The sequence below is a fragment of the Chiloscyllium punctatum genome, chromosome 35 (assembly GCF_047496795.1).
Source record: "Chiloscyllium punctatum isolate Juve2018m chromosome 35, sChiPun1.3, whole genome shotgun sequence".
Lineage (NCBI taxonomy): Eukaryota > Metazoa > Chordata > Chondrichthyes > Orectolobiformes > Hemiscylliidae > Chiloscyllium > Chiloscyllium punctatum.
In genome coordinates, this window is record NC_092773.1 from 4,300,111 (window position 1) to 4,429,610 (window position 129,500).

A 129,500-nucleotide genomic window follows, 5' to 3' on the forward strand; every position below is an offset into this window, starting at 1 on the left:
CCTCTGTTTCAGCTCCTCTGTTTCAGCTCCTCTTTTTCCCACCCACTGTTTCAGCCCCTCTGCTTCTCGCCCTCTGTTTCAGCCCCTCTGTTTCAGCCCCTCTGTTTCAGCCCCTCTGTTTCAGCCCCTCGGTTTCTCGCCCTCTGTTTCAGCCCCTCTGTTTCAGCTCCTCTGTTTCAGCCCCTCTGTTTCTCGCCCTCTTATTCAGCCCCTCTGTTTCTCGCCCTCTGTTTCAGCCCCTCTGTTTGAGCCCCTCTGTTTCAGCCCCTCTGTTTCAGACCCTCTGTTTCAGCTCCTCTGTTTCAGCCCCTCTTTTTCTCACCCACTGTTTCAGCCCCTCTGCTTCTCGCCCTCTGTTTCAGCACCTCTGTTTCAGCCCCTCGGTTTCTCGCCTTCTGTTTCAGCCCCTCTGTTTCAGCTCCTCTGTTTCAGCCCCTCTGTTTCAGCCCCTCGGTTTCTCGCGCTCTGTTTCAGCCCCTCTGTTTCTCGCCCTCTGTTTCAGCCCATCTTTTTCAGCCCCTCTGTTCAGCCACTCGGTTTCTCGCCCTCTGTTTCAGCCCCTCTGTTTCTCGCCCTCTGTTTCTCGCCCTCTGTTTCAGCCCCACTGTTTCTGCCCCTCTGTTTCTCGCCCTCTGTTTCAGACCCTCTGTTTCAGCTCCTCTGTTTCAGCACCTCTTTTTCTCACCCACTGTTTCAGCCCCTCTGCTTCTCGCCCTCTGTTTCAGCCCCTCTGTTTCAGCCCCTCTGTTTCAGCTCCTCTGTTTCAGCACCTCTTTTTCTCACCCACTGTTTCAGCCCCTCTGCTTCTCGCCCTCTGTTTCAGCCCCTCTGTTTCAGCCCCTCTGTTTGAGCCCCTCTGTTTCAGCCCCTCTGTTTCTCGCCCTCTGTTTCAGCCCCTCGGTTTCTCGCCCTCTGTTTCAGCCCCTCTGTTTCAGCCCCGCTGTTTCAGCCCCTCTGTTTCTCGCCCTCTGTTTCAACCCCTCGGTTTCTCGCCTTCTGTTTTAGCCCCTCTGTTTGAGCCACTCTGTTTCAGCCCCTCTGTTTCAGCCCCTCTGTTTCTCACCCTCTGTTTGAGCACCTCGGTTTCTCGCCCTCTGTTTCAGCCTCTCTGTTTCAGCCCCTCTGTTTCACCCCTCGGTTTCTCACCCTCTGTTTCAGCCCCACTGTTTCAGCCCTTCTGTTTCTCGCCCTCTGTTTCAGCCCCTCTGTTTCAGCCCCTCTGTTTATCGCCCTCTGTTTCTCGTCCCCTGTTTCAGCCCCTCTGTTTCAGCCCCTCTGTTTCAGCCCCTCTGTTTCTCGCCCTCAGTTTCAGCCCCTCTGTATCAGCCCCTCTGTTTCAGCCCCTCTGTTTCAGCCCCTCTGTTTCTCGCCCTCTGTTTCTCGCCCCCTGTTTCAGCCCCTCTGTTTCAGCCCCTCGGTTTCTCGCCCTCTGTTTCAGCCCCTCTGTTTCAGCCCCTCTGTTTCTCGCCCTCTGTTTCTCGCCCTCTGTTTCTCGCCCTCTGTTTCAGCCCCTCTGTTTCAGCCCCTCTGTTCAGCCCCTCTGTTTCTCGCCCTCTGTTTCAGCCCCTCGGTTTCTCGACCTCTGTTTCAGGCCGTCTGTTTCAGCCCCTCTGTTTCAGCCCATCTGTTTCTCACCCTCTGTTTGAGCACCTCGGTTTCTCGCCCTCTGTTTCAGGCCGTCTGTTTCAGCCCCTCTGTTTCAGCCCCTCTGTTTCTCGCCCCCTGTTTCAGCCCCTCTGTTTCAGCCCCTCTGTTTCTCGCCCTCTGTTTCAGCCCCTCTGTTTCTCGCCCTCTGTTTCTCGCCCTCTGTTTCAGCCCCTCTGTTTCAGCCCCTCTGTTCCAGCCCCTCTGTTTCAGCCCCTCTGTTTCAGCCCCTCTGTTTCTCGCCCTCTGTTTCAGCCCCTCTGTTTCAGCCCCTCTGTTTCTCGCCCTCTGTTTCTCGCCCCCAGTTTCAGCCCCACTGTTTCAGCCCATCGGTTTCTCGCCCTCTGTTTCAGCCCCTCTGTTTCAGCCCCTTTGTTTCAGCCCCTCTGTTTCAGCCCCTCTGTTTCTCGCCCTCTGTTTCAGCCCCTCTGTTTCAGCCCCTCTGTTTCAGCCCCTCTGTTTCTCACCCTCTGTTTCTCGCCCTCTGTTTCAGCCCCTCGGTTTCTCGCCCTCTGTTTCAGCCCCTCTGTTTCAGCCCCTCTGTTTCAGCCCCTCTGTTTCTCGCCCTCTGTTTCAGCCCCTCTGTTTCTCACCCTCTGTTTCAGCCCCTCTGTTTCAGCCCCTCTGTTTCAGCCCCTCTGTTTCTCGCCCTCTGTTTCAGCCCCTCGGTTTCTCGCCCTCTGTTTCAGCCCCTCTGTTTCAGCCCCTCTGTTTCAGCCCCTCTGTTTCTCGCCCTCTGTTTCAAACCCTCGGTTTCTCGCCTTCTGTTTTAGCCCCTCTGTTTGAGCCACTCTGTTTCAGGCCCTCTGTTTCAGCCCCTCTGTTTCTCACCCTCTGTTTGAGCACCTCGGTTTCTCGCCCTCTGTTTCAGCCCCTCTGTTTCAGCCCCTCTGTTTCACCCCTCGGTTTCACACCCTCTGTTTCAGCCCCACTGTTTCAGCCCTTCTGTTTCTCGCCCTCTGTTTCAGCCCCTCTGTTTCAGCCCCTCTGTTTATCGCCCTCTGTTTCTCGCCCCCTGTTTCAGCCCCTCTGTTTCAGCCCCTCTGTTTCAGCCCCTCTGTTTCTCGCCCTCAGTTTCAGCCCCTCTGTATCAGCCCCTCTGTTTCAGCCCCTCTGTTTCAGCCCCTCTGTTTCTCGCCCTCTGTTTCTCGCCCCCTGTTTCAGCCCCTCTGTTTCAGCCCCTCGGTTTCTCGCCCTCTGTTTCAGCCCCTCTGTTTCAGCCCCTCTGTTTCTCGCCCTCTGTTTCTCGCCCTCTGTTTCTCGACCTCTGTTTCAGCCCCTCTGTTTCAGCCCCTCTGTTCAGCCCCTCGGTTTCTCGCCCTCTGTTTCAGCCCCTCGGTTTCTCGCCCTCTGTTTCAGCCCGTCTGTTTCAGCCCCTCTGTTTCAGCCCCTCTGTTTCTCGCACCCTGTTTCAGCCCCTCTGTTTCAGCCCCTCTGTTTCTCGCCCTCTGTTTCAGCCCCTCTGTTTCTCGCCCTCTGTTTCTCGCCCTCTGTTTCAGCCCCTCTGTTTCAGCCCCTCTGTTCCAGCCCCTCTGTTTCAGCCCCTCTGTTTCAGCCCCTCTGTTTCTAGCCCTCTGTTTCAGCCCCTCTGTTTCAGCCCCTCTGTTTCTCGCCCTCTGTTTCTCGCCCCCAGTTTCAGCCCCACTGTTTCAGCCCCTCGGTTTCTCGCCCTCTGTTTCAGCCCCTCTGTTTCAGCCCCTTTGTTTCAGCCCCTCTGTTTCAGCCCCTCTGTTTCTCGCCCTCTGTTTCAGCCCCTCTGTTTCAGCCCCTCTGTTTCAGCCCCTCTGTTTCTCACCCTCTGTTTCTCGCCCTCTGTTTCAGCCCCTCGGTTTCTCGCCCTCTGTTTCAGCCCCTCTGTTTCAGCCCCTCTGTTTCTCGCCCTCTGTTTCAGCCCCTCTGTTTCTCGCCCTCTGTTTCAGCCCCTCTGTTTCAGCCCCTCTGTTTCAGCCCCTCTGTTTCAGCCCCTCTGTTTCTCGCCCTCTGTTTCAGCCCCTCGGTTTCTCGCCCTCTGTTTCAGCCCCTCTGTTTCAGCCCCTCTGTTTCAGCCCCTCTGTTTCTCGCCCTCTGTTTCAGCCCCTCGGATTCTCGCCCTCTGTTTCAGCCCCTCTGTTTCAGCCGCTCTGTTTCAGCCCCTCTGTTTCTCGCCCTCTGTTTCAGCCCCTCTGTTTCAGCCCCTCTGTTTCAGCCCCTCTTTTTCTCGCCCTCTCTTTCAGCCCCTCTGTTTCAGCCCCTCTGTTTCAGCCCCTCTTTTTCTCGCCCTCTGTTTCAGCCCCACTGTTTCAGCCCCTCTGTTTCTCGCCCTCTGTTTCAGCCCCTCTGTTTCTCACCCCCTGTTTCTCGCCCCCTGTTTTAGCCCCTCTCTTTCAGCCCCTCTGTTTCTCGCCCCATGTTTCAGCCCCTCTGTTTCAGCCCCTCTGTTTCTCGCCCCCTGTTTCAGACCCTCTGTTTCAGCCCCTCTGTTTCTCGCCCTCTGTTTCAGCCCCTCTGTTTCTCGCCCTCTGTTTCTCGCCCTCTGTTTCAGCCCCTCTGTTTCAGCCCCTCTGTTTCAGCCCCTCTGTTTCAGCCCCTCTGTTTCTCGCCCTCTGTTTCAGTCCCGCTGTTTCAGCCCCTCTGTTTCAGCCCCTCTGTTTCTAGCCCTCAGTTTCAGGCCCTCTGTTTCAGCCCCTCTGTTTCTCGCCCTCTGTTTCAGCCCCTCTGTTTCTCGCACTCTGTTTCAGCCCATCTGTTTCAGCCCCCCTGTTCAGCCGCTCGGTTTCTCGCCCTCGGTTTCTCGCCCTCTGTTTCAGCCCCTCTGTTTCAGCCCTCTGTTTCAGCCCCTCTGTTTCAGCCCTTCTGTTTCTCGCCCTCTGTTTCAGCCCCTCTGTTTCTCGCCCTCTGTTTCAGCCCCTCTGTTTCTCACCCTCTGTTTCAGCCCCTCTGTTTCAGCCCCTCTGTTTCTCGCCCCCTGTTTCAGCCCCTCTGTTTCAGCCCCTCAGTTTCTCGCCCTCTGTTTCAGCCCCTCTGTTTCTCGCCCACTGTTTCTCGCCCTCTGTTTCAGCCCCTCTGTTTCTCGCCCTCTGTTTCAGCCCCTCGGTTTCTCGCCCTCTGTTTCCGCCCATCTGTTTCTCGCCCTCTGTTTCAGACCCTCTGTTTCAGCTCCTCTGTTTCAGCCCCTCTTTTTCTCACCCACTGTTTCAGCCCCTCTGTTTCAGCCCCTCTGTTTCTCGCCCTCTGTTTCAGCCCCACTGTTTCTCGCCCTCTGTTTCAGCCCCTCTGTTTCTCACGCTCTGTTTCAGCCCCTCTGTTTCAGCCCCTCTGTTTCTCGCCCCCTGTTTCAGCCCCTCTGTTTCAGCTCCTCTGTTTCTCGCCCTCTGTTTCAGCCCCTCTGTTACTCGCCCTCTGTTTCTCGCCCTCTGTTTCAGCCCCTCTGTTTCAGCCCCTCTGTTTGTCGCCCTCTGTTTCAGCCCCTCGGTTTTTCGCCCTCTGTTTCCGCCCCTCTGTTTCTCGCCCTCTGTTTCAGACCCTCTGTTTCAGCTCCTCTGTTTCAGCTCCTCTTTTTCCCACCCACTGTTTCAGCCCCTCTGCTTCTCGCCCTCTGTTTCAGCCCCTCTGTTTCAGCCCCTCTGTTTCAGCCCCTCTGTTTCAGCCCCTCGGTTTCTCGCCCTCTGTTTCAGCCCCTCTGTTTCAGCTCCTCTGTTTCAGCCCCTCTGTTTCTCGCCCTCTTATTCAGCCCCTCTGTTTCTCGCCCTCTGTTTCAGCCCCTCTGTTTGAGCCCCTCTGTTTCTGCACCTCTGTTTCTCGCCCTCTGTTTCAGCCCCTCTGTTTCAGCCCCTCTGTTTCTCGCCCTCTGTTTCAGCCCCTCGGTTTTTCGTCCTCTGTTTCCGCCCCTCTGTTTCTCGCCCTCTGTTTCAGACCCTCTGTTTCAGCTCCTCTGTTTCAGCCCCTCTTTTTCCCACCCACTGTTTCAGCCCCTCTGCTTCTCGCCCTCTGTTTCAGCCCCTCTGTTTCAGCCCCTCTGTTTCAGCCCCACTGTTTCAGCCCTTCTGTTTCTCGCCCCCTGTTTCAGCCCCTCTGTTTCAGCCCCTCGGTTTCTCGCCCTCTGTTTCAGCCCCTCTGTTTCAGCCCCTCTGTTTCTCGCCCTCTGTTTCTCGCCCTCTGTTTCAGCCCCTCTGTTTCAGCCCCTCTGTTCCAGCCCCTCTGTTTCAGCCCCTCTGTTTCAGCCCCTCTGTTTCTAGCCCTCTGTTTCAGCCCCTCTGTTTCAGCCCCTCTTTTTCTCGCCCTCTGTTTCTCGCCCCCAGTTTCAGCCCCACTGTTTCAGCCCCTCGGTTTCTCGCCCTCTGTTTCAGCCCCTCTGTTTCAGCCCCTTTGTTTCAGCCCCTCTGTTTCAGCCCCTCTGTTTCTCGCCCTCTGTTTCAGCCCCTCTGTTTCAGCCCCTCTGTTTCAGCCCCTCTGTTTCTCACCCTCTGTTTCTCGCCCTCTGTTTCAGCCCCTCGGTTTCTCGCCCTCTGTTTCAGCCCCTCTGTTTCAGCCCCTCTGTTTCTCGCCCTCTGTTTCAGCCCCTCTGTTTCTCGCCCTCTGTTTCAGCCCCTCTGTTTCTCACCCTCTGTTTCAGCCCCTCTGTTTCAGCCCCTCTGTTTCAGCCCCTCTGTTTCTCGCCCTCTGTTTCAGCCCCTCGGATTCTCGCCCTCTGTTTCAGCCCCTCTGTTTCAGCCCCTCTGTTTCAGCCCCTCTGTTTCTCGCCCTCTGTTTCAGCCCCTCTGTTTCAGCCCCTCTGTTTCAGCCCCTCTTTTTCTCGCCCTCTCTTTCAGCCCCTCTGTTTCAGCCCCTCTGTTTCAGCCCCTCTTTTTCTCGCCCTCTGTTTCAGCCCCACTGTTTCAGCCCCTCTGTTTCTCGCCCTCTGTTTCAGCCCCTCTGTTTCTCACCCCCTGTTTCTCGCCCCCTGTTTTAGCCCCTCTCTTTCAGCCCCTCTGTTTCTCGCCCCATGTTTCAGCCCCTCTGTTTCAGCCCCTCTGTTTCTCGCCCCCTGTTTCAGACCCTCTGTTTCAGCCCCTCTGTTTCTCGCCCTCTGTTTCAGCCCCTCTGTTTCTCGCACTCTGTTTCTCGCCCTCTGTTTCAGCCCCTCTGTTTCAGCCCCTCTGTTTCAGCCCCTCTGTTTCAGCCCCTCTGTTTCTCGCCCTCTGTTTCAGTCCCGCTGTTTCAGCCCCTCTGTTTCAGCCCCTCTGTTTCTAGCCCTCAGTTTCAGGCCCTCTGTTTCAGCCCCTCTGTTTCTCGCCCTCTGTTTCAGCCCCTCTGTTTCTCGCTCTCTGTTTCAGCCCATCTGTTTCAGCCCCCCTGTTCAGCCGCTCGGTTTCTCGCCCTCGGTTTCTCGCCCTCTGTTTCAGCCCCTCTGTTTCAGCCCTCTGTTTCAGCCCCTCTGTTTCAGCCCTTCTGTTTCTCGCCCTCTGTTTCAGCCCCTCTCTTTCTCGCCCTCTGTTTCAGCCCCTCTGTTTCTCACCCTCTGTTTCAGCCCCTCTGTTTCAGCCCCTCTGTTTCTCGCCCCCTGTTTCAGCCCCTCTGTTTCAGCCCCTCTGTTTCTCGCCCTCTGTTTCAGCCCCTCTGTTTCTCGCCCACTGTTTCTCGCCCTCTGTTTCAGCCCCTCTGTTTCTCGCCCTCTGTTTCAGCCCCTCGGTTTCTCGCCCTCTGTTTCCGCCCATCTGTTTCTCGCCCTCTGTTTCAGACCCTCTGTTTCAGCTCCTCTGTTTCAGCTCCTCTTTTTCCCACCCACTGTTTCAGCCCCTCTGCTTCTCGCCCTCTGTTTCAGCCCCTCTGTTTCAGCCCCTCTGTTTCAGCCCCTCTGTTTCAGCCCCTCGGTTTCTCGCCCTCTTATTCAGCCCCTCTGTTTCTCGCCCTCTGTTTCAGCCCCTCTGTTTGAGCCACTCTGTTTCAGCCCCTCTGTTTCTCGCACCCTGTTTCAGCCCCTCTGTTTCAGCCCCTCTGTTTCTCGCCCTCTGTTTCAGCCCCTCTGTTTCTCGCCCTCTGTTTCTCGCCCTCTGTTTCAGCCCCTCTGTTTCAGCCCCTCTGTTCCAGCCCCTCTGTTTCAGCCCCTCTGTTTCAGCCCCTCTGTTTCTAGCCCTCTGTTTCAGCCCCTCTGTTTCAGCCCCTCTGTTTCTCGCCCTCTGTTTCTCGCCCCCAGTTTCAGCCCCACTGTTTCAGCCCCTCGGTTTCTCGCCCTCTGTTTCAGCCCCTCTGTTTCAGCCCCTTTGTTTCAGCCCCTCTGTTTCAGCCCCTCTGTTTCTCGCCCTCTGTTTCAGCCCCTCTGTTTCAGCCCCTCTGTTTCAGCCCCTCTGTTTCTCACCCTCTGTTTCTCGCCCTCTGTTTCAGCCCCTCGGTTTCTCGCCCTCTGTTTCAGCCCCTCTGTTTCAGCCCCTCTGTTTCTCGCCCTCTGTTTCAGCCCCTCTGTTTCTCGCCCTCTGTTTCAGCCCCTCTGTTTCAGCCCCTCTGTTTCAGCCCCTCTGTTTCAGCCCCTCTGTTTCTCGCCCTCTGTTTCAGCCCCTCGGTTTCTCGCCCTCTGTTTCAGCCCCTCTGTTTCAGCCCCTCTGTTTCAGCCCCTCTGTTTCTCGCCCTCTGTTTCAGCCCCTCGGATTCTCGCCCTCTGTTTCAGCCCCTCTGTTTCAGCCGCTCTGTTTCAGCCCCTCTGTTTCTCGCCCTCTGTTTCAGCCCCTCTGTTTCAGCCCCTCTGTTTCAGCCCCTCTTTTTCTCGCCCTCTCTTTCAGCCCCTCTGTTTCAGCCCCTCTGTTTCAGCCCCTCTTTTTCTCGCCCTCTGTTTCAGCCCCACTGTTTCAGCCCCTCTGTTTCTCGCCCTCTGTTTCAGCCCCTCTGTTTCTCACCCCCTGTTTCTCGCCCCCTGTTTTAGCCCCTCTCTTTCAGCCCCTCTGTTTCTCGCCCCATGTTTCAGCCCCTCTGTTTCAGCCCCTCTGTTTCTCGCCCCCTGTTTCAGACCCTCTGTTTCAGCCCCTCTGTTTCTCGCCCTCTGTTTCAGCCCCTCTGTTTCTCGCCCTCTGTTTCTCGCCCTCTGTTTCAGCCCCTCTGTTTCAGCCCCTCTGTTTCAGCCCCTCTGTTTCAGCCCCTCTGTTTCTCGCCCTCTGTTTCAGTCCCGCTGTTTCAGCCCCTCTGTTTCAGCCCCTCTGTTTCTAGCCCTCAGTTTCAGGCCCTCTGTTTCAGCCCCTCTGTTTCTCGCCCTCTGTTTCAGCCCCTCTGTTTCTCGCACTCTGTTTCAGCCCATCTGTTTCAGCCCCCCTGTTCAGCCGCTCGGTTTCTCGCCCTCGGTTTCTCGCCCTCTGTTTCAGCCCCTCTGTTTCAGCCCTCTGTTTCAGCCCCTCTGTTTCAGCCCTTCTGTTTCTCGCCCTCTGTTTCAGCCCCTCTGTTTCTCGCCCTCTGTTTCAGCCCCTCTGTTTCTCACCCTCTGTTTCAGCCCCTCTGTTTCAGCCCCTCTGTTTCTCGCCCCCTGTTTCAGCCCCTCTGTTTCAGCCCCTCAGTTTCTCGCCCTCTGTTTCAGCCCCTCTGTTTCTCGCCCACTGTTTCTCGCCCTCTGTTTCAGCCCCTCTGTTTCTCGCCCTCTGTTTCAGCCCCTCGGTTTCTCGCCCTCTGTTTCCGCCCATCTGTTTCTCGCCCTCTGTTTCAGACCCTCTGTTTCAGCTCCTCTGTTTCAGCCCCTCTTTTTCTCACCCACTGTTTCAGCCCCTCTGTTTCAGCCCCTCTGTTTCTCGCCCTCTGTTTCAGCCCCACTGTTTCTCGCCCTCTGTTTCAGCCCCTCTGTTTCTCACGCTCTGTTTCAGCCCCTCTGTTTCAGCCCCTCTGTTTCTCGCCCCCTGTTTCAGCCCCTCTGTTTCAGCTCCTCTGTTTCTCGCCCTCTGTTTCAGCCCCTCTGTTACTCGCCCTCTGTTTCTCGCCCTCTGTTTCAGCCCCTCTGTTTCAGCCCCTCTGTTTGTCGCCCTCTGTTTCAGCCCCTCGGTTTTTCGCCCTCTGTTTCCGCCCCTCTGTTTCTCGCCCTCTGTTTCAGACCCTCTGTTTCAGCTCCTCTGTTTCAGCTCCTCTTTTTCCCACCCACTGTTTCAGCCCCTCTGCTTCTCGCCCTCTGTTTCAGCCCCTCTGTTTCAGCCCCTCTGTTTCAGCCCCTCTGTTTCAGCCCCTCGGTTTCTCGCCCTCTGTTTCAGCCCCTCTGTTTCAGCTCCTCTGTTTCAGCCCCTCTGTTTCTCGCCCTCTTATTCAGCCCCTCTGTTTCTCGCCCTCTGTTTCAGCCCCTCTGTTTGAGCCACTCTGTTTCTGCACCTCTGTTTCTCGCCCTCTGTTTCAGCCCCTCTGTTTCAGCCCCTCTGTTTCTCGCCCTCTGTTTCAGCCCCTCGGTTTTTCGTCCTCTGTTTCCGCCCCTCTGTTTCTCGCCCTCTGTTTCAGACCCTCTGTTTCAGCTCCTCTGTTTCAGCCCCTCTTTTTCCCACCCACTGTTTCAGCCCCTCTGCTTCTCGCCCTCTGTTTCAGCCCCTCTGTTTCAGCCCCTCTGTTTCAGCCCCACTGTTTCAGCCCTTCTGTTTCTCGCCCCCTGTTTCAGCCCCTCTGTTTCAGCCCCTCGGTTTCTCGCCCTCTGTTTCAGCCCCTCTGTTTCAGCCCCTCTGTTTCTCGCCCTCTGTTTCTCGCCCTCTGTTTCAGCCCCTCTGTTTCAGCCCCTCTGTTCCAGCCCCTCTGTTTCAGCCCCTCTGTTTCAGCCCCTCTGTTTCTAGCCCTCTGTTTCAGCCCCTCTGTTTCAGCCCCTCTTTTTCTCGCCCTCTGTTTCTCGCCCCCAGTTTCAGCCCCACTGTTTCAGCCCCTCGGTTTCTCGCCCTCTGTTTCAGCCCCTCTGTTTCAGCCCCTTTGTTTCAGCCCCTCTGTTTCAGCCCCTCTGTTTCTCGCCCTCTGTTTCAGCCCCTCTGTTTCAGCCCCTCTGTTTCAGCCCCTCTGTTTCTCACCCTCTGTTTCTCGCCCTCTGTTTCAGCCCCTCGGTTTCTCGCCCTCTGTTTCAGCCCCTCTGTTTCAGCCCCTCTGTTTCTCGCCCTCTGTTTCAGCCCCTCTGTTTCTCGCCCTCTGTTTCAGCCCCTCTGTTTCTCACCCTCTGTTTCAGCCCCTCTGTTTCAGCCCCTCTGTTTCAGCCCCTCTGTTTCTCGCCCTCTGTTTCAGCCCCTCGGATTCTCGCCCTCTGTTTCAGCCCCTCTGTTTCAGCCCCTCTGTTTCAGCCCCTCTGTTTCTCGCCCTCTGTTTCAGCCCCTCTGTTTCAGCCCCTCTGTTTCAGCCCCTCTTTTTCTCGCCCTCTCTTTCAGCCCCTCTGTTTCAGCCCCTCTGTTTCAGCCCCTCTTTTTCTCGCCCTCTGTTTCAGCCCCACTGTTTCAGCCCCTCTGTTTCTCGCCCTCTGTTTCAGCCCCTCTGTTTCTCACCCCCTGTTTCTCGCCCCCTGTTTTAGCCCCTCTCTTTCAGCCCCTCTGTTTCTCGCCCCATGTTTCAGCCCCTCTGTTTCAGCCCCTCTGTTTCTCGCCCCCTGTTTCAGACCCTCTGTTTCAGCCCCTCTGTTTCTCGCCCTCTGTTTCAGCCCCTCTGTTTCTCGCACTCTGTTTCTCGCCCTCTGTTTCAGCCCCTCTGTTTCAGCCCCTCTGTTTCAGCCCCTCTGTTTCAGCCCCTCTGTTTCTCGCCCTCTGTTTCAGTCCCGCTGTTTCAGCCCCTCTGTTTCAGCCCCTCTGTTTCTAGCCCTCAGTTTCAGGCCCTCTGTTTCAGCCCCTCTGTTTCTCGCCCTCTGTTTCAGCCCCTCTGTTTCTCGCTCTCTGTTTCAGCCCATCTGTTTCAGCCCCCCTGTTCAGCCGCTCGGTTTCTCGCCCTCGGTTTCTCGCCCTCTGTTTCAGCCCCTCTGTTTCAGCCCTCTGTTTCAGCCCCTCTGTTTCAGCCCTTCTGTTTCTCGCCCTCTGTTTCAGCCCCTCTCTTTCTCGCCCTCTGTTTCAGCCCCTCTGTTTCTCACCCTCTGTTTCAGCCCCTCTGTTTCAGCCCCTCTGTTTCTCGCCCCCTGTTTCAGCCCCTCTGTTTCAGCCCCTCTGTTTCTCGCCCTCTGTTTCAGCCCCTCTGTTTCTCGCCCACTGTTTCTCGCCCTCTGTTTCAGCCCCTCTGTTTCTCGCCCTCTGTTTCAGCCCCTCGGTTTCTCGCCCTCTGTTTCCGCCCATCTGTTTCTCGCCCTCTGTTTCAGACCCTCTGTTTCAGCTCCTCTGTTTCAGCTCCTCTTTTTCCCACCCACTGTTTCAGCCCCTCTGCTTCTCGCCCTCTGTTTCAGCCCCTCTGTTTCAGCCCCTCTGTTTCAGCCCCTCTGTTTCAGCCCCTCGGTTTCTCGCCCTCTTATTCAGCCCCTCTGTTTCTCGCCCTCTGTTTCAGCCCCTCTGTTTGAGCCACTCTGTTTCAGCACCTCTGTTTCTCGCCCTCTGTTTCAGCCCCTCTGTTACTCGCCCTCTGTTTCTCGCCCTCTGTTTCAGCCCCTCTGTTTCAGCCCCTCTGTTTCTCGCCCTCTGTTTCAGCCCCTCGGTTTCTCGCCCTCTGTTTCAGCCCCTCTGTTTCTCGCCCTCTGTTTCAGCCCCTCTGTTTCAGCCACTCTGTTTCAGCCCCTCTGTTTCTCGCCCTCTGTTTCAACCCCTCGGTTTCTCGCCCTCTGTTTTAGCCCCTCTGTTTGAGCACCTCTGTTTCAGCCCCTCTGTTTCAGCCCCTCTGTTTCTCAGCCTCTGTTTGAGCCCCTCGGTTTCTCGCCCTCTGTTTCAGCCCCTCTGTTTCAGCCCCTCTGTTTCACCCCTCGGTTTCTCACCCTCTGTTTCAGCCCCACTGTTTCAGCCCTTCTGTTTCTCGCCCTCTGTTTCAGCCCCTCTGTTTCAGCCCCTCTGTTTCTCGCCCTCTGTTTCTCGCCCCCTATTTCAGCCCCTCTGTTTCAGCCCCATTGTTTCAGCCCTTCTGTTTCTCGCCCTCTGTTTCAGACCCTCTGTTTCAGCCCCTCTGTTTCAGCCCCTCTGTTTCTCGCCCTCTGTTTCTCGCCCTCTGTTTCAGCCCCTCTGTTTCAGCCCCTCTGTTTCAGCCCCACTGTTTCAGCCCCTCTCTTTCTCGCCCTCTGTTTCAGCCCCTCTGTTTCTCGCCCCCTGTTTCTCGCCCCCTGTTTCAGCCCCTCTCTTTCAGCCCCTCTGTTTCTCGCCCCATGTTTCAGCCCCTCTGTTTCAGCCCCTCTGTTTCTCGCCCTCTGTTTCTCACCCTCTGTTTCAGCCCCTCTGTTTCAGCCCCTCTGTTTCAGCCCCTCTGTTTCTCGCCCTCTGTTTCAGCCCCGCTGTTTCAGCCCCTCTGTTTCAGCCCCTCTGTTTCTCGCCCTCTGTTTCTCGCCCCCTGTTTCAGCCCCTCTGTTTCAGCCCCTCTGTTTCTCGCCCTCTGTTTCAGCCCCTCTGTTTCAGCCCTTCTGTTTCAGCCCCTCTGCTTCAGCCCCTCTGTTTCTCGCCGTCTGTTTCTCGCCCTCTGTTTCTTGCCTTCTGTTTCAGCCCCTCTGTTTCAGCACCTCTGTTTCAGCCCCTCTGTTTCAGCCCCTCGGTTTCTCGCCCTCTGTTACAACCCCTCTGTTTCTCGCCCTCTGTTTCAGCCCCTCTGTTTCTCGCACTCTGTTTCAGCCCATCTGTTTCAGCCCCCCTGTTCAGCCGCTCGGTTTCTCGCCCTCTGTTTCAGCCCCTCGGTTTCTCGCCCTCTGTTTCAGCCTCTCTGTTTCAGCCCCTCTGTTTCACCCCTCGGTTTCTCACCCTCTGTTTCAGCCCCACTGTTTCAGCCCTTCTGTTTCTCGCCCTCTGTTTCAGCCCCTCTGTTTCAGCCCCTCTGTTTATCGCCCTCTGTTTCTCGCCCCCTGTTTCAGCCCCTCTGTTTCAGCCCCTCTGTTTCAGCCCCTCTGTTTCTCGCCCTCAGTTTCAGCCCCTCTGTATCAGCCCCTCTGTTTCAGCCCCTCTGTTTCAGCCCCTCTGTTTCTCGCCCTCTGTTTCTCGCCCCCTGTTTCAGCCCCTCTGTTTCAGCCCCTCGGTTTCTCGCCCTCTGTTTCAGCCCCTCTGTTTCAGCCCCTCTGTTTCTCGCCCTCTGTTTCTCGCCCTCTGTTTCTCGCCCTCTGTTTCAGCCCCTCTGTTTCAGTCCCTCTGTTCAGCCCCTCTATTTCTCGCCCTCTGTTTCAGCCCCTCGGTTTCTCGACCTCTGTTTCAGGCCGTCTGTTTCAGCCCCTCTGTTTCAGCCCCTCTGTTTCTCGCCCCCTGTTTCAGCCCCTCTGTTTCAGCCCCTCTGTTTCTCGCCCTCTGTTTCAGCCCCTCTGTTTCTCGCCCTCTGTTTCTCGCCCTCTGTTTCAGCCCCTCTGTTTCAGCCCCTCTGTTCCAGCCCCTCTGTTTCAGCCCCTCTGTTTCAGCCCCTCTGTTTCTCGCCCTCTGTTTCAGCCCCTCTGTTTCAGCCCCTCTGTTTCTCGCCCTCTGTTTCTCGCCCCCAGTTTCAGCCCCACTGTTTCAGCCCCTCGGTTTCTCGCCCTCTGTTTCAGCCCCTCTGTTTCAGCCCCTTTGTTTCAGCCCCTCTGTTTCAGCCCCTCTGTTTCTCGCCCTCTGTTTCAGCCCCTCTGTTTCAGCCCCTCTGTTTCAGCCCCTCTGTTTCTCACCCTCGGTTTCTCGCCCTCTGTTTCAGCCCCTCTGTTTCAGCCCCTCTGTTTCTCGCCCTCTGTTTCAGCCCCTCTGTTTCTCGCCCTCTGTTTCAGCCCCTCTGTTTCTCACCCTCTGTTTCAGCACCTCTGTTTCAGCCCCTCTGTTTCAGCCCCTCTGTTTCTCGCCCTCTGTTTCAGCCCCTCGGTTTCTCGCCCTCTGTTTCAGCCCCTCTGTTTCAGCCCCTCTGTTTCAGCCCCTCTGTTTCTCGCCCTCTGTTTCAAACCCTCGGTTTCTCGCCTTCTGTTTTAGCCCCTCTGTTTGAGCCACTCTGTTTCAGGCCCTCTGTTTCAGCCCCTCTGTTTCTCACCCTCTGTTTGAGCACCTCGGTTTCTCGCCCTCTGTTTAAGCCCCTCTGTTTCAGCCCCTCTGTTTCACACCCTCTGTTTCAGCCCCACTGTTTCAGCCCTTCTGTTTCTCGCCCTCTGTTTCAGCCCCTCTGTTTCAGCCCCTCTGTTTATCGCCCTCTGATTCTCGCCCCCTGTTTCAGCCCCTCTGTTTCAGCCCCTCTGTTTCAGCCCCTCTGTTTCTCGCCCTCAGTTTCAGCCCCTCTGTATCAGCCCCTCTGTTTCAGCCCCTCTGTTTCAGCCCCTCTGTTTCTCGCCCTCTGTTTCTCGCCCCCTGTTTCAGCCCCTCTGTTTCAGCCCCTCGGTTTCTCGCCCTCTGTTTCAGCCCCTCTGTTTCAGCCCCTCTGTTTCTCGCCCTCTGTTTCTCGCCCTCTGTTTCTCGACCTCTGTTTCAGCCCCTCTGTTTCAGCCCCTCTGTTCAGCCCCTCGGTTTCTCGCCCTCTGTTTCAGCCCCTCGGTTTCTCGCCCTCTGTTTCAGCCTGTCTGTTTCAGCCCCTCTGTTTCAGCCCCTCTGTTTCTCGCCCCCTGTTTCAGCCCCTCTGTTTCAGCCCCTCTGTTTCTCGCCCTCTGTTTCAGCCCCTCTGTTTCTCGCCCTCTGTTTCTCGCCCTCTGTTTCAGCCCCTCTGTTTCAGCCCTTCTGTTCCAGCCCCTCTGTTTCAGCCCCTCTGTTTCAGCCCCTCTGTTTCTAGCCCTCTGTTTCAGCCCCTCTGTTTCAGCCCCTCTGTTTCTCGCCCTCTGTTTCTCGCCCCCAGTTTCAGCCCCACTGTTTCAGCCCCTCGGTTTCTCGCCCTCTGTTTCAGCCCCTCTGTTTCAGCCCCTTTGTTTCAGCCCCTCTGTTTCAGCCCCTCTGTTTCTCGCCCTCTGTTTCAGCCCCTCTGTTTCAGCCCCTCTGTTTCAGCCCCTCTGTTTCTCACCCTCTGTTTCTCGCCCTCTGTTTCAGCCCCTCGGTTTCTCGCCCTCTGTTTCAGCCCCTCTGTTTCAGCCCCTCTGTTTCTCGCCCTCTGTTTCAGCCCCTCTGTTTCTCGCCCTCTGTTTCAGCCCCTCTGTTTCGCACCCTCTGTTTCAGCCCCTCTGTTTCAGCCCCTCTGTTTCAGCCCCTCTGTTTCTCGCCCTCTGTTTCAGCCCCTCGGATTCTCGCCCTCTGTTTCAGCCCCTCTGTTTCAGCCCCTCTGTTTCAGCCCCTCTGTTTCTCGCCCTCTGTTTCAGCCCCTCTGTTTCAGCCCCTCTGTTTCAGCCCCTCTTTTTCTCGCCCTCTCTTTCAGCCCCTCTGTTTCAGCCCCTCTGTTTCAACCCCTCTTTTTCTCGCCCTCTGTTTCAGCCCCACTGTTTCAGCCCCTCTGTTTCTCGCCCTCTGTTTCAGCCCCTCTGTTTCTCACCCCCTGTTTCTCGCCCCCTGTTTTAGCCCCTCTCTTTCAGCCCCTCTGTTTCTCGCCCCATGTTTCAGCCCCTCTGTTTCAGCCCCTCTGTTTCTCGCCCCCTGTTTCAGACCCTCTGTTTCAGCCCCTCTGTTTCTCGCCCTCTGTTTCAGCCCCTCTGTTTCTCGCCCTCTGTTTCTCGCCCTCTGTTTCAGCCCCTCTGTTTCAGCCCCTCTGTTTCAGCCCCTCTGTTTCAGCCCCTCTGTTTCTCGCCCTCTGTTTCAGTCCCGCTGTTTCAGCCCCTCTGTTTCAGCCCCTCTGTTTCTAGCCCTCAGTTTCAGGCCCTCTGTTTCAGCCCCTCTGTTTCTCGCCCTCTGTTTCAGCCCCTCTGTTTCTCGCACTCTGTTTCAGCCCATCTGTTTCAGCCCCCCTGTTCAGCCGCTCGGTTTCTCGCCCTCTGTTTCTCGCCCTCTGTTTCAGCCCCTCTGTTTCAGCCCCTCTGTTTTAGCCCCTCTGTTTCAGCCCCTCTGTTTCAGCCCTCTGTTTCAGCCCCTCTGTTTCTCACCCTCTGTTTGAGCACCTCGGTTTCTCGCCCTCTGTTTCAGCCTCTCTGTTTCAGCCCCTCTGTTTCACCCCTCGGTTTCTCACCCTCTGTTTCAGCCCCACTGTTTCAGCCCTTCTGTTTCTCGCCCTCTGTTTCAGCCCCTCTGTTTCAGCCCCTCTGTTTATCGCCCTCTGTTTCTCGTCCCCTGTTTCAGCCCCTCTGTTTCAGCCCCTCTGTTTCAGCCCCTCTGTTTCTCGCCCTCAGTTTCAGCCCCTCTGTATCAGCCCCTCTGTTTCAGCCCCTCTGTTTCAGCCCCTCTGTTTCTCGCCCTCTGTTTCTCGCCCCCTGTTTCAGCCCCTCTGTTTCAGCCCCTCGGTTTCTCGCCCTCTGTTTCAGCCCCTCTGTTTCAGCCCCTCTGTTTCTCGCCCTCTGTTTCTCGCCCTCTGTTTCTCGCCCTCTGTTTCAGCCCCTCTGTTTCAGCCCCTCTGTTCAGCCCCTCTGTTTCTCGCCCTCTGTTTCAGCCCCTCGGTTTCTCGACCTCTGTTTCAGGCCGTCTGTTTCAGCCCCTCTGTTTCAGCCCATCTGTTTCTCACCCTCTGTTTGAGCACCTCGGTTTCTCGCCCTCTGTTTCAGGCCGTCTGTTTCAGCCCCTCTGTTTCAGCCCCTCTGTTTCTCGCCCCCTGTTTCAGCCCCTCTGTTTCAGCCCCTCTGTTTCTCGCCCTCTGTTTCAGCCCCTCTGTTTCTCGCCCTCTGTTTCTCGCCCTCTGTTTCAGCCCCTCTGTTTCAGCCCCTCTGTTCCAGCCCCTCTGTTTCAGCCCCTCTGTTTCAGCCCCTCTGTTTCTCGCCCTCTGTTTCAGCCCCTCTGTTTCAGCCCCTCTGTTTCTCGCCCTCTGTTTCTCGCCCCCAGTTTCAGCCCCACTGTTTCAGCCCATCGGTTTCTCGCCCTCTGTTTCAGCCCCTCTGTTTCAGCCCCTTTGTTTCAGCCCCTCTGTTTCAGCCCCTCTGTTTCTCGCCCTCTGTTTCAGCCCCTCTGTTTCAGCCCCTCTGTTTCAGCCCCTCTGTTTCTCACCCTCTGTTTCTCGCCCTCTGTTTCAGCCCCTCGGTTTCTCGCCCTCTGTTTCAGCCCCTCTGTTTCAGCCCCTCTGTTTCAGCCCCTCTGTTTCTCGCCCTCTGTTTCAGCCCCTCTGTTTCTCACCCTCTGTTTCAGCCCCTCTGTTTCAGCCCCTCTGTTTCAGCCCCTCTGTTTCTCGCCCTCTGTTTCAGCCCCTCGGTTTCTCGCCCTCTGTTTCAGCCCCTCTGTTTCAGCCCCTCTGTTTCAGCCCCTCTGTTTCTCGCCCTCTGTTTCAAACCCTCGGTTTCTCGCCTTCTGTTTTAGCCCCTCTGTTTGAGCCACTCTGTTTCAGGCCCTCTGTTTCAGCCCCTCTGTTTCTCACCCTCTGTTTGAGCACCTCGGTTTCTCGCCCTCTGTTTCAGCCCCTCTGTTTCAGCCCCTCTGTTTCACCCCTCGGTTTCACACCCTCTGTTTCAGCCCCACTGTTTCAGCCCTTCTGTTTCTCGCCCTCTGTTTCAGCCCCTCTGTTTCAGCCCCTCTGTTTATCGCCCTCTGTTTCTCGCCCCCTGTTTCAGCCCCTCTGTTTCAGCCCCTCTGTTTCAGCCCCTCTGTTTCTCGCCCTCAGTTTCAGCCCCTCTGTATCAGCCCCTCTGTTTCAGCCCCTCTGTTTCAGCCCCTCTGTTTCTCGCCCTCTGTTTCTCGCCCCCTGTTTCAGCCCCTCTGTTTCAGCCCCTCGGTTTCTCGCCCTCTGTTTCAGCCCCTCTGTTTCAGCCCCTCTGTTTCTCGCCCTCTGTTTCTCGCCCTCTGTTTCTCGACCTCTGTTTCAGCCCCTCTGTTCAGCCCCTCGGTTTCTCGCCCTCTGTTTCAGCCCCTCGGTTTCTCGCCCTCTGTTTCAGCCCGTCTGTTTCAGCCCCTCTGTTTCAGCCCCTCTGTTTCTCGCACCCTGTTTCAGCCCCTCTGTTTCAGCCCCTCTGTTTCTCGCCCTCTGTTTCAGCCCCTCTGTTTCTCGCCCTCTGTTTCTCGCCCTCTGTTTCAGCCCCTCTGTTTCAGCCCCTCTGTTCCAGCCCCTCTGTTTCAGCCCCTCTGTTTCAGCCCCTCTGTTTCTAGCCCTCTGTTTCAGCCCCTCTGTTTCAGCCCCTCTGTTTCTCGCCCTCTGTTTCTCGCCCCCAGTTTCAGCCCCACTGTTTCAGCCCCTCGGTTTCTCGCCCTCTGTTTCAGCCCCTCTGTTTCAGCCCCTTTGTTTCAGCCCCTCTGTTTCAGCCCCTCTGTTTCTCGCCCTCTGTTTCAGCCCCTCTGTTTCAGCCCCTCTGTTTCAGCCCCTCTGTTTCTCACCCTCTGTTTCTCGCCCTCTGTTTCAGCCCCTCGGTTTCTCGCCCTCTGTTTCAGCCCCTCTGTTTCAGCCCCTCTGTTTCTCGCCCTCTGTTTCAGCCCCTCTGTTTCTCGCCCTCTGTTTCAGCCCCTCTGTTTCAGCCCCTCTGTTTCAGCCCCTCTGTTTCAGCCCCTCTGTTTCTCGCCCTCTGTTTCAGCCCCTCGGTTTCTCGCCCTCTGTTTCAGCCCCTCTGTTTCAGCCCCTCTGTTTCAGCCCCTCTGTTTCTCGCCCTCTGTTTCAGCCCCTCGGATTCTCGCCCTCTGTTTCAGCCCCTCTGTTTCAGCCGCTCTGTTTCAGCCCCTCTGTTTCTCGCCCTCTGTTTCAGCCCCTCTGTTTCAGCCCCTCTGTTTCAGCCCCTCTTTTTCTCGCCCTCTCTTTCAGCCCCTCTGTTTCAGCCCCTCTGTTTCAGCCCCTCTTTTTCTCGCCCTCTGTTTCAGCCCCACTGTTTCAGCCCCTCTGTTTCTCGCCCTCTGTTTCAGCCCCTCTGTTTCTCACCCCCTGTTTCTCGCCCCCTGTTTTAGCCCCTCTCTTTCAGCCCCTCTGTTTCTCGCCCCATGTTTCAGCCCCTCTGTTTCAGCCCCTCTGTTTCTCGCCCCCTGTTTCAGACCCTCTGTTTCAGCCCCTCTGTTTCTCGCCCTCTGTTTCAGCCCCTCTGTTTCTCGCCCTCTGTTTCTCGCCCTCTGTTTCAGCCCCTCTGTTTCAGCCCCTCTGTTTCAGCCCCTCTGTTTCAGCCCCTCTGTTTCTCGCCCTCTGTTTCAGTCCCGCTGTTTCAGCCCCTCTGTTTCAGCCCCTCTGTTTCTAGCCCTCAGTTTCAGGCCCTCTGTTTCAGCCCCTCTGTTTCTCGCCCTCTGTTTCAGCCCCTCTGTTTCTCGCACTCTGTTTCAGCCCATCTGTTTCAGCCCCCCTGTTCAGCCGCTCGGTTTCTCGCCCTCGGTTTCTCGCCCTCTGTTTCAGCCCCTCTGTTTCAGCCCTCTGTTTCAGCCCCTCTGTTTCAGCCCTTCTGTTTCTCGCCCTCTGTTTCAGCCCCTCTGTTTCTCGCCCTCTGTTTCAGCCCCTCTGTTTCTCACCCTCTGTTTCAGCCCCTCTGTTTCAGCCCCTCTGTTTCTCGCCCCCTGTTTCAGCCCCTCTGTTTCAGCCCCTCAGTTTCTCGCCCTCTGTTTCAGCCCCTCTGTTTCTCGCCCACTGTTTCTCGCCCTCTGTTTCAGCCCCTCTGTTTCTCGCCCTCTGTTTCAGCCCCTCGGTTTCTCGCCCTCTGTTTCCGCCCATCTGTTTCTCGCCCTCTGTTTCAGACCCTCTGTTTCAGCTCCTCTGTTTCAGCCCCTCTTTTTCTCACCCACTGTTTCAGCCCCTCTGTTTCAGCCCCTCTGTTTCTCGCCCTCTGTTTCAGCCCCACTGTTTCTCGCCCTCTGTTTCAGCCCCTCTGTTTCTCACGCTCTGTTTCAGCCCCTCTGTTTCAGCCCCTCTGTTTCTCGCCCCCTGTTTCAGCCCCTCTGTTTCAGCTCCTCTGTTTCTCGCCCTCTGTTTCAGCCCCTCTGTTACTCGCCCTCTGTTTCTCGCCCTCTGTTTCAGCCCCTCTGTTTCAGCCCCTCTGTTTGTCGCCCTCTGTTTCAGCCCCTCGGTTTTTCGCCCTCTGTTTCCGCCCCTCTGTTTCTCGCCCTCTGTTTCAGACCCTCTGTTTCAGCTCCTCTGTTTCAGCTCCTCTTTTTCCCACCCACTGTTTCAGCCCCTCTGCTTCTCGCCCTCTGTTTCAGCCCCTCTGTTTCAGCCCCTCTGTTTCAGCCCCTCTGTTTCAGCCCCTCGGTTTCTCGCCCTCTGTTTCAGCCCCTCTGTTTCAGCTCCTCTGTTTCAGCCCCTCTGTTTCTCGCCCTCTTATTCAGCCCCTCTGTTTCTCGCCCTCTGTTTCAGCCCCTCTGTTTGAGCCCCTCTGTTTCTGCACCTCTGTTTCTCGCCCTCTGTTTCAGCCCCTCTGTTTCAGCCCCTCTGTTTCTCGCCCTCTGTTTCAGCCCCTCGGTTTTTCGTCCTCTGTTTCCGCCCCTCTGTTTCTCGCCCTCTGTTTCAGACCCTCTGTTTCAGCTCCTCTGTTTCAGCCCCTCTTTTTCCCACCCACTGTTTCAGCCCCTCTGCTTCTCGCCCTCTGTTTCAGCCCCTCTGTTTCAGCCCCTCTGTTTCAGCCCCACTGTTTCAGCCCTTCTGTTTCTCGCCCCCTGTTTCAGCCCCTCTGTTTCAGCCCCTCGGTTTCTCGCCCTCTGTTTCAGCCCCTCTGTTTCAGCCCCTCTGTTTCTCGCCCTCTGTTTCTCGCCCTCTGTTTCAGCCCCTCTGTTTCAGCCCCTCTGTTCCAGCCCCTCTGTTTCAGCCCCTCTGTTTCAGCCCCTCTGTTTCTAGCCCTCTGTTTCAGCCCCTCTGTTTCAGCCCCTCTGTTTCTCGCCCTCTGTTTCTCGCCCCCAGTTTCAGCCCCACTGTTTCAGCCCCTCGGTTTCTCGCCCTCTGTTTCAGCCCCTCTGTTTCAGCCCCTTTGTTTCAGCCCCTCTGTTTCAGCCCCTCTGTTTCTCGCCCTCTGTTTCAGCCCCTCTGTTTCAGCCCCTCTGTTTCAGCCCCTCTGTTTCTCACCCTCTGTTTCTCGCCCTCTGTTTCAGCCCCTCGGTTTCTCGCCCTCTGTTTCAGCCCCTCTGTTTCAGCCCCTCTGTTTCTCGCCCTCTGTTTCAGCCCCTCTGTTTCTCGCCCTCTGTTTCAGCCCCTCTGTTTCTCACCCTCTGTTTCAGCCCCTCTGTTTCAGCCCCTCTGTTTCAGCCCCTCTGTTTCTCGCCCTCTGTTTCAGCCCCTCGGATTCTCGCCCTCTGTTTCAGCCCCTCTGTTTCAGCCCCTCTGTTTCAGCCCCTCTGTTTCTCGCCCTCTGTTTCAGCCCCTCTGTTTCAGCCCCTCTGTTTCAGCCCCTCTTTTTCTCGCCCTCTCTTTCAGCCCCTCTGTTTCAGCCCCTCTGTTTCAGCCCCTCTTTTTCTCGCCCTCTGTTTCAGCCCCACTGTTTCAGCCCCTCTGTTTCTCGCCCTCTGTTTCAGCCCCTCTGTTTCTCACCCCCTGTTTCTCGCCCCCTGTTTTAGCCCCTCTCTTTCAGCCCCTCTGTTTCTCGCCCCATGTTTCAGCCCCTCTGTTTCAGCCCCTCTGTTTCTCGCCCCCTGTTTCAGACCCTCTGTTTCAGCCCCTCTGTTTCTCGCCCTCTGTTTCAGCCCCTCTGTTTCTCGCACTCTGTTTCTCGCCCTCTGTTTCAGCCCCTCTGTTTCAGCCCCTCTGTTTCAGCCCCTCTGTTTCAGCCCCTCTGTTTCTCGCCCTCTGTTTCAGTCCCGCTGTTTCAGCCCCTCTGTTTCAGCCCCTCTGTTTCTAGCCCTCAGTTTCAGGCCCTCTGTTTCAGCCCCTCTGTTTCTCGCCCTCTGTTTCAGCCCCTCTGTTTCTCGCTCTCTGTTTCAGCCCATCTGTTTCAGCCCCCCTGTTCAGCCGCTCGGTTTCTCGCCCTCGGTTTCTCGCCCTCTGTTTCAGCCCCTCTGTTTCAGCCCTCTGTTTCAGCCCCTCTGTTTCAGCCCTTCTGTTTCTCGCCCTCTGTTTCAGCCCCTCTCTTTCTCGCCCTCTGTTTCAGCCCCTCTGTTTCTCACCCTCTGTTTCAGCCCCTCTGTTTCAGCCCCTCTGTTTCTCGCCCCCTGTTTCAGCCCCTCTGTTTCAGCCCCTCAGTTTCTCGCCCTCTGTTTCAGCCCCTCTGTTTCTCGCCCACTGTTTCTCGCCCTCTGTTTCAGCCCCTCTGTTTCTCGCCCTCTGTTTCAGCCCCTCGGTTTCTCGCCCTCTGTTTCCGCCCATCTGTTTCTCGCCCTCTGTTTCAGACCCTCTGTTTCAGCTCCTCTGTTTCAGCTCCTCTTTTTCCCACCCACTGTTTCAGCCCCTCTGCTTCTCGCCCTCTGTTTCAGCCCCTCTGTTTCAGCCCCTCTGTTTCAGCCCCTCTGTTTCAGCCCCTCGGTTTCTCGCCCTCTTATTCAGCCCCTCTGTTTCTCGCCCTCTGTTTCAGCCCCTCTGTTTGAGCCACTCTGTTTCAGCACCTCTGTTTCTCGCCCTCTGTTTCAGCCCCTCTGTTACTCGCCCTCTGTTTCTCGCCCTCTGTTTCAGCCCCTCTGTTTCAGCCCCTCTGTTTCTCGCCCTCTGTTTCAGCCCCTCGGTTTCTCGCCCTCTGTTTCAGCCCCTCTGTTTCTCGCCCTCTGTTTCAGCCCCTCTGTTTCAGCCACTCTGTTTCAGCCCCTCTGTTTCTCGCCCTCTGTTTCAACCCCTCGGTTTCTCGCCCTCTGTTTTAGCCCCTCTGTTTGAGCACCTCTGTTTCAGCCCCTCTGTTTCAGCCCCTCTGTTTCTCAGCCTCTGTTTGAGCCCCTCGGTTTCTCGCCCTCTGTTTCAGCCCCTCTGTTTCAGCCCCTCTGTTTCACCCCTCGGTTTCTCACCCTCTGTTTCAGCCCCACTGTTTCAGCCCTTCTGTTTCTCGCCCTCTGTTTCAGCCCCTCTGTTTCAGCCCCTCTGTTTCTCGCCCTCTGTTTCTCGCCCCCTATTTCAGCCCCTCTGTTTCAGCCCCATTGTTTCAGCCCTTCTGTTTCTCGCCCTCTGTTTCAGACCCTCTGTTTCAGCCCCTCTGTTTCAGCCCCTCTGTTTCTCGCCCTCTGTTTCTCGCCCTCTGTTTCAGCCCCTCTGTTTCAGCCCCTCTGTTTCAGCCCCACTGTTTCAGCCCCTCTCTTTCTCGCCCTCTGTTTCAGCCCCTCTGTTTCTCGCCCCCTGTTTCTCGCCCCCTGTTTCAGCCCCTCTCTTTCAGCCCCTCTGTTTCTCGCCCCATGTTTCAGCCCCTCTGTTTCAGCCCCTCTGTTTCTCGCCCTCTGTTTCTCACCCTCTGTTTCAGCCCCTCTGTTTCAGCCCCTCTGTTTCAGCCCCTCTGTTTCTCGCCCTCTGTTTCAGCCCCGCTGTTTCAGCCCCTCTGTTTCAGCCCCTCTGTTTCTCGCCCTCTGTTTCTCGCCCCCTGTTTCAGCCCCTCTGTTTCAGCCCCTCTGTTTCTCGCCCTCTGTTTCAGCCCCTCTGTTTCAGCCCTTCTGTTTCAGCCCCTCTGCTTCAGCCCCTCTGTTTCTCGCCGTCTGTTTCTCGCCCTCTGTTTCTTGCCTTCTGTTTCAGCCCCTCTGTTTCAGCACCTCTGTTTCAGCCCCTCTGTTTCAGCCCCTCGGTTTCTCGCCCTCTGTTACAACCCCTCTGTTTCTCGCCCTCTGTTTCAGCCCCTCTGTTTCTCGCACTCTGTTTCAGCCCATCTGTTTCAGCCCCCCTGTTCAGCCGCTCGGTTTCTCGCCCTCTGTTTCAGCCCCTCGGTTTCTCGCCCTCTGTTTCAGCCTCTCTGTTTCAGCCCCTCTGTTTCACCCCTCGGTTTCTCACCCTCTGTTTCAGCCCCACTGTTTCAGCCCTTCTGTTTCTCGCCCTCTGTTTCAGCCCCTCTGTTTCAGCCCCTCTGTTTATCGCCCTCTGTTTCTCGCCCCCTGTTTCAGCCCCTCTGTTTCAGCCCCTCTGTTTCAGCCCCTCTGTTTCTCGCCCTCAGTTTCAGCCCCTCTGTATCAGCCCCTCTGTTTCAGCCCCTCTGTTTCAGCCCCTCTGTTTCTCGCCCTCTGTTTCTCGCCCCCTGTTTCAGCCCCTCTGTTTCAGCCCCTCGGTTTCTCGCCCTCTGTTTCAGCCCCTCTGTTTCAGCCCCTCTGTTTCTCGCCCTCTGTTTCTCGCCCTCTGTTTCTCGCCCTCTGTTTCAGCCCCTCTGTTTCAGTCCCTCTGTTCAGCCCCTCTATTTCTCGCCCTCTGTTTCAGCCCCTCGGTTTCTCGACCTCTGTTTCAGGCCGTCTGTTTCAGCCCCTCTGTTTCAGCCCCTCTGTTTCTCGCCCCCTGTTTCAGCCCCTCTGTTTCAGCCCCTCTGTTTCTCGCCCTCTGTTTCAGCCCCTCTGTTTCTCGCCCTCTGTTTCTCGCCCTCTGTTTCAGCCCCTCTGTTTCAGCCCCTCTGTTCCAGCCCCTCTGTTTCAGCCCCTCTGTTTCAGCCCCTCTGTTTCTCGCCCTCTGTTTCAGCCCCTCTGTTTCAGCCCCTCTGTTTCTCGCCCTCTGTTTCTCGCCCCCAGTTTCAGCCCCACTGTTTCAGCCCCTCGGTTTCTCGCCCTCTGTTTCAGCCCCTCTGTTTCAGCCCCTTTGTTTCAGCCCCTCTGTTTCAGCCCCTCTGTTTCTCGCCCTCTGTTTCAGCCCCTCTGTTTCAGCCCCTCTGTTTCAGCCCCTCTGTTTCTCACCCTCGGTTTCTCGCCCTCTGTTTCAGCCCCTCTGTTTCAGCCCCTCTGTTTCTCGCCCTCTGTTTCAGCCCCTCTGTTTCTCGCCCTCTGTTTCAGCCCCTCTGTTTCTCGCCCTCTGTTTCAGCCCCTCTGTTTCTCACCCTCTGTTTCAGCACCTCTGTTTCAGCCCCTCTGTTTCAGCCCCTCTGTTTCTCGCCCTCTGTTTCAGCCCCTCGGTTTCTCGCCCTCTGTTTCAGCCCCTCTGTTTCAGCCCCTCTGTTTCAGCCCCTCTGTTTCTCGCCCTCTGTTTCAAACCCTCGGTTTCTCGCCTTCTGTTTTAGCCCCTCTGTTTGAGCCACTCTGTTTCAGGCCCTCTGTTTCAGCCCCTCTGTTTCTCACCCTCTGTTTCTCGCCCTCTGTTTCAGCCCCTCTGTTTCAGCCCCTCTGTTTCAGCCCCTCTGTTTCTCACCCTCGGTTTCTCGCCCTCTGTTTCAGCCCCTCTGTTTCAGCCCCTCTGTTTCTCGCCCTCTGTTTCAGCCCCTCTGTTTCTCGCCCTCTGTTTCAGCCCCTCTGTTTCTCACCCTCTGTTTCAGCACCTCTGTTTCAGCCCCTCTGTTTCAGCCCCTCTGTTTCTCGCCCTCTGTTTCAGCCCCTCGGTTTCTCGCCCTCTGTTTCAGCCCCTCTGTTTCAGCCCCTCTGTTTCAGCCCCTCTGTTTCTCGCCCTCTGTTTCAAACCCTCGGTTTCTCGCCTTCTGTTTTAGCCCCTCTGTTTGAGCCACTCTGTTTCAGGCCCTCTGTTTCAGCCCCTCTGTTTCTCACCCTCTGTTTGAGCACCTCGGTTTCTCGCCCTCTGTTTAAGCCCCTCTGTTTCAGCCCCTCTGTTTCACCCCTCTGTTTCACACCCTCTGTTTCAGCCCCACTGTTTCAGCCCTTCTGTTTCTCGCCCTCTGTTTCAGCCCCTCTGTTTCAGCCCCTCTGTTTATCGCCCTCTGATTCTCGCCCCCTGTTTCAGCCCCTCTGTTTCAGCCCCTCTGTTTCAGCCCCTCTGTTTCTCGCCCTCAGTTTCAGCCCCTCTGTATCAGCCCCTCTGTTTCAGCCCCTCTGTTTCAGCCCCTCTGTTTCTCGCCCTCTGTTTCTCGCCCCCTGTTTCAGCCCCTCTGTTTCAGCCCCTCGGTTTCTCGCCCTCTGTTTCAGCCCCTCTGTTTCAGCCCCTCTGTTTCTCGCCCTCTGTTTCTCGCCCTCTGTTTCTCGACCTCTGTTTCAGCCCCTCTGTTTCAGCCCCTCTGTTCAGCCCCTCGGTTTCTCGCCCTCTGTTTCAGCCCCTCGGTTTCTCGCCCTCTGTTTCAGCCTGTCTGTTTCAGCCCCTCTGTTTCAGCCCCTCTGTTTCTCGCCCCCTGTTTCAGCCCCTCTGTTTCAGCCCCTCTGTTTCTCGCCCTCTGTTTCAGCCCCTCTGTTTCTCGCCCTCTGTTTCTCGCCCTCTGTTTCAGCCCCTCTGTTTCAGCCCTTCTGTTCCAGCCCCTCTGTTTCAGCCCCTCTGTTTCAGCCCCTCTGTTTCTAGCCCTCTGTTTCAGCCCCTCTGTTTCAGCCCCTCTGTTTCTCGCCCTCTGTTTCTCGCCCCCAGTTTCAGCCCCACTGTTTCAGCCCCTCGGTTTCTCGCCCTCTGTTTCAGCCCCTCTGTTTCAGCCCCTTTGTTTCAGCCCCTCTGTTTCAGCCCCTCTGTTTCTCGCCCTCTGTTTCAGCCCCTCTGTTTCAGCCCCTCTGTTTCAGCCCCTCTGTTTCTCACCCTCTGTTTCTCGCCCTCTGTTTCAGCCCCTCGGTTTCTCGCCCTCTGTTTCAGCCCCTCTGTTTCAGCCCCTCTGTTTCTCGCCCTCTGTTTCAGCCCCTCTGTTTCTCGCCCTCTGTTTCAGCCCCTCTGTTTCGCACCCTCTGTTTCAGCCCCTCTGTTTCAGCCCCTCTGTTTCAGCCCCTCTGTTTCTCGCCCTCTGTTTCAGCCCCTCGGATTCTCGCCCTCTGTTTCAGCCCCTCTGTTTCAGCCCCTCTGTTTCAGCCCCTCTGTTTCTCGCCCTCTGTTTCAGCCCCTCTGTTTCAGCCCCTCTGTTTCAGCCCCTCTTTTTCTCGCCCTCTCTTTCAGCCCCTCTGTTTCAGCCCCTCTGTTTCAACCCCTCTTTTTCTCGCCCTCTGTTTCAGCCCCACTGTTTCAGCCCCTCTGTTTCTCGCCCTCTGTTTCAGCCCCTCTGTTTCTCACCCCCTGTTTCTCGCCCCCTGTTTTAGCCCCTCTCTTTCAGCCCCTCTGTTTCTCGCCCCATGTTTCAGCCCCTCTGTTTCAGCCCCTCTGTTTCTCGCCCCCTGTTTCAGACCCTCTGTTTCAGCCCCTCTGTTTCTCGCCCTCTGTTTCAGCCCCTCTGTTTCTCGCCCTCTGTTTCTCGCCCTCTGTTTCAGCCCCTCTGTTTCAGCCCCTCTGTTTCAGCCCCTCTGTTTCAGCCCCTCTGTTTCTCGCCCTCTGTTTCAGTCCCGCTGTTTCAGCCCCTCTGTTTCAGCCCCTCTGTTTCTAGCCCTCAGTTTCAGGCCCTCTGTTTCAGCCCCTCTGTTTCTCGCCCTCTGTTTCAGCCCCTCTGTTTCTCGCACTCTGTTTCAGCCCATCTGTTTCAGCCCCCCTGTTCAGCCGCTCGGTTTCTCGCCCTCTGTTTCTCGCCCTCTGTTTCAGCCCCTCTGTTTCAGCCCCTCTGTTTTAGCCCCTCTGTTTCAGCCCCTCTGTTTCAGCCCTCTGTTTCAGCCCCTCTGTTTCAGCCCTTCTGTTTCTCGCCCTCTGTTTCAGCCCCTCTGTTTCTCGCCCTCTTTTTCAGCCCCTCTGTTTCTCACCCTCTGTTTCAGCCCCTCTGTTTCAGCCCCTCTGTTTCTCGCCCCCTGTTTCAGCCCCTCTGTTTCAGCCCCTCTGTTTCTCGCCCTCTGTTTCAGCCCCTCTGTTTCTCGCCCACTGTTTCTCGCCCTCTGTTTCAGCCCCTCTGTTTCTCGCCCTCTGTTTCAGCCCCTCGGTTTCTCGCCCTCTGTTTCCGCCCATCTGTTTCTCGCCCTCTGTTTCAGACCCTCTGTTTCAGCTCCTCTGTTTCAGCCCCTCTTTTTCTCACCCACTGTTTCAGCCCCTCTGTTTCAGCCCCTCTGTTTCTCGCCCTCTGTTTCAGCCCCACTATTTCTCGCCCTCTGTTTCAGCCCCTCTGTTTCTCACGCTCTGTTTCAGCCCCTCTGTTTCAGCCCCTCTGTTTCTCGCCCCCTGTTTCAGCCCCTCTGTTTCAGCTCCTCTGTTTCTCGCCCTCTGTTTCAGCCCCTCTGTTACTCGCCCTCTGTTTCTCGCCCTCTGTTTCAGCCCCTCTGTTTCAGCCCCTCTGTTTGTCGCCCTCTGTTTCAGCCCCTCGGTTTTTCGCCCTCTGTTTCCGCCCCTCTGTTTCTCGCCCTCTGTTTCAGACCCTCTGTTTCAGCTCCTCTGTTTCAGCTCCTCTTTTTCCCACCCACTGTTTCAGCCCCTCTGCTTCTCGCCCTCTGTTTCAGCCCCTCTGTTTCAGCCCCTCTGTTTCAGCCCCTCTGTTTCAGCCCCTCGGTTTCTCGCCCTCTGTTTCAGCCCCTCTGTTTCAGCTCCTCTGTTTCAGCCCCTCTGTTTCTCGCCCTCTTATTCAGCCCCTCTGTTTCTCGCCCTCTGTTTCAGCCCCTCTGTTTGAGCCCCTCTGTTTCAGCACCTCTGTTTCTCGCCCTCTGTTTCAGCCCCTCTGTTTCAGCCCCTCTGTTTCTCGCCCTCTGTTTCAGCCCCTCGGTTTTTCGTCCTCTGTTTCCGCCCCTCTGTTTCTCGCCCTCTGTTTCAGACCCTCTGTTTCAGCTCCTCTGTTTCAGCCCCTCTTTTTCCCACCCACTGTTTCAGCCCCTCTGCTTCTCGCCCTCTGTTTCAGCCCCTCTGTTTCAGCCCTCTGTTTCAGCCCCTCTGTTTCAGCCCCTCTGTTTCTCGCCCTCTGTTTCAGACCGTCTGTTTCTCGCCCTCTGTTTCAGCCCCTCTGTTTCTCACCCTCTGTTTCAGCCCCTCTGTTTCAGCCCCTCTGTTTCTCGCCCCCTGTTTCAGCCCCTCTGTTTCAGCCCCTCTGTTTCTCGCCCTCTGTTTCAGCCCCTCTGTTTCTCGCCCTCTGTTTCTCGCCCTCTGTTTCAGCCCCTCTGTTTCTCGCCCTCTGTTTCAGCCCCTCGGTTTCTCGCCCTCTGTTTCCGCCCATCTGTTTCTCGCCCTCTGTTTCAGACCCTCTGTTTCAGCTCCTCTGTTCCAGCCCCTCTTTTTCTCACCCACTGTTTCAGCCCCTCTGTTTCAGCCCCTCTGTTTCTCGCCCTCTGTTTCAGCCCCACTGTTTCTCGCCCTCTGTTTCAGCTCCTCTGTTTCTCACCCTCTGTTTCAGCTCCTCTGTTTCAGCCCCTCTGTTTCTCGCCCTCTGTTTCAGCCCCTCTGTTACTCGCCCTCTGTTTCTCGCCCTCTGTTTCAGCCCCTCTGTTTCTCGCCCTCTGTTTCAGCCCCTCGGTTTTTCGTCCTCTGTTTCCGCCCCTCTGTTTCCCGCCCTCTGTTTCAGACCCTCTGTTTCAGCTCCTCTGTTTCAGCCCCTCTTTTTCCCACACACTGTTTCAGCCCCTCTGCTTCTCGCCCTCTGTTTCAGCTCCTCTGTTTCAGCCCCTCTGTTTCAGCCCCTCGGTTTCTCGCCCTCTGTTTCAGCCCCTCTGTTTCAGCTCCTCTGTTTCAGCCCCTCTGTTTCTCGCCCTCTTATTCAGCCCCTCTGTTTCTCGCCCTCTGTTTCAGCCCCTCTGTTTGAGCCACTCTGTTTCAGCACCTCTGTTTCTCGCCCTCGGTTTCAGCCCCTCGGTTTCTCGCCCTCTGTTTCAGCCCCTCTGTTTCTCGCCCTCTGTTTCAGCCCCTCTGTTTCAGCCCCTCTGTTTCAGCCCCTCTGTTTCTCGCCCTCTGTTTCAACCCCTCGGTTTCTCGCCCTCTGTTTTAGCCCCTCTGTTTCAGCCCCTCTGTTTCAGCACCTCTGTTTCAGCCCCTCTGTTTCTCAGCCTCTGTTTGAGCCCCTCGGTTTCTCGCCCTCTGTTTCAGCCCCTCTGTTTCAGCCCCTCTGTTTCACCCCTCGGTTTCTCACCCTCTGTTTCAGCCCCACTGTTTCAGCCCTTCTGTTTCTCGCCCTCTGTTTCAGCCCCTCTGTTTCAGCCCCTCTGTTTCTCGCCCTCTGTTTCTCGCCCCCTATTTCAGCCCCTCTGTTTCAGCCCCATTGTTTCAGCCCTTCTGTTTCTCGCCCTCTGTTTCAGACCCTCTGTTTCAGCCCCTCTGTTTCAGCCCCTCTGTTTCTCGCCCACTGTTTCAGCCCCTCTGTTTCAGCCCCTCTGTTTCTCGCCCACTGTTTCAGCCCCTCTGTTTCTCGCCCTCTGTTTCTCGCCCTCAGTTTCAGCCCCTCTGTTTCAGCCCCTCTGTTTCAGCCACACTGTTTCTGCCCCTCGGTTTCTCGCCCTCTGTTTCAGCCCCTCTGTTTCTCGCCCTCTGTTTCAGCCCCTCTGTTTCAGCCCTTCTGTTTCAGCCCCTCTGTTTCAGACCCTCTGTTTCTCGCCCTCTGTCTCTCGCCCTCTGTTTCTCGCCTTCTGTTTCAGCCCCTCTGTTTCAGCACCTCTGTTTCAGCCCCTCTGTTTCAGCCCCTCGGTTTCTCGCCCTCTGTTTCAGCCCCTCTGTTTCAGCCCCTCGGTTTCTCGCCCTCTGTTTCAGCCCCTCTGTTTCTCGCCCTCTGTTTCAGCCCCTCTGTTTCTCGCACTCTGTTTCAGCCCATCTGTTTCAGCCCCCCTGTTCAGCCGCTCGGTTTCTCGCCCTCTGTTTCAGCCCCTCGGTTTCTCGCCCTCTGTTTCAGCCCCTCTGTTTCAGCCCTCTGTTTCAGCCCCTCTGTTTCAGCCCCTCTGTTTCTCGCCCTCTGTTTCAGCCCCTCTGTTTCTCGCCCTCTGTTTCAGCCCCTCTGTTTCTCACCCTCTGTTTCAGCCCCTCTGTTTCAGCCCCTCTGTTTCTCGCCCCCTGTTTCAGCCCCTCTGTTTCAGCCCCTCTGTTTCTCGCCCTCTGTTTCAGCCCCTCTGTTTCTCGCCCTCTGTTTCTCGCCCTCTGTTTCAGCCCCTCTGTTTCAGCCCCTCTGTTTCTCGCCCTCTGTTTCAGACCCTCGGTTTCTCGCCCTCTGTTTCCGCCCATCTGTTTCTCGCCCTCTGTTTCAGACCCTCTGTTTCAGCTCCTCTGTTTCAGCCCCTCTGTTTCTCACCCACTGTTTCAGCCCCTCTGCTTCTCGCCCTCTGTTTCAGCACCTCTGTTTCAGCCCCTCGGTTTCTCGCCCTCTGTTTCAGCCCCTCTGTTTCAGCTCCTCTGTTTCAGCCCCTCTGTTTCAGCCCCTCGGTTTCTCGCCCTCTGTTTCAGCCCCTCTGTTTCTCGCCCTCTGTTTCAGCCCATCTTTTTCAGCCCCTCTGTTCAGCCACTCGGTTTCTCGCCCTCTGTTTCAGCCCCTCTGTTTCTCGCCCTCTGTTTCTCGCCCTCTGTTTCAGCCCCTCTGTTTCTGCCCCTCTGTTTCTCGCCCTCTGTTTCAGACCCTCTGTTTCAGCTCCTCTGTTTCAGCACCTCTTTTTCTCACCCACTGTTTCAGCCCCTCTGCTTCTCGCCCTCTGTTTCAGCCCCTCTGTTTCAGCCCCTCTGTTTCAGCTCCTCTGTTTCAGCACCTCTTTTTCTCACCCACTGTTTCAGCCCCTCTGTTTCAGCCCCTCTGTTTCAGCCCCTCTGTTTCAGCTCCTCTGTTTCAGCCCCTCTGTTTCTCGCTCTCTTATTCAGCTCCTCTGTTTCTCGCCCGCTGTTTCAGCCCCTCTGTTTGAGCCCCTCTGTTTCAGCCCCTCTGTTTCTCGCCCTCTGTTTCAGCCCCTCGGTTTCTCGCCCTCTGTTTCAGCCCCTCTGTTTCAGCCCCTCTGTTTCAGCCCCTCTGTTTCTCGCCCTCTGTTTCAACCCCTCGGTTTCTCCCCTTCTGTTTTAGCCCCTCTGTTTGAGCCACTCTGTTTCAGCCCCTCTGTTTCAGCCCCTCTGTTTCTCACCCTCTGTTTGAGCACCTCGGTTTCTCGCCCTCTGTTTCAGCCCCTCTGTTTCAGCCCCTCTGTTTCACCCCTCGGTTTCTCACCCTCTGTTTCAGCCCCACTGTTTCAGCCCTTCTGTTTCTCGCCCTCTGTTTCAGCCCCTCTGTTTCAGCCCCTCTGTTTATCGCCCTCTGTTTCTCGCCACCTGTTTCAGCCCCTCTGTTTCAGCCCCTCTGTTTCAGCCCCTCTGTTTCTCGCCCTCAGTTTCAGCCCCTCTGTATCAGCCCCTCTGTTTCAGCCCCTCTGTTAGAGCCCCTCTGTTTCTCGCCCTCTGTTTCTCGCCCCCTGTTTCAGCCCCTCTGTTTCAGCCCCTCGGTTTCTCGCCCTCTGTTTCAGCCCCTCTGTTTCAGCCCCTCTGTTTCAGCCCCTCTGTTTCAGCCCCTCTGTTTCTCGCCCTCTGTTTCTCGCCCCCAGTTTCAGCCCCACTGTTTCAGCCCCTCGGTTTCTCGCCCTCTGTTTCAGCCCCTCTGTTTCAGCCCCTTTGTTTCAGCCCCTCTGTTTCAGCCCCTCTGTTTCTCGCCCTCTGTTTCAGCCCCTCTGTTTCAGCCCCTCTGTTTCAGCCCCTCTGTTTCTCACCCTCTGTTTCTCGCCCTCTGTTTCAGCCCCTCGGTTTCTCGCCCTCTGTTTCAGCCCCTCTGTTTCAGCCCCTCTGTTTCTCGCCCTCTGTTTCAGCCCCTCTGTTTCTCGCCCTCTGTTTCAGCCCCTCTGTTTCTCACCCTCTGTTTCAGCCCCTCTGTTTCAGCCCCTCTGTTTCAGCCTCTCTGTTTCTCGCCCTCTGTTTCAGACCCTCGGTTTCTCGCCCTCTGTTTCAGCCCCTCTGTTTCAGCCCCTCTGTTTCTCGCCCTCTGTTTCAACCCCTCGGTTTCTCGCCTTCTGTTTTAGCCCCTCTGTTTGAGCCACTCTGTTTCAGCCCCTCTGTTTCAGCCCCTCTGTTTCTCGCCCTCTGTTTCTCGCCCTCTGTTTCAGCCCCTCTGTTTCAGCCCCTCTGTTTCAGCCCCTCTGTTTCAGCCCCTCTGTTTCTCGCCCTCTGTTTCAGTCCCGCTGTTTCAGCCCCTCTGTTTCAGCCCCTCTGTTTCTAGCCCTCAGTTTCAGGCCCTCTGTTTCAGCCCCTCTGTTTCAGCCCCGCTGTTTCTCGCCCTCTGTTTCTTGCCCCCTGCTTCAGCCCCTCTGTTTCAGCCCCTCTGTTTCTCGCCCTCTGTTTCAGCCCCTCTGTTTCAGCCCCTCTGTTTCAGCTCCTCTGTTTCAGCCCCTCTGTTTCTCGCCCTCTGTTTCAGCCCCTCTGTTTCTCGCACTCTGTTTCAGCCCATCTGTTTCAGCCCCCCTGTTCAGCCGCTCGGTTTCTCGCCCTCGGTTTCTCGCCCTCTGTTTCAGCCCCTCTGTTTCAGCCCTCTGTTTCAGCCCCTCTGTTTCAGCCCTTCTGTTTCTCGCCCTCTGTTTCAGCCCCTCTGTTTCTCGCCCTCTGTTTCAGCCCCTCTGTTTCTCACCCTCTGTTTCAGCCCCTCTGTTTCAGCCCCTCTGTTTCTCGCCCCCTGTTTCAGCCCCTCTGTTTCAGCCCCTCTGTTTCTCGCCCTCTGTTTCAGCCCTTCTGTTTCTCGCCCTCTGTTTCTCGCCCTCTGTTTCAGCCCCTCTGTTTCTCGCCCTCTGTTTCAGCCCCTCGGTTTCTCGCCCTCTGTTTCCGCCCATCTGTTTCTCGCCCTCTGTTTCAGACCCTCTGTTTCAGCTCCTCTGTTTCAGCCCCTCTTTTTCTCACCCACTGTTTCAGCCCCTCTGTTTCAGCCCCTCTGTTTCTCGCCCTCTGTTTCAGCCCCACTGTTTCTCGCCCTCTGTTTCAGCCCCTCTGTTTCTCACGCTCTGTTTCAGCCCCTCTGTTTCAGCCCCTCTGTTTCTTGCCCCCTGTTTCAGCCCCTCTGTTTCAGCTCCTCTGTTTCTCGCCCTCTGTTTCAGCCCCTCTGTTACTCGCCCTCTGTTTCTCGCCCTCTGTTTCAGCCCCTCTGTTTGTCGCCCTCTGTTTCAGCCCCTCGGTTTTTCGCCCTCTGTTTCCGCCCCTCTGTTTCTCGCCCTCTGTTTCAGACCCTCTGTTTCAGCTCCTCTGTTTCAGCTCCTCTTTTTCCCACCCACTGTTTCAGCCCCTCTGCTTCTCGCCCTCTGTTTCAGCCCCTCTGTTTCAGCCCCTCTGTTTCAGCCCCTCTGTTTCAGCCCCTCGGTTTCTCGCCCTCTGTTTCAGCCCCTCTGTTTCAGCTCCTCTGTTTCAGCCCCTCTGTTTCTCGCCCTCTTATTCAGCCCCTCTGTTTCTCGCCCTCTGTTTCAGCCCCTCTGTTTGAGCCCCGCTGTTTCAGGCCCTCTGTTTCAGACCCTCTGTTTCAGCTCCTCTGTTTCAGCCCCTCTTTTTCTCACCCACTGTTTCAGCCCCTCTGCTTCTCGCCCTCTGTTTCAGCACCTCTGTTTCAGCCCCTCGGTTTCTCGCCCTCTGTTTCAGCCCCGCTGTTTCAGCTCCTCTGTTTCAGCCCCTCTGTTTCAGCCCCTCGGTTTCTCGCCCTCTGTTTCAGCCCCTCTGTTTCTCGCCCTCTGTTTCAGCCCATCTTTTTCAGCCCCTCTGTTCAGCCACTCGGTTTCTCGCCCTCTGTTTCAGCCCCTCTGTTTCTCGCCCTCTGTTTCTCGCCCTCTGTTTCAGCCCCACTGTTTCTGCCCCTCTGTTTCTCGCCCTCTGTTTCAGACCCTCTGTTTCAGCTCCTCTGTTTCAGCACCTCTTTTTCTCACCCACTGTTTCAGCCCCTCTGCTTCTCGCCCTCTGTTTCAGCCCCTCTGTTTCAGCCCCTCTGTTTCAGCTCCTCTGTTTCAGCACCTCTTTTTCTCACCCACTGTTTCAGCCCCTCTGCTTCTCGCCCTCTGTTTCAGCCCCTCTGTTTCAGCCCCTCTGTTTCAGCTCCTCTGTTTCAGCCCCTCTGTTTCTCGCTCTCTTATTCAGCCCCTCTGTTTCTCGCCCTCTGTTTCAGCCACTCTGTTTGAGCCCCTCTGTTTCAGCCCCTCGGTTTCTCGCCCTCTGTTTCAGCCCCTCGGTTTCTCGCCCTCTGTTTCAGCCCCTCTGTTTCAGCCCCTCTGTTTCAGCCCCTCTGTTTCTCGCCCTCTGTTTCAACCCCTCGGTTTCTCGCCTTCTGTTTTAGCCCCTCTGTTTGAGCCACTCTGTTTCAGCCCCTCTGTTTCAGCCCCTCTGTTTCTCACCCTCTGTTTGAGCACCTCGGTTTCTCGCCCTCTGTTTCAGCCCCTCTGTTTCAGCCCCTCTGTTTCACCCCTCGGTTTCTCACCCTCTGTTTCAGCCCCACTGTTTCAGCCCTTCTGTTTCTCGCCCTCTGTTTCAGCCCCTCTGTTTCAGCCCCTCTGTTTATCGCCCTCTGTTTCTCGCCCCCTGTTTCAGCCCCTCTGTTTCAGCCCCTCTGTTTCAGCCCCTCTGTTTCTCGCCCTCAGTTTCAGCCCCTCTGTATCAGCCCCTCTGTTTCAGCCCCTCTGTCTCAGCCCCTCAGTTTCTCGCCCTCTGTTTCTCGCCCCCTGTTTCAGCCCCTCTGTTTCAGCCCCTCGGTTTCTCGCCCTCTGTTTCAGCCCCTCTGTTTCAGCCCCTCTGTTTCTCGCCCTCTGTTTCTCGCCCTCTGTTTCTCGCCCTCTGTTTCAGCCCCTCTGTTTCAGCACCTCTGTTCAGCCCCTCTGTTTCTCGCCCTCGGTTTCAGCCCCTCGGTTTCTCGACCTCTGTTTCAGGCCGTCTGTTTCAGCCCCTCTGTTTCAGCCCCTCTGTTTCTCGCCCCCTGTTTCAGCCCCTCTGTTTCAGCCCCTCTGTTTCTCGCCCTCTGTTTCAGCCCCTCTGTTTCTCGCCCTCTGTTTCTCGCCCTCTGTTTCAGCCCCTCTGTTTCAGCCCCTCTGTTCCAGCCCCTCTGTTTCAGCCCCTCTGTTTCAGCCCCTCTGTTTCTCGCCCTCTGTTTCAGCCCCTCTGTTTCAGCCCCTCTGTTTCTCGCCCTCTGTTTCTCGCCCCCAGTTTCAGCCCCACTGTTTCAGCCCCTCGGTTTCTCGCCCTCTGTTTCAGCCCCTCTGTTTCAGCCCCTTTGTTTCAGCCCCTCTGTTTCAGCCCCTCTGTTTCTCGCCCTCTGTTTCAGCCCCTCTGTTTCAGCCCCTCTGTTTCAGCCCCTCTGTTTCTCACCCTCTGTTTCTCGCCCTCTGTTTCAGCCCCTCGGTTTCTCGCCCTCTGTTTCAGCCCCTCTGTTTCAGCCCCTCTGTTTCTCGCCCTCTGTTTCAGCCCCTCTGTTTCTCGCCCTCTGTTTCAGCCCCTCTGTTTCTCACCCTCTGTTTCAGCCCCTCTGTTTCAGCCCCTCTGTTTCAGCCCCTCTGTTTCTCGCCCTCTGTTTCAGCCCCTCGGTTTCTCGCCCTCTGTTTCAGCCCCTCTGTTTCAGCCCCTCTGTTTCAGCCCCTCTGTTTCTCGCCCTCTGTTTCAACCCCTCGGTTTCTCGCCTTCTGTTTTAGCCCCTCTGTTTGAGCCACTCTGTTTCAGGCCCTCTGTTTCAGCCCCTCTGTTTCTCACCCTCTGTTTGAGCACCTCGGTTTCTCGCCCTCTGTTTCAGCCCCTCTGTTTCAGCCTCTCTGTTTCACACCTCGGTTTCTCACCCTCTGTTTCAGCCCCACTGTTTCAGCCCTTCTGTTTCTCGCCCTCTGTTTCAGCCCCTCTGTTTCAGCCCCTCTGTTTATCGCCCTCTGTTTCTCGCCCCCTGTTTCAGCCCCTCTGTTTCAGCCCCTCTGTTTCAGCCCCTCTGTTTCTCGCCCTCAGTTTCAGCCCCTCTGTATCAGCCCCTCTGTTTCAGCCCCTCTGTTTCAGCGCCTCTGTTTCTCGCCCTCTGTTTCTCGCCCCCTGTTTCAGCCCCTCTGTTTCAGCCCCTCGGTTTCTCGCCCTCTGTTTCAGCCCCTCTGTTTCAGCCCCTCTGTTTCTCGCCCTCTGTTTCTCGCCCTCTGTTTCTCGCCCTCTGTTTCAGCCCCTCTGTTTCAGCCCCTCTGTTCAGCCCCTCTGTTTCTCGCCCTCTGTTTCAGCCCCTCGGTTTCTCGCCCTCTGTTTCAGCCCGTCTGTTTCATCCCCTCTGTTTCAGCCCCTCTGTTTCTCGCCCCCTGTTTCAGCCCCTCTGTTTCAGCCCCTCTGTTTCTCGCCCTCTGTTTCAGCCCCTCTGTTTCTCGCCCTCTGTTTCTCGCCCTCTGTTTCAGCCCCTCTGTTTCAGCCCCTCTGTTCCAGCCCCTCTGTTTCAGCCCCTCTGTTTCAGCCCCTCTGTTTCTAGCCCTCTGTTTCAGCCCCTCTGTTTCAGCCCCTCTGTTTCTCGCCCTCTGTTTCTCGCCCCCAGTTTCAGCCCCACTGTTTCAGCCCCTCGGTTTCTCGCCCTCTGTTTCAGCCCCTCTGTTTCAGCCCCTTTGTTTCAGCCCCTCTGTTTCAGCCCCTCTGTTTCTCGCCCTCTGTTTCAGCCCCTCTGTTTCAGCCCCTCTGTTTCAGCCCCTCTGTTTCTCACCCTCTGTTTCTCGCCCTCTGTTTCAGCACCTCGGTTTCTCGCCCTCTGTTTCAGCCCCTCTGTTTCAGCCCCTCTGTTTCTCGCCCTCTGTTTCAGCCCCTCTGTTTCTCGCCCTCTGTTTCAGCCCCTCTGTTTCTCACCCTCTGTTTCAGCCCCTCTGTTTCAGCCCCTCTGTTTCAGCCCCTCTGTTTCTCGCCCTCTGTTTCAGCCCCTCGGATTCTCGCCCTCTGTTTCAGCCCCTCTGTTTCAGCCCCTCTGTTTCAGCCCCTCTGTTTCTCGCCCTCTGTTTCAGCCCCTCTGTTTCAGCCCCTCTGTTTCAGCCCCTCTTTTTCTCGCCCTCTCTTTCAGCCCCTCTGTTTCAGCCCCTCTGTTTCAGCCCCTCTTTTTCTCGCCCTCTGTTTCAGCCCCACTGTTTCAGCCCCTCTGTTTCTCGCCCTCTGTTTCAGCCCCTCTGTTTCTCACCCCCTGTTTCTCGCCCCCTGTTTTAGCCCCTCTCTTTCAGCCCCTCTGTTTCTCGCCCCATGTTTCAGCCCCTCTGTTTCAGCCCCTCTGTTTCTCGCCCCCTGTTTCAGACCCTCTGTTTCAGCCCCTCTGTTTCTCGCCCTCTGTTTCAGCCCCTCTGTTTCTCGCCCTCTGTTTCTCGCCCTCTGTTTCAGCCCCTCTGTTTCAGCCCCTCTGTTTCAGCCCCTCTGTTTCAGCCCCTCTGTTTCTCGCCCTCTGTTTCAGTCCCGCTGTTTCAGCCCCTCTGTTTCAGCCCCTCTGTTTCTAGCCCTCAGTTTCAGGCCCTCTGTTTCAGCCCCTCTGTTTCAGCCCCGCTGTTTCTCGCCCTCTGTTTCTCGCCCCCTGCTTCAGCCCCTCTGTTTCAGCCCCTCTGTTTCTCGCCCTCTGTTTCAGCCCCTCTGTTTCAGCCCTTCTGTTTCATCCCCTCTGTTTCAGCCCCTCTGTTTCTCGCCCTCTGTTTCAGCCCCTCTGTTTCTCGCACTCTGTTTCAGCCCATCTGTTTCAGCCCCCCTGTTCAGCCGCTCGGTTTCTCGCCCTCGGTTTCTCGCCCTCTGTTTCAGCCCCTCTGTTTCAGCCCTCTGTTTCAGCCCCTCTGTTTCAGCCCTTCTGTTTCTCGCCCTCTGTTTCAGCCCCTCTGTTTCTCGCCCTCTGTTTCAGCCCCTCTGTTTCTCACCCTCTGTTTCAGCCCCTCTGTTTCAGCCCCTCTGTTTCTCGCCCCCTGTTTCAGCCCCTCTGTTTCAGCCCCTCTGTTTCTCGCTCTCTGTTTCAGCCCCTCTGTTTCTCGCCCACTGTTTCTCGCCCTCTGTTTCAGCCCCTCTGTTTCTCGCCCTCTGTTTCAGCCCCTCGGTTTCTCGCCCTCTGTTTCCGCCCATCTGTTTCTCGCCCTCTGTTTCAGACCCTCTGTTTCAGCTCCTCTGTTTCAGCCCCTCTTTTTCTCACCCACTGTTTCAGCCCCTCTGTTTCAGCCCCTCTGTTTCTCGCCCTCTGTTTCAGCCCCACTGTTTCTCGCCCTCTGTTTCAGCCCCTCTGTTTCTCACGCTCTGTTTCAGCCCCTCTGTTTCAGCCCCTCTGTTTCTCGCCCCCTGTTTCAGCCCCTCTGTTTCAGCTCCTCTGTTTCTCGCCCTCTGTTTCAGCCCCTCTGTTACTCGCCCTCTGTTTCTCGCCCTCTGTTTCAGCCCCTCTGTTTCAGCCCCTCTGTTTGTCGCCCTCTGTTTCAGCCCCTCGGTTTTTCGCCCTCTGTTTCCGCCCCTCTGTTTCTCGCCCTCTGTTTCAGACCCTCTGTTACAGCTCCTCTGTTTCAGCTCCTCTTTTTCCCACCCACTGTTTCAGCCCCTCTGCTTCTCGCCCTCTGTTTCAGCCCCTCTGTTTCAGCCCCTCTGTTTCAGCCCCTCTGTTTCAGCCCCTCGGTTTCTCGCCCTCTGTTTCAGCCCCTCTGTTTCAGCTCCTCTGTTTCAGCCCCTCTGTTTCTCGCCCTCTTATTCAGCCCCTCTGTTTCTCGCCCTCTGTTTCAGCCCCTCTGTTTGAGCCCCTCTGTTTCAGCACCTCTGTTTCTCGCCCTCGGTTTCAGCCCCTCGGTTTCTCGCCCTCTGTTTCAGCCCCTCTGTTTCAGCCCCTCTGTTTCAGCCCCTCTGTTTCTCGCCCCCTGTTTCAGCCCCTCTGTTTCAGCCCCTCTGTTTCTCGCCCTCTGTTTCAGCCCCTCTGTTTCTCGCCCTCTGTTTCTCGCCCTCTGTTTCAGCCCCTCTGTTTCAGCCCCTCTGTTCCAGCCCCTCTGTTTCAGCCCCTCTGTTTCAGCCCCTCTGTTTCTAGCCCTCTGTTTCAGCCCCTCTGTTTCAGCCCCTCTGTTTCAGCCCCTCTGTTTCTCGCCCTCTGTTTCTCGCCCCCTGTTTCAGCCCCACTGTTTCAGCCCCTCGGTTTCTCGCCCTCTGTTTCAGCCCCTCTGTTTCAGCCCCTTTGTTTCAGCCCCTCTGTTTCAGCCCCTCTGTTTCTCGCCCTCTGTTTCAGCCCCTCTGTTTCTCGCCCTCTGTTTCAGCCCCTCTGTTTCAGCCCCTCTGTTTCAGCCCCTCTGTTCAGCCCCTCGGTTTCTCGCCCTCTGTTTCAGCCCCTCGGTTTCTTGCCCTCTGTTTCAGCCCCTCTGTTTCTCACCCTCTGTTTCAGCCCCTCTGTTTCTCGCCCTCTGTTTCAGCCCCTCTGTTTCTCACCCTCTGTTTCAGCCCCTCTGTTTCAGCCCCTCTGTTTCAGCCCCTCTGTTTCTCGCCCTCTGTTTCAGCCCCTCGGATTCTCGCCCTCTGTTTCAGCCCCTCTGTTTCAGCCCCTCTGTTTCAGCCCCTCTTTTTCTCGACCTCTCTTTCAGCCCCTCTGTTTCAGCCCCTCTGTTTCAGCCCCTCTGTTTCTCGCCCTCTGTTTCTCGCCCCCTGTTTCAGCCCCACTGTTTCAGCCCCTCGGTTTCTCGCCCTCTGTTTCAGCCCCTCTGTTTCAGCCCCTTTGTTTCAGCCCCTCTGTTTCAGCCCCTCTGTTTCTCGCCCTCTGTTTCAGCCCCTCTGTTTCTCGCCCTCTGTTTCAGCCCCTCTGTTTCAGCCCCTCTGTTTCAGCCCCTCTGTTCAGCCCCTCGGTTTCTCGCCCTCTGTTTCAGCCCCTCGGTTTCTTGCCCTCTGTTTCAGCCCCTCTGTTTCTCACCCTCTGTTTCAGCCCCTCTGTTTCTCGCCCTCTGTTTCAGCCCCTCTGTTTCTCACCCTCTGTTTCAGCCCCTCTGTTTCAGCCCCTCTGTTTCAGCCCCTCTGTTTCTCGCCCTCTGTTTCAGCCCCTCGGATTCTCGCCCTCTGTTTCAGCCCCTCTGTTTCAGCCCCTCTGTTTCAGCCCCTCTTTTTCTCGCCCTCTCTTTCAGCCCCTCTGTTTCAGCCCCACTGTTTCAGCCCCTCTGTTTCTCGCCCTCTGTTTCAGCCCCTCTGTTTCAGCCCCTCTGTTTCAGCCCCTCTGTTTCTCGCCCTCTGTTTCAGCCCCTCTGTTTCAGCCCCTCTGTTTCAGCCCCTCTTTTTCTCGCCCTCTCTTTCAGCCCCTCTGTTTCAGCCCCTCTGTTTCAGCCCCTCTTTTTCTCGCCCTCTGTTTCAGCCCCACTGTTTCAGCCCCTCTGTTTCTCGCCCTCTGATTCAGCCCCTCTGTTTCTCACCCCCTGTTTCTCGCCCCCTGTTTTAGCCCCTCTCTTTCAGCCCCTCTGTTTCTCGCCCGATGTTTCAGCCCCTCTGTTTCAGCCCCTCTGTTTCTCGCCCCCTGTTTCAGACCCTCTGTTTCAGCCCCTCTGTTTCTCGCCCTCTGTTTCAGCCCCTCTGTTTCTCGCCCTCTGTTTCTCGCCCTCGGTTTCAGCCCCTCTGTTTCAGCCCCTCTGTTTCAGCCCCTCTGTTTCAGCCCCTCTGTTTCTCGCCCTCTGTTTCAGTCCCGCTGTTTCAGCCCCTCTGTTTCAGCCCCTCTGTTTCTAGCCCTCAGTTTCAGGCCCTCTGTTTCAGCCCCTCTGTTTCAGCCCCTCTGTTTCTCGCCCTCTGTTTCTCGCCCCCTGTTTCAGCCCCTCTGTTTCAGCCCCTCTGTTTCTCGCCCTCTGTTTCAGCCCCTCTGTTTCAGCCCTTCTGTTTCAGCCCCTCTGCTTCAGCCCCTCTGTTTCTCGCCGTCTGTTTCTCGCCCTCTGTTTCAGCCCCTCGGTTTCTCGCCCTCTGTTTCAGCCCCTCTGTTTCTCGCCCTCTGTTTCAGCCCCTCTGTTTCTCGCACTCTGTTTCAGCCCATCTGTTTCAGCCCCCCTGTTCAGCCGCTCGGTTTCTCGCCCTCGGTTTCTCGCCCTCTGTTTCAGCCCCTCTGTTTCAGCCCTCTGTTTCTGCCCCTCTGTTTCTCGCCCTCTGTTTCAGCTCCTCTGTTTCAGCACCTCTTTTTCTCACCCACTGTTTCAGCCCCTCTGCTTCTCGCCCTCTGTTTCAGCCCCTCTGTTTCAGACCCTCTGTTTCAGCTCCTCTGTTTCAGCACCTCTTTTTCTCACCCACTGTTTCAGCCCCTCTGCTTCTCGCCCTCTGTTTCAGCCCCTCTGTTTCAGCCCCTCTGTTTCAGCTCCTCTGTTTCAGCCCCTCTGTTTCTCGCTCTCTTATTCAGCCCCTCTGTTTCTCGCCCTCTGTTTCAGCCACTCTGTTTCAGCCCCTCTGTTTCAGCCCCTCTGTTTCTCGCCCTCTGTTTCAGCCCCTCGGTTTCTCGCCCTCTGTTTCAGCCCCTCTGTTTCAGCCCCTCTGTTTCTCGCCCTCTGTTTCAACCCCTCGGTTTCTCGCCTTCTGTTTTAGCCCCTCTGTTTGAGCCACTCTGTTTCAGCCCCTCTGTTTCAGCCCCTCTGTTTCTCACCCTCTGTTTGAGCACCTCGGTTTCTCGCCCTCTGTTTCAGCCCCTCTGTTTCAGCCCCTCTGTTTCACCCCTCGGTTTCTCACCCTCTGTTTCAGCCCCACTGTTTCAGCCCTTCTGTTTCTCGCCCTCTGTTTCAGCCCCTCTGTTTCAGCACCTCTGTTTATCGCCCTCTGTTTCTCGCCCCCTGTTTCAGCCCCTCTGTTTCAGCCCCTCTGTTTCAGCCCCTCTGTTTCTCGCACTCAGTTTCAGCCCCTCTGTATCAGCCCCTCTGTTTCAGCCCCTCTGTTTCAGCCCCTCTGTTTCTCGCCCTCTGTTTCTCGCCCCCTGTTTCAGCCCCTCTGTTTCAGCCCCTCGGTTTCTCGCCCTCTGTTTCAGCCCCTCTGTTTCAGCCCCTCTGTTTCTCGCCCTCTGTTTCTCGCCCTCTGTTTCTCGCCCTCTGTTTCAGCCCCTCTGTTTCAGCCCCTCTGTTCAGCCCCTCTGTTTCTCGCCCTCTGTTTCAGCCCCTCGGTTTCTCGACCTCTGTTTCAGGCCGTCTGTTTCAGCCCCTCTGTTTCAGCCCCTCTGTTTCTCGCCCCCTGTTTCAGCCCCTCTGTTTCAGCCCCTCTGTTTCTCGCCCTCTGTTTCAGCCCCTCTGTTTCTCGCCCTCTGTTTCTCGCCCTCTGTTTCAGCCCCTCTGTTTCAGCCCCTCTGTTCCAGCACCTCTGTTTCAGCCCGTCTGTTTCAGCCCCTCTGTTTCTCGCCCTCTGTTTCAGCCCCTCTGTTTCAGCCCCTCTGTTTCTCGCCCTCTGTTTCTCACCCCCAGTTTCAGCCCCACTGTTTCAGCCCCTCGGTTTCTCGCCCTCTGTTTCAGCCCCTCTGTTTCAGCCCCTTTGTTTCAGCCCCTCTGTTTCAGCCCCTCTGTTTCTCGCCCTCTGTTTCAGCCCCTCTGTTTCAGCCCCTCTGTTTCAGCCCCTCTGTTTCTCACCCTCTGTTTCTCGCCCTCTGTTTCAGCCCCTCGGTTTCTCGCCCTCTGTTTCAGCCCCTCTGTTTCAGCCCCTCTGTTTCTCGCCCTCTGTTTCAGCCCCTCTGTTTCTCGCCCTCTGTTTCAGCCCCTCTGTTTCTCACCCTCTGTTTCAGCCCCTCTGTTTCAGCCCCTCTGTTTCAGCCCCTCTGTTTCTCGCCCTCTGTTTCAGCCCCTCGGTTTCTCGCCCTCTGTTTCAGCCCCTCTGTTTCAGCCCCTCTGTTTCAGCCCCTCTGTTTCTCGCCCTCTGTTTCAACCCCTCGGTTTCTCGCCTTCTGTTTTAGCCCCTCTGTTTGAGCCACTCTGTTTCAGGCCCTCTGTTTCAGCCCCTCTGTTTCTCACCCTCTGTTTGAGCACCTCGGTTTCTCGCCCTCTGTTTCAGCCCCTCTGTTTCAGCCCCTCTGTTTCACCCCTCGGTTTCTCACCCTCTGTTTCAGCCCCACTGTTTCAGCCCTTCTGTTTCTCGCCCTCTGTTTCAGCCCCTCTGTTTCAGCCCCTCTGTTTATCGCCCTCTGTTTCTCGCCCCCTGTTTCAGCCCCTCTGTTTCAGCCCCTCTGTTTCAGCCCCTCTGTTTCTCGCCCTCAGTTTCAGCCCCTCTGTATCAGCCCCTCTGTTTCAGCCCCTCTGTTTCAGCCCCTCTGTTTCTCGCCCTCTGTTTCTCGCCCCCTGTTTCAGCCCCTCTGTTTCAGCCCCTCGGTTTCTCGCCCTCTGTTTCAGCCCCTCTGTTTCAGCCCCTCTGTTTCTCGCCCTCTGTTTCTCGCCCTCTGTTTCTCGCCCTCTGTTTCAGCCCCTCTGTTTCAGCCCCTCTGTTCAGCCCCTCGGTTTCTCGCCCTCTGTTTCAGCCCCTCGGTTTCTCGCCCTCTGTTTCAGCCCGTCTGTTTCAGCCCCTCTGTTTCAGCCCCTCTGTTTCTCGCCCCCTGTTTCAGCCCCTCTGTTTCAGCCCCTCTGTTTCTCGCCCTCTGTTTCAGCCCCTCTGTTTCTCGCCCTCTGTTTCTCGCCCTCTGTTTCAGCCCCTCTGTTTCAGCCCCTCTGTTCCAGCCCCTCTGTTTCAGCCCCTCTGTTTCAGCCCCTCTGTTTCTAGCCCTCTGTTTCAGCCCCTCTGTTTAAGCCCCTCTGTTTCTCGCCCTCTGTTTCTCGCCCCCAGTTTCAGCCCCACTGTTTCAGCCCCTCGGTTTCTCGCCCTCTGTTTCAGCCCCTCTGTTTCAGCCCCTTTGTTACAGCCCCTCTGTTTCAGCCCCTCTGTTTCTCGCCCTCTGTTTCAGCCCCTCTGTTTCAGCCCCTCTGTTTCAGCCCCTCTGTTTCTCACCCTCTGTTTCTCGCCCTCTGTTTCAGCCCCTCGGTTTCTCGCCCTCTGTTTCAGCCCCTCTGTTTCAGCCCCTCTGTTTCTCGCCCTCTGTTTCAGCCCCTCTGTTTCTCGCCCTCTGTTTCAGCCCCTCTGTTTCTCACCCTCTGTTTCAGCCCCTCTGTTTCAGCCCCTCTGTTTCAGCCCCTCTGTTTCTCGCCCTCTGTTTCAGCCCCTCGGATTCTCGCCCTCTGTTTCAGCCCCTCTGTTTCAGCCCCTCTGTTTCAGCCCCTCTGTTTCTCGCCCTCTGTTTCAGCCCCTCTGTTTCAGCCCCTCTGTTTCAGCCCCTCTTTTTCTCACCCTCTCTTTCAGCCCCTCTGTTTCAGCCCCTCTGTTTCAGCCCCTCTTTTTCTCGCCCTCTGTTTCAGCCCCACTGTTTCAGCCCCTCTGTTTCTCGCCCTCTGTTTCAGCCCCTCTGTTTCTCACCCCCTGTTTCTCGCCCCCTGTTTTAGCCCCTCTCTTTCAGCCCCTCTGTTTCTCGCCCCATGTTTCAGCCCCTCTGTTTCAGCCCCTCTGTTTCTCGCCCCCTGTTTCAGACCCTCTGTTTCAGCCCCTCTGTTTCTCGCCCTCTGTTTCAGCCCCTCTGTTTCTCGCCCTCTGTTTCTCGCCCTCTGTTTCAGCCCCTCTGTTTCAGCCCCTCTGTTTCAGCCCCTCTGTTTCAGCCCCTCTGTTTCTCGCCCTCTGTTTCAGTCCCGCTGTTTCAGCCCCTCTGTTTCAGCCCCTCTGTTTCTAGCCCTCAGTTTCAGGCCCTCTGTTTCAGCCCCTCTGTTTCAGCCCCGCTGTTTCTCGCCCTCTGTTTCTCGCCCCCTGCTTCAGCCCCTCTGTTTCAGCCCCTCTGTTTCTCGCCCTCTGTTTCAGCCCCTCTGTTTCAGCCCTTCTGTTTCAGCCCCTCTGTTTCAGCCCCTCTGTTTCTCGCCCTCTGTTTCAGCCCCTCTGTTTCTCGCACTCTGTTTCAGCCCATCTGTTTCAGCCCCCCTGTTCAGCCGCTCGGTTTCTCGCCCTCGGTTTCTCGCCCTCTGTTTCAGCCCCTCTGTTTCAGCCCTCTGTTTCAGCCCCTCTGTTTCAGCCCTTCTGTTTCTCGCCCTCTGTTTCAGCCCCTCTGTTTCTCGCCCTCTGTTTCAGCCCCTCTGTTTCTCACCCTCTGTTTCAGCCCCTCTGTTTCAGCCCCTCTGTTTCTCGCCCCCTGTTTCAGCCCCTCTGTTTCAGCCCCTCTGTTTCTCGCCCTCAGTTTCAGCCCCTCTGTTTCTCGCCCACTGTTTCTCGCCCTCTGTTTCAGCCCCTCTGTTTCTCGCCCTCTGTTTCAGCCCCTCGGTTTCTCGCCCTCTGTTTCCGCCCATCTGTTTCTCGCCCTCTGTTTCAGACCCTCTGTATCAGCTCCTCTGTTTCAGCCCCTCTTTTTCTCACCCACTGTTTCAGCCCCTCTGTTTCAGCCCCTCTGTTTCTCGCCCTCTGTTCCAGCCCCACTGTTTCTCGCCCTCTGTTTCAGCCCCTCTGTTTCTCACGCTCTGTTTCAGCCCCTCTGTTTCAGCCCCTCTGTTTCTCGCCCCCTGTTTCAGCCCCTCTGTTTCAGCTCCTCTGTTTCTCGCCCTCTGTTTCAGCCCCTCTGTTACTCGCCCTCTGTTTCTCGCCCTCTGTTTCAGCCCCTCTGTTTCAGCCCCTCTGGTTGTCGCCCTCTGTTTCAGCCCCTCGGTTTTTCGCCCTCTGTTTCCGCCCCTCTGTTTCTCGCCCTCTGTTTCAGACCCTCTGTTTCAGCTCCTCTGTTTCAGCTCCTCTTTTTCCCACCCACTGTTTCAGCCCCTCTGCTTCTCGCCCTCTGTTTCAGCCCCTCTGTTTCAGCCCCTCTGTTTCAGCCCCTCTGTTTCAGCCCCTCGGTTTCTCGCCCTCTGTTTCAGCCCCTCTGTTTCAGCTCCTCTGTTTCAGCCCCTCTGTTTCTCGCCCTCTTATTCAGCCCCTCTGTTTCTCGCCCTCTGTTTCAGCCCCTCTGTTTGAGCCCCTCTGTTTCAGCACCTCTGTTTCTCGCCCTCGGTTTCAGCCCCTCGGTTTCTCGCCCTCTGTTTCAGCCCCTCTGTTTCAGCCCCTCTGTTTCAGCCCCTCGGTTTCTCGCCCTCTGTTTCAGCCCCTCTGTTTCTCGCCCTCTGTTTCAGCCCATCTGTTTCAGCCCCTCTGTTCAGCCACTCGGTTTCTCGCCCTCTGTTTCAGCCCCTCTGTTTCTCGCCCTCTGTTTCTCGCCCTCTGTTTCAGCCCCACTGTTTCTGCCCCTCTGTTTCTCGCCCTCTGTTTCAGCCCCTCTGTTTGAGCCCCTCTGTTTCAGCACCTCTGTTTCTCGCCCTCGGTTTCAGCCCCTCGGTTTCTCGCCCTCTGTTTCAGCCCCTCTGTTTCAGCCCCTCTGTTTCAGCCCCTCGGTTTCTCGCCCTCTGTTTCAGCCCCTCTGTTTCTCGCCCTCTGTTTCAGCCCATCTGTTTCAGCCCCTCTGTTCAGCCACTCGGTTTCTCGCCCTCTGTTTCAGCCCCTCTGTTTCTCGCCCTCTGTTTCTCGCCCTCTGTTTCAGCCCCACTGTTTCTGCCCCTCTGTTTCTCGCCCTCTGTTTCAGACCCTCTGTTTCAGCTCCTCTGTTTCAGGACCTCTTTTTCTCACCCACTGTTTCAGCCCCTCTGCTTCTCGCCCTCTGTTTCAGCCCCTCTGTTTCAGCCCCTCTGTTTCAGCCCCTCTGTTTCAGCCCCTCGGTTTCTCGCCCTCTGTTTCAGCCCCTCTGTTTCAGCTCCTCTGTTTCAGCCCCTCTGTTTCAGCCCCTCTGTTTCAGCCCCTCTGTTTCTCGCCCTCTGTTTCAACCCCTCGGTTTCTCGCCTTCTGTTTTAGCCCCTCTGATGGAGCCCCTCTGTTTCAGCCCCTCTGTTTCAGCCCCTCTGTTTCTCACCCTCTGTTTGAGCACCTCGGATTCTCGCCCTCTGTTTCAGCCCCTCTGTTTCAGCCCCTCTGTTTCACCCCTCGGTTTCTCACCCTCTGTTTCAGACCCACTGTTTCAGCCCTTCTGTTTCTCGCCCTCTGTTTCAGCCCCTCTGTTTCAGCCCCTCTGTTTATCGCCCACTGTTTCTCGCCCCCTGTTTCAGCCCCTCTGTTTCAGCCCCTCTGTTTCAGCCCCTCTGTTTCTCGCCCTCAGTTTAAGCCCCTCTGTTTCAGCTCCTCTGTTTCAGCCCCTCTGTTTCAGCCCCTCTGTTTCTCGCCCTCTGTTTCTCGCCCCCTGTTTCAGCCCCTCTGTTTCAGCCCCTCGGTTTCTCGCCCTCTGTTTCAGCCCCTCTGTTTCAGCCCCTCTGTTTCTCGCCCTCTGTTTCTCGCCCTCTGTTTCTCGCCCTCTGTTTCAGCCCCTCTGTTTCAGCCCCTCTGTTTCAGCCCCTCTGTTCAGCCCCTCGGTTTCTCGCCCTCTGTTTCAGCCCCTCGGTTTCTCGCCCTCTGTTTCAGCCCCTCTGTTTCAGACCCTCTGTTTCAGCCCCTCTGTTTCTCGCCCCCTGTTTCAGACCCTCTGTTTCAGCCCCTCTGTTTCTCGCCCTCTGTTTCAGCCCCTCTGTTTCTCGCCCTCTGTTTCTCGCCCTCTGTTTCAGCCCCTCTGTTTCAGCCCCTCTGTTCCAGCCCCTCTGTTTCAGCCCCTCTGTTTCAGCCCCTCTGTTTCTAGCCCTCTGTTTCAGCCCCTCTGTTTCAGCCCCTCTGTTTCAGCCCCTCTGTTTCTCGCCCTCTGTTTCTCGCCCCCTGTTTCAGCCCCACTGTTTCAGCCCCTCGGTTTCTCGCCCTCTGTTTCAGCCCCTCTGTTTCAGCCCCTTTGTTTCAGCCCCTCTGTTTCAGCCCCTCTGTTTCTCGCCCTCTGTTTCAGCCCCTCTGTTTCTCGCCCTCTGTTTCAGCCCCTCTGTTTCAGCCCCTCTGTTTCAGCCCCTCTGTTCAGCCCCTCGGTTTCTCGCCCTCTGTTTCAGCCCCTCGGTTTCTTGCCCTCTGTTTCAGCCCCTCTGTTTCTCACCCTCTGTTTCAGCCCCTCTGTTTCTCGCCCTCTGTTTCAGCCCCTCTGTTTCAGCCCCTCTGTTTCAGCCCCTCTGTTTCAGCCCCTCTGTTTCTCGCCCTCTGTTTCAGCCCCTCGGATTCTCGCCCTCTGTTTCAGCCCCTCTGTTTCAGCCCCTCTGTTTCAGCCCCTCTGTTTCAGCCCCTCTGTTTCAGCCCCTCTGTTTCAGCCCCTCGGTTTCTCGCCCTCTGTTTCAGCCCCTCTGTTTCTCGCCCTCTGTTTCAGCCCCTCTGTTTCTCGCACTCTGTTTCAGCCCATCTGTTTCAGCCCCCCTGTTCAGCCGCTCGGTTTCTCGCCCTCGGTTTCTCGCCCTCTGTTTCAGCCCCTCTGTTTCAGCCCTCTGTTTCAGCCCCTCTGTTTCAGCCCCTCTGTTTCTCGCCCTCTGTTTCAGCCCCACTGTTTCTCGCCCTCTGTTTCAGCCCCTCTGTTTCTCGCCCTCTGTTTCAGCCCCTCTGTTTCTCGCCCACTGTTTCAGTCCCTCTGTTTCAGCCCCTATGTTTCTCGCCCTCTGTTTCAGCCCTTCTGTTTCTCGCCCTGTGTTTCAGACCCTCAGTTTCTCGCCCTCTGTTTCAGCCCTTCTGTTTCTCGCCCTCTGTTTCAGCCCCTCTGTTTCAGCCCTTCTGTTTCAGCCCCTCTGTTTCAGCCCCTCTGTTTCTCGCCCTCTGTTTCTCGCCTTCTGTTTCAGCCCCTCTGTTTCTCGCCCTCTGTTTCAGCCCCTCTGTTTCAGCCCCTCTGTTTCTCGCCCTCTGTTTCAGCCCCTCTGTTTCTCGCCCTCTGTTCCAGCCCCTCTGTTTCTCACACTCTGTTTCAGCCCCTCTGTTTCAGCCCCTCTGTTTCTCGCCCTCTGTTTCAGCCCCTCGGATTCTCGCCCTCTGTTTCAGCCCCTCTGTTTCAGCCCCTCTGTTTCTCGCCCTCTGTTTCAGCCCTTCTGTTTCAGCCCCTCTGTTTCAGCCCCTCTTTTTCTCGCCCTCTCTTTCAGCCCCTCTGTTTCAGCCCCTTTGTTTCAGCCCCTCTGTTTCAGCCCCTCTTTTTCTCGCCCTCTGTTTCAGCCCCACTGTTTCAGCCCCTCTGTTTCTCGCCCTCTGTTCCAGCCCCTCTGTTTCAGCCCCTCTTTTTCTCGCCCTCTGTTTCAGCCCCTCTGTTTCAGCCCCTCTGTTTCAGCCCCTCTGTTTCAGCCCCTCGGTTTCTCGCCCTCTGTTTCTCGCCCCCTGTTTCAGCCCCTCTGTTTCAGCCCCTCTGTTTCTCGCCCTCTGTTTCAGCCCCTCTGTTTCAGCCCTTCTGTTTCAGCCCCTCTGCTTCAGCCCCTCTGTTTCTCGCCGTCTGTTACTCGCCCTCTGTTTCAGCCCCTCGGTTTCTCGCCCTCTGTTTCAGCCCCTCTGTTTCTCGCCCTCTGTTTCAGCCCCTCTGTTTCTCACACTCTGTTTCAGCCCATCTGTTTCAGCCCCCCTGTTCAGCCGCTCGGTTTCTCGCCCTCGGTTTCTCGCCCTCTGTTTCAGCCCCTCTGTTTCAGCCCTCTGTTTCAGCCCCTCTGTTTCAGCCCCTCTGTTTCTCGCCCTCTGTTTCAGCCCCACTGTTTCTCGCCCTCTGTTTCAGCCCCTCTGTTTCTCACCCTCTGTTTCAGCCCCTCTGTTTCAGCCCCCCTGTTTCTCGCCCCCTGTTTCAGCCCCTCTGTTTCAGCCCCTCTGTTTCTCGCCCTCTGTTTCAGCCCCTCTGTTACTCGCCATCTGTTTCTCGCCCTCTGTTTCAGCCCCTCTGTTTCAGCCCCTCTGTTTCTCGCCCTCTGTTTCAGCCCCTCGGTTTTTCGCCCTCTGTTTCCGCCCCTCTGTTTCTCGCCCTCTGTTTCAGACCCTCTGTTTCAGCTCCTCTGTTTCAGCCCCTCTTTTTCCCACACACTGTTTCAGCCCCTCTGCTTCTCGCCCTCTGTTTCAGCCCCTCTGTTTCAGTTCCTCTGTTTCAGCCCCTCTGTTTCAGCACCTCGGTTTCTCGCCCTCTGTTTCAGCCCCTCTGTTTCAGCTCCTCTGTTTCAGCCCCTCTGTTTCTCGCCCTCTTATTCAGCCCCTCTGTTTCTCGCCCTCTGTTTCAGCCCCTCTGTTTGAGCCCCTCTGTTTCAGCACCTCTGTTTCTCGCCCTCGGTTTCAGCCCCTCGGTTTCTCGCCCTCTGTTTCAGCCCCTCTGTTTCAGCCCCTCTGTTTCAGCCCCTCTGTTTCTCGCCCTCTGTTTCAGCCCCTCGGTTTCTCGCCCTCTGTTTCAGCCCCTCTGTTTCAGCCCCTCTGTTTCAGCCCCTCTGTTTCTCGCCCTCGGTTTCAACCCCTCGGTTTCTCGCCCTCTGTTTCAGCCCCTCTGTTTCAGCCCCTCTGTTTCTCAGCCTCTGTTTGAGCCCCTCGGTTTCTCGCCCTCTGTTTCAGCCCCTCTGTTTCAGCCCCTCTGTTTCACCCCTCGGTTTCTCACCCTCTGTTTCAGCCCCACTGTTTCAGCCCTTCTGTTTCTCGCCCTCTGTTTCAGCCCCTCTGTTTCAGCCCCTCTGTTTCTCGCCCTCTGTTTCTCGCCCCCTGTTTCAGACCCTCTGTTTCAGCCCCATTGTTTCAGCCCTTCTGTTTCTCGCCCTCTGTTTCAGACCCTCTGTTTCAGCCCCTCTGTTTCAGACCCTCTGTTTCTCGCCCACTGTTTCAGCCCCTTTGTTTCAGCCCCTCTGTTTCTCGCCCTCTGTTTCAGCCCCTCTGATTCTCGCCCTCTGTTTCTCGCCCTCAGTTTCAGCCCCTCTGTTTCAGCCACACTGTTTCAGCCCCTCGGTTTCTCGCCCTCTGTTTCAGCCCATCTGTTTCTCGCCCTCTGTTTCAGCCCCTCTGTTTCAGCCCTTCTGTTTCAGCCCCTCTGTTTCAGCCCCTCTGTTTCTCGCCCTCTGTTTCTCGCCCTCTGTTTCTCGCCTTCTGTTTCAGACCCTCTGTTTCAGCCCCTCTGTTTCAGCCCCTCTGTTCAGCCCCTCGGTTTCTCGCCCTCTGTTTCAGCCCCTCTGTTTCAGCCCCTCTGTTTCAGACCCTCTGTTTCTCGCCCTCTGTTTCAGCCCCTCTGTTTCTCGCCCCCTGTTTCAGCCTCTCTGTTTCAGCCCCTCTGTTTCTCGCCCTCTGTTTCAGCCCCTCTGTTTCTCGCCCTCTGTTTCTCGCCCTCTGTTTCAGCCCCTCTGTTTCAGCCCCTCTGTTCCAGCCCCTCTGTTTCAGCACCTCTGTTTCAGCCCCTCTGTTTCTAGCCCTCTGTTTCAGCCCCTCTGTTTCAGCCCCTCTGTTTCCGCCCCTCTGTTTCTCGCCCTCTGTTTCTCGCCCCCTGTTTCAGCCACACTGTTTCAGCCCCTCGGTTTCTCGCCCTCTGTTTCAGCCCCTCTGTTTCAGCCCCTCTGTTTCAGCCCTTCTGTTTCAGCCCCTCTGTTTCAGCCCCTCTGTTTCTCGCCCTCTGTTTCTCGCCTTCTGTTTCAGCCCCTCTGTTTCTCGCCCTCTGTTTCAGCCCCTCTGTTTCAGCCCCTCTGTTTCTCGCCCTCTGTTTCAGCCCCTCTGTTTCTCGCCCTCTGTTCCAGCCCCTCTGTTTCTCACCCTCTGATTCAGCCCCTCTGTTTCAGCCCCTCTGTTTCTCGCCCTCTGTTTCAGCCCCTCGGATTCTCGCCCTCTGTTTCAGCCCCTCTGTTTCAGCCCCTCTGTTTCTCGCCCTCTGTTTCAGCCCTTCTGTTTCAGCCCCTCTGTTTCAGCCCCTCTTTTTCTCGCCCTCTCTTTCAGCCCCTCTGTTTCAGCCCCTTTGTTTCAGCCCCTCTGTTTCAGCCCCTCTTTTTCTCGCCCTCTGTTTCAGCCCCACTGTTTCAGCCCCTCTGTTTCTCGCCCTCTGTTCCAGCCCCTCTGTTTCAGCCCCTCTTTTTCTCGCCCTCTGTTTCAGCCCCTCTGTTTCAGCCCCTCTGTTTCAGCCCCTCTGTTTCAGCCCCTCGGTTTCTCGCCCTCTGTTTCTCGCCCCCTGTTTCAGCCCCTCTGTTTCAGCCCCTCTGTTTCTCGCCCTCTGTTTCAGCCCCTCTGTTTCAGCCCTTCTGTTTCAGCCCCTCTGCCTCAGCCCCTCTGTTTCTCGCCGTCTGTTTCTCGCCCTCTGTTTCAGCCCCTCGGTTTCTCGCCCTCTGTTTCAGCCCCTCTGTTTCTCGCCCTCTGTTTCAGCCCCTCTGTTTCTCACACTCTGTTTCAGCCCATCTGTTTCAGCCCCCCTGTTCAGCCGCTCGGTTTCTCGCCCTCGGTTTCTCGCCCTCTGTTTCAGCCCCTCTGTTTCAGCCCTCTGTTTCAGCCCCTCTGTTTCAGCCCCTCTGTTTCTCGCCCTCTGTTTCAGCCCCACTGTTTCTCGCCCTCTGTTTCAGCCCCTCTGTTTCTCACCCTCTGTTTCAGCCCCTCTGTTTCAGCCCCCCTGTTTCTCGCCCCCTGTTTCAGCCCCTCTGTTTCAGCCCCTCTGTTTCTCGCCCTCTGTTTCAGCCCCTCTGTTACTCGCCATCTGTTTCTCGCCCTCTGTTTCAGCCCCTCTGTTTCAGCCCCTCTGTTTCTCGCCCTCTGTTTCAGCCCCTCGGTTTTTCGCCCTCTGTTTCCGCCCCTCTGTTTCTCGCCCTCTGTTTCAGACCCTCTGTTTCAGCTCCTCTGTTTCAGCCCCTCTTTTTCCCACACACTGTTTCAGCCCCTCTGCTTCTCGCCCTCTGTTTCAGCCCCTCTGTTTCAGTTCCTCTGTTTCAGCCCCTCTGTTTCAGCACCTCGGTTTCTCGCCCTCTGTTTCAGCCCCTCTGTTTCAGCTCCTCTGTTTCAGCCCCTCTGTTTCTCGCCCTCTTATTCAGCCCCTCTGTTTCTCGCCCTCTGTTTCAGCCCCTCTGTTTGAGCCCCTCTGTTTCAGCACCTCTGTTTCTCGCCCTCGGTTTCAGCCCCTCGGTTTCTCGCCCTCTGTTTCAGCCCCTCTGTTTCAGCCCCTCTGTTTCAGCCCCTCTGTTTCTCGCCCTCTGTTTCAGCCCCTCGGTTTCTCGCCCTCTGTTTCAGCCCCTCTGTTTCAGCCCCTCTGTTTCAGCCCCTCTGTTTCTCGCCCTCGGTTTCAACCCCTCGGTTTCTCGCCCTCTGTTTCAGCCCCTCTGTTTCAGCCCCTCTGTTTCTCAGCCTCTGTTTGAGCCCCTCGGTTTCTCGCCCTCTGTTTCAGCCCCTCTGTTTCAGCCCCTCTGTTTCACCCCTCGGTTTCTCACCCTCTGTTTCAGCCCCACTGTTTCAGCCCTTCTGTTTCTCGCCCTCTGTTTCAGCCCCTCTGTTTCAGCCCCTCTGTTTCTCGCCCTCTGTTTCTCGCCCCCTGTTTCAGACCCTCTGTTTCAGCCCCATTGTTTCAGCCCTTCTGTTTCTCGCCCTCTGTTTCAGACCCTCTGTTTCAGCCCCTCTGTTTCAGACCCTCTGTTTCTCGCCCACTGTTTCAGCCCCTTTGTTTCAGCCCCTCTGTTTCTCGCCCTCTGTTTCAGCCCCTCTGATTCTCGCCCTCTGTTTCTCGCCCTCAGTTTCAGCCCCTCTGTTTCAGCCACACTGTTTCAGCCCCTCGGTTTCTCGCCCTCTGTTTCAGCCCCTCTGTTTCTCGCCCTCTGTTTCAGCCCCTCTGTTTCAGCCCTTCTGTTTCAGCCCCTCTGTTTCAGCCCCTCTGTTTCTCGCCCTCTGTTTCTCGCCCTCTGTTTCTCGCCTTCTGTTTCAGACCCTCTGTTTCAGCCCCTCTGTTTCAGCCCCTCTGTTCAGCCCCTCGGTTTCTCGCCCTCTGTTTCAGCCCCTCTGTTTCAGCCCCTCTGTTTCAGACCCTCTGTTTCTCGCACTCTGTTTCAGCCCCTCTGTTTCTCGCCCCCTGTTTCAGCCTCTCTGTTTCAGCCCCTCTGTTTCTCGCCCTCTGTTTCAGCCCCTCTGTTTCTCGCCCTCTGTTTCTCGCCCTCTGTTTCAGCCCCTCTGTTTCAGCCCCTCTGTTCCAGCCCCTCTGTTTCAGCCCCTCTGTTTCAGCCCCTCTGTTTCTAGCCCTCTGTTTCAGCCCCTCTGTTTCAGCCCCTCTGTTTTCGCCCCTCTGTTTCTCGCCCTCTGTTTCTCGCCCCCTGTTTCAGCCACACTGTTTCAGCCCCTCGGTTTCTCGCCCTCTGTTTCAGCCCCTCTGTTTCAGCCCCTTTGTTTCAGCCCCTCTGTTTCAGCCCCTCTGTTTCTCGCCCTCTGTTTCAGCCACTCTGTTTCTCGCCCTCTGTTTCAGCCCCTCTGTTTCAGACCCTCTGTTTCAGCCCCTCTGTTCAGCCCCTCGGTTTCTCGCCCTCTGTTTCAGCCCCTCTGTTTCAGCCCCTCTGTTTCAGCCCCTCTGTTTCTCGCCCTCTGTTTCAGCCCCTCTGTTTCTCGCCCCCTGTTTCAGCCTCTCTGTTTCAGCCCCTCTGTTTCTCGCCCTCTGTTTCAGCCCCTCTGTTTCTCGCCCTCTGTTTCAGCCCCTCTGTTTCAGCCCCTCTGTTTCAGCCCCTCTGTTCCAGCCCCTCTGTTTCAGCCCCTCTGTTTCAGCCCCTCTGTTTCTAGCCCTCTGTTTCAGCCCCTCTGTTTCAGCCCCTCTGTTTCAGCCCCTCTGTTTCTCGCCCTCTATTTCTCGCCCCCTGTTTCAGCCCCACTGTTTCAGCCCCTCGGTTTCTCGCCCTCTGTTTCAGCCCCTCTGTTTCAGCCCCTTTGTTTCAGCCCCTCTGTTTCAGCCCCTCTGTTTCTCGCCCTCTGTTTCAGCCCCTCTGTTTCTCGCCCTCTGTTTCAGCCCCTCTGTTTCAGACCCTCTGTTTCAGCCCCTCTGTTCAGCCCCTCGGTTTCTCGCCCTCTGTTTCAGCCCCTCTGTTTCAGCCCCTCTGTTTCTCGCCCTCTGTTTCAGCCCCTCTGTTTCTCGCCCTCTGTTTCAGCCCCTCTGTTTCTCACCCTCTGTTTCAGCCCCTCGGATTCTCGCCCTCTGTTTCAGCCCCTCTGTTTCAGCCCCTCTGTTTCTCGCCCTCTGTTTCAGCCCCTCTGTTTCAGCCCCTCTGTTTCAGCCCCTCTTTTTCTCGCCCTCTCTTTCAGCCCCTCTGTTTCAGCCCCTCTGTTTTAGCCCCTCTGTTTCTCGCCCTCTGTTTCAGCCCCACTGTTTCAGCCCCTCTGTTTCTCGCCCTCTGTTTCAGCCCCTCTGTTTCTCGCCCCCTGTTTCTCGCCCCCTGTTTCAGCCCCTCTCTTTCAGCCCCTCTGTTTCTTGCCCCATGTTTCAGCCCCTCTGTTTCTCGCCATCTGTTTCTCGCCCTCTGTTTCAGCCCCTCTGTTTCAGCCCCTCTGTTTCAGCCCCTCTGTTTCAGCCCCTCTGTTTCTCGCCCTCTGTTTCTCGCCCTCAGATTCAGGCCCTCTGTTTCAGCCCCTCTGTTTCAGCCCCTCTGTTTCTCGCCCTCTGTTTCTCGCCCCCTGTTTCAGCCCCTCTGTTTCAGCCCCTCTGTTTCTCGCCCTCTGTTTCAGCCCCTCTGTTTCAGCCCTTCTGTTTCAGCCCCTCTGCTTCAGCCCCTCTGTTTCTCGCCGTCTGTTTCTCGCCCTCTGTTTCTCGCCTTCTGTTTCAGCCCCTCTGTTTCAGCACCTCTGTTTCAGCCCCTCTGTTTCAGCCCCTCGGTTTCTCGCCCTCTGTTTCAGCCCCTCTGTTTCTCGCCCTCTGTTTCAGCCCCTCTGTTTCTCGCACTCTGTTTCAGCCCATCTGATTCAGCCCCCCTGTTCAGCCGCTCGGTTTCTCGCCCTCTGTTTCAGCCCCTCGGTTTCTCGCCCTCTGTTTCAGCCCCTCTGTTTCAGCCCTTGTTTCAGCCCCTCTGTTTCAGCCCCTCTGTTTCTCGCCCTCTGTTTCAGCCCCTCTGTTTCTCGCCCTCTGTTTCAGCCCCTCTGTTTCTCACCCTCTGTTTCAGCCCCTCTGTTTCAGCCCCTCTGTTTCTCGCCCCCTGTTTCAGCCCCTCTGTTTCAGCCCCTCTGTTTCTCGCACTCTGTTCTAGCCCCTCTGTTTCTCGCCCTCTGTTTCTCGCCCTCTGTTTCAGCCCCTCTGTTTCAGCCCCTCTGTTTCTCGCCCTCTGTTTCAGCCCCTCGGTTTCTCGCCCTCTGTTTCCGCCCATCTGTTTCTCGCCCTCTGTTTCAGACCCTCTGTTTCAGCTCCTCTGTTTCAGCCCCTCTTTTTCTCACCCACTGTTTCAGCCCCTCTGCTTCTCGCCCTCTGTTTCAGCCCCTCTGTTTCAGCCACTCGGTTTCTCGCCCTCTGTTTCAGCCCCTCTGTTTCAGCTCCTCTGTTTCAGCCCCTCTGTTTCAGCCCCTCGGTTTCTCGCCCTCTGTTTCAGCCCCTCTGTTTCAGCTCCTCTGTTTCAGCCCCTCTGTTTCTCGCCCTCTTATTCAGCCCCTCTGTTTCTCGCCCTCTGTTTCAGCCCCTCTGTTTGAGCCCCTCTGTTTCAGCACCTCTGTTTCTCGCCCTCTGTTTCAGCCCCTCGGTTTCTCGCCCTCTGTTTCAGCCCCTCTGTTTCAGCCCCTCTGTTTCAGGCCCTCTGTTTCTCGCCCTCTGTTTCAGCCCCTCTGTTTCTCGCCCTCTGTTTCAGCCCCTCTGTTTCAGCCCCTCTGTTTCTGCCCCTCTGTTTCTCGCCCTCTGTTTCAACCCCTCGGTTTCTCGCCCTCTGTTTTAGCGCCTCTGTTTCAGCCCCTCTGTTTCAGCCCCTCTGTTTCTCACCCTCTGTTTGAGCCCCTCGGTTTCTCGCCCTCTGTTTCAGCCCCTCTGTTTCAGCCCCTCTGTTTCACCCCTCGGTTTCACACCCTCTGTTTCAGCCCCACTGTTTCAGCCCTTCTGTTTCTCGCCCTCTGTTTCAGCCCCTCTGTTTCAGCCCCTCTGTTTCTCGCCCTCTGTTTCTCGCCCCCTGTTTCAGCCCCTCTGTTTCAGCCCCTCTGTTTCAGCCCCTCTGTTTCAGCCCCTCTGTTTCAGCCCCTCTGTTTCTCGCCCCCTGTTTCAGCCCCTCTGTTTCAGCCCCTCTGGTTCAGCCCCTCTGTTTCTCGCCCTCTGTTTCAGCCCCTCTGTTTCTCGCCCACTGTTTCAGCCCCTCTGTTTCAGCCCCTATGTTTCTCGCCCTCTGTTTAAGCCCTTCTGTTTCTCGCCCTCTGTTTCAGCCCCTCTGTTTCAGCCACTCTGTTTCAGACCCTCAGTTTCTCGCCCTCTGTTTCAGCCCCTCTGTTTCTCGCCCTCTGTTTCAGCCCCTCTGTTTCAGCCCTTCTGTTTCAGCCCCTCTGTTTCAGCCCCTCTGTTTCTCGCCCTCTGTTTCTCGCCTTCTGTTTCAGCCCCTCTGTTTCTCGCCCTCTGTTTCAGCCCCTCTGTTTCAGCCCCTCTGTTTCAGCCCCTCTGTTTCAGCCCCTCTGTTTCTCGCCCTCTATTTCTCGCCCCCTGTTTCAGCCCCACTGTTTCAGCCCCTCGGTTTCTCGCCCTCTGTTTCAGCCCCTCTGTTTCAGCCCCTTTGTTTCAGCCCCTCTGTTTCAGCCCCTCTGTTTCTCGCCCTCTGTTTCAGCCCCTCTGTTTCTCGCCCTCTGTTTCAGCCCCTCTGTTTCAGACCCTCTGTTTCAGCCCCTCTGTTCAGCCCCTCGGTTTCTCGACCTCTGTTTCAGCCCCTCTGTTTCAGCCCCTCTGTTTCTCGCCCTCTGTTTCAGCCCCTCTGTTTCTCGCCCTCTGTTTCAGCCCCTCTGTTTCTCACCCTCTGTTTCAGCCCCTCGGATTCTCGCCCTCTGTTTCAGCCCCTCTGTTTCAGCCCCTCTGTTTCTCGCCCTCTGTTTCAGCCCCTCTGTTTCAGCCCCTCTGTTTCAGCCCCTCTTTTTCTCGCCCTCTCTTTCAGCCCCTCTGTTTCAGCCCCTCTGTTTCAGCCCCTCTGTTTCTCGCCCTCTGTTTCAGCCCCACTGTTTCAGCCCCTCTGTTTCTCGCCCTCTGTTTCAGCCCCTCTGTTTCTCGCCCCCTGTTTCTCGCCCCCTGTTTCAGCCCCTCTCTTTCAGCCCCTCTGTTTCTTGCCCCATGTTTCAGCCCCTCTGTTTCATCCCCTCTGTTTCTCGCCCCCTGTTTCAGACCCTCTGTTTCAGCCCCTCTGTTTCTCGCCCTCTGTTTCAGCCCCTCTGATTCTCGCCCTCTGTTTCTCGCCCTCTCTTTCAGCCCCTCTGTTTCAGCCCCTCTGTTTCAGCCCCTCTGTTTCAGCCCCTCTGTTTCTCGCCCTCTGTTTCTCGCCCTCAGTTTCAGGCCCTCTGTTTCAGCCCCTCTGTTTCAGCCCCTCTGTTTCTCGCCCTCTGTTTCTCGCCCCCTGTTTCAGCCCCTCTGTTTCAGCCCCTCTGTTTCTCGCCCTCTGTTTCAGCCCCTCTGTTTCAGCCCTTCTGTTTCAGCCCCTCTGCTTCAGCCCCTCTGTTTCTCGCCGTCTGTTTCTCGCCCTCTGTTTCTCGCCTTCTGTTTCAGCCCCTCTGTTTCTCGCCCTCTGTTTCAGCCCCTCTGTTTCAGCCCCTCTGTTTCAGCCCCTCTGTTTCAGCACTTCGGTTTCTCGCCCTCTGTTTCAGCCCCTCTGTTTCTCGCCCTCTGTTTCAGCCCCTCTGTTTCTCGCACTCTGTTTCAGCCCATCTGTTTCAGCCCCCCTGTTCAGCCGCTCGGTTTCTCGCCCTCTGTTTCGGCCCCTCGGTTTCTCGCCCTCTGTTTCAGCCCCTCTGTTTCAGCCCTCTGTTTCAGCCCCTCTGTTTCAGCCCCTCTGTTTCTCGCCCTCTGTTTCAGCCCCTCTGTTTCTCACCCTCTGTTTCAGCCCCTCTGTTTCTCACCCTCTGTTTCAGCCCCTCGGATTCTCGCCCTCTGTTTCAGCCCCTCTGTTTCAGCCCCTCTGTTTCTCGCCCTCTGTTTCAGCCCCTCTGTTTCAGCCCCTCTGTTTCAGCCCCTTTGTTTCAGCCCCTCTGTTTCAGCCCCTCTGTTTCTCGCCCTCTGTTTCAGCCCCTCTGTTTCTCGCCCTCTGTTTCAGCCCCTCTGTTTCAGACCCTCTGTTTCAGCCCCTCTGTTCAGCCCCTCGGTTTCTCGACCTCTGTTTCAGCCCCTCTGTTTCAGCCCCTCTGTTTCTCGCCCTCTGTTTCAGCCCCTCTGTTTCTCGCCCTCTGTTTCAGCCCCTCTGTTTCTCACCCTCTGTTTCAGCCCCTCGGATTCTCGCCCTCTGTTTCAGCCCCTCTGTTTCAGCCCCTCTGTTTCTCGCCCTCTGTTTCAGCCCCTCTGTTTCAGCCCCTCTGTTTCAGCCCCTCTTTTTCTCGCCCTCTCTTTCAGCCCCTCTGTTTCAGCCCCTCTGTTTCAGCCCCTCTGTTTCTCGCCCTCTGTTTCAGCCCCACTGTTTCAGCCCCTCTGTTTCTCGCCCTCTGTTTCAGCCCCTCTGTTTCTCGCCCCCTGTTTCTCGCCCCCTGTTTCAGCCCCTCTCTTTCAGCCCCTCTGTTTCTTGCCCCATGTTTCAGCCCCTCTGTTTCATCCCCTCTGTTTCTCGCCCCCTGTTTCAGACCCTCTGTTTCAGCCCCTCTGTTTCTCGCCCTCTGTTTCAGCCCCTCTGTTTCTCGCCCTCTGTTTCTCGCCCTCTGTTTCAGCCCCTCTGTTTCAGCCCCTCTGTTTCAGCCCCTCTGTTTCTCGCCCTCTGTTTCTCGCCCTCAGTTTCAGGCCCTCTGTTTCAGCCCCTCTGTTTCAGCCCCTCTGTTTCTCGCCCTCTGTTTCTCGCCCCCTGTTTCAGCCCCTCTGTTTCAGCCCCTCTGTTTCTCGCCCTCTGTTTCAGCCCCTCTGTTTCAGCCCTTCTGTTTCAGCCCCTCTGCTTCAGCCCCTCTGTTTCTCGCCGTCTGTTTCTCGCCCTCTGTTTCTCGCCTTCTGTTTCAGCCCCTCTGTTTCAGCACCTCTGTTTCAGCCCCTCTGTTTCAGCACTTCGGTTTCTCGCCCTCTGTTTCAGCCCCTCTGTTTCTCGCCCTCTCTTTCAGCCCCTCTGTTTCTCGCACTCTGTTTCAGCCCATCTGTTTCAGCCCCCCTGTTCAGCCGCTCGGTTTCTCGACCTCTGTTTCAGCCCCTCGGTTTCTCGCCCTCTGTTTCAGCCCCTCTGTTTCAGCCCTCTGTTTCAGCCCCTCTGTTTCAGCCCCTCTGTTTCTCACCCTCTGTTTCAGCCCCTCTGTTTCAGCCCCTCTGTTTCTCGCCCCCTGTTTCAGCCCCTCTGTTTCAGCCCCTCTGTTTCTCGCCCTCTGTTTCAGCCCCTCTGTTTCTCGCCCTCTGTTTCTCGCCCTCTGTTTCAGCCCCTCTGTTTCAGCCCCTCTGTTTCTCGCCCTCTGTTTCAGCCCCTCGGTTTCTCGCCCTCTGTTTCCGCCCATCTGTTTCTCGCCCTCTGTTTCAGACCCTCTGTTTCAGCTCCTCTGTTTCAGCCCCTCTTTTTGTCACCCACTGTTTCAGCCCCTCTGCTTCTCGCCCTCTGTTTCAGCCCCTCTGTTTCAGCCCCTCGGTTTCTCGCCCTCTGTTTCAGCCCCTCTGTTTCAGCTCCTCTGTTTCAGCCCCTCTGTTTCAGCCCCTCGGTTTCTCGCCCTCTGTTTCAGCCCCTCTGTTTCAGCTCCTCTGTTTCAGCCCCTCTGTTACTCGCCCTCTTATTCAGCCCCTCTGTTTCTCGCCCTCTGTTTCAGCCCCTCTGTTTGAGCCCCTCTGTTTCAGCACCTCTGTTTCTCGCCCTCTGTTTCAGCCCCTCGGTTTCTCGCCCTCTGTTTCAGCCCCTCTGTTTCAGCCCCTCTGTTTCAGGCCCTCTGTTTCTCGCCCTCTGTTTCAGCCCCTCTGTTTCTCGCCCTCTGTTTCAGCCCCTCTGTTTCAGCCCCTCTGTTTCAGCCCCTCTGTTTCTCGCCCTCTGTTTCAACCCCTCGGTTTCTCGCCCTCTGTTTGAGCCCCTCGGTTTCTCGCCCTCTGTTTCAGCCCCTCTGTTTCAGCCCCTCTGTTTCACCCCTCGGTTTCACACCCTCTGTTTCAGCCCCACTGTTTCAGCCCTTCTGTTTCTCGCCCTCTGTTTCAGCCCCTCTGTTTCAGCCCCTCTGTTTCTCGCCCTCTGTTTCTCGCCCCCTGTTTCAGCCCCTCTGTTTCAGCCCCTCTGTTTCAGCCCCTCTGTTTCAGCCCCTCTGTTTCTCGCCCCCTGTTTCAGCCCCTCTGTTTCAGCCCCTCTGGTTCAGCCCCTCTGTTTCTCGCCCTCTGTTTCAGCCCCTCTGTTTCTCGCCCACTGTTTCAGCCCCTCTGTTTCAGCCCCTATGTTTCTCGCCCTCTGTTTCAGCCCTTCTGTTTCTCGCCCTCTGTTTCAGCCCCTCTGTTTCAGCCACTCTGTTTCAGACCCTCAGTTTCTCGCCCTCTGTTTCAGCCCCTCTGTTTCTCGCCCTCTGTTTCAGCCCCTCTCTTTCAGCCCTTCTGTTTCAGCCCCTCTGTTTCAGCCCCTCTGTTTCTCGCCCTCTGTTTCTCGCCTTCTGTTTCAGCCCCTCTGTTTCTCGCCCTCTGTTTCAGCCCCTCTGTTTCAGCCCCTCTGTTTCTCGCCCTCTGTTTCAGCCCCTCTGTTTCAGCCACTCTGTTTCAGACCCTCAGTTTCTCGCCCTCTGTTTCAGCCCCTCTGTTTCAGCCCCTCTGTTTCAGCCCCTCTGTTTCTCGCCCTCTGTTCCAGCCCCTCTGTTTCTCACCCTCTGTTTCAGCCCCTCTGTTTCAGCCCCTCTGTTTCTCGCCCTCTGTTTCAGCCCCTCGGATTCTCGCCCTCTGTTTCAGCCCCTCTGTTTCAGCCCCTCTGTTTCTCGCCCTCTGTTTCAGCCCTTCTGTTTCAGCCCCTCTGTTTCAGCCCCTCTTTTTCTCGCCCTCTCTTTCAGCCCCTCTGTTTCAGCCCCTTTGTTTCAGCCCCTCTGTTTCAGCCCCTCTTTTTCTCGCCCTCTGTTTCAGCCCCACTGTTTCAGCCCCTCTGTTTCTCGCCCTCTGTTTCAGCCCCTCTGTTTCAGCCCCTCTTTTTCTCGCCCTCTGTTTCAGCGCCTCTGTTTCAGCCCCTCTCTTTCAGCCCCTCTGTTTCAGCCCCTCGGTTTCTCGCCCTCTGTTTCAGCGCCTCTGTTTCAGCCCCTCTCTTTCAGCCCCTCTGTTTCAGCCCCTCTGTCTCTCGCCCTCTGTTTCAGCACCTCTGTTTCAGCCCCTCTGTTTCAGCCCCTCTGTTTCAGCCCCTCTGTTTCAGCCCCTCTGTTTCAGCCCATCTGTTTCAGCCCCCCTGTTCAGCCGCTCGGTTTCTCGCCCTGTGTTTCAGCCCCTCGGTTTCTCGCCCTCTGTTACAGCCCCTCTGTTTCAGCCCTCTGTTTCAGCCCCTCTGTTTCAGCCCCTCTGTTTCTCGCCCTCTGTTTCAGCCCCTCTGTTTCTCGCCCTCTGTTTCAGCCCCTCTGTTTCTCACCCTCTGTTTCAGCCCCTCTGTTTCAGCCACTCTGTTTCTCGCCCCCTGTTTCAGCCCCTCTGTTTCAGCCCCTCTGTTTCTCGCCCTCTGTTTCAGCCCCTCTGTTTCTCGCCCTCTGTTTCTCGCCCTCTGTTTCAGCCCCTCTGTTTCAGCCCCTCTGTTTCTCGCCCTCTGTTTCAGCCCCTCGGTTTCTCGCCCTCTGTTTCCGCCCATCTGTTTCTCGCCCTCTGTTTCAGACCCTCTGTTTCAGCTCCTCTGTTTCAGCCCCTCTTTTTCTCACCCACTGTTTCAGCCCCTCTGCTTCTCGCCCTCTGTTTCAGCCCCTCTGTTTCAGCCCCTCGGTTTCTCGCCCTCTGTTTCAGCCCCTCTGTTTCAGCTCCTCTGTTTCAGCCCCTCTGTTTCAGCCCCTCGGTTTCTCGCCCTCTGTTTCAGCCCCTCTGTTTCAGCTCCTCTGTTTCAGCCCCTCTGTTTCTCGCCCTCTTATTCAGCCCCTCTGTTTCTCGCCCTCTGTTTCAGCCCCTCTGTTTGAGCCCCTCTGTTTCAGCACCTCTGTTTCTCGCCCTCTGTTTCAGCCCCTCGGTTTCTCGCCCTCTGTTTCAGCCCCTCTGTTTCAGCACCTCTGTTTCAGCCCCTCTGTTTCTCGCCCTCTGTTTCAGCCCCTCTGTTTCTCGCCCTCTGTTTCAGCCCCTCTGTTTCAGCCCCTCTGTTTCAGCCCCTCTGTTTCTCGCCCTCTGTTTCAGCCCCTCTGTTTCAGCCCTTCTGTTTCAGCCCCTCTGCTTCAGCCCCTCTGTTTCTCGCCGTCTGTTTCTCGCCCTCTGTTTCTCGCCTTCTGTTTCAGCCCCTCTGTTTCTCGCCCTCTGTTTCAGCCCCTCTGTTTCAGCCACTCTGTTTCAGCCCCTCTGTTTCAGCACTTCGGTTTCTCGCCCTCTGTTTCAGCCCCTCTGTTTCTCGCCCTCTGTTTCAGCCCCTCTGTTTCTCGCACTCTGTTTCAGCCCATCTGTTTCAGCCCCCCTGTTCAGCCGCTCGGTTTCTCGCCCTCTGTTTCAGCCCCTCGGTTTCTCGCCCTCTGTTTCAGCCCCTCTGTTTCAGCCCTCTGTTTCAGCCCCTCTGTTTCAGCCCCTCTGTTTCTCGCCCTCTGTTTCAGCCCCTCTGTTTCTCGCCCTCTGTTTCAGCCCCTCTGTTTCTCACCCTCTGTTTCAGCCCCTCGGATTCTCGCCCTCTGTTTCAGCCCCTCTGTTTCAGCCCCTCTGTTTCTCGCCCTCTGTTTCAGCCCCTCTGTTTCAGCCCCTCTGTTTCAGCCCCTTTGTTTCAGCCCCTCTGTTTCAGCCCCTCTGTTTCTCGCCCTCTGTTTCAGCCCCTCTGTTTCTCGCCCTCTGTTTCAGCCCCTCTGTTTCAGACCCTCTGTTTCAGCCCCTCTGTTCAGCCCCTCGGTTTCTCGACCTCTGTTTCAGCCCCTCTGTTTCAGCCCCTCTGGTTCTCGCCCCACTGTTTCAGCCCCTCTGTTTCTCGCCCTCTGTTTCAGCCCCTCTGTTTCTCGCCCCCTGTTTCTCGCCCCCTGTTTCAGCCCCTCTCTTTCAGCCCCTCTGTTTCTTGCCCCATGTTTCAGCCCCTCTGTTTCATCCCCTCTGTTTCTCGCCCCCTGTTTCAGACCCTCTGTTTCAGCCCCTCTGTTTCTCGCCCTCTGTTTCAGCCCCTCTGTTTCTCGCCCTCTGTTTCTCGCCCTCTGTTTCAGCCCCTCTGTTTCAGCCCCTCTGTTTCAGCCCCTCTGTTTCAGCCCCTCTGTTTCTCGCCCTCTGTTTCTCGCCCTCAGTTTCAGGCCCTCTGTTTCAGCCCCTCTGTTTCAGCCCCTCTGTTTCTCGCCCTCTGTTTCTCGCCCCCTGTTTCAGCCCCTCTGTTTCAGCCCCTCTGTTTCTCGCCCTCTGTTTCAGCCCCTCTGTTTCAGCCCTTCTGTTTCAGCCCCTCTGCTTCAGCCCCTCTGTTTCTCGCCGTCTGTTTCTCGCCCTCTGTTTCTCGCCTTCTGTTTCAGCCCCTCTGTTTCAGCACCTCTGTTTCAGCCCCTCTGTTTCAGCACTTCGGTTTCTCGCCCTCTGTTTCAGCCCCTCTGTTTCTCGCCCTCTGTTTCAGCCCCTCTGTTTCTCGCACTCTGTTTCAGCCCATCTGTTTCAGCCCCCCTGTTCAGCCGCTCGGTTTCTCGCCCTCTGTTTCAGCCCCTCGGTTTCTCGCCCTCTGTTTCAGCCCCTCTGTTTCAGCCCTCTGTTTCAGCCCCTCTGTTTCAGCCCCTCTGTTTCTCGCCCTCTGTTTCAGCCCCTCTGTTTCTCGCCCTCTGTTTCAGCCCCTCTGTTTCTCACCCTCTGTTTCAGCCCCTCTGTTTCAGCCCCTCTGTTTCTCGCCCCCTGTTTCAGCCCCTCTGTTTCAGCCCCTCTGTTTCTCGCCCTCTGTTTCAGCCCCTCTGTTTCTCGCCCTCTGTTTCTCGCCCTCTGTTTCAGCCCCTCTGTTTCAGCCCCTCTGTTTCTCGCCCTCTGTTTCAGCCCCTCGGTTTCTCGCCCTCTGTTTCCGCCCATCTGTTTCTCGCCCTCTGTTTCAGACCCTCTGTTTCAGCTCCTCTGTTTCAGCCCCTCTTTTTGTCACCCACTGTTTCAGCCCCTCTGCTTCTCGCCCTCTGTTTCAGCCCCTCTGTTTCAGCCCCTCGGTTTCTCGCCCTCTGTTTCAGCCCCTCTGTTTCAGCTCCTCTGTTTCAGCCCCTCTGTTTCAGCCCCTCGGTTTCTCGCCCTCTGTTTCAGCCCCTCTGTTTCAGCTCCTCTGTTTCAGCCCCTCTGTTACTCGCCGTCTTATTCAGCCCCTCTGTTTCTCGCCCTCTGTTTCAGCCCCTCTGTTTGAGCCCCTCTGTTTCAGCACCTCTGTTTCTCGCCCTCTGTTTCAGCCCCTCGGTTTCTCGCCCTCTGTTTCAGCCCCTCTGTTTCAGCCCCTCTGTTTCAGGCCCTCTGTTTCTCGCCCTCTGTTTCAGCCCCTCTGTTTCTCGCCCTCTGTTTCAGCCCCTCTGTTTCAGCCCCTCTGTTTCAGCCCCTCTGTTTCTCGCCCTCTGTTTCAACCCCTCGGTTTCTCGCCCTCTGTTTGAGCCCCTCGGTTTCTCGCCCTCTGTTTCAGCCCCTCTGTTTCAGCCCCTCTGTTTCACCCCTCGGTTTCACACCCTCTGTTTCAGCCCCACTGTTTCAGCCCTTCTGTTTCTCGCCCTCTGTTTCAGCCCCTCTGTTTCAGCCCCTCTGTTTCTCGCCCTCTGTTTCTCGCCCCCTGTTTCAGCCCCTCTGTTTCAGCCCCTCTGTTTCAGCCCCTCTGTTTCAGCCCCTCTGTTTCTCGCCCCCTGTTTCAGCCCCTCTGTTTCAGCCCCTCTGGTTCAGCCCCTCTGTTTCTCGCCCTCTGTTTCAGCCCCTCTGTTTCTCGCCCACTGTTTCAGCCCCTCTGTTTCAGCCCCTATGTTTCTCGCCCTCTGTTTCAGCCCTTCTGTTTCTCGCCCTCTGTTTCAGCCCCTCTGTTTCAGCCACTCTGTTTCAGACCCTCAGTTTCTCGCCCTCTGTTTCAGCCCCTCTGTTTCTCGCCCTCTGTTTCAGCCCCTCTGTTTCAGCCCTTCTGTTTCAGCCCCTCTGTTTCAGCCCCTCTGTTTCTCGCCCTCTGTTTCTCGCCTTCTGTTTCAGCCCCTCTGTTTCTCGCCCTCTGTTTCAGCCCCTCTGTTTCAGCCCCTCTGTTTCTCGCCCTCTGTTTCAGCCCCTCTGTTTCAGCCACTCTGTTTCAGACCCTCAGTTTCTCGCCCTCTGTTTCAGCCCCTCTGTTTCAGCCCCTCTGTTTCAGCCCCTCTGTTTCTCGCCCTCTGTTCCAGCCCCTCTGTTTCTCACCCTCTGTTTCAGCCCCTCTGTTTCAGCCCCTCTGTTTCTCGCCCTCTGTTTCAGCCCCTCGGATTCTCGCCCTCTGTTTCAGCCCCTCTGTTTCAGCCCCTCTGTTTCTCGCCCTCTGTTTCAGCCCTTCTGTTTCAGCCCCTCTGTTTCAGCCCCTCTTTTTCTCGCCCTCTCTTTCAGCCCCTCTGTTTCAGCCCCTTTGTTTCAGCCCCTCTGTTTCAGCCCCTCTTTTTCTCGCCCTCTGTTTCAGCCCCACTGTTTCAGCCCCTCTGTTTCTCGCCCTCTGTTTCAGCCCCTCTGTTTCAGCCCCTCTTTTTCTCGCCCTCTGTTTCAGCCCCTCTGTTTCAGCCCCTCTGTTTCAGCCCCTCTGTTTCAGCCCCTCGGTTTCTCGCCCTCTGTTTCAGCGCCTCTGTTTCAGCCCCTCTCTTTCAGCCCCTCTGTTTCAGCCCCTCTGTCTCTCGCCCTCTGTTTCAGCACCTCTGTTTCAGCCCCTCTGTTTCAGCCCCTCTGTTTCAGCCCCTCTGTTTCAGCCCCTCTGTTTCAGCCCATCTGTTTCAGCCCCCCTGTTCAGCCGCTCGGTTTCTCGCCCTCTGTTTCAGCCCCTCGGTTTCTCGCCCTCTGTTACAGCCCCTCTGTTTCAGCCCTCTGTTTCAGCCCCTCTGTTTCAGCCCCTCTGTTTCTCGCCCTCTGTTTCAGCCCCTCTGTTTCTCGCCCTCTGTTTCAGCCCCTCTGTTTCTCACCCTCTGTTTCAGCCCCTCTGTTTCAGCCACTCTGTTTCTCGCCCCCTGTTTCAGCCCCTCTGTTTCAGCCCCTCTGTTTCTCGCCCTCTGTTTCAGCCCCTCTGTTTCTCGCCCTCTGTTTCTCGCCCTCTGTTTCAGCCCCTCTGTTTCAGCCCCTCTGTTTCTCGCCCTCTGTTTCAGCCCCTCGGTTTCTCGCCCTCTGTTTCCGCCCATCTGTTTCTCGCCCTCTGTTTCAGACCCTCTGTTTCAGCTCCTCTGTTTCAGCCCCTCTTTTTCTCACCCACTGTTTCAGCCCCTCTGCTTCTCGCCCTCTGTTTCAGCCCCTCTGTTTCAGCCCCTCGGTTTCTCGCCCTCTGTTTCAGCCCCTCTGTTTCAGCTCCTCTGTTTCAGCCCCTCTGTTTCAGCCCCTCGGTTTCTCGCCCTCTGTTTCAGCCCCTCTGTTTCAGCTCCTCTGTTTCAGCCCCTCTGTTTCTCGCCCTCTTATTCAGCCCCTCTGTTTCTCGCCCTCTGTTTCAGCCCCTCTGTTTGAGCCCCTCTGTTTCAGCACCTCTGTTTCTCGCCCTCTGTTTCAGCCCCTCGGTTTCTCGCCCTCTGTTTCAGCCCCTCTGTTTCAGCCCCTCTGTTTCAGCCCCTCTGTTTCTCGCCCTCTGTTTCAGCCCCTCTGTTTCTCGCCCTCTGTTTCAGCCCCTCTGTTTCAGCCCCTCTGTTTCAGCCCCTCTGTTTCTCGCCCTCTGTTTCAACCCCTCGGTTTCTCGCCCTCTGTTTTAGCGCCTCTGTTTCAGCCCCTCTGTTTCAGCCCCTCTGTTTCTCACCCTCTGTTTGAGCCCCTCGGTTTCTCGCCCTCTGTTTCAGCCCCTCTGTTTCAGCCCCTCTGTTTCACCCCTCGGTTTCACACCCTCTGTTTCAGCCCCACTGTTTCAGCCCTTCTGTTTCTCGCACTCTGTTTCAACCCTTCTGTTTCAGCCCCTCTGTTTCTCGCCCTCTGTTTCTCGCCCCCTGTTTCAGCCCCTCTGTTTCAGCCCCTCTGTTTCAGCCCCTCTGTTTCAGCCTCTCTGTTTCTCGCCCCCTGTTTCAGCCCCTCTGTTTCAGCCCCTCTGTTTCAGCCCCTCTGTTTCTCGCCCTCTGTTTCAGCCCCTCTGTTTCTCGCCCACTGTTTCAGCCCCTCTGTTTCAGCCCCTATGTTTCTCGCCCTCTGTTTCAGCCCTTCTGTTTCTCGCCCTCTGTTTCAGCCCCTCTGTTTCAGCCACTCTGTTTCAGACCCTCAGTTTCTCGCCCTCTGTTTCAGCCCCTCTGTTTCTCGCCCTCTGTTTCAGCCCCTCTGTTTCAGCCCTTCTGTTTCAGCCCCTCTGTTTCAGCCCCTCTGTTTCTCGCCCTCTGATTCTCGCCTTCTGTTTCAGCCCCTCTGTTTCTCGCCCTCTGTTTCAGCCCCTCTGTTTCAGCCCCTCTGTTTCTCGCCCTCTGTTTCAGCCCCTCTGTTTCTCGCCCTCTGTTCCAGCCCCTCTGTTTCTCACCCTCTGTTTCAGCCCCTCTGTTTCAGCCCCTCTGTTTCTCGCCCTCTGTTTCAGCCCCTCGGATTCTCGCACTCTGTTTCAGCCCCTCTGTTTCAGCCCCTCTGTTTCTCGCCCTCTGTTTCAGCCCTTCTGTTTCAGCCCCTCTGTTTCAGCCCCTCTTTTTCTCGCCCTCTCTTTCAGCCCCTCTGTTTCAGCCCCTTTGTTTCAGCCCCTCTGTTTCAGCCCCTCTTTTTCTCGCCCTCTGTTTCAGCCCCACTGTTTCAGCCCCTCTGTTTCTCGCCCTCTGTTTCAGCCCCTCTGTTTCAGCCCCTCTTTTTCTCGCCCTCTGTTTCAGCCCCTCTGTTTCAGCCCCTCTGTTTCAGCCCCTCTGTTTCAGCCCCTCGGTTTCTCGCCCTCTGTTTCAGCACCTCTGTTTCAGCCCCTCTGTTTCAGCCCCTCTGTTTCAGCCCCTCTGTTTCAGCCCCTCTGTTTCAGCCCATCTGTTTCAGCCCCCCTGTTCAGCCGCTCGGTTTCTCGCCCTCTGTTTCAGCCCCTCGGTTTCTCGCCCTCTGTTACAGCCCCTCTGTTTCAGCCCTCTGTTTCAGCCCCTCTGTTTCAGCCCCTCTGTTTCTCGCCCTCTGTTTCAGCCCCTCTGTTTCTCGCCCTCTGTTTCAGCCCCTCTGTTTCTCACCCTCTGTTTCAGCCCCTCTGTTTCAGCCACTCTGTTTCTCGCCCCCTGTTTCAGCCCCTCTGTTTCAGCCCCTCTGTTTCTCGCCCTCTGTTTCAGCCCCTCTGTTTCTCGCCCTCTGTTTCTCGCCCTCTGTTTCAGCCCCTCTGTTTCAGCCCCTCTGTTTCTCGCCCTCTGTTTCAGCCCCTCGGTTTCTCGCCCTCTGTTTCCGCCCATCTGTTTCTCGCCCTCTGTTTCAGACCCTCTGTTTCAGCTCCTCTGTTTCAGCCCCTCTTTTTCTCACCCACTGTTTCAGCCCCTCTGCTTCTCGCCCTCTGTTTCAGCCCCTCTGTTTCAGCCCCTCGGTTTCTCGCCCTCTGTTTCAGCCCCTCTGTTTCAGCTCCTCTGTTTCAGCCCCTCTGTTTCAGCCCCTCGGTTTCTCGCCCTCTGTTTCAGCCCCTCTGTTTCAGCTCCTCTGTTTCAGCCCCTCTGTTTCTCGCCCTCTTATTCAGCCCCTCTGTTTCTCGCCCTCTGTTTCAGCCCCTCTGTTTGAGCCCCTCTGTTTCAGCACCTCTGTTTCTCGCCCTCTGTTTCAGCCCCTCGGTTTCTCGCCCTCTGTTTCAGCCCCTCTGTTTCAGCCCCTCTGTTTCAGCCCCTCTGTTTCTCGCCCTCTGTTTCAGCCCCTCTGTTTCTCGCCCTCTGTTTCAGCCCCTCTGTTTCAGCCCCTCTGTTTCAGCCCCTCTGTTTCTCGCCCTCTGTTTCAACCCCTCGGTTTCTCGCCCTCTGTTTTAGCGCCTCTGTTTCAGCCCCTCTGTTTCAGCCCCTCTGTTTCTCACCCTCTGTTTGAGCCCCTCGGTTTCTCGCCCTCTGTTTCAGCCCCTCTGTTTCAGCCCCTCTGTTTCACCCCTCGGTTTCACACCCTCTGTTTCAGCCCCACTGTTTCAGCCCTTCTGTTTCTCGCACTCTGTTTCAGCCCCTCTGTTTCAGCCCCTCTGTTTCTCGCCCTCTGTTTCTCGCCCCCTGTTTCAGCCCCTCTGTTTCAGCCCCTCTGTTTCAGCCCCTCTGTTTCAGCCTCTCTGTTTCTCGCCCCCTGTTTCAGCCCCTCTGTTTCAGCCCCTCTGTTTCAGCCCCTCTGTTTCTCGCCCTCTGTTTCAGCCCCTCTGTTTCTCGCCCACTGTTTCAGCCCCTCTGTTTCAGCCCCTATGTTTCTCGCCCTCTGTTTCAGCCCTTCTGTTTCTCGCCCTCTGTTTCAGCCCCTCTGTTTCAGCCACTCTGTTTCAGACCCTCAGTTTCTCGCCCTCTGTTTCAGCCCCTCTGTTTCTCGCCCTCTGTTTCAGCCCCTCTGTTTCAGCCCTTCTGTTTCAGCCCCTCTGTTTCAGCCCCTCTGTTTCTCGCCCTCTGTTTCTCGCCTTCTGTTTCAGCCCCTCTGTTTCTCGCCCTCTGTTTCAGCCCCTCTGTTTCAGCCCCTCTGTTTCTCGCCCTCTGTTTCAGCCCCTCTGTTTCTCGCCCTCTGTTCCAGCCCCTCTGTTTCTCACCCTCTGTTTCAGCCCCTCTGTTTCAGCCCCTCTGTTTCTCGCCCTCTGTTTCAGCCCCTCGGATTCTCGCACTCTGTTTCAGCCCCTCTGTTTCAGCCCCTCTGTTTCTCGCCCTCTGTTTCAGCCCTTCTGTTTCAGCCCCTCTGTTTCAGCCCCTCTTTTTCTCGCCCTCTCTTTCAGCCCCTCTGTTTCAGCCCCTTTGTTTCAGCCCCTCTGTTTCAGCCCCTCTTTTTCTCGCCCTCTGTTTCAGCCCCACTGTTTCAGCCCCTCTGTTTCTCGCCCTCTGTTTCAGCCCCTCTGTTTCAGCCCCTCTTTTTCTCGCCCTCTGTTTCAGCCCCTCTGTTTCAGCCCCTCTGTTTCAGCCCCTCTGTTTCAGCCCCTCGGTTTCTCGCCCTCTGTTTCAGCGCCTCTGTTTCAGCCCCTCTCTTTCAGCCCCTCTGTTTCAGCCCCTCTGTCTCTCGCCCTCTGTTTCAGCACCTCTGTTTCAGCCCCTCTGTTTCAGCCCCTCTGTTTCAGCCCCTCTGATTCAGCCCCTCTGTTTCAGCCCCTCGGTTTCTCGCCCTCTGTTTCAGCCCCTCTGTTTCAGCCCCTCTATTTCAGCCCCTCTGTTTCAGCCCCTCTGTTTCTCGCCCTCTGTTTCAGCCCCTCTGTTTCTCGCTCTCTGCTTCAGCCCCTCTGTTTCAGCCCCTCTGATTCAGCCCCTCTGTTTCTCGCCCCTGTTTCAACCCCTCTGTTTCAGCCCTTCTGTTTCTCGCCCTCAGTTTCAGCCCCTCTGTTTCAGCCCCTTTGTTTCTCGCCCCCTGTTTCAGCCCCTCTGTTTCAGCCCCTCTGTTTCTCGCCCTCTGTTTCAGCCCCTCTGTTTCTCGCCCCCTGTTTCAGCCCCTCTGTTTCAGCCCCTCTGTTTCTCGCCCTCTGTTTCAGCCCCTCTGTTTCTCGCCCTCTGTTTCTCGCCCTCTGTTTCAGCCCCTCTATTTCAGCCCCTCTGTTTCAGCCACTCTGTTTCAGCCCCTCGGTTTCTCGCCCTCTGTTTCAGCCCCTCTGTTTCTCGCCCTCTGTTTCAGCCCCTCTGTTTCAGCCCCTCTGTTTCTCGCCCTCTGTTTCTCGCCTTCTGTTTCAGCCCCTCTGTTTCAGCACCTCTGTTTCAGCCCTTCTGTTTCAGCCCCTCTGTTTCAGCCCCTCTGTTTCTCGCCCTCTGTTTCTCGCCTTCTGTTTCAGCCCCTCTGTTTCTCGCCCTCTGTTTCAGCCCCTCTGTTTCAGCCCCTCTGTTTCTCGCCCTCTGTTTCAGCCCCTCTGTTTCTCGCCCTCTGTTCCAGCCCCTCTGTTTCTCACCCTCTGTTTCAGCCCCTCTGTTTCAGCCCCTCTGTTTCTCGCCCTCTGTTTCAGCCCCTCGGATTCTCGCACTCTGTTTCAGCCCCTCTGTTTCAGCCCCTCTGTTTCTCGCCCTCTGTTTCAGCCCTTCTGTTTCAGCCCCTCTGTTTCAGCCCCTCTTTTTCTCGCCCTCTCTTTCAGCCCCTCTGTTTCAGCCCCTTTGTTTCAGCCCCTCTGTTTCAGCCCCTCTTTTTCTCGCCCTCTGTTTCAGCCCCACTGTTTCAGCCCCTCTGTTTCTCGCCCTCTGTTTCAGCCCCTCTGTTTCAGCCCCTCTTTTTCTCGCCCTCTGTTTCAGCCCCTCTGTTTCAGCCCCTCTGTTTCAGCCCCTCTGTTTCAGCCCCTCGGTTTCTCGCCCTCTGTTTCAGCGCCTCTGTTTCAGCCCCTCTCTTTCAGCCCCTCTGTTTCAGCCCCTCTGTCTCTCGCCCTCTGTTTCAGCACCTCTGTTTCAGCCCCTCTGTTTCAGCCCCTCTGTTTCAGCCCCTCTGATTCAGCCCCTCTGTTTCAGCCCCTCGGTTTCTCGCCCTCTGTTTCAGCCCCTCTGTTTCAGCCCCTCTATTTCAGCCCCTCTGTTTCAGCCCCTCTGTTTCTCGCCCTCTGTTTCAGCCCCTCTGTTTCTCGCTCTCTGCTTCAGCCCCTCTGTTTCAGCCCCTCTGATTCAGCCCCTCTGTTTCTCGCCCCTGTTTCAACCCCTCTGTTTCAGCCCTTCTGTTTCTCGCCCTCAGTTTCAGCCCCTCTGTTTCAGCCCCTTTGTTTCTCGCCCCCTGTTTCAGCCCCTCTGTTTCAGCCCCTCTGTTTCTCGCCCTCTGTTTCAGCCCCTCTGTTTCTCGCCCCCTGTTTCAGCCCCTCTGTTTCAGCCCCTCTGTTTCTCGCCCTCTGTTTCAGCCCCTCTGTTTCTCGCCCTCTGTTTCTCGCCCTCTGTTTCAGCCCCTCTATTTCAGCCCCTCTGTTTCAGCCACTCTGTTTCAGCCCCTCGGTTTCTCGCCCTCTGTTTCAGCCCCTCTGTTTCTCGCCCTCTGTTTCAGCCCCTCTGTTTCAGCCCCTCTGTTTCTCGCCCTCTGTTTCTCGCCTTCTGTTTCAGCCCCTCTGTTTCAGCACCTCTGTTTCAGCCCCTCTGTTTCAGCCCCTCTGTTTCTCGCCCTCTGTTTCAGCCCCTCTGTTTCTCGCCCTCTGTTCCAGCCCCTCTGTTTCTCGCCTTCTGTTTCAGCCCCTCTGGTTCAGCCCCTCTGTTTCTCGCCCTCTGTTTCAGCCCCTCTGTTTCTCGCCCACTGTTTCAGCCCCTCTGTTTCAGCCCCTATGTTTCTCGCCCTCTGTTTCAGCCCTTCTGTTTCTCGCCCTCTGTTTCAGCCCCTCTGTTTCAGCCACTCTGTTTCAGACCCTCAGTTTCTCGCCCTCTGTTTCAGCCCCTCTGTTTCTCGCCCTCTGTTTCAGCCCCTCTGTTTCAGCCCTTCTGTTTCAGCCCCTCTGTTTCAGCCCCTCTGTTTCTCGCCCTCTGTTTCTCGCCTTCTGTTTCAGCCCCACTGTTTCAGCCCCTCGGTTTCTCGCCCTCTGTTTCAGCCCCTCTGTTTCAGCCCCTTTGTTTCAGCCCCTCTGTTTCAGCCCCTCTGTTTCTCGCCCTCTGTTTCAGCCCCTCTGTTTCTCGCCCTCTGTTTCAGCCCCTCTGTTTCAGACCCTCTGTTTCAGCCCCTCTGTTCAGCCCCTCGGTTTCTCGCCCTCTGTTTCAGCCCCTCTGTTTCAGCCCCTCTGTTTCTCGCCCTCTGTTTCAGCCCCTCTGTTTCTCGCCCTCTGTTTCAGCCCCTCTGTTTCTCACCCTCTGTTTCAGCCCCTCGGATTCTCGCCCTCTGTTTCAGCCCCTCTCTTTCAGCCCCTCTGTTTCTCGCCCTCTGTTTCAGCCCCTCTGTTTCAGCCCCTCTGTTTCAGCCCCTCTTTTTCTCGCCCTCTCTTTCAGCCCCTCTGTTTCAGTCCCTCTGTTTCAGCCCCTCTGTTTCTCGCCCTCTGTTTCAGCCCCACTGTTTCAGCCCCTCTGTTTCTCGCCCTCTGTTCCAGCCCCTCTGTTTCTCACCCTCTGTTTCAGCCCCTCTGTTTCAGCCCCTCTGTTTCTCGCCCTCTGTTTCAGCCCCTTCGATTCTCGCACTCTGTTTCAGCCCCTCTGTTTCAGCCCCTCTGTTTCTCGCCCTCTGTTTCAGCCCTTCTGTTTCAGCCCCTCTGTTTCAGCCCCTCTTTTTCTCGCCCTCTCTTTCAGCCGCTCTGTTTCAGCCCCTTTGTTTCAGCCCCTCTGTTTCAGCCCCTCTTTTTCTCGCCCTCTGTTTCAGCCCCACTGTTTCAGCCCCTCTGTTTCTCGCCCTCTGTTTCAGCCCCTCTGTTTCAGCCCCTCTTTTTCTCGCCCTCTGTTTCAGCCCCTCTGTTTCAGCCCCTCTGTTTCAGCCCCTCTGTTTCAGCCCCTCGGTTTCTCGCCCTCTGTTTCAGCGCCTCTGTTTCAGCCCCTCTCTTTCAGCCCCTCTGTTTCAGCCCCTCTGTCTCTCGCCCTCTGTTTCAGCACCTCTGTTTCAGCCCCTCTGTTTCAGCCCCTCTGTTTCAGCCCCTCTGATTCAGCCCCTCTGTTTCAGCCCCTCGGTTTCTCGCCCTCTGTTTCAGCCCCTCTGTTTCAGCCCCTCTATTTCAGCCCCTCTGTTTCAGCCCCTCTGTTTCTCGCCCTCTGTTTCAGCCCCTCTGTTTCTCGCTCTCTGCTTCAGCCCCTCTGTTTCAGCCCCTCTGATTCAGCCCCTCTGTTTCTCGCCCCTGTTTCAACCCCTCTGTTTCAGCCCTTCTGTTTCTCGCCCTCTGTTTCAGCCCCTCTGTTTCAGCCCCTTTGTTTCTCGCCCCCTGTTTCAGCCCCTCTGTTTCAGCCCCTCTGTTTCTCGCCCTCTGTTTCAGCCCCTCTGTTTCTCGCCCCCTGTTTCAGCCCCTCTGTTTCAGCCCCTCTGTTTCTCGCCCTCTGTTTCAGCCCCTCTGTTTCTCGCCCTCTGTTTCTCGCCCTCTGTTTCAGCCCCTCTATTTCAGCCCCTCTGTTTCAGCCACTCTGTTTCAGCCCCTCGGTTTCTCGCCCTCTGTTTCAGCCCCTCTGTTTCTCGCCCTCTGTTTCAGCCCCTCTGTTTCAGCCCCTCTGTTTCTCGCCCTCTGTTTCTCGCCTTCTGTTTCAGCCCCTCTGTTTCAGCACCTCTGTTTCAGCCCCTCTGTTTCAGCCCCTCTGTTTCTCGCCCTCTGTTTCAGCCCCTCTGTTTCTCGCCCTCTGTTTCTCGCCCTCTGTTCCAGCCCCTCTGTTTCTCGCCTTCTGTTTCAGCCCCTCTGGTTCAGCCCCTCTGTTTCTCGCCCTCTGTTTCAGCCCCTCTGTTTCTCGCCCACTGTTTCAGCCCCTCTGTTTCAGCCCCTATGTTTCTCGTCCTCTGTTTCAGCCCTTCTGTTTCTCGCCCTCTGTTTCAGCCCCTCTGTTTCAGCCACTCTGTTTCAGACCCTCAGTTTCTCGCCCTCTGTTTCAGCCCCTCTGTTTCAGCCCTTCTGTTTCAGCCCCTCTGTTTCAGCCCCTCTGTTTCTCGCCCACTGTTTCTCGCCTTCTGTTTCAGCCCCTCTGTTTCTCGCCCTCTGTTTCAGCCCCTCTGTTTCAGCCCCTCTGTTTCAGCCCCTCTGTTTCAGCCCCTCTGTTTCTCGCCCTCTATTTCTCGCCCCCTGTTTCAGCCCCACTGTTTCAGCCCCTCGGTTTCTCGCCCTCTGTTTCAGCCCCTCTGTTTCAGCCCCTTTGTTTCAGCCCCTCTGTTTCAGCCCCTCTGTTTCTCGCCCTCTGTTTCAGCCCCTCTGTTTCTCGCCCTCTGTTTCAGCCCCTCTGTTTCAGACCCTCTGTTTCAGCCCCTCTGTTCAGCCCCTCGGTTTCTCGCCCTCTGTTTCAGCCCCTCTGTTTCAGCCCCTCTGTTTCTCGCCCTCTGTTTCAGCCCCTCTGTTTCTCGCCCTCTGTTTCAGCCCCTCTGTTTCTCACCCTCTGTTTCAGCCCCTCGGATTCTCGCCCTCTGTTTCAGCCCCTCTCTTTCAGCCCCTCTGTTTCTCGCCCTCTGTTTCAGCCCCTCTGTTTCAGCCCCTCTGTTTCAGCCCCTCTTTTTCTCGCCCTCTCTTTCAGCCCCTCTGTTTCAGTCCCTCTGTTTCAGCCCCTCTGTTTCTCGCCCTCTGTTTCAGCCCCACTGTTTCAGCCCCTCTGTTTCTCGCCCTCTGTTTCAGCCCCTCTGTTTCTCGCCCCCTGTTTCTCGCCCCCTGTTTCAGCCCCTCTCTTTCAGCCCCTCTGTTTCTTGCCCCATGTTTCAGCCCCTCTGTTTCATCCCCTCTGTTTCTCGCCCACTGTTTCAGACCCTCTGTTTCAGCCCCTCTGTTTCTCGCCCTCTGTTTCAGCCCCTCTGTTTCTCGCCCTCTGTTTCTCGCCCTCTGTTTCAGCCCCTCTGTTTCAGCCCCTCTGTTTCAGCCCCTCTGTTTCAGCCCCTCTGTTTCTCGCCCTCTGTTTCTCGCCCTCAGTTTCAGGCCCTCTGTTTCAGCCCCTCTGTTTCAGCCCCTCTGTTTCTCGCCCTCTGTTTCAGCCCCTCTGTTTCAGCCCTTCTGTTTCAGCCCCTCTGCTTCAGCCCCTCTGTTTCTCGCCGTCTGTTTCTCGCCCTCTGTTTCTCGCCTTCTGTTTCAGCCCCTCTGTTTCAGCACCTCTGTTTCAGCCCCTCTGTTTCAGCACTTCGGTTTCTCGCCCTCTGTTTCAGCCCCTCTGTTTCTCGCCCTCTGTTTCAGCCCCTCTGTTTCTCGCACTCTGTTTCAGCCCATCTGTTTCAGCCCCCCTGTTCAGCCGCTCGGTTTCTCGCCCTCTGTTTCAGCCCCTCGGTTTCTCGCCCTCTGTTTCAGCCCCTCTGTTTCAGCCCTCTGTTTCAGCCCCTCTGTTTCAGCCCCTCTGTTTCTCGCCCTCTGTTTCAGCCCCTCTGTTTCTCGCCCTCTGTTTCAGCCCCTCTGTTTCTCACCCTCTGTTTCAGCCCCTCGGATTCTCGCCCTCTGTTTCAGCCCCTCTCTTTCAGCCCCTCTGTTTCTCGCCCTCTGTTTCAGCCCCTCTGTTTCAGCCCCTCTGTTTCAGCCCCTTTGTTTCAGCCCCTCTGTTTCAGCCCCTCTGTTTCTCGCCCTCTGTTTAAGCCCCTCTGTTTCTCGCCCTCTGTTTCAGCCCCTCTGTTTCAGACCCTCTGTTTCAGCCCCTCTGTTCAGCCCCTCGGTTTCTCGACCTCTGTTTCAGCCCCTCTGTTTCAGCCCCTCTGTTTCTCGCCCTCTGTTTCAGCCCCTCTGTTTCTCGCCCTCTGTTTCAGCCCCTCTGTTTCTCACCCTCTGTTTCAGCCCCTCGGATTCTCGCCCTCTGTTTCAGCCCCTCTGTTTCAGCCCCTCTGTTTCTCGCCCTCAGTTTCAGCCCCTCTGTTTCAGCCCCTCTGTTTCAGCCCCTCTTTTTCTCGCCCTCTCTTTCAGCCCCTCTGTTTCAGCCCCTCTGTTTCAGCCCCTCTGTTTCTCGCCCTCTGTTTCAGCCCCACTGTTTCAGCCCCTCTGTTTCTCGCCCTCTGTTTCAGCCCCTCTGTTTCTCGCCCCCTGTTTCTCGCCCCCTGTTTCAGCCCCTCTCTTTCAGCCCCTCTGTTTCAGCACCTCTGTTTCAGCCCCTCTGTTTCAGCACTTCGGTTTCTCGCCCTCTGTTTCAGCCCCTTTGTTTCTCGCCCTCTGTTTCAGCCCCTCTGTTTCTCGCACTCTGTTTCAGCCCATCTGTTTCAGCCCCCCTGTTCAGCCGCTCGGTTTCTCGCCCTCTGTTTCAGCCCCTCGGTTTCTCGCCCTCTGTTTCAGCCCCTCTGTTTCAGCCCTCTGTTTCAGCCCCTCTGTTTCAGCCCCTCTGTTTCTCGCCCTCTGTTTCAGCCCCTCTGTTTCTCGCCCTCTGTTTCAGCCCCTCTGTTTCTCACCCTCTGTTTCAGCCCCTCTGTTTCAGCCCCTCTGTTTCTCGCCCCCTGTTTCAGCCCCTCTGTTTCAGCCCCTCTGTTTCTCGCCCTCTGTTTCAGCCCCTCTGTTTCTCGCCCTCTGTTTCTCGCCCTATGTTTCAGCCCCTCTGTTTCAGCCCCTCTGTTTCTCGCCCTCTGTTTCAGCCCCTCGGTTTCTCGCCCTCTGTTTCCGCCCATCTGTTTCTCGCCCTCTGTTTCAGACCCTCTGTTTCAGCTCCTCTGTTTCAGCCCCTCTTTTTGTCACCCACTGTTTCAGCCCCTCTGCTTCTCGCCCTCTGTTTCAGCCCCTCTGTTTCAGCCCCTCGGTTTCTCGCCCTCTGTTTCAGCCCCTCTGTTTCAGCTCCTCTGTTTCAGCCCCTCTGTTTCAGCCCCTCTGTTTCTCGCCCTCTGTTTCAGCCCCTCTGTTTGAGCCCCTCTGTTTCAGCACCTCTGTTTCTCGCCCTCTGTTTCAGCCCCTCGGTTTCTCGCCCTCTGTTTCAGCCCCTCTGTTTCAGCCCCTCTGTTTCAGGCCCTCTGTTTCTCGCCCTCTGTTTCAGCCCCTCTGTTTCTCGCCCTCTGTTTCAGCCCCTCTGTTTCAGCCCCTCTGTTTCAGCCCCTCTGTTTCTCGCCCTCTGTTTCAACCCCTCGGTTTCTCGCCCTCTGTTTGAGCCCCTCGGTTTCTCGCCCTCTGTTTCAGCCCCTCTGTTTCAGCCCCTCTGTTTCACCCCTCGGTTTCACACCCTCTGTTTCAGCCCCACTGTTTCAGCCCTTCTGTTTCTCGCCCTCTGTTTCAGCCCCTCTGTTTCAGCCCCTCTGTTTCTCGCCCTCTGTTTCTCACCCCCTGTTTCAGCCCCTCTGTTTCAGCCCCTCTGTTTCAGCCCCTCTGTTTCAGCCCCTCTGTTTCTCGCCCCCTGTTTCAGCCCCTCTGTTTCAGCCCCTCTGGTTCAGCCCCTCTGTTTCTCGCCCTCTGTTTCAGCCCCTCTGTTTCTCGCCCACTGTTTCAGCCCCTCTGTTTCAGCCCCTATGTTTCTCGCCCTCTGTTTCAGCCCTTCTGTTTCTCGCCCTCTGTTTCAGCCCCTCTGTTTCAGCCACTCTGTTTCAGACCCTCAGTTTCTCGCCCTCTGTTTCAGCCCCTCTGTTTCTCGCCCTCTGTTTCAGCCCCTCTGTTTCAGCCCTTCTGTTTCAGCCCCTCTGTTTCAGCCCCTCTGTTTCTCGCCCTCTGTTTCTCGCCTTCTGTTTCAGCCCCTCTGTTTCTCGCCCTCTGTTTCAGCCCCTCTGTTTCAGCCCCTCTGTTTCTCGCCCTCTGTTTCAGCCCCTCTGTTTCAGCCACTCTGTTTCAGACCCTCAGTTTCTCGCCCTCTGTTTCAGCCCCTCTGTTTCAGCCCCTCTGTTTCAGCCCCTCTGTTTCTCGCCCTCTGTTCCAGCCCCTCTGTTTCTCACCCTCTGTTTCAGCCCCTCTGTTTCAGCCCCTCTGTTTCTCGCCCTCTGTTTCAGCCCCTCGGATTCTCGCCCTCTGTTTCAGCCCCTCTGTTTCAGCCCCTCTGTTTCTCGCCCTCTGTTTCAGCCCTTCTGTTTCAGCCCCTCTGTTTCAGCCCCTCTTTTTCTCGCCCTCTCTTTCAGCCCCTCTGTTTCAGCCCCTTTGTTTCAGCCCCTCTGTTTCAGCCCCTCTTTTTCTCGCCCTCTGTTTCAGCCCCACTGTTTCAGCCCCTCTGTTTCTCGCCCTCTGTTTCAGCCCCTCTGTTTCAGCCCCTCTTTTTCTCGCCCTCTGTTTCAGCCCCTCTGTTTCAGCCCCTCTGTTTCAGCCCTTCTGTTTCAGCCCCTCGGTTTCTCGCCCTCTGTTTCAGCGCCTCTGTTTCAGCCCCTCTCTTTCAGCCCCTCTGTTTCAGCCCCTCTGTCTCTCGCCCTCTGTTTCAGCCCCTCTGTTTCTCACCCTCTGTTTCAGCCCCTCTGTTTCAGCCCCTCTGTTTCAGCCCCTCTGTTTCAGCCCATCTGTTTCAGCCCCCCTGTTCAGCCGCTCGGTTTCTCGCCCTCTGTTTCAACCCCTCGGTTTCTCGCCCTCTGTTTGAGCCCCTCGGTTTCTCGCCCTCTGTTTCAGCCCCTCTGTTTCAGCCCCTCTGTTTCACCCCTCGGTTTCACACCCTCTGTTTCAGCCCCACTGTTTCAGCCCTTCTGTTTCTCGCACTCTGTTTCAGCCCCTCTGTTTCAGCCCCTCTGTTTCTCGCCCTCTGTTTCTCGCCCCCTGTTTCAGCCCCTCTGTTTCAGCCCCTCTGTTTCAGCCCCTCTGTTTCAGCCCCTCTGTTTCTCGCCCCCTGTTTCAGCCCCTCTGTTTCAGCCCCTCTGTTTCAGCCCCTCTGTTTCTCGCCCTCTGTTTCAGCCCCTCTGTTTCTCGCCCACTGTTTCAGCCCCTCTGTTTCAGCCCCTATGTTTCTCGCCCTCTGTTTCAGCCCTTCTGTTTCTCGCCCTCTGTTTCAGCCCCTCTGTTTCAGCCACTCTGTTTCAGACCCTCAGTTTCTCGCCCTCTGTTTCAGCCCCTCTGTTTCTCGCCCTCTGTTTCAGCCCCTCTGTTTCAGCCCTTCTGTTTCAGCCCCTCTGTTTCAGCCCCTCTGTTTCTCGCCCTCTGTTTCTCGCCTTCTGTTTCAGCCCCTCTGTTTCTCGCCCTCTGTTTCAGCCCCTCTGTTTCAGCCCCTCTGTTTCTCGCCCTCTGTTTCAGCCCCTCTGTTTCTCGCCCTCTGTTCCAGCCCCTCTGTTTCTCACCCTCTGTTTCAGCCCCTCTGTTTCAGCCCCTCTGTTTCTCGCCCTCTGTTTCAGCCCCTCGGATTCTCGCACTCTGTTTCAGCCCCTCTGTTTCAGCCCCTCTGTTTCTCGCCCTCTGTTTCAGCCCTTCTGTTTCAGCCCCTCTGTTTCAGCCCCTCTTTTTCTCGCCCTCTCTTTCAGCCCCTCTGTTTCAGCCCCTTTGTTTCAGCCCCTCTGTTTCAGCCCCTCTTTTTCTCGCCCTCTGTTTCAGCCCCACTGTTTCAGCCCCTCTGTTTCTCGCCCTCTGTTTCAGCCCCTCTGTTTCAGCCCCTCTTTTTCTCGCCCTCTGTTTCAGCCCCTCTGTTTCAGCCCCTCTGTTTCAGCCCCTCGGTTTCTCGCCCTCTGTTTCAGCGCCTCTGTTTCAGCCCCTCTCTTTCAGCCCCTCTGTTTCAGCCCCTCTGTCTCTCGCCCTCTGTTTCAGCACCTCTGTTTCAGCCCCTCTGTTTCAGCCCCTCTGTTTCAGCCCCTCTGATTCAGCCCCTCTGTTTCAGCAACTCGGTTTCTCGCCCTCTGTTTCAGCGCCTCTGTTTTAGCCCCTCTATTTCAGCCCCTCTGTTTCAGCCCCTCTGTTTCTCGCCCTCTGTTTCAGCCCCTCTGTTTCTCGCTCTCTGCTTCAGCCCCTCTGTTTCAGCCCCTCTGATTCAGCCCCTCTGTTTCTCGCCCCTGTTTCAACCCCTCTGTTTCAGCCCTTCTGTTTCTCGCCCTCAGTTTCAGCCCCTCTGTTTCAGCCCCTTTGTTTCTCGCCCCCTGTTTCAGCCCCTCTGTTTCAGCCCCTCTGTTTCTCGCCCTCTGTTTCAGCCCCTCTGTTTCTCGCCCCCTGTTTCAGCCCCTCTGTTTCAGCCCCTCTGTTTCTCGCCCTCTGTTTCAGCCCCTCTGTTTCTCGCCCTCTGTTTCTCGCCCTCTGTTTCAGCCCCTCTATTTCAGCCCCTCTGTTTCAGCCACTCTGTTTCAGCCCCTCGGTTTCTCGCCCTCTGTTTCAGCCCCTCTGTTTCTCGCCCTCTGTTTCAGCCCCTCTGTTTCAGCCCCTCTGTTTCTCGCCCTCTGTTTCTCGCCTTCTGTTTCAGCCCCTCTGTTTCAGCACCTCTGTTTCAGCCCCTCTGTTTCAGCCCCTCTGTTTCTCGCCCTCTGTTTCAGCCCCTCTGTTTCTCGCCCTCTGTTCCAGCCCCTCTGTTTCTCACCCTCTGTTTCAGCCCCTCTGTTTCAGCCCCTCTGTTTCTCGCCCTCTGTTTCAGCCCCTCTGTTTCAGCCCCTCTGTTTCTCGCCCTCTGTTTCAGCCCCTCTGTTTCTCGCCCTCTGTTCCAGCCCCTCTGTTTCTCACCCTCTGTTTCAGCCCCTCTGTTTCAGCCCCTCTGTTTCTCGCCCTCTGTTTCAGCCCCTCGGATTCTCGCCCTCTGTTTCAGCCCCTCTGTTTCAGCCCCTCTGTTTCTCGCCCTCTGTTTCAGCCCTTCTGTTTCAGCCCCTCTGTTTCAGCCCCTCTTTTTCTCGCCCTCTCTTTCAGCCCCACTGTTTCAGCCCCTCTGTTTCTCGCCCTCTGTTTCAGCCCCTCTGTTTCAGCCCCTCTTTTTCTCGCCCTCTGTTTCAGCCCCTCTGTTTCAGCCCCTCTGTTTCAGCCCCTCTGTTTCAGCCCCTCGGTTTCTCGCCCTCTGTTTCAGCGCCTCTGTTTCAGCCCCTCTCTTTCAGCCCCTCTGTTTCAGCCCCTCTGTCTCTCGCCCTCTGTTTCAGCACCTCTGTTTCAGCCCCTCTGTTTCAGCCCCTCTGTTTCAGCCCCTCTGTTTCAGCCCCTCTGTTTCAGCAACTCGGTTTCTCGCCCTCTGTTTCAGCGCCTCTGTTTCAGCCCCTCTATTTCAGCCCCTCTGTTTCAGCCCCTCTGTTTCTCGCCCTCTGTTTCAGCCCCTCTATTTCTCGCTCTCTGCTTCAGCCCCTCTGTTTCAGCCCCTCTGATTCAGCCCCTCTGTTTCTCGCCCCTGTTTCAACCCCTCTGTTTCAGCCCTTCTGTTTCTCGCCCTCTGTTTCAGCCCCTCTGTTTCAGCCCCTTTGTTTCTCGCCCCCTGTTTCAGCCCCTCTGTTTCAGCCCCTCTGTTTCAGCCCCTCTGTTTCAGCCCCTCTGTTTCTCGCCCTCTGTTTCAGCCCCTCTGTTTCTCGCCCCCTGTTTCAGCCCCTCTGTTTCAGCCCCTCTGTTGCTCGCCCTCTGTTTCAGCCCCTCTGTTTCTCGCCCTCTGTTTCTCGCCCTCTGTTTCAGCCCCTCTATTTCAGCCCCTCTGTTTCAGCCACTCTGTTTCAGCCCCTCGGTTTCTCGCCCTCTGTTTCAGCCCCTCTGTTTCTCGCCCTCTGTTTCAGCCCCTCTGTTTCAGCCCCTCTGTTTCTCGCCCTCTGTTTCTCGCCTTCTGTTTCAGCCCCTCTGTTTCAGCACCTCTGTTTCAGCCCCTCTGTTTCTCGCCCTCTTATTCAGCCCCTCTGTTTCTCGCCCTCTTTTTCAGCCCCTCTGTTTCTCGCCCTCTGTTTCAGCCCCTCTGTTTCTCGCCCTCTGTTTCAGCCCCTCTGTTTCAGCCCCTCTGTTTCAGCCCCTCTGTTTCAGCCCCTCTGTTTCTCGCCCCCTGTTTCGGCCCCTCTGATTCAGCCCCTCTGCTTCTCGCCCACTGTTTCATCCCTCTGTTTCAGCCCCTCTGTTTCTCGCCCTCTGTTTCAACCCCTCGGTTTCTCGCCCTCTGTTTTAGCCCCTCTGTTTAAGCCCCTCTGTTTCAGCCCCTCTGTTTCAGCCCCTCTGTTTCTCACCCTCTGTTTCAGCCCCTCCGTTTCTCGCCCTATTTTTCAGCCCCTCTGTTTCAGCACCTCTGTTTCAGCCCCTCTGTTTCTCGCCCCCTGTTTCAGCCCCTCTGTTTCAGCCCCTCTGTTTCAGCCCCTCTGTTTCAGCCCTTCTGTTTCTCGCCCTCTGTTTCAGCCCCTCTGTTTCAGCCCCTCTGTTTCTCGACCCCTGTTTCAGCCCCTATGTTTCAGCCCCTCTGTTTCAGCCCCTCTGTTTCAGCCCCTCTGTTTCTAGCCCTCTGTTTCAGCCCCTCTGTTTCAGCCCCTCTGTTTCTCGCCCTCTGTTTCTCGCACCCTGTTTCAGCCCCTCTGTTTCAGCCCCTCGGTTTCACGCCCTCTGTTTCAGCCCCTCTGTTTCAGCCCCTCTGTTTCTCGCCCTCTGTTTCAGCCCCTCTGTTTCTCGCCCTCTGTTTCAGCCCCTCTGTTTCAGCCCCTCTGTTTCAGCCCCTCTGTTCAGCCCCTCGGTTTCTCGCCCTCTGTTTCAGCCCCTCGGTTTCTCGCCCTCTGTTTCAGCCCCTCTGTTTCAGCCCCTCTGTTTCAGCCCCTCTGTTTCTCGCCCTCTGTTTCAGCCCCTCTGTTTCTCACCCTCTGTTTCAGCCCCTCTGTTTCAGCCCCTCTGTTTCTCGCCCCCTGTTTCAGCCCCTCTGTTTCTCGCCCTCTGTTTCAGCCCCTCTGTTTCTCGCCCTCTGTTTCTCGCCCTCTGTTTCAGCCCCTCTGTTTCAGCCCCTGTGTTCCAGCCCCTCTGTTTCAGCCCCTCTGTTTCAGCCCCTCTGTTTCAGCCCCTCTATTTCAGCCCCTCTGTTTCAGCCCCTCTGTTTCAGCCCCTCTGTTTCTCGCCCTCTGTTCCAGCCCCTCTGTTTCAGCCCCTCTGTTTCAGCCCCTCTGTTTCTCGCCCTCTGTTTCAGCCCCTCTGTTTCAGCCCCTCTGTTTCAGCCCCTCTGTTTCAGCCCCTCTGTTTCTCGCCCTCTGTTTCAGCCCCTCTGTTTCTCGCCATCTGTTTCAGCCCCTCTGTTTCAGCCCCTCTGTTTCTCGCCCTCTGTTTCTCGCCCTCTGTTTCTCGCCCTCTGTTTCAGCCCCTCTGTTTCTCACCCTCTGTTTCAGCCCCTCTGTTTCAGCCCCTCTGTTTCAGTCCCTCTGTTTCTCGCCCTCTGTTTCAGCCCCTCTTTTTCTCGCCCTCTGTTTCAGCCCCTCTGTTTCAGCCCCTCTGTTTCAGCCCCTCTTTTTCTCGCCCTCTGTTTCAGCCCCTCTGTTTCGGCCCCTCTGTTTCTCGCCCCCTGTTTCAGCCCCTCTGTTTCAGCCCCTCTGATTCAGCCCCTCTGTTTCTCGCCCCCTGTTTCAGCCCCTCTGTTTCTCACCCTCTGTTTCAGCCCCTCGGTTTCTCGCCCTCTGTTTCAGCCCCTCTGTTTCTGCCCCTCTGTTTCAGCCCCTCTGTTTCTCGTCCCCTGTTTCAGCCCCTCTGTTTCAGCCCCTCTGTTTCAGCCCCTCTGTTTCAGCCCTTCTGTTTCTCGCCCTCTGTTTCAGCCCCTCTGTTTCAGCCCCTCTGTTTCTCGCCCCCTCTTTCAGCCCCTCTGTTTCAGCCCCTCTGTTTCAGCCCCTCTGTTTCAGCCCCTCTGTTTCTCGCCCTCTGTTTCAGCCCCTCTGTTTCTCGCCCCCTGTTTCAGCCCCTCTGTTTCAGCCCCTCTCTTTCTCACCATCTGTTTCAGCCCCTCTGTTTCTCGCCCTCTGTTTCTCGCCCTCTGTTTCAGCCCCTCTGTTTCAGCCCCTCTGTTTCAGCCCCTCTGTTTCACCCCTCGGTTTCACACCCTCTGTTTCAGCCCCACTGTTTCAGCCCTTCTGTTTCTCGCCCTCTGTTTCAGCCCCTCTGTTTCAGCCCCCCTGTTTCTCGACCTCTGTTTCTCGCCCCCTGTTTCAGCCCCTCTGTTTCAGCCCCTCTGTTCCAGCCCCTCTGTTTCTCGCCCCCTGTTTCAGCCCCTCTGTTTCAGCCCCTCTGTTTCTCGCCCTCTGTTTCTCGCCCTCTGTTTCAGCTCCTCTGTTTCTCGCCCACTGTTTCAGCCCCTCTGTTTCAGCCCCTATGTTTCTCGCCCTCTGTTTCAGCCCTTCTGTTTCTCGCCCTCTGTTTCTCGCTCTCAGTTTCAGCCCCTCTGTTTCAGCCCCTCTATTTCAGCCACTCTGTTTCAGCCCCTCGGTTTCTCGCCCTCTGTTTCAGCCCCTCTGTTTCTCGCCCTCTGTTTCAGCCCCTCTGTTTCAGCCCTTCTGTTTCAGCCCCTCTGTTTCAGCCCCTCTGTTTCTCGCCCTCTGTTTCTCGCCTTCTGTTTCAGCCCCTCTGTTTCTCGCCCTCTGTTTCAGCCCCTCTGTTTCAGCCCCTCTGTTTCTCGCCCTCTGTTTCAGCCCCTCTGTTTCTCGCCCTCTGTTTCAGCCCCTCTGTTTCTCACCCTCTGTTTCAGCCCCTCTGTTTCAGCCCCTCTGTTTCTCGCCCTCTGTTTCAGCCCCTCGGATTCTCGCCCTCTGTTTCAGCCCCTCTGTTTCAGCCCCTCTGTTTCTCGCCCTCTGTTTCAGCCCTTCTGTTTCAGCCCCTCTGTTTCAGCCCCTCTTTTTCTCGCCCTCTCTTTCAGCCCCTCTGTTTCAGCCCCTCTGTTTCAGCCCCTCTTTTTCTCGCCCTCTGTTTCAGCCCCACTGTTTCAGCCCCTCTGTTTCTCGCCTTCTGTTTCAGCCCCTCTGTTTCAGCCCCTCTTTTTCTCGCCCTCTGTTTCAGCTCCTCTGTTTCAGCCCCTCTGTATCAGCCCCTCTGTTTCTCGCCCTCTATTTCAGCCCCTCGGTTTCTCGCCCTCTGTTTCAGCGCCTCTGTTTCAGCCCCTCTCTTTCAGCCCCTCTGTTTCAGCCCCTCTGTCTCTCGCCCTCTGTTTCAGCCCCTCTGTTTCTCGCTCCCTGTTTCAGCCCCTCTGATTCAGCCCCTGTTTCTCGCCCCCTGTTTCAGCCCCTCTGTTTCAGCCCCTCTGTTTCTCGCCCTCTGTTTCAACCCCTCGGTTTCTCGCCCTCTGTTTTAGCCCCTCTGTTTCAGCCCCTCTGTTTCAGCCCCTCTGTTTCAGCCCCTCTGTTTCTCACCCTCTGTTTCAGCCACTCGGTTTCTCGCCCTCTTTTTCAGCCCCTCTGTTTCAGCCCCTCTGATTCAGCCCCTCTGTTTCAGCCCCTCTGTTTCAGCCCCTCTGTTTCTCGCCCACTGTTTCAGCCCCTCTGTTTCAGCCCCTCTGTTTCAGCCCCTCTGTTTCTCGCCCTCTGTTTCAGCCCCTCTGTTTCTCGCCCCCTGTTTCAGCCCCTCTGTTTCAGCCGCTCTGTTTCTCGCCCTCTGTTTCATCCCCTCTGTTTCTCGCCCTCTGTTTCTCGCCCTCTGTTTCAGCTCTTCTGTTTCAGCCCCTCTGTTTCAGCCCCTCTGTTTCAGCCCCTCTGTTTCTCACCCTCTGTTTCAGCCACTCGGTTTCTCGCCCTCTTTTTCAGCCCCTCTGTTTCAGCCCCTCTGTTTCAGCCCCTCTGTTTCTCGCCCTCTGTTTCAGCCCCTCGGATTCTCGCCCTCTGTTTCAGCCCCTCTGTTTCCGCCCCTCTGTTTCTCGCCCTCTGTTTCAGCCCTTCTGTTTCAGCCCCTCTGTTTCAGCCCCTCTTTTTCTCGCCCTCTCTTTCAGCCCCTCTGTTTCAGCCCCTTTGTTTCAGCCCCTCTGTTTCAGCCCCTCTTTTTCTCGCCCTCTGTTTCAGCCCCACTGTTTCAGCCCCTCTGTTTCTCGCCCTCTGTTTCAGCCCCTCTGTTTCAGCCCCTCTTTTTCTCGCCCTCTGTTTCAGCGCCTCTGTTTCAGCCCCTCTCTTTCAGCCCCTCTGTTTCAGCCCCTCGGTTTCTCGCCCTCTGTTTCAGCGCCTCTGTTTCAGCCCCTCTCTTTCAGCCCCTCTGTTTCAGCCCCTCTGTCTCTCGCCCTCTGTTTCAGCACCTCTGTTTCAGCCCCTCTGTTTCAGCCCCTCTGTTTCAGCCCCTCTGTTTCAGCCCCTCTGTTTCAGCCCATCTGTTTCAGCCCCCCTGTTCAGCCGCTCGGTTTCTCGCCCTGTGTTTCAGCCCCTCGGTTTCTCGCCCTCTGTTACAGCCCCTCTGTTTCAGCCCTCTGTTTCAGCCCCTCTGTTTCAGCCCCTCTGTTTCTCGCCCTCTGTTTCAGCCCCTCTGTTTCTCGCCCTCTGTTTCAGCCCCTCTGTTTCTCACCCTCTGTTTCAGCCCCTCTGTTTCAGCCACTCTGTTTCTCGCCCCCTGTTTCAGCCCCTCTGTTTCAGCCCCTCTGTTTCTCGCCCTCTGTTTCAGCCCCTCTGTTTCTCGCCCTCTGTTTCTCGCCCTCTGTTTCAGCCCCTCTGTTTCAGCCCCTCTGTTTCTCGCCCTCTGTTTCAGCCCCTCGGTTTCTCGCCCTCTGTTTCCGCCCATCTGTTTCTCGCCCTCTGTTTCAGACCCTCTGTTTCAGCTCCTCTGTTTCAGCCCCTCTTTTTCTCACCCACTGTTTCAGCCCCTCTGCTTCTCGCCCTCTGTTTCAGCCCCTCTGTTTCAGCCCCTCGGTTTCTCGCCCTCTGTTTCAGCCCCTCTGTTTCAGCTCCTCTGTTTCAGCCCCTCTGTTTCAGCCCCTCGGTTTCTCGCCCTCTGTTTCAGCCCCTCTGTTTCAGCTCCTCTGTTTCAGCCCCTCTGTTTCTCGCCCTCTTATTCAGCCCCTCTGTTTCTCGCCCTCTGTTTCAGCCCCTCTGTTTGAGCCCCTCTGTTTCAGCACCTCTGTTTCTCGCCCTCTGTTTCAGCCCCTCGGTTTCTCGCCCTCTGTTTCAGCCCCTCTGTTTCAGCACCTCTGTTTCAGCCCCTCTGTTTCTCGCCCTCTGTTTCAGCCCCTCTGTTTCTCGCCCTCTGTTTCAGCCCCTCTGTTTCAGCCCCTCTGTTTCAGCCCCTCTGTTTCTCGCCCTCTGTTTCAGCCCCTCTGTTTCAGCCCTTCTGTTTCAGCCCCTCTGCTTCAGCCCCTCTGTTTCTCGCCGTCTGTTTCTCGCCCTCTGTTTCTCGCCTTCTGTTTCAGCCCCTCTGTTTCTCGCCCTCTGTTTCAGCCCCTCTGTTTCAGCCACTCTGTTTCAGCCCCTCTGTTTCAGCACTTCGGTTTCTCGCCCTCTGTTTCAGCCCCTCTGTTTCTCGCCCTCTGTTTCAGCCCCTCTGTTTCTCGCACTCTGTTTCAGCCCATCTGTTTCAGCCCCCCTGTTCAGCCGCTCGGTTTCTCGCCCTCTGTTTCAGCCCCTCGGTTTCTCGCCCTCTGTTTCAGCCCCTCTGTTTCAGCCCTCTGTTTCAGCCCCTCTGTTTCAGCCCCTCTGTTTCTCGCCCTCTGTTTCAGCCCCTCTGTTTCTCGCCCTCTGTTTCAGCCCCTCTGTTTCTCACCCTCTGTTTCAGCCCCTCGGATTCTCGCCCTCTGTTTCAGCCCCTCTGTTTCAGCCCCTCTGTTTCTCGCCCTCTGTTTCAGCCCCTCTGTTTCAGCCCCTCTGTTTCAGCCCCTTTGTTTCAGCCCCTCTGTTTCAGCCCCTCTGTTTCTCGCCCTCTGTTTCAGCCCCTCTGTTTCTCGCCCTCTGTTTCAGCCCCTCTGTTTCAGACCCTCTGTTTCAGCCCCTCTGTTCAGCCCCTCGGTTTCTCGACCTCTGTTTCAGCCCCTCTGTTTCAGCCCCTCTGGTTCTCGCCCTCTGTTTCAGCCCCTCTGTTTCTCGCCCTCTGTTTCAGCCCCTCTGTTTCTCACCCTCTGTTTCAGCCCCTCGGATTCTCGCCCTCTGTTTCAGCCCCTCTGTTTCAGCCCCTCTGTTTCTCGCCCTCTGTTTCAGCCCCTCTGTTTCAGCCCCTCTGTTTCAGCCCCTCTTTTTCTCGCCCTCTCTTTCAGCCCCTCTGTTTCAGCCCCTCTGTTTCAGCCCCTCTGTTTCTCGCCCTCTGTTTCAGCCCCACTGTTTCAGCCCCTCTGTTTCTCGCCCTCTGTTTCAGCCCCTCTGTTTCTCGCCCCCTGTTTCTCGCCCCCTGTTTCAGCCCCTCTCTTTCAGCCCCTCTGTTTCTTGCCCCATGTTTCAGCCCCTCTGTTTCATCCCCTCTGTTTCTCGCCCCCTGTTTCAGACCCTCTGTTTCAGCCCCTCTGTTTCTCGCCCTCTGTTTCAGCCCCTCTGTTTCTCGCCCTCTGTTTCTCGCCCTCTGTTTCAGCCCCTCTGTTTCAGCCCCTCTGTTTCAGCCCCTCTGTTTCAGCCCCTCTGTTTCTCGCCCTCTGTTTCTCGCCCTCAGTTTCAGGCCCTCTGTTTCAGCCCCTCTGTTTCAGCCCCTCTGTTTCTCGCCCTCTGTTTCTCGCCCCCTGTTTCAGCCCCTCTGTTTCAGCCCCTCTGTTTCTCGCCCTCTGTTTCAGCCCCTCTGTTTCAGCCCTTCTGTTTCAGCCCCTCTGCTTCAGCCCCTCTGTTTCTCGCCGTCTGTTTCTCGCCCTCTGTTTCTCGCCTTCTGTTTCAGCCCCTCTGTTTCAGCACCTCTGTTTCAGCCCCTCTGTTTCAGCACTTCGGTTTCTCGCCCTCTGTTTCAGCCCCTCTGTTTCTCGCCCTCTGTTTCAGCCCCTCTGTTTCTCGCACTCTGTTTCAGCCCATCTGTTTCAGCCCCCCTGTTCAGCCGCTCGGTTTCTCGCCCTCTGTTTCAGCCCCTCGGTTTCTCGCCCTCTGTTTCAGCCCCTCTGTTTCAGCCCTCTGTTTCAGCCCCTCTGTTTCAGCCCCTCTGTTTCTCGCCCTCTGTTTCAGCCCCTCTGTTTCTCGCCCTCTGTTTCAGCCCCTCTGTTTCTCACCCTCTGTTTCAGCCCCTCTGTTTCAGCCCCTCTGTTTCTCGCCCCCTGTTTCAGCCCCTCTGTTTCAGCCCCTCTGTTTCTCGCCCTCTGTTTCAGCCCCTCTGTTTCTCGCCCTCTGTTTCTCGCCCTCTGTTTCAGCCCCTCTGTTTCAGCCCCTCTGTTTCTCGCCCTCTGTTTCAGCCCCTCGGTTTCTCGCCCTCTGTTTCCGCCCATCTGTTTCTCGCCCTCTGTTTCAGACCCTCTGTTTCAGCTCCTCTGTTTCAGCCCCTCTTTTTGTCACCCACTGTTTCAGCCCCTCTGCTTCTCGCCCTCTGTTTCAGCCCCTCTGTTTCAGCCCCTCGGTTTCTCGCCCTCTGTTTCAGCCCCTCTGTTTCAGCTCCTCTGTTTCAGCCCCTCTGTTTCAGCCCCTCGGTTTCTCGCCCTCTGTTTCAGCCCCTCTGTTTCAGCTCCTCTGTTTCAGCCCCTCTGTTACTCGCCGTCTTATTCAGCCCCTCTGTTTCTCGCCCTCTGTTTCAGCCCCTCTGTTTGAGCCCCTCTGTTTCAGCACCTCTGTTTCTCGCCCTCTGTTTCAGCCCCTCGGTTTCTCGCCCTCTGTTTCAGCCCCTCTGTTTCAGCCCCTCTGTTTCAGGCCCTCTGTTTCTCGCCCTCTGTTTCAGCCCCTCTGTTTCTCGCCCTCTGTTTCAGCCCCTCTGTTTCAGCCCCTCTGTTTCAGCCCCTCTGTTTCTCGCCCTCTGTTTCAACCCCTCGGTTTCTCGCCCTCTGTTTGAGCCCCTCGGTTTCTCGCCCTCTGTTTCAGCCCCTCTGTTTCAGCCCCTCTGTTTCACCCCTCGGTTTCACACCCTCTGTTTCAGCCCCACTGTTTCAGCCCTTCTGTTTCTCGCCCTCTGTTTCAGCCCCTCTGTTTCAGCCCCTCTGTTTCTCGCCCTCTGTTTCTCGCCCCCTGTTTCAGCCCCTCTGTTTCAGCCCCTCTGTTTCAGCCCCTCTGTTTCAGCCCCTCTGTTTCTCGCCCCCTGTTTCAGCCCCTCTGTTTCAGCCCCTCTGGTTCAGCCCCTCTGTTTCTCGCCCTCTGTTTCAGCCCCTCTGTTTCTCGCCCACTGTTTCAGCCCCTCTGTTTCAGCCCCTATGTTTCTCGCCCTCTGTTTCAGCCCTTCTGTTTCTCGCCCTCTGTTTCAGCCCCTCTGTTTCAGCCACTCTGTTTCAGACCCTCAGTTTCTCGCCCTCTGTTTCAGCCCCTCTGTTTCTCGCCCTCTGTTTCAGCCCCTCTGTTTCAGCCCTTCTGTTTCAGCCCCTCTGTTTCAGCCCCTCTGTTTCTCGCCCTCTGTTTCTCGCCTTCTGTTTCAGCCCCTCTGTTTCTCGCCCTCTGTTTCAGCCCCTCTGTTTCAGCCCCTCTGTTTCTCGCCCTCTGTTTCAGCCCCTCTGTTTCAGCCACTCTGTTTCAGACCCTCAGTTTCTCGCCCTCTGTTTCCGCCCCTCTGTTTCAGCCCCTCTGTTTCAGCCCCTCTGTTTCTCGCCCTCTGTTCCAGCCCCTCTGTTTCTCACCCTCTGTTTCAGCCCCTCTGTTTCAGCCCCTCTGTTTCTCGCCCTCTGTTTCAGCCCCTCGGATTCTCGCCCTCTGTTTCAGCCCCTCTGTTTCAGCCCCTCTGTTTCTCGCCCTCTGTTTCAGCCCTTCTGTTTCAGCCCCTCTGTTTCAGCCCCTCTTTTTCTCGCCCTCTCTTTCAGCCCCTCTGTTTCAGCCCCTTTGTTTCAGCCCCTCTGTTTCAGCCCCTCTTTTTCTCGCCCTCTGTTTCAGCCCCACTGTTTCAGCCCCTCTGTTTCTCGCCCTCTGTTTCAGCCCCTCTGTTTCAGCCCCTCTTTTTCTCGCCCTCTGTTTCAGCCCCTCTGTTTCAGCCCCTCTGTTTCAGCCCCTCTGTTTCAGCCCCTCGGTTTCTCGCCCTCTGTTTCAGCGCCTCTGTTTCAGCCCCTCTCTTTCAGCCCCTCTGTTTCAGCCCCTCTGTCTCTCGCCCTCTGTTTCAGCACCTCTGTTTCAGCCCCTCTGTTTCAGCCCCTCTGTTTCAGCCCCTCTGTTTCAGCCCCTCTGTTTCAGCCCATCTGTTTCAGCCCCCCTGTTCAGCCGCTCGGTTTCTCGCCCTCTGTTTCAGCCCCTCGGTTTCTCGCCCTCTGTTACAGCCCCTCTGTTTCAGCCCTCTGTTTCAGCCCCTCTGTTTCAGCCCCTCTGTTTCTCGCCCTCTGTTTCAGCCCCTCTGTTTCTCGCCCTCTGTTTCAGCCCCTCTGTTTCTCACCCTCTGTTTCAGCCCCTCTGTTTCAGCCACTCTGTTTCTCGCCCCCTGTTTCAGCCCCTCTGTTTCAGCCCCTCTGTTTCTCGCCCTCTGTTTCAGCCCCTCTGTTTCTCGCCCTCTGTTTCTCGCCCTCTGTTTCAGCCCCTCTGTTTCAGCCCCTCTGTTTCTCGCCCTCTGTTTCAGCCCCTCGGTTTCTCGCCCTCTGTTTCCGCCCATCTGTTTCTCGCCCTCTGTTTCAGACCCTCTGTTTCAGCTCCTCTGTTTCAGCCCCTCTTTTTCTCACCCACTGTTTCAGCCCCTCTGCTTCTCGCCCTCTGTTTCAGCCCCTCTGTTTCAGCCCCTCGGTTTCTCGCCCTCTGTTTCAGCCCCTCTGTTTCAGCTCCTCTGTTTCAGCCCCTCTGTTTCAGCCCCTCGGTTTCTCGCCCTCTGTTTCAGCCCCTCTGTTTCAGCTCCTCTGTTTCAGCCCCTCTGTTTCTCGCCCTCTTATTCAGCCCCTCTGTTTCTCGCCCTCTGTTTCAGCCCCTCTGTTTGAGCCCCTCTGTTTCAGCACCTCTGTTTCTCGCCCTCTGTTTCAGCCCCTCGGTTTCTCGCCCTCTGTTTCAGCCCCTCTGTTTCAGCCCCTCTGTTTCAGCCCCTCTGTTTCTCGCCCTCTGTTTCAGCCCCTCTGTTTCTCGCCCTCTGTTTCAGCCCCTCTGTTTCAGCCCCTCTGTTTCAGCCCCTCTGTTTCTCGCCCTCTGTTTCAACCCCTCGGTTTCTCGCCCTCTGTTTTAGCGCCTCTGTTTCAGCCCCTCTGTTTCAGCCCCTCTGTTTCTCACCCTCTGTTTGAGCCCCTCGGTTTCTCGCCCTCTGTTTCAGCCCCTCTGTTTCAGCCCCTCTGTTTCACCCCTCGGTTTCACACCCTCTGTTTCAGCCCCACTGTTTCAGCCCTTCTGTTTCTCGCACTCTGTTTCAGCCCCTCTGTTTCAGCCCCTCTGTTTCTCGCCCTCTGTTTCTCGCCCCCTGTTTCAGCCCCTCTGTTTCAGCCCCTCTGTTTCAGCCCCTCTGTTTCAGCCTCTCTGTTTCTCGCCCCCTGTTTCAGCCCCTCTGTTTCAGCCCCTCTGTTTCAGCCCCTCTGTTTCTCGCCCTCTGTTTCAGCCCCTCTGTTTCTCGCCCACTGTTTCAGCCCCTCTGTTTCAGCCCCTATGTTTCTCGCCCTCTGTTTCAGCCCTTCTGTTTCTCGCCCTCTGTTTCAGCCCCTCTGTTTCAGCCACTCTGTTTCAGACCCTCAGTTTCTCGCCCTCTGTTTCAGCCCCTCTGTTTCTCGCCCTCTGTTTCAGCCCCTCTGTTTCAGCCCTTCTGTTTCAGCCCCTCTGTTTCAGCCCCTCTGTTTCTCGCCCTCTGTTTCTCGCCTTCTGTTTCAGCCCCTCTGTTTCTCGCCCTCTGTTTCAGCCCCTCTGTTTCAGCCCCTCTGTTTCTCGCCCTCTGTTTCAGCCCCTCTGTTTCTCGCCCTCTGTTCCAGCCCCTCTGTTTCTCACCCTCTGTTTCAGCCCCTCTGTTTCAGCCCCTCTGTTTCTCGCCCTCTGTTTCAGCCCCTCGGATTCTCGCACTCTGTTTCAGCCCCTCTGTTTCAGCCCCTCTGTTTCTCGCCCTCTGTTTCAGCCCTTCTGTTTCAGCCCCTCTGTTTCAGCCCCTCTTTTTCTCGCCCTCTCTTTCAGCCCCTCTGTTTCAGCCCCTTTGTTTCAGCCCCTCTGTTTCAGCCCCTCTTTTTCTCGCCCTCTGTTTCAGCCCCACTGTTTCAGCCCCTCTGTTTCTCGCCCTCTGTTTCAGCCCCTCTGTTTCAGCCCCTCTTTTTCTCGCCCTCTGTTTCAGCCCCTCTGTTTCAGCCCCTCTGTTTCAGCCCCTCTGTTTCAGCCCCTCGGTTTCTCGCCCTCTGTTTCAGCACCTCTGTTTCAGCCCCTCTGTTTCAGCCCCTCTGTTTCAGCCCCTCTGTTTCAGCCCCTCTGTTTCAGCCCATCTGTTTCAGCCCCCCTGTTCAGCCGCTCGGTTTCTCGCCCTCTGTTTCAGCCCCTCGGTTTCTCGCCCTCTGTTACAGCCCCTCTGTTTCAGCCCTCTGTTTCAGCCCCTCTGTTTCAGCCCCTCTGTTTCTCGCCCTCTGTTTCAGCCCCTCTGTTTCTCGCCCTCTGTTTCAGCCCCTCTGTTTCTCACCCTCTGTTTCAGCCCCTCTGTTTCAGCCACTCTGTTTCTCGCCCCCTGTTTCAGCCCCTCTGTTTCAGCCCCTCTGTTTCTCGCCCTCTGTTTCAGCCCCTCTGTTTCTCGCCCTCTGTTTCTCGCCCTCTGTTTCAGCCCCTCTGTTTCAGCCCCTCTGTTTCTCGCCCTCTGTTTCAGCCCCTCGGTTTCTCGCCCTCTGTTTCCGCCCATCTGTTTCTCGCCCTCTGTTTCAGACCCTCTGTTTCAGCTCCTCTGTTTCAGCCCCTCTTTTTCTCACCCACTGTTTCAGCCCCTCTGCTTCTCGCCCTCTGTTTCAGCCCCTCTGTTTCAGCCCCTCGGTTTCTCGCCCTCTGTTTCAGCCCCTCTGTTTCAGCTCCTCTGTTTCAGCCCCTCTGTTTCAGCCCCTCGGTTTCTCGCCCTCTGTTTCAGCCCCTCTGTTTCAGCTCCTCTGTTTCAGCCCCTCTGTTTCTCGCCCTCTTATTCAGCCCCTCTGTTTCTCGCCCTCTGTTTCAGCCCCTCTGTTTGAGCCCCTCTGTTTCAGCACCTCTGTTTCTCGCCCTCTGTTTCAGCCCCTCGGTTTCTCGCCCTCTGTTTCAGCCCCTCTGTTTCAGCCCCTCTGTTTCAGCCCCTCTGTTTCTCGCCCTCTGTTTCAGCCCCTCTGTTTCTCGCCCTCTGTTTCAGCCCCTCTGTTTCAGCCCCTCTGTTTCAGCCCCTCTGTTTCTCGCCCTCTGTTTCAACCCCTCGGTTTCTCGCCCTCTGTTTTAGCGCCTCTGTTTCAGCCCCTCTGTTTCAGCCCCTCTGTTTCTCACCCTCTGTTTGAGCCCCTCGGTTTCTCGCCCTCTGTTTCAGCCCCTCTGTTTCAGCCCCTCTGTTTCACCCCTCGGTTTCACACCCTCTGTTTCAGCCCCACTGTTTCAGCCCTTCTGTTTCTCGCACTCTGTTTCAGCCCCTCTGTTTCAGCCCCTCTGTTTCTCGCCCTCTGTTTCTCGCCCCCTGTTTCAGCCCCTCTGTTTCAGCCCCTCTGTTTCAGCCCCTCTGTTTCAGCCTCTCTGTTTCTCGCCCCCTGTTTCAGCCCCTCTGTTTCAGCCCCTCTGTTTCAGCCCCTCTGTTTCTCGCCCTCTGTTTCAGCCCCTCTGTTTCTCGCCCACTGTTTCAGCCCCTCTGTTTCAGCCCCTATGTTTCTCGCCCTCTGTTTCAGCCCTTCTGTTTCTCGCCCTCTGTTTCAGCCCCTCTGTTTCAGCCACTCTGTTTCAGACCCTCAGTTTCTCGCCCTCTGTTTCAGCCCCTCTGTTTCTCGCCCTCTGTTTCAGCCCCTCTGTTTCAGCCCTTCTGTTTCAGCCCCTCTGTTTCAGCCCCTCTGTTTCTCGCCCTCTGTTTCTCGCCTTCTGTTTCAGCCCCTCTGTTTCTCGCCCTCTGTTTCAGCCCCTCTGTTTCAGCCCCTCTGTTTCTCGCCCTCTGTTTCAGCCCCTCTGTTTCTCGCCCTCTGTTCCAGCCCCTCTGTTTCTCACCCTCTGTTTCAGCCCCTCTGTTTCAGCCCCTCTGTTTCTCGCCCTCTGTTTCAGCCCCTCGGATTCTCGCACTCTGTTTCAGCCCCTCTGTTTCAGCCCCTCTGTTTCTCGCCCTCTGTTTCAGCCCTTCTGTTTCAGCCCCTCTGTTTCAGCCCCTCTTTTTCTCGCCCTCTCTTTCAGCCCCTCTGTTTCAGCCCCTTTGTTTCAGCCCCTCTGTTTCAGCCCCTCTTTTTCTCGCCCTCTGTTTCAGCCCCACTGTTTCAGCCCCTCTGTTTCTCGCCCTCTGTTTCAGCCCCTCTGTTTCAGCCCCTCTTTTTCTCGCCCTCTGTTTCAGCCCCTCTGTTTCAGCCCCTCTGTTTCAGCCCCTCTGTTTCAGCCCCTCGGTTTCTCGCCCTCTGTTTCAGCGCCTCTGTTTCAGCCCCTCTCTTTCAGCCCCTCTGTTTCAGCCCCTCTGTCTCTCGCCCTCTGTTTCAGCACCTCTGTTTCAGCCCCTCTGTTTCAGCCCCTCTGTTTCAGCCCCTCTGATTCAGCCCCTCTGTTTCAGCCCCTCGGTTTCTCGCCCTCTGTTTCAGCCCCTCTGTTTCAGCCCCTCTATTTCAGCCCCTCTGTTTCAGCCCCTCTGTTTCTCGCCCTCTGTTTCAGCCCCTCTGTTTCTCGCTCTCTGCTTCAGCCCCTCTGTTTCAGCCCCTCTGATTCAGCCCCTCTGTTTCTCGCCCCTGTTTCAACCCCTCTGTTTCAGCCCTTCTGTTTCTCGCCCTCAGTTTCAGCCCCTCTGTTTCAGCCCCTTTGTTTCTCGCCCCCTGTTTCAGCCCCTCTGTTTCAGCCCCTCTGTTTCTCGCCCTCTGTTTCAGCCCCTCTGTTTCTCGCCCCCTGTTTCAGCCCCTCTGTTTCAGCCCCTCTGTTTCTCGCCCTCTGTTTCAGCCCCTCTGTTTCTCGCCCTCTGTTTCTCGCCCTCTGTTTCAGCCCCTCTATTTCAGCCCCTCTGTTTCAGCCACTCTGTTTCAGCCCCTCGGTTTCTCGCCCTCTGTTTCAGCCCCTCTGTTTCTCGCCCTCTGTTTCAGCCCCTCTGTTTCAGCCCCTCTGTTTCTCGCCCTCTGTTTCTCGCCTTCTGTTTCAGCCCCTCTGTTTCAGCACCTCTGTTTCAGCCCTTCTGTTTCAGCCCCTCTGTTTCAGCCCCTCTGTTTCTCGCCCTCTGTTTCTCGCCTTCTGTTTCAGCCCCTCTGTTTCTCGCCCTCTGTTTCAGCCCCTCTGTTTCAGCCCCTCTGTTTCTCGCCCTCTGTTTCAGCCCCTCTGTTTCTCGCCCTCTGTTCCAGCCCCTCTGTTTCTCACCCTCTGTTTCAGCCCCTCTGTTTCAGCCCCTCTGTTTCTCGCCCTCTGTTTCAGCCCCTCGGATTCTCGCACTCTGTTTCAGCCCCTCTGTTTCAGCCCCTCTGTTTCTCGCCCTCTGTTTCAGCCCTTCTGTTTCAGCCCCTCTGTTTCAGCCCCTCTTTTTCTCGCCCTCTCTTTCAGCCCCTCTGTTTCAGCCCCTTTGTTTCAGCCCCTCTGTTTCAGCCCCTCTTTTTCTCGCCCTCTGTTTCAGCCCCACTGTTTCAGCCCCTCTGTTTCTCGCCCTCTGTTTCAGCCCCTCTGTTTCAGCCCCTCTTTTTCTCGCCCTCTGTTTCAGCCCCTCTGTTTCAGCCCCTCTGTTTCAGCCCCTCTGTTTCAGCCCCTCGGTTTCTCGCCCTCTGTTTCAGCGCCTCTGTTTCAGCCCCTCTCTTTCAGCCCCTCTGTTTCAGCCCCTCTGTCTCTCGCCCTCTGTTTCAGCACCTCTGTTTCAGCCCCTCTGTTTCAGCCCCTCTGTTTCAGCCCCTCTGATTCAGCCCCTCTGTTTCAGCCCCTCGGTTTCTCGCCCTCTGTTTCAGCCCCTCTGTTTCAGCCCCTCTATTTCAGCCCCTCTGTTTCAGCCCCTCTGTTTCTCGCCCTCTGTTTCAGCCCCTCTGTTTCTCGCTCTCTGCTTCAGCCCCTCTGTTTCAGCCCCTCTGATTCAGCCCCTCTGTTTCTCGCCCCTGTTTCAACCCCTCTGTTTCAGCCCTTCTGTTTCTCGCCCTCAGTTTCAGCCCCTCTGTTTCAGCCCCTTTGTTTCTCGCCCCCTGTTTCAGCCCCTCTGTTTCAGCCCCTCTGTTTCTCGCCCTCTGTTTCAGCCCCTCTGTTTCTCGCCCCCTGTTTCAGCCCCTCTGTTTCAGCCCCTCTGTTTCTCGCCCTCTGTTTCAGCCCCTCTGTTTCTCGCCCTCTGTTTCTCGCCCTCTGTTTCAGCCCCTCTATTTCAGCCCCTCTGTTTCAGCCACTCTGTTTCAGCCCCTCGGTTTCTCGCCCTCTGTTTCAGCCCCTCTGTTTCTCGCCCTCTGTTTCAGCCCCTCTGTTTCAGCCCCTCTGTTTCTCGCCCTCTGTTTCTCGCCTTCTGTTTCAGCCCCTCTGTTTCAGCACCTCTGTTTCAGCCCCTCTGTTTCAGCCCCTCTGTTTCTCGCCCTCTGTTTCAGCCCCTCTGTTTCTCGCCCTCTGTTCCAGCCCCTCTGTTTCTCGCCTTCTGTTTCAGCCCCTCTGGTTCAGCCCCTCTGTTTCTCGCCCTCTGTTTCAGCCCCTCTGTTTCTCGCCCACTGTTTCAGCCCCTCTGTTTCAGCCCCTATGTTTCTCGCCCTCTGTTTCAGCCCTTCTGTTTCTCGCCCTCTGTTTCAGCCCCTCTGTTTCAGCCACTCTGTTTCAGACCCTCAGTTTCTCGCCCTCTGTTTCAGCCCCTCTGTTTCTCGCCCTCTGTTTCAGCCCCTCTGTTTCAGCCCTTCTGTTTCAGCCCCTCTGTTTCAGCCCCTCTGTTTCTCGCCCTCTGTTTCTCGCCTTCTGTTTCAGCCCCACTGTTTCAGCCCCTCGGTTTCTCGCCCTCTGTTTCAGCCCCTCTGTTTCAGCCCCTTTGTTTCAGCCCCTCTGTTTCAGCCCCTCTGTTTCTCGCCCTCTGTTTCAGCCCCTCTGTTTCTCGCCCTCTGTTTCAGCCCCTCTGTTTCAGACCCTCTGTTTCAGCCCCTCTGTTCAGCCCCTCGGTTTCTCGCCCTCTGTTTCAGCCCCTCTGTTTCAGCCCCTCTGTTTCTCGCCCTCTGTTTCAGCCCCTCTGTTTCTCGCCCTCTGTTTCAGCCCCTCTGTTTCTCACCCTCTGTTTCAGCCCCTCGGATTCTCGCCCTCTGTGTCAGCCCCTCTCTTTCAGCCCCTCTGTTTCTCGCCCTCTGTTTCAGCCCCTCTGTTTCAGCCCCTCTGTTTCAGCCCCTCTTTTTCTCGCCCTCTCTTTCAGCCCCTCTGTTTCAGTCCCTCTGTTTCAGCCCCTCTGTTTCTCGCCCTCTGTTTCAGCCCCACTGTTTCAGCCCCTCTGTTTCTCGCCCTCTGTTCCAGCCCCTCTGTTTCTCACCCTCTGTTTCAGCCCCTCTGTTTCAGCCCCTCTGTTTCTCGCCCTCTGTTTCAGCCCCTTCGATTCTCGCACTCTGTTTCAGCCCCTCTGTTTCAGCCCCTCTGTTTCTCGCCCTCTGTTTCAGCCCTTCTGTTTCAGCCCCTCTGTTTCAGCCCCTCTTTTTCTCGCCCTCTCTTTCAGCCGCTCTGTTTCAGCCCCTTTGTTTCAGCCCCTCTGTTTCAGCCCCTCTTTTTCTCGCCCTCTGTTTCAGCCCCACTGTTTCAGCCCCTCTGTTTCTCGCCCTCTGTTTCAGCCCCTCTGTTTCAGCCCCTCTTTTTCTCGCCCTCTGTTTCAGCCCCTCTGTTTCAGCCCCTCTGTTTCAGCCCCTCTGTTTCAGCCCCTCGGTTTCTCGCCCTCTGTTTCAGCGCCTCTGTTTCAGCCCCTCTCTTTCAGCCCCTCTGTTTCAGCCCCTCTGTCTCTCGCCCTCTGTTTCAGCACCTCTGTTTCAGCCCCTCTGTTTCAGCCCCTCTGTTTCAGCCCCTCTGATTCAGCCCCTCTGTTTCAGCCCCTCGGTTTCTCGCCCTCTGTTTCAGCCCCTCTGTTTCAGCCCCTCTATTTCAGCCCCTCTGTTTCAGCCCCTCTGTTTCTCGCCCTCTGTTTCAGCCCCTCTGTTTCTCGCTCTCTGCTTCAGCCCCTCTGTTTCAGCCCCTCTGATTCAGCCCCTCTGTTTCTCGCCCCTGTTTCAACCCCTCTGTTTCAGCCCTTCTGTTTCTCGCCCTCTGTTTCAGCCCCTCTGTTTCAGCCCCTTTGTTTCTCGCCCCCTGTTTCAGCCCCTCTGTTTCAGCCCCTCTGTTTCTCGCCCTCTGTTTCAGCCCCTGTGTTTCTCGCCCCCTGTTTCAGCCCCTCTGTTTCAGCCCCTCTGTTTCTCGCCCTCTGTTTCAGCCCCTCTGTTTCTCGCCCTCTGTTTCTCGCCCTCTGTTTCAGCCCCTCTATTTCAGCCCCTCTGTTTCAGCCACTCTGTTTCAGCCCCTCGGTTTCTCGCCCTCTGTTTCAGCCCCTCTGTTTCTCGCCCTCTGTTTCAGCCCCTCTGTTTCAGCCCCTCTGTTTCTCGCCCTCTGTTTCTCGCCTTCTGTTTCAGCCCCTCTGTTTCAGCACCTCTGTTTCAGCCCCTCTGTTTCAGCCCCTCTGTTTCTCGCCCTCTGTTTCAGCCCCTCTGTTTCTCGCCCTCTGTTTCTCGCCCTCTGTTCCAGCCCCTCTGTTTCTCGCCTTCTGTTTCAGCCCCTCTGGTTCAGCCCCTCTGTTTCTCGCCCTCTGTTTCAGCCCCTCTGTTTCTCGCCCACTGTTTCAGCCCCTCTGTTTCAGCCCCTATGTTTCTCGTCCTCTGTTTCAGCCCTTCTGTTTCTCGCCCTCTGTTTCAGCCCCTCTGTTTCAGCCACTCTGTTTCAGACCCTCAGTTTCTCGCCCTCTGTTTCAGCCCCTCTGTTTCAGCCCTTCTGTTTCAGCCCCTCTGTTTCAGCCCCTCTGTTTCTCGCCCACTGTTTCTCGCCTTCTGTTTCAGCCCCTCTGTTTCTCGCCCTCTGTTTCAGCCCCTCTGTTTCAGCCCCTCTGTTTCAGCCCCTCTGTTTCAGCCCCTCTGTTTCTCGCCCTCTATTTCTCGCCCCCTGTTTCAGCCCCACTGTTTCAGCCCCTCGGTTTCTCGCCCTCTGTTTCAGCCCCTCTGTTTCAGCCCCTTTGTTTCAGCCCCTCTGTTTCAGCCCCTCTGTTTCTCGCCCTCTGTTTCAGCCCCTCTGTTTCTCGCCCTCTGTTTCAGCCCCTCTGTTTCAGACCCTCTGTTTCAGCCCCTCTGTTCAGCCCCTCGGTTTCTCGCCCTCTGTTTCAGCCCCTCTGTTTCAGCCCCTCTGTTTCTCGCCCTCTGTTTCAGCCCCTCTGTTTCTCGCCCTCTGTTTCAGCCCCTCTGTTTCTCACCCTCTGTTTCAGCCCCTCGGATTCTCGCCCTCTGTTTCAGCCCCTCTCTTTCAGCCCCTCTGTTTCTCGCCCTCTGTTTCAGCCCCTCTGTTTCAGCCCCTCTGTTTCAGCCCCTCTTTTTCTCGCCCTCTCTTTCAGCCCCTCTGTTTCAGTCCCTCTGTTTCAGCCCCTCTGTTTCTCGCCCTCTGTTTCAGCCCCACTGTTTCAGCCCCTCTGTTTCTCGCCCTCTGTTTCAGCCCCTCTGTTTCTCGCCCCCTGTTTCTCGCCCCCTGTTTCAGCCCCTCTCTTTCAGCCCCTCTGTTTCTTGCCCCATGTTTCAGCCCCTCTGTTTCATCCCCTCTGTTTCTCGCCCCCTGTTTCAGACCCTCTGTTTCAGCCCCTCTGTTTCTCGCCCTCTGTTTCAGCCCCTCTGTTTCTCGCCCTCTGTTTCTCGCCCTCTGTTTCAGCCCCTCTGTTTCAGCCCCTCTGTTTCAGCCCCTCTGTTTCAGCCCCTCTGTTTCTCGCCCTCTGTTTCTCGCCCTCAGTTTCAGGCCCTCTGTTTCAGCCCCTCTGTTTCAGCCCCTCTGTTTCTCGCCCTCTGTTTCAGCCCCTCTGTTTCAGCCCTTCTGTTTCAGCCCCTCTGCTTCAGCCCCTCTGTTTCTCGCCGTCTGTTTCTCGCCCTCTGTTTCTCGCCTTCTGTTTCAGCCCCTCTGTTTCAGCACCTCTGTTTCAGCCCCTCTGTTTCAGCACTTCGGTTTCTCGCCCTCTGTTTCAGCCCCTCTGTTTCTCGCCCTCTGTTTCAGCCCCTCTGTTTCTCGCACTCTGTTTCAGCCCATCTGTTTCAGCCCCCCTGTTCAGCCGCTCGGTTTCTCGCCCTCTGTTTCAGCCCCTCGGTTTCTCGCCCTCTGTTTCAGCCCCTCTGTTTCAGCCCTCTGTTTCAGCCCCTCTGTTTCAGCCCCTCTGTTTCTCGCCCTCTGTTTCAGCCCCTCTGTTTCTCGCCCTCTGTTTCAGCCCCTCTGTTTCTCACCCTCTGTTTCAGCCCCTCGGATTCTCGCCCTCTGTTTCAGCCCCTCTCTTTCAGCCCCTCTGTTTCTCGCCCTCTGTTTCAGCCCCTCTGTTTCAGCCCCTCTGTTTCAGCCCCTTTGTTTCAGCCCCTCTGTTTCAGCCCCTCTGTTTCTCGCCCTCTGTTTAAGCCCCTCTGTTTCTCGCCCTCTGTTTCAGCCCCTCTGTTTCAGACCCTCTGTTTCAGCCACTCTGTTCAGCCCCTCGGTTTCTCGACCTCTGTTTCAGCCCCTCTGTTTCAGCCCCTCTGTTTCTCGCCCTCTGTTTCAGCCCCTCTGTTTCTCGCCCTCTGTTTCAGCCCCTCTGTTTCTCACCCTCTGTTTCAGCCCCTCGGATTCTCGCCCTCTGTTTCAGCCCCTCTCTTTCAGCCCCTCTGTTTCTCGCCCTCAGTTTCAGCCCCTCTGTTTCAGCCCCTCTGTTTCAGCCCCTCTTTTTCTCGCCCTCTCTTTCAGCCCCTCTGTTTCAGCCCCTCTGTTTCAGCCCCTCTGTTTCTCGCCCTCTGTTTCAGCCCCACTGTTTCAGCCCCTCTGTTTCTCGCCCTCTGTTTCAGCCCCTCTGTTTCTCGCCCCCTGTTTCTCGCCCCCTGTTTCAGCCCCTCTCTTTCAGCCCCTCTGTTTCAGCACCTCTGTTTCAGCCCCTCTGTTTCAGCACTTCGGTTTCTCGCCCTCTGTTTCAGCCCCTTTGTTTCTCGCCCTCTGTTTCAGCCCCTCTGTTTCTCGCACTCTGTTTCAGCCCATCTGTTTCAGCCCCCCTGTTCAGCCGCTCGGTTTCTCGCCCTCTGTTTCAGCCCCTCGGTTTCTCGCCCTCTGTTTCAGCCCCTCTGTTTCAGCCCTCTGTTTCAGCCCCTCTGTTTCAGCCCCTCTGTTTCTCGCCCTCTGTTTCAGCCCCTCTGTTTCTCGCCCTCTGTTTCAGCCCCTCTGTTTCTCACCCTCTGTTTCAGCCCCTCTGTTTCAGCCCCTCTGTTTCTCGCCCCCTGTTTCAGCCCCTCTGTTTCAGCCCCTCTGTTTCTCGCCCTCTGTTTCAGCCCCTCTGTTTCTCGCCCTCTGTTTCTCGCCCTATGTTTCAGCCCCTCTGTTTCAGCCCCTCTGTTTCTCGCCCTCTGTTTCAGCCCCTCGGTTTCTCGCTCTCTGTTACCGCCCATCTGTTTCTCGCCCTCTGTTTCAGACCCTCTGTTTCAGCTCCTCTGTTTCAGCCCCTCTTTTTGTCACCCACTGTTTCAGCCCCTCTGCTTCTCGCCCTCTGTTTCAGCCCCTCTGTTTCAGCCCCTCGGTTTCTCGCCCTCTGTTTCAGCCCCTCTGTTTCAGCTCCTCTGTTTCAGCCCCTCTGTTTCAGCCCCTCTGTTTCTCGCCCTCTGTTTCAGCCCCTCTGTTTGAGCCCCTCTGTTTCAGCACCTCTGTTTCTCGCCCTCTGTTTCAGCCCCTCGGTTTCTCGCCCTCTGTTTCAGCCCCTCTGTTTCAGCCCCTCTGTTTCAGGCCCTCTGTTTCTCGCCCTCTGTTTCAGCCCCTCTGTTTCTCGCCCTCTGTTTCAGCCCCTCTGTTTCAGCCCCTCTGTTTCAGCCCCTCTGTTTCTCGCCCTCTGTTTCAACCCCTCGGTTTCTCGCCCTCTGTTTGAGCCCCTCGGTTTCTCGCCCTCTGTTTCAGCCCCTCTGTTTCAGCCCCTCTGTTTCACCCCTCGGTTTCACACCCTCTGTTTCAGCCCCACTGTTTCAGCCCTTCTGTTTCTCGCCCTCTGTTTCAGCCCCTCTGTTTCAGCCCCTCTGTTTCTCGCCCTCTGTTTCTCACCCCCTGTTTCAGCCCCTCTGTTTCAGCCCCTCTGTTTCAGCCCCTCTGTTTCAGCCCCTCTGTTTCTCGCCCCCTGTTTCAGCCCCTCTGTTTCAGCCCCTCTGGTTCAGCCCCTCTGTTTCTCGCCCTCTGTTTCAGCCCCTCTGTTTCTCGCCCACTGTTTCAGCCCCTCTGTTTCAGCCCCTATGTTTCTCGCCCTCTGTTTCAGCCCTTCTGTTTCTCGCCCTCTGTTTCAGCCCCTCTGTTTCAGCCACTCTGTTTCAGACCCTCAGTTTCTCGCCCTCTGTTTCAGCCCCTCTGTTTCTCGCCCTCTGTTTCAGCCCCTCTGTTTCAGCCCTTCTGTTTCAGCCCCTCTGTTTCAGCCCCTCTGTTTCTCGCCCTCTGTTTCTCGCCTTCTGTTTCAGCCCCTCTGTTTCTCGCCCTCTGTTTCAGCCCCTCTGTTTCAGCCCCTCTGTTTCTCGCCCTCTGTTTCAGCCCCTCTGTTTCAGCCACTCTGTTTCAGACCCTCAGTTTCTCGCCCTCTGTTTCAGCCCCTCTGTTTCAGCCCCTCTGTTTCAGCCCCTCTGTTTCTCGCCCTCTGTTCCAGCCCCTCTGTTTCTCACCCTCTGTTTCAGCCCCTCTGTTTCAGCCCCTCTGTTTCTCGCCCTCTGTTTCAGCCCCTCGGATTCTCGCCCTCTGTTTCAGCCCCTCTGTTTCAGCCCCTCTGTTTCTCGCCCTCTGTTTCAGCCCTTCTGTTTCAGCCCCTCTGTTTCAGCCCCTCTTTTTCTCGCCCTCTCTTTCAGCCCCTCTGTTTCAGCCCCTTTGTTTCAGCCCCTCTGTTTCAGCCCCTCTTTTTCTCGCCCTCTGTTTCAGCCCCACTGTTTCAGCCCCTCTGTTTCTCGCCCTCTGTTTCAGCCCCTCTGTTTCAGCCCCTCTTTTTCTCGCCCTCTGTTTCAGCCCCTCTGTTTCAGCCCCTCTGTTTCAGCCCTTCTGTTTCAGCCCCTCGGTTTCTCGCCCTCTGTTTCAGCGCCTCTGTTTCAGCCCCTCTCTTTCAGCCCCTCTGTTTCAGCCCCTCTGTCTCTCGCCCTCTGTTTCAGCCCCTCTGTTTCTCACCCTCTGTTTCAGCCCCTCTGTTTCAGCCCCTCTGTTTCAGCCCCTCTGTTTCAGCCCATCTGTTTCAGCCCCCCTGTTCAGCCGCTCGGTTTCTCGCCCTCTGTTTCAACCCCTCGGTTTCTCGCCCTCTGTTTGAGCCCCTCGGTTTCTCGCCCTCTGTTTCAGCCCCTCTGTTTCAGCCCCTCTGTTTCACCCCTCGGTTTCACACCCTCTGTTTCAGCCCCACTGTTTCAGCCCTTCTGTTTCTCGCACTCTGTTTCAGCCCCTCTGTTTCAGCCCCTCTGTTTCTCGCCCTCTGTTTCTCGCCCCCTGTTTCAGCCCCTCTGTTTCAGCCCCTCTGTTTCAGCCCCTCTGTTTCAGCCCCTCTGTTTCTCGCCCCCTGTTTCAGCCCCTCTGTTTCAGCCCCTCTGTTTCAGCCCCTCTGTTTCTCGCCCTCTGTTTCAGCCCCTCTGTTTCTCGCCCACTGTTTCAGCCCCTCTGTTTCAGCCCCTATGTTTCTCGCCCTCTGTTTCAGCCCTTCTGTTTCTCGCCCTCTGTTTCAGCCCCTCTGTTTCAGCCACTCTGTTTCAGACCCTCAGTTTCTCGCCCTCTGTTTCAGCCCCTCTGTTTCTCGCCCTCTGTTTCAGCCCCTCTGTTTCAGCCCTTCTGTTTCAGCCCCTCTGTTTCAGCCCCTCTGTTTCTCGCCCTCTGTTTCTCGCCTTCTGTTTCAGCCCCTCTGTTTCTCGCCCTCTGTTTCAGCCCCTCTGTTTCAGCCCCTCTGTTTCTCGCCCTCTGTTTCAGCCCCTCTGTTTCTCGCCCTCTGTTCCAGCCCCTCTGTTTCTCACCCTCTGTTTCAGCCCCTCTGTTTCAGCCCCTCTGTTTCTCGCCCTCTGTTTCAGCCCCTCGGATTCTCGCACTCTGTTTCAGCCCCTCTGTTTCAGCCCCTCTGTTTCTCGCCCTCTGTTTCAGCCCTTCTGTTTCAGCCCCTCTGTTTCAGCCCCTCTTTTTCTCGCCCTCTCTTTCAGCCCCTCTGTTTCAGCCCCTTTGTTTCAGCCCCTCTGTTTCAGCCCCTCTTTTTCTCGCCCTCTGTTTCAGCCCCACTGTTTCAGCCCCTCTGTTTCTCGCCCTCTGTTTCAGCCCCTCTGTTTCAGCCCCTCTTTTTCTCGCCCTCTGTTTCAGCCCCTCTGTTTCAGCCCCTCTGTTTCAGCCCCTCGGTTTCTCGCCCTCTGTTTCAGCGCCTCTGTTTCAGCCCCTCTCTTTCAGCCCCTCTGTTTCAGCCCCTCTGTCTCTCGCCCTCTGTTTCAGCACCTCTGTTTCAGCCCCTCTGTTTCAGCCCCTCTGTTTCAGCCCCTCTGATTCAGCCCCTCTGTTTCAGCAACTCGGTTTCTCGCCCTCTGTTTCAGCGCCTCTGTTTCAGCCCCTCTATTTCAGCCCCTCTGTTTCAGCCCCTCTGTTTCTCGCCCTCTGTTTCAGCCCCTCTGTTTCTCGCTCTCTGCTTCAGCCCCTCTGTTTCAGCCCCTCTGATTCAGCCCCTCTGTTTCTCGCCCCTGTTTCAACCCCTCTGTTTCAGCCCTTCTGTTTCTCGCCCTCTGTTTCAGCCCCTCTGTTTCAGCCCCTTTGTTTCTCGCCCCCTGTTTCAGCCCCTCTGTTTCAGCCCCTCTGTTTCTCGCCCTCTGTTTCAGCCCCTCTGTTTCTCGCCCCCTGTTTCAGCCCCTCTGTTTCAGCCCCTCTGTTTCTCGCCCTCTGTTTCAGCCCCTCTGTTTCTCGCCCTCTGTTTCTCGCCCTCTGTTTCAGCCCCTCTATTTCAGCCCCTCTGTTTCAGCCACTCTGTTTCAGCCCCTCGGTTTCTCGCCCTCTGTTTCAGCCCCTCTGTTTCTCGCCCTCTGTTTCAGCCCCTCTGTTTCAGCCCCTCTGTTTCTCGCCCTCTGTTTCTCGCCTTCTGTTTCAGCCCCTCTGTTTCAGCACCTCTGTTTCAGCCCCTCTGTTTCAGCCCCTCTGTTTCTCGCCCTCTGTTTCAGCCCCTCTGTTTCTCGCCCTCTGTTCCAGCCCCTCTGTTTCTCACCCTCTGTTTCAGCCCCTCTGTTTCAGCCCCTCTGTTTCTCGCCCTCTGTTTCAGCCCCTCTGTTTCAGCCCCTCTGTTTCTCGCCCTCTGTTTCAGCCCCTCTGTTTCTCGCCCTCTGTTCCAGCCCCTCTGTTTCTCACCCTCTGTTTCAGCCCCTCTGTTTCAGCCCCTCTGTTTCTCGCCCTCTGTTTCAGCCCCTCGGATTCTCGCCCTCTGTTTCAGCCCCTCTGTTTCAGCCCCTCTGTTTCTCGCCCTCTGTTTCAGCCCTTCTGTTTCAGCCCCTCTGTTTCAGCCCCTCTTTTTCTCGCCCTCTCTTTCAGCCCCACTGTTTCAGCCCCTCTGTTTCTCGCCCTCTGTTTCAGCCCCTCTGTTTCAGCCCCTCTTTTTCTCGCCCTCTGTTTCAGCCCCTCTGTTTCAGCCCCTCTGTTTCAGCCCCTCTGTTTCAGCCCCTCGGTTTCTCGCCCTCTGTTTCAGCGCCTCTGTTTCAGCCCCTCTCTTTCAGCCCCTCTGTTTCAGCCCCTCTGTCTCTCGCCCTCTGTTTCAGCACCTCTGTTTCAGCCCCTCTGTTTCAGCCCCTCTGTTTCAGCCCCTCTGTTTCAGCCCCTCTGTTTCAGCAACTCGGTTTCTCGCCCTCTGTTTCAGCGCCTCTGTTTCAGCCCCTCTATTTCAGCCCCTCTGTTTCAGCCCCTCTGTTTCTCGCCCTCTGTTTCAGCCCCTCTATTTCTCGCTCTCTGCTTCAGCCCCTCTGTTTCAGCCCCTCTGATTCAGCCCCTCTGTTTCTCGCCCCTGTTTCAACCCCTCTGTTTCAGCCCTTCTGTTTCTCGCCCTCTGTTTCAGCCCCTCTGTTTCAGCCCCTTTGTTTCTCGCCCCCTGTTTCAGCCCCTCTGTTTCAGCCCCTCTGTTTCAGCCCCTCTGTTTCAGCCCCTCTGTTTCTCGCCCTCTGTTTCAGCCCCTCTGTTTCTCGCCCCCTGTTTCAGCCCCTCTGTTTCAGCCCCTCTGTTTCTCGCCCTCTGTTTCAGCCCCTCTGTTTCTCGCCCTCTGTTTCTCGCCCTCTGTTTCAGCCCCTCTATTTCAGCCCCTCTGTTTCAGCCACTCTGTTTCAGCCCCTCGGTTTCTTGCCCTGTGTTTCAGCCCCTCTGTTTCTCGCCCTCTGTTTCAGCCCCTCTGTTTCAGCCCCTCTGTTTCTCGCCCTCTGTTTCTCGCCTTCTGTTTCAGCCCCTCTGTTTCAGCACCTCTATTTCAGCCCCTCTGTTTCTCGCCCTCTTATTCAGCCCCTCTGTTTCTCGCCCTCTTTTTCAGCCCCTCTGTTTCTCGCCCTCTGTTTCAGCCCCTCTGTTTCTCGCCCTCTGTTTCAGCCCCTCTGTTTCAGCCCCTCTGTTTCAGCCCCTCTGTTTCAGCCCCTCTGTTTCTCGCCCCCTGTTTCGGCCCCTCTGATTCAGCCCCTCTGCTTCTCGCCCACTGTTTCATCCCTCTGTTTCAGCCCCTCTGTTTCTCGCCCTCTGTTTCAACCCCTCGGTTTCTCGCCCTCTGTTTTAGCCCCTCTGTTTAAGCCCCTCTGTTTCAGCCCCTCTGTTTCAGCCCCTCTGTTTCTCACCCTCTGTTTCAGCCCCTCCGTTTCTCGCCCTATTTTTCAGCCCCTCTGTTTCAGCACCTCTGTTTCAGCCCCTCTGTTTCTCGCCCCCTGTTTCAGCCCCTCTGTTTCAGCCCCTCTGTTTCAGCCCCTCTGTTTCAGCCCTTCTGTTTCTCGCCCTCTGTTTCAGCCCCTCTGTTTCAGCCCCTCTGTTTCACGCCCTCTGTTTCAGCCCCTCTGTTTCAGCCCCTCTGTTTCTCGCCCTCTGTTTCAGCCCCTCTGTTTCTCGCCCTCTGTTTCAGCCCCTCTGTTTCAGCCCCTCTGTTTCAGCCCCTCTGTTCAGCCCCTCGGTTTCTCGCCCTCTGTTTCAGCCCCTCGGTTTCTCGCCCTCTGTTTCAGCCCCTCTGTTTCAGCCCCTCTGTTTCAGCCCCTCTGTTTCTCGCCCTCTGTTTCAGCCCCTCTGTTTCTCACCCTCTGTTTCAGCCCCTCTGTTTCAGCCCCTCTGTTTCTCGCCCCCTGTTTCAGCCCCTCTGTTTCTCGCCCTCTGTTTCAGCCCCTCTGTTTCTCGCCCTCTGTTTCTCGCCCTCTGTTTCAGCCCCTCTGTTTCAGCCCCTGTGTTCCAGCCCCTCTGTTTCAGCCCCTCTGTTTCAGCCCCTCTGTTTCAGCCCCTCTATTTCAGCCCCTCTGTTTCAGCCCCTCTGTTTCAGCCCCTCTGTTTCTCGCCCTCTGTTCCAGCCCCTCTGTTTCAGCCCCTCTGTTTCAGCCCCTCTGTTTCTCGCCCTCTGTTTCAGCCCCTCTGTTTCAGCCCCTCTGTTTCAGCCCCTCTGTTTCAGCCCCTCTGTTTCTCGCCCTCTGTTTCAGCCCCTCTGTTTCTCGCCATCTGTTTCAGCCCCTCTGTTTCAGCCCCTCTGTTTCTCGCCCTCTGTTTCTCGCCCTCTGTTTCTCGCCCTCTGTTTCAGCCCCTCTGTTTCTCACCCTCTGTTTCAGCCCCTCTGTTTCAGCCCCTCTGTTTCAGTCCCTCTGTTTCTCGCCCTCTGTTTCAGCCCCTCTGTTTCTCGCCCTCTGTTTCAGCCCCTCTGTTTCAGCCCCTCTGTTTCAGCCCCTCTTTTTCTCGCCCTCTGTTTCAGCCCCTCTGTTTCGGCCCCTCTGTTTCTCGCCCCCTGTTTCAGCGCCTCTGTTTCAGCCCCTCTGATTCAGCCCCTCTGTTTCTCGCCCCCTGTTTCAGCCCCTCTGTTTCTCACCCTCTGTTTCAGCCCCTCGGTTTCTCGCCCTCTGTTTCAGCCCCTCTGTTTCTGCCCCTCTGTTTCAGCCCCTCTGTTTCTCGTCCCCTGTTTCAGCCCCTCTGTTTCAGCCCCTCTGTTTCAGCCCCTCTGTTTCAGCCCTTCTGTTTCTCGCCCTCTGTTTCAGCCCCTCTGTTTCAGCCCCTCTGTTTCTCGCCCCCTCTTTCAGCCCCTCTGTTTCAGCCCCTCTGTTTCAGCCCCTCTGTTTCAGCCCCTCTGTTTCTCGCCCTCTGTTTCAGCCTCTCTGTTTCTCGCCCCCTGTTTCAGCCCCTCTGTTTCAGCCCCTCTCTTTCTCACCATCTGTTTCAGCCCCTCTGTTTCTCGCCCTCTGTTTCTCGCCCTCTGTTTCAGCCCCTCTGTTTCAGCCCCTCTGTTTCAGCCCCTCTGTTTCACCCCTCGGTTTCACACCCTCTGTTTCAGCCCCACTGTTTCAGCCCTTCTGTTTCTCGCCCTCTGTTTCAGCCCCTCTGTTTCAGCCCCTCTGTTTCTCGACCTCTGTTTCTCGCCCCCTGTTTCAGCCCCTCTGTTTCAGCCCCTCTGTTCCAGCCCCTCTGTTTCTCGCCCCCTGTTTCAGCCCCTCTGTTTCAGCCCCTCTGTTTCTCGCCCTCTGTTTCTCGCCCTCTGTTTCAGCTCCTCTGTTTCTCGCCCACTGTTTCAGCCCCTCTGTTTCAGCCCCTATGTTTCTCGCCCTCTGTTTCAGCCCTTCTGTTTCTCGCCCTCTGTTTCTCGCTCTCAGTTTCAGCCCCTCTGTTTCAGCCCCTCTATTTCAGCCACTCTGTTTCAGCCCCTCGGTTTCTCGCCCTCTGTTTCAGCCCCTCTGTTTCTCGCCCTCTGTTTCAGCCCCTCTGTTTCAGCCCTTCTGTTTCAGCCCCTCTGTTTCAGCCCCTCTGTTTCTCGCCCTCTGTTTCTCGCCTTCTGTTTCAGCCCCTCTGTTTCTCGCCCTCTGTTTCAGCCCCTCTGTTTCAGCCCCTCTGTTTCTCGCCCTCTGTTTCAGCCCCTCTGTTTCTCGCCCTCTGTTTCAGCCCCTCTGTTTCTCACCCTCTGTTTCAGCCCCTCTGTTTCAGCCCCTCTGTTTCTCGCCCTCTGTTTCAGCCCCTCGGATTCTCGCCCTCTGTTTCAGCCCCTCTGTTTCAGCCCCTCTGTTTCTCGCCCTCTGTTTCAGCCCTTCTGTTTCAGCCCCTCTGTTTCAGCCCCTCTTTTTCTCGCCCTCTCTTTCAGCCCCTCTGTTTCAGCCACTCTGTTTCAGCCCCTCTTTTTCTCGCCCTCTGTTTCAGCCCCACTGTTTCAGCCCCTCTGTCTCTCGCCTTCTGTTTCAGCCCCTCTGTTTCAGCCCCTCTTTTTCTCGCCCTCTGTTTCAGCTCCTCTGTTTCAGCCCCTCTGTATCAGCCCCTCTGTTTCTCGCCCTCTATTTCAGCCCCTCGGTTTCTCGCCCTCTGTTTCAGCGCCTCTGTTTCAGCCCCTCTCTTTCAGCCCCTCTGTTTCAGCCCCTCTGTCTCTCGCCCTCTGTTTCAGCCCCTCTGTTTCTCGCTCCCTGTTTCAGCCCCTCTGATTCAGCCCCTGTTTCTCGCCCCCTGTTTCAGCCCCTCTGTTTCAGCCCCTCTGTTTCTCGCCCTCTGTTTCAACCCCTCGGTTTCTCGCCCTCTGTTTTAGCCCCTCTGTTTCAGCCCCTCTGTTTCAGCCCCTCTGTTTCAGCCCCTCTGTTTCTCACCCTCTGTTTCAGCCACTCGGTTTCTCGCCCTCTTTTTCAGCCCCTCTGTTTCAGCCCCTCTGATTCAGCCCCTCTGTTTCAGCCCCTCTGTTTCAGCCCCTCTGTTTCTCGCCCACTGTTTCAGCCCCTCTGTTTCAGCCCCTCTGTTTCAGCCCCTCTGTTTCTCGCCCTCTGTTTCAGCCCCTCTGTTTCTCGCCCCCTGTTTCAGCCCCTCTGTTTCAGCCGCTCTGTTTCTCGCCCTCTGTTTCATCCCCTCTGTTTCTCGCCCTCTGTTTCTCGCCCTCTGTTTCAGCTCTTCTGTTTCAGCCCCTCTGTTTGAGCCCCTCTGTTTCTCGCCCTCTGTTTCTCGCCCTCTGTTTCTCGCCTTCTGTTTCAGCCCCTCTGTTTCAGCACCTCTCTTTCAGCCCCTCTTTTTCAGCCCCTCGGTTTCTCGCCCTCTGTTTCAGCCCCTCTGTTTCAGCCCCTCTGTTTCTCGCCCTCTGTTTCAGCCCCTCTGTTTCTCGCCCCCTGTTTCAGCCCCTCTGTTTCAGCCGCTCTGTTTCTCGCCCTCTGTTTCATCCCCTCTGTTTCTCGCCCTCTGTTTCTCGCCCTCTGTTTCAGCTCTTCTGTTTCAGCCCCTCTGTTTGAGCCCCTCTGTTTCTCGCCCTCTGTTTCTCGCCCTCTGTTTCTCGCCTTCTGTTTCAGCCCCTCTGTTTCAGCACCTCTCTTTCAGCCCCTCTTTTTCAGCCCCTCGGTTTCTCGCCCTCTGTTTCAGCCCCTCTGTTTCAGCCCCTCTTTTTCAGCCCCTCTGTTTCTCGCCCTCTGTTTCAGCCCCTCTGTTTCTCCCCCTCTGTTTCAGCCCCTCTGTTTCAGCCCCTCTGTTTCTCGCCCCCTGTTTCAGCCCCTCTGTTTCAGCCCCTCTGTTTCTCGCCCCCTGTTTCAGCCCCTCTGTTTCAGCCCCTCTGTTTCTTGCCCTCTGTTTCAACCCCTCGGTTTCTCGCCCTCTGTTTTAGCCCCTCTGTTTAAGCCCCTCTGTTTCAGCCCCTCTGTTTCAGCCCCTCTGTTTCAGCCTTTCTGTTTCTCGCCCTCTGTTTCAGCCCCTCTGTTTCAGCCCTTCTGTTTCTCGCCCTCTGTTTCAGCCCCTCTGTTTCTCGCCCCCTGTTTCAGCCCCTCTGTTTCTAGCCCTCTGTTTCAGCCCCTCTGTTTCTCGCCCTCTGTTTCTCGCCCCCTGTTTCAGCCCCTCTGTTTCAGCCCCTCGGTTTCTCGCCCTCTGTTTCAGCCCCTCTGTTTCAGCCCCTCTGTTTCTCGCCCTCTGTTTCAGCCCCTCTGTTTCAGCCCCTCTGTTTCAGCCCCTCTGTTCAGCCCCTCGGTTTCTCGCCCTCTGTTTCAGCCCCTCGGTTTCTCGCCCTCTTTTTCAGCCTCTCTGTTTCAGCACCTCTGTTTCAGCCCCTCTGTTTCTCGCCCCCTGTTTCAGCCCCTCTGTTTCAGCCGATCTGTTTCAGCCCCTCTGTTTCAGCCCTTCTGTTTCTCGCCCTCTGTTTCAGCCCCTCTGTTTCAGCCCCTCTGTTTCTCGCCCCCTGTTTCAGCCCCTCTGTTTCAGCCCCTCTGTTTCAGCCCCTCTGTTTCTAGCCCTCTGTTTCAGCCCCTCTGTTTCTCGCCCTCTGTTTCTCGCCCCCTGTTTCAGCCCCTCTGTTTCAGCCCCTCGGTTTCTCGCCCTCTGTTTCAGCCCCTCTGTTTCAGCCCCTCTGTTTCTCGCCCTCTGTTTCAGCCCCTCTGTTTCAGCCCCTCTGTTTCAGCCCCTCTGTTCAGCCCCTCGGTTTCTCGCCCTCTGTTTCAGCCCCTCGGTTTCTCGCCCTCTGTTTCAGCCCCACTGTTTCAGCCCCTCTGTTTCAGCCCCTCTGTTTCTCGCCCTCTGTTTCAGCCCCTCTGTTTCAGCCCCTCTGTTTCTCGCCCTCTGTTTCAGCCCCTCTGTTTCTCACCCTCTGTTTCAGCCCCTGTTTCAGCCCCTCTGTTTCTCGCCCCCTGTTTCAGCCCCTCTGTTTCTCGCCCTCTGTTTCTCGCCCTCTGTTTCAGCCCCTCTGTTTCAGCCCCTCTGTTTCAGCCCCTCTGTTTCTCGCCCTCTGTTTCTCGCCCTCTGTTTCAGCCCCTCTGTTTCAGCCCCTCTGTTCCAGCCCCTCTGTTTCAGCCCCTCTGTTTCAGCCCCTCTGTTTCTAGCCCTCTGTTTCAGCCCCTCTGATTCAGCCCCTCTATTTCAGCCCCTCTGTATCTCGCCCTCTGTTTCTCGCCCCCTGTTTCAGCCCCACTGTTTCAGCCCCTCGGTTTCTCGCACTCTGTTTCATCCCCTCTGTTTCAGCCCCTTTGTTTAAGCCCCTCTGTTTCAGCCCCTCTGTTTCTCGTCCTCTGTTTCAGCCCCTCTGTTTCAGCCCCACTGTTTCAGCCCCTCTGTTTCTCGCCCTCTGTTTCAGCCCCTCTGTTTCAGCCCCTCTTTTTCTCGCCCTCTGTTTCAGCCCCTCTGTTTCAGCCCCTCTGTTTCAGCCCCTCTGTTTCTCACCCTCTGTTTCAGCCCCTCGGTTTCTCGCCCTCTGTTTCAGCGCCTCTGTTTCAGCCCCTCTGTTTCAGCCCCTCTGTTTCAGCCCCTCTGTCTCTCGCCCTCAGTTTCAGCCCCTCTGTTTCTCGCCCCCTGTTTCAGCCCCTCTGATTCAGCCCCTCTGTTTCTCGCCCCCTGTTTCAGCAAACTGTTTCAGCCCCTCTGTTTCTCACCCTCTGTTTCAGCCCCTCGGTTTCTCGCCCTCTGTTTCAGCCCCTCTGTTTCAGCCCCTCTGTTTCAGCCCCTCTGTTTCTCGCCCCCTGTTTCAGCCCCTATGTTTCAGCCCCTCTGTTTCAACCCCTCTGTTTCAGCCCTTCTGTTTCTCGCCCTCTGTTTCAGCCCCTCTGTTTCAGCCCCTCTGTTTCTCGCCCCCTGTTTCAGCCCCTCTGTTTCAGCCCCTCTGTTTCAGCCCCTCTGTTTCAGCCCCTCTGTTTCTCGCCCACTGTTTCAGCCCCTCTGTTTCAGCCCCTCTGTTTCAGCCCCTCTGTTTCAGCCCCTCTGTTTCTCGCCCCCTGTTTCAGACCCTCTGTTTCAGCCCCTCTGTTTCAGCACCTCTCTTTCAGCCCCTCTTTTACAGCCCCTCGGTTTCTCGCCCTCTGTTTCAGCCCCTCTGTTTCAGCCCCTCTTTTTCAGCCCCTCTGTTTCTTGCCCTCTGTTTCAGCCCCTCTGTTTCTCCCCCTCTGTTTCAGCCCCTCTGTTTCAGCCCCTCTGTTTCAGCCCCTCTGTTTCTCGCCCCCTGTTTCAGCCCCTCTGTTTCAGCCCCTCTGTTTCTCGCCCCCTGTTTCAGCCCCTCTGTTTCAGCCCCTCTGTTTCTCGCCCTCTGTTTCAACCCCTCGGTTTCTCGCCCTCTGTTTTAGCCCCTCTGTTTAAGCCCCTCTGTTTCAGCCCCTCTGTTTCAGCCCCTCTGTTTCTCACCCTCTGTTTCAGCCCCTCGGTTTCTCGCCCTCTTTTTCAGCCCCTCTGTTTCAGCACCTCTGTTTCAGCCCCTCTGTTTCTCGCCCCCTGTTTCAGCCCCGCTGTTTCAGCCGATCTGTTTCAGCCCCTCTGTTTCAGCCCCTCTGTTTCTCGCCCCCTGTTTCAGCCCCTCTGTTTCAGCCCCTCTGTTTCAGCCCCTCTGTTTCTAGCCCTCTGTTTCAGCCCCTCTGTTTCTCGCCCTCTGTTTCTCGCCCCCTGTTTCAGCCCCTCTGTTTCAGCCCCTCGGTTTCTCGCCCTCTGTTTCAGCCCCTCTGTTTCAGCCCCTCTGTTTCTCGCCCTCTGTTTCAGCCCCTCTGTTTCAGCCCCTCTGTTTCAGCCCCTCTGTTCAGCCCCTCGGTTTCTCGCCCTCTGTTTCATCCCCTCGGTTTCTCGCCCTCTGTTTCAGCCCTACTGTTTCAGCCCCTCTGTTTCAGCCCCTCTGTTTCTCGCCCTCTGTTTCAGCCCCTCTGTTTCAGCCCCTCTGTTTCTCGCCCTCTGTTTCAGCCCCTCTGTTTCTCACCCTCTGTTTCAGCCCCTGTTTCAGCCCCTCTGTTTCTCGCCCCCTGTTTCAGCCCCTCTGTTTCTCGCCCTCTGTTTCTCGCCCTCTGTTTCAGCCCCTCTATTTCAGCCCATCTGTTTCAGCCCCTCTGTTTCTCGCCCTCTGTTTCTCGCCCCCTGTTTCAGCCCCTCTGATTCAGCCCCTCTGTTTCTCGCCCCCTGTTTCAGCAAACTGTTTCAGCCCCTCTGTTTCTCACCCTCTGTTTCAGCCCCTCGGTTTCTCGCCCTCTGTTTCAGCCCCTCTGTTTCAGCCCCTCTGTTTCAGCCCCTCTGTTTCTCGCCCCCTGTTTCAGCCCCTATGTTTCAGCCCCTCTGTTTCAACCCCTCTGTTTCAGCCCTTCTGTTTCTCGCCCTCTGTTTCAGCCCCTCTGTTTCAGCCCCTCTGTTTCTCGCCCCCTGTTTCAGCCCCTCTGTTTCAGCCCCTCTGTTTCAGCCCCTCTGTTTCAGCCCCTCTGTTTCTCGCCCACTGTTTCAGCCCCTCTGTTTCAGCCCCTCTGTTTCAGCCCCTCTGTTTCAGCCCCTCTGTTTCTCGCCCCCTGTTTCAGACCCTCTGTTTCAGCCCCTCTGTTTCAGCACCTCTCTTTCAGCCCCTCTTTTACAGCCCCTCGGTTTCTCGCCCTCTGTTTCAGCCCCTCTGTTTCAGCCCCTCTTTTTCAGCCCCTCTGTTTCTTGCCCTCTGTTTCAGCCCCTCTGTTTCTCCCCCTCTGTTTCAGCCCCTCTGTTTCAGCCCCTCTGTTTCAGCCCCTCTGTTTCTCGCCCCCTGTTTCAGCCCCTCTGTTTCAGCCCCTCTGTTTCTCGCCCCCTGTTTCAGCCCCTCTGTTTCAGCCCCTCTGTTTCTCGCCCTCTGTTTCAACCCCTCGGTTTCTCGCCCTCTGTTTTAGCCCCTCTGTTTAAGCCCCTCTGTTTCAGCCCCTCTGTTTCAGCCCCTCTGTTTCTCACCCTCTGTTTCAGCCCCTCGGTTTCTCGCCCTCTTTTTCAGCCCCTCTGTTTCAGCACCTCTGTTTCAGCCCCTCTGTTTCTCGCCCCCTGTTTCAGCCCCGCTGTTTCAGCCGATCTGTTTCAGCCCCTCTGTTTCAGCCCCTCTGTTTCTCGCCCCCTGTTTCAGCCCCTCTGTTTCAGCCCCTCTGTTTCAGCCCCTCTGTTTCTAGCCCTCTGTTTCAGCCCCTCTGTTTCTCGCCCTCTGTTTCTCGCCCCCTGTTTCAGCCCCTCTGTTTCAGCCCCTCGGTTTCTCGCCCTCTGTTTCAGCCCCTCTGTTTCAGCCCCTCTGTTTCTCGCCCTCTGTTTCAGCCCCTCTGTTTCAGCCCCTCTGTTTCAGCCCCTCTGTTCAGCCCCTCGGTTTCTCGCCCTCTGTTTCATCCCCTCGGTTTCTCGCCCTCTGTTTCAGCCCTACTGTTTCAGCCCCTCTGTTTCAGCCCCTCTGTTTCTCGCCCTCTGTTTCAGCCCCTCTGTTTCAGCCCCTCTGTTTCTCGCCCTCTGTTTCAGCCCCTCTGTTTCTCACCCTCTGTTTCAGCCCCTGTTTCAGCCCCTCTGTTTCTCGCCCCCTGTTTCAGCCCCTCTGTTTCTCGCCCTCTGTTTCTCGCCCTCTGTTTCAGCCCCTCTATTTCAGCCCATCTGTTTCAGCCCCTCTGTTTCTCGCCCTCTGTTTCTCGCCCTCTGTTTCAGCCCCTCTGTTTCAGCCCCTCTGTTCCAGCCCCTCTGTTTCAGCCCCTCTGTTTCAGCCCCTCTGTTTCTAGCCCTCTGTTTCAGCCCCTCTGGTTCAGCCCCTCTATTTCAGCCCCTCTGTTTCGCGCCCTCTGTTTCTCGCTCCCTGTTTCAGCCCCACTGTTTCAGCCCCTCGGTTTCTCGCACTCTGTTTCATCCCCTCTGTTTCAGCCCCTTTGTTTCAGCCCCTCTGTTTCAGCCCCTCGGTTTCTCGCCCTCTGTTTCAGCCCCTCTGTTTCAGCCCCTCTTTTTCTCGCCCTCTGTTTCAGCCCCTCTGTTTCAGCCCCTCTGTTTCAGCCCCTCTGTTTCTCGCCCTCTGTTTCAGCCCCTCGGTTTCTCGCCCTCTGTTTCAGCGCCTCTGTTTCAGCCCCTCTGTTTCAGCCCCTCTGTTTCAGCCCCTCTGTCTCTCGCCCTCAGTTTCAGCCCCTCTGTTTCTCGCCCCCTGTTTCAGCCCCTCTGATTCAGCCCCTCTGTTTCTCGCCCCCTGTTTCAGCCCCTCTGTTTCAGCCCCTCTGTTTCTCACCCTCTGTTTCAGCCCCTCGGTTTCTCGCCCTCTGTTTCAGCCCCTCTGTTTCAGCCCCTCTGTTTCAGCCCCTCTGTTTCTCGCCCCCTGTTTCAGCCCCTATGTTTCAGCCCCTCTGTTTCAACCCCTCTGTTTCAGCCCTTCTGTTTCTCGCCCTCTGTTTCAGCCCCTCTGTTTCAGCCCCTCTGTTTCTCGCCCCCTGTTTCAGCCCCTCTGTTTCAGCCCCTCTGTTTCAGCCCCTCTGTTTCAGCCCCTCTGTTTCTCGCCCTCTGTTTCAGCCCCTCTGTTTCAGCCCCTCGGTTTCTCGCCCTCTGTTTCAGCCCCTCTGTTTCTCGCCCTCTGTTTCAGCCCTTCTGTTTCAGCCCCTCTGTTTCTTGCCCTCTGTTTCTCGCCCTCTGTTTCTCGCCTTCTGTTTCAGCCCCTCTGTTTCAGCACCTCTGTTTCAGCCCCTCTGTTTCAGCCCCTCGGTTTCTCACCCTCTGTTTCAGCCCCTCTGTTTCTCGCCCTCTGTTTCAGCCCCTCTGTTTCTCGCCCTCTGTTTCAGCCCCTCTGTTTCTCGCCCTCTGTTTCAGCCCCGCTGTTTCAGCCCCTCTGTTTCAGCCGCACTGTTTCAGCCCCTCTGTTTCTCGCCCCCTGTTTCAGCCCCTCTGTTTCAGCCCCTCTGTTTCTCGCCCTCTGTTTCAACCCCTCGGTTTCTCGCCCTCTGTTTTAGCCCCTCTGTTTCAGCCCCTCTGTTTCAGCCCCTCTGTTTCAGCCCCTCGGTTTCTCACCCTCTGTTTCAGCCCCTCGGTTTCTCTCCCTCTTTTTCAGCCCCTCTGTTCAGCCCCTCTGTTTCAGCTCCTCTGTTTCTCGCCCCCTGTTTCAGCCCCTCTGTTTCAGCCCTTCTGTTTCTCGCCCTCTGTTTCAGCCCCTCTGTTTCAGCCCCTCTGTTTCTCGCCCCCTGTTTCAGCCCCTCTGTTTCTGCCCCTCTGTTTCAGCCCCTCTGTTTCAGGCCCTCTGTTTCAGGCCCTCTGTTTCTCGCCCTCTGTTTCAGCCCCTCTGTTTCTCGCCCCCTGTTTCAGCCCCTCTGTTTCAGCCCCTCTGTTTCTCGCCCTCTATTTCAGCCGCTCTGTTTCTCGCCCTCTGTTTCTCGCCCTCTGTTTCAGCCCCTCTGTTTCAGCCCCTCTGTTTCAGCCCCTCTGTTTCAGCCCCTCTGTTTCTCGCCCTCTGTTTCAGCCCCTCTGTTTCTCGCCCTCTGTTTCTCACCCTCTGTTTCAGCCCCTCTGTTTCTCGCCCTCTGTTTCTCGCCCGCTGTTTCTCGCCCTCTGTTTCAGCCCCTCAGTTTCTCACCCTCTGTTTCAGCCCCTCTGTTTCAGCCCCTCTGTTTCAGCCCCTCTGTTTCTCGCCCTCTGTTTCAGCCCCTCGGATTCTCACCCTCTGTTTCAGCCCCTCTGTTTCAGCCCCTCTGTTTCAGTCCCTCTGTTTCTCGCCCTCTGTTTCAGCCCCTCTGTTTCTCGCCCCCTGTTTCAGCCCCTCTGTTTCAGCCCCTCTGTTTCAGCCCCTCTGTTTCTAGCCCTCTGTTTCAACCCCTCTGTTTCTCGCCCTCTGTTTCTCGCCCCCTGTTTCAGCCCCTCTGTTTCAGCCCCTCGGTTTCTCGCCCTCTGATTCAGCCCCTCTGTTTCAGCCCCTCTGTTTCTCGCCCTCTGTTTCAGCCCCTCTGTTTCTCGCCCTCTGTTTCAGCCCCTCTGTTTCAGCCCCTCTGTTTCAGCCCCTCTGTTCAGCCCCTCGGTTTCTCGCCCTCTGTTTCAGCCCCTCGGTTTCTCGCCCTCTGTTTCTGCCCCTCTGTTTCAGCCCCTCTGTTTCAGCCCCTCTGTTTCTCGCCCTCTGTTTCAGCCCCTCTGTTTCAGCCCCTCTGTTTCTCGCCCTCTGTTTCAGCCCCTCTGTTTCTCACCCTCTGTTTCAGCCCCTCTGTTTCAGCCCCTCTGTTTCTCGCCCCCTGTTTCAGCCCCTCTGTTTCAGCCCCTCTGTTTCTCGCCCTCTGTTTCAGCCCCTCTGTTTCTCGCCCTCTGTTTCTCGCCCTCTGTTTCAGCCCCTCTGTTTCAGCCCCTCTGTTTCTCGCCCTCTGTTTCAGCCCCTCTGTTTCTCGCCCTCTGTTTCTCGCCCTCTGTTTCAGCCCCTCTGTTTCAGCCCCTCTGTTTCTAGCCCTCTGTTTCAGCCCCTCTGTTTCTCGCCCCCTGTTTCAGCCCCTCTGTTTCAGCCCCTCTGTTTCTCACCCTCTGTTTCAGCCCCTCGGTTTCTCGCCCTCTGTTTCAGCCCCTCTGTTTCAGCCCCTCTGTTTCAGCCCCTCTGTTTCTCGCCCCCTGTTTCAGCCCCTCTGTTTCAGACTCTCTGTTTCAGCCCCTCTGTTTCAGCCCTTCTGTTTCTCGCCCTCTGTTTCAGCCCCTCTGTTTCAGCCCCTCTGTTTCTCACCCCCTGTTTCAGCCCCTCTGTTTCAGCCCCTCTGTTTCAGCCCCTCTGTTTCAGCCCCTCTGTTTCTCGCCCTCTGTTTCAGCCCCTCTGTTTCTCACCCCCTGTTTCAGCCCCTCTGTTTCAGCCCCTCTGTTTCAGCCCCTCTGTTTCAGCCCCTCTGTTTCTCGCCCTCTGTTTCAGCCCCTCGGTTTCTCGCCCTCTGTTTCTCGCCCTCTGTTTCAGCCCCTCTGTTTCAGCCCCTCTGTTTCAGCCCCTCGTTTTCTCGCCCTCTGTTTCAGCCCCTCTGTTTCTCGCCCTCTGTTTCAGCCCTTCTGTTCCAGCCCCTCTGCTTCTCGCCCTCTGTTTCTCGCCCTCTGTTTCTCGCCTTCTGTTTCAGCCCCTCTGTTTCAGCACCTCTGTTTCAGCCCCTCTGTTTCAGCCCTTCTGTTTCTCGCCCTCTGTTTCAGCCCCTCTGTTTCAGCCCCTCTGTTTCTCGCCCCCTGTTTCAGCCCCTCTGTTTCTGCCCCTCTGTTTCAGCCCCTCTGTTTGAGGCACTCTGTTTCAGGCCCTCTGTTTCTCGCCCTCTGTTTCAGCCCCTCTGTTTCTCGCCCCCTGTTTCAGCCCCTCTGTTTCAGCCCTTCTGTTTCTCGCCCTCTGTTTCAGCCGCTCTGTTTCTCGCCCTCTGTTTCTCGCCCTCTGTTTCAGCCCCTCTGTTTCAGCCCCTCTGTTTCAGCCCCTCTGTTTCAGCCCTTCTGTTTCTCGCCTTCTGTTTCAGCCCCTCTGTTTCAGCCCCTCTGTTTCAGCCCCTCTGTTTCAGCCCCTCGGTTTCTCGCCCTCTGTTTCAGCTCCTCTGTTTCAGCCCCTCTGTTTCAGCCCCTCTGATGCCCGCCCTCTGTTTCTCGCCCTCTGTTTCTCGCCCTCTGTTTCAGCACCTCTGTTTCTCACCCTCTGTTTCAGCCCCTCTGTTTCAGCCCCTCTGTTTCAGCCCCTCTGTTTCTCGCCCTCTGTTTCAGCCCCTCCGATTCTCGCCCTCTGTTTCAGCCCCTCTGTTTCAGCCCCTCTGTTTCTCGCCCTCTGCTTCAGCCCCTCTGTTTCAGCCCCTGTGTTTCAGCCCCTCTTTTTCAGCCCCTCTCTTTCAGCCCCTCTGTTTCGGCCACTCTGTTTCTCGCCCCCTGTTTCAGCCCCTCTGTTTCAGCCCCTCTGATTCAGCCCTTCTGTTTCTCGCCCCCTGTTTCAGCCCCTCTGTTTCTCGCCCTCTTTTTCAGCCCCTCTGATTCAGCCCCTCTGTTTCAGCCCCTCTTTTTCAGCCCCTCTGTTTCAGCCCTTCTGTTTCTCGCCCTCTGTTTCAGCCCCTCTGTTTCAGCCCCTCTGTTTCTCGCCCCCTGTTTCAGCCCCTCTGTTTCAGCCCCTCTGTTTCAGCCCCTCTGTTTCAGACCCTCTGTTTCAGGCCCTCTGTTTCTCGCCCTCTGTTTCAGCCCCTCTGTTTCTCGCCCCCTGTTTCAGCCCCTCTGTTTCAGCCCCTCCGTTTCTCGCCCTCTGTTTCAGCCCCTCTGTTTCTCGCCCTCTGTTTCTCACCCTCTGTTTCAGCCCCTCTGTTTCTCGCCCTCTGTTTCTCGCCCGCTGTTTCTCGCCCTCTGTTTCAGCCCCTCAGTTTCTCACCCTCTGTTTCAGCCCCTCTGTTTCAGCCCCTCTGTTTCAGCCCCTCTGTTTCTCGCCCTCTGTTTCAGCCCCTCGGATTCTCACCCTCTGTTTCTCGCCCTCTGTTTCAGCCCCTCTGTTTCTCGCCCCCTGTTTCAGCCCCTCTGTTTCAGCCCTTCTGTTTCTCGCCCTCTGTTTCAGCCGCTCTGTTTCTCGCCCTCTGTTTCTCGCCCTCTGTTTCAGCCCCTCTGTTTCAGCCCCTCTGTTTCAGCCCCTCTGTTTCAGCCCTTCTGTTTCTCGCCCTCTGTTTCAGCCCCTCTGTTTCAGCCCCTCTGTTTCAGCCCCTCGGTTTCTCGCCCTCTGTTTCAGCTCCTCTGTTTCAGCCCCTCTGTTTCAGCCCCTCTGATGCCCGCCCTCTGTTTCTCGCCCTCTGTTTCTCGCCCTCTGTTTCAGCACCTCTGTTTCTCACCCTCTGTTTCAGCCCCTCTGTTTCAGCCCCTCTGTTTCAGCCCCTCTGTTTCTCGCCCTCTGTTTCAGCCCCTCCGATTCTCGCCCTCTGTTTCAGCCCCTCTGTTTCAGCCCCTCTGTTTCTCGCCCTCTGCTTCAGCCCCTCTGTTTCAGCCCCTGTGTTTCAGCCCCTCTTTTTCAGCCCCTCTCTTTCAGCCCCTCTGTTTCGGCCACTCTGTTTCTCGCCCCCTGTTTCAGCCCCTCTGTTTCAGCCCCTCTGATTCAGCCCTTCTGTTTCTCGCCCCCTGTTTCAGCCCCTCTGTTTCTCGCCCTCTTTTTCAGCCCCTCTGATTCAGCCCCTCTGTTTCAGCCCCTCTTTTTCAGCCCCTCTGTTTCAGCCCTTCTGTTTCTCGCCCTCTGTTTCAGCCCCTCTGTTTCAGCCCCTCTGTTTCTCGCCCCCTGTTTCAGCCCCTCTGTTTCAGCCCCTCTGTTTCAGCCCCTCTGTTTCAGACCCTCTGTTTCAGGCCCTCTGTTTCTCGCCCTCTGTTTCAGCCCCTCTGTTTCTCGCCCCCTGTTTCAGCCCCTCTGTTTCAGCCCCTCCGTTTCTCGCCCTCTGTTTCAGCCCCTCTGTTTCTCGCCCTCTGTTTCTCACCCTCTGTTTCAGCCCCTCTGTTTCTCGCCCTCTGTTTCTCGCCCGCTGTTTCTCGCCCTCTGTTTCAGCCCCTCAGTTTCTCACCCTCTGTTTCAGCCCCTCTGTTTCAGCCCCTCTGTTTCAGCCCCTCTGTTTCTCGCCCTCTGTTTCAGCCCCTCGGATTCTCACCCTCTGTTTCAGCCCCTCTGTTTCAGCCCCTCTGTTTCAGTCCCTCTGTTTCTCGCCCTCTGTTTCAGCCCCTCTGTTTCTCGCCCCCTGTTTCAGCCCCTCTGTTTCAGCCCCTCTGTTTCAGCCCCTCTGTTTCTAGCCCTCTGTTTCAACCCCTCTGTTTCTCGCCCTCTGTTTCTCGCCCCCTGTTTCAGCCCCTCTGTTTCGGCCCCTCGGTTTCTCGCCCTCTGTTTCAGCCCCTCTGTTTCAGCCCCTCTGTTTCTCGCCATCTGTTTCAGCCCCTCTGTTTCTCGCCCTCTGTTTCAGCCCCTCTGTTTCAGCCCCTCTGTTCAGCCCCTCTGTTCAGCCCATCGATTTCTCGCCCTCTGTTTCAGCCCCTCCGTTTCTCGCCCTCTGTTTCAGCCCCTCTGTTTCAGCCCCTCTGTTTCAGCCCCTCTGTTTCTCGCCCTCTGTTTCAGCCCCTCTGTTTCAGCCCCTCTGTTTCTCGCCCTCTGTTTCAGCCCCTCTGTTTCTCACCCTCTGTTTCAGCCCCTCTGTTTCAGCCCCTCTGTTTCTCGCCCCCTGTTTCAGCCCCTCTGTTTCAGCCCCTCTGTTTCTCGCCCTCTGTTTCAGCCCCTCTGTTTCTCGCCCTCTGTTTCTCGCCCTCTGTTTCAGCCCCTCTGTTTCAGCCCCTCTGTTTCTCGCCCTCTGTTTCAGCCCCTCTGTTTCTCGCCCTCTGTTTCTCGCCCTCTGTTTCAGCCCCTCTGTTTCAGCCCCTCTGTTTCTAGCCCTCTGTTTCAGCACCTCTGTTTCTCGCCCCCTGTTTCAGCCCCTCTGTTTCAGCCCCTCTGTTTCTCACCCTCTGTTTCAGCCCCTCGGTTTCTCGCCCTCTGTTTCAGCCCCTCTGTTTCAGCCCCTCTGTTTCAGCCCCTCTGTTTCTCGCCCCCTGTTTCAGCCCCTCTGTTTCAGACTCTCTGTTTCAGCCCCTCTGTTTCAGCCCTTCTGTTTCTCGCCCTCTGTTTCAGCCCCTCTGTTTCAGCCCCTCTGTTTCTCACCCCCTGTTTCAGCCCCTCTGTTTCAGCCCCTCTGTTTCAGCCCCTCTGTTTCAGCCCCTCTGTTTCTCGCCCTCTGTTTCAGCCCCTCTGTTTCTCACCCCCTGTTTCAGCCCCTCTGTTTCAGCCCCTCTGTTTCAGCCCCTCTGTTTCAGCCCCTCTGTTTCTCGCCCTCTGTTTCAGCCCCTCGGTTTCTCGCCCTCTGTTTCTCGCCCTCTGTTTCAGCCCCTCTGTTTCAGCCCCTCTGTTTCAGCCCCTCGTTTTCTCGCCCTCTGTTTCAGCCCCTCTGTTTCTCGCCCTCTGTTTCAGCCCTTCTGTTCCAGCCCCTCTGTTTCTCGCCCTCTGTTTCTCGCCCTCTGTTTCTCGCCTTCTGTTTCAGCCCCTCTGTTTCAGCACCTCTGTTTCAGCCCCTCTGTTTCAGCCCTTCTGTTTCTCGCCCTCTGTTTCAGCCCCTCTGTTTCTCGCCCCCTGTTTCAGCCCCTCTGTTTCTGCCCCTCTGTTTCAGCCCCTCTGTTTGACGCCCTCTGTTTCAGGCCCTCTGTTTCTCGCCCTCTGTTTCAGCCCCTCTGTTTCTCGCCCCCTGTTTCAGCCCCTCTGTTTCAGCCCTTCTGTTTCTCGCCCTCTGTTTCAGCCGCTCTGTTTCTCGCCCTCTGTTTCTCGCCCTCTGTTTCAGCCCCTCTGTTTCAGCCCCTCTGTTTCAGCCCCTCTGTTTCAGCCCTTCTGTTTCTCGCCCTCTGTTTCAGCCCCTCTGTTTCAGCCCCTCTGTTTCAGCCCCTCTGTTTCAGCCCCTCGGTTTCTCGCCCTCTGTTTCAGCTCCTCTGTTTCAGCCCCTCTGTTTCAGCCCCTCTGATGCCCGCCCTCTGTTTCTCGCCCTCTGTTTCTCGCCCTCTGTTTCAGCCCCTCTGTTTCTCACCCTCTGTTTCAGCCCCTCTGTTTCAGCCCCTCTGTTTCAGCCCCTCTGTTTCTCGCCCTCTGTTTCAGCCCCTCCGATTCTCGCCCTCTGTTTCAGCCCCTCTGTTTCAGCCCCTCTGTTTCTCGCCCTCTGCTTCAGCCCCTCTGTTTCAGCCCCTGTGTTTCAGCCCCTCTTTTTCAGCCCCTCTCTTTCAGCCCCTCTGTTTCGGCCACTCTGTTTCTCGCCCCCTGTTTCAGCCCCTCTGTTTCAGCCCCTCTGATTCAGCCCTTCTGTTTCTCGCCCCCTGTTTCAGCCCCTCTGTTTCTCGCCCTCTTTTTCAGCCCCTCTGTTTCAGCCCCTCTGTTTCAGCCCCTCTTTTTCAGCCCCTCTGTTTCAGCCCTTCTGTTTCTCGCCCTCTGTTTCAGCCCCTCTGTTTCAGCCCCTCTGTTTCTCGCCCCCTGTTTCAGCCCCTCTGTTTCAGCCCCTCTGTTTCAGCCCCTCTGTTTCAGACCCTCTGTTTCAGGCCCTCTGTTTCTCGCCCTCTGTTTCAGCCCCTCTGTTTCTCGCCCCCTGTTTCAGCCCCTCTGTTTCAGCCCCTCTGTTTCTCGCCCTCTGTTTCAGCCCCTCTGTTTCTCGCCCTCTGTTTCTCGCCCTCTGTTTCAGCCCCTCTGTTACAGCCCCTCTGTTTCAGTCCCTCTGTTTCAGCCCCTCTGTTTCAGCCCCTCTGTTTCTCGCTCTCTGTTTCTGCCCCTCTGTTTCAGCCCCTCTGTTTCAGCCCCTCTGTTTCAGCCCATCGGTTTCTCGCCCTCTGTTTCAGCCCCTCTGTTTCTCGCCCGCTGTTTCAGCCCCTCTGTTTCAGCCCCTCCGTTTCAGCCCTTCTGTTTCTCGCCCTTTGTTTCAGCCCCTCTGTTTCAGCCCCTCTGTTTCTCGCACCCTGTTTCAGCCCCTCTGTTTCAGCCCCTCTGTTTCAGCCCCTCTGTTTCAGACCCTCTGTTTCAGGCCCTCTGTTTCTCGCCCTCTGTTTCAGCCCCTCTGTTTCTCGCCCCCTGTTTCAGCCCCTCTGTTTCAGCCCCTCTGTTTCTCGCCCTCTGTTTCAGCCCCTCTGTTTCGCGCCCTCTGTTTCTCGCCCTCTGTTTCAGCCCCTCTGTTTCAGCCCCTCTGTTTCAGTCCCTCTGTTTCAGCCCCTCTGTTTCAGCCCCTCTGTTTCTCGCTCTCTGTTTCAGCCCCTCTGTTTCAGCCCCTCTGTTTCAGCCCCTTTGTTTCAGCCCCTCTTTTTCTCGCCCTCTGTTTCAGCCCCTCTGTTTCAGCCCCTCTGTTTCAGCCCCTCTGTTTCTCACCCTCTGTTTCAGCCCCTCTGTTTCAGCCCCTCTGTTTCAGCCCCTCTGTTTCTCACCCTCTGTTTCAGCCCCTCCGATTCTCGCCCTCTGTTTCAGCCCCTCTGTTTCAGCCCCTCTGTTTCTCGCCCTCTGCTTCAGCCCCTCTGTTTCAGCCCCTGTGTTTCAGCCCCTCTTTTTCAGCCCCTCTCTTTCAGCCCCTCTGTTTCGGCCACTCTGTTTCTCGCCCCCTGTTTCAGCCCCTCTGTTTCAGCCCCTCTGATTCAGCCCTTCTGTTTCTCGCCCCCTGTTTCAGCCCCTCTGTTTCTCGCCCTCTTTTTCAGCCCCTCTGTTTCAGCCCCTCTGTTTCAGCCCCTCTTTTTCAGCCCCTCTGTTTCAGCCCTTCTGTTTCTCGCCCTCTGTTTCAGCCCCTCTGTTTCAGCCCCTCTGTTTCTCGCCCCCTGTTTCAGCCCCTCTGTTTCAGCCCCTCTGTTTCAGCCCCTCTGTTTCAGACCCTCTGTTTCAGGCCCTCTGTTTCTCGCCCTCTGTTTCAGCCCCTCTGTTTCTCGCCCCCTGTTTCAGCCCCTCTGTTTCAGCCCCTCTGTTTCTCGCCCTCTGTTTCAGCCCCTCTGTTTCTCGCCCTCTGTTTCTCGCCCTCTGTTTCAGCCCCTCTGTTACAGCCCCTCTGTTTCAGTCCCTCTGTTTCAGCCCCTCTGTTTCAGCCCCTCTGTTTCTCGCTCTCTGTTTCTGCCCCTCTGTTTCAGCCCCTCTGTTTCAGCCCCTCTGTTTCAGCCCATCGGTTTCTCGCCCTCTGTTTCAGCCCCTCTGTTTCTCGCCCGCTGTTTCAGCCCCTCTGTTTCAGCCCCTCCGTTTCAGCCCTTCTGTTTCTCGCCCTTTGTTTCAGCCCCTCTGTTTCAGCCCCTCTGTTTCTCGCCCCCTGTTTCAGCCCCTCTGTTTCAGCCCCTCTGTTTCAGCCCCTCTGTTTCAGACCCTCTGTTTCAGGCCCTC